Consider the following 144,179-nt stretch of genomic DNA (forward strand, 5'->3'; position numbering starts at 1 on the left):
TCTGTTTTCCCGTTTCAAATAACTCCAAGTTCACCAACATAAGCTTATTCTCCTTGTGCCTCTCTTGCTCGTGCTTTAGATTCTGCTGCTGCACATGTGTCAATTTCACTTCAATTGCTTTCCATTTTCCCCTCTGCATACAGTAAATTTCATATAGCAGCCACTCAGTTGTTCATCCCTTTTTGATCCTTGCTCTGCTACAATTCAGTTTTAATGTTATCTTCTTTCCACTCCTGTTTCTCTCAAAGTTAAATTCAAATCACAGAATCTCAAGTAACCTGGATCTATTAGCTACAAATAAGGAGCTAGGTATTCTTTCTCTCCGGCAGTACCTCAGATCTTAAATATTCACAAGAATGGATTCTTACTACCTATCTTGGTTTTATGTTCCCTATCCACTCGGTGGATAAGGAATTGGCTGGTGGTTGACAGCTCAATGTCCAAGTGGAAGCCAGTGACAAGTGGCATTCCTCAGGGGTCAGCATTCGGACTGGTGCTGTTCAACATCTTTGTTGGCAACACAGACCCTGGGGCTGAGCACAGCTGCACCAAGTTTGCCAACACCACCAAGCTCTGTGGTGTGCCTGACATGCTGAAGGGAAGGGATGCCATTCACGGGGACCTTGGCAGGTGTGAGCCCTTGTGAACTTCATGAAGCTGAACAAGGCCAAGTAAAAGGTCCTGCATGTGGGTTGGGGCAATCCCAAGCACAAATACAGGCTGGGCAGAGAATGGATTGAGAGCAGCCCTGAGGAGAAGGACTTGGGGGTGCTTGTTGATGAGAAGCTCAACATGGCCCAGCAGTGTGCGCTTGCAGCCCAGAAAGCCAACCATATCCTGGCCTGTACCAAAAGAAGTGTGACCAGCAGGTTGAGGGAAGTGACTGTCCCTCTGTTCTGCTCTCGTGCGACCCTCCACCTGGAGTACTGTGTTCAGCTCTGGGGCCCCCAACAGAAAGAAGGATGTGGACCTCTTGGAGTGGGTCCAGAGGAGGGCCATGAAGATGATCAGGGGGCTGGAGCACTTCTATGAAGACAGGCTGAGAGAGTTGGGGCTGTTCAGCCTGGAGAAGAGGAGGCTCTAGGAAGTCCTTATTGCAGCCTTCGAGTACCCAAAGGGGTCTGCAGAAAAGCTGGAGAGGGACTTCTTACAAGGGCATGGAGCAATAGGACAAGGGGAATGGTTTTAGACTGAAAGAGAATTTAGGTTAATATTAGGAAGAAACTCTTTACTGTGAGGCGCTGCACAGGTTGCCCAGAGCAGCTGTGGGTGCCCCATCCCCGGCAGTGCTCAAGGCCGGGCTGGATGGGGCTTTGAGCACCCTGGTCTAGTGGGAGGTGTCTCTGCCCATGGCAGGGGGTTGGAACTAGATGATCTTTAAGGTCCCTTCCAACCCAAACCATTCGATGACTCTGTTTAGATCTTCCTGAGAAGTTCTCTTTGGGCTTGCTCCTGCTACTGTCTCTAAGCTGGACCCCAAAGCCACGTGGCCACCTTCTCGCCTTCAGGAGGAGGCTGCTGCAGGATGCTTGATAGCAGAGCCTCGCTCTGCACACCCTAGCTCCAGAGACCTTTAGCGTCACTGGGAGTAGAACTGGTAAGGATTTTTTTGACGCATTAGCTTTTCCTATCAAAATACTGGTTCACTAAAACAGACTCACCTTTCCATGGAAACTTGATCTTCCTTAAATTCTTGTCACTACCAGAATACAAAAGCAGAGCAGCAAATAGCTACTGATTAGGACATTTTTCCTGGCCAAACTGAAACAGGTTCAAAGCTCTTGTCAAAATAGGACATGGTAAGGTGGTGAACCTGGGTACATGGTGTCTCAGGTCAGTTTGAGTCACTGAATTATTCTAGGATAGAAATCGTATGCCCATTTATCAAGCAGGTTTCATCTATTCCTTTACTCTTCAGGAATTTATATAAATAAACAGAGGCATCTTCCCCCCTCCCCTCCCTCTCCCCCATAAAACTCATTAATTTTATACTGAGTTTCTATTTTGAATTGTATATTTGACTTGTCATGTGTGGAGGTTTGCTTGGGGAGCTCTTGGCTGGCACTTGTTAAATCTGTTTGCAGATTACTAAATCCTATTGTATAAAAGCACATTCACATAGCCAGGGGCCATGTGAATACCCAGGTAAATGCTCATGTGGATAAATCACTTCCAATAGCTATGTCTTTCTGTGCAAACAACAGTTGTTTTCCTGCCAAGGAAAACTACTGCAATAAACATACAAAAATATGTAATTGCATGTACTTCTATCAATTAAAAATACTTCTAAAGAGATAATACAAGAAATGTAAAGCATTTAATGTTATTTACATGTGATGTTGGGCACTCCTTTGTTGAAATGTTGATAACAAGATTCCAGCAAGTACAAATAACTGAGGAAGGTAGTTTATTCCAGTGATGCATACTTGGCTACCTGCTGAGAATGGTGTACTCCAAAGTGATCTCCTCTTAGGAAAGTGAGATGTTCCCAGTTGAGGGTATTCCTTCCATAAACTAAAACTGAAAAGACTTCCTCCCACCCCCACCCCCCACCCCCAGTTTTGAGCCTTCTTCCATCAGAACCCTGAATAAATGAGCAGAATTATAATGAATGTTAAGCAGATGTTTCTCTTAGAATACTGTACAAACTTGCAGAGATGAGCAGGCAAGAATGAAGATAATCACAGTGGAAAACGAAAATAAAATGGAGACAACTAAAAATGAGGAGTCTGACACAGTCCTGAAAATGAAATATTTTTCTACTTCTCCTGCCATGACTGCACCATAAATCTACTTAATTCTTTATATGTCTTAGTGAAGTAGAGGGAGCAAAAACTAAGAAACCACCTAAGATAGATGTGTGCTTTGCCAAAGTAATTAAATCTCATTTTGCTGCTGTAATGACTCCCTGGACTCTGTCCTTTGCTCCCCGGTAAACACTTTTCCTCTGTGATTTCACAATCCTTTGCTGCACCAATCCATTAATGTATCTACAGCCACATATAGTTCCAGACTGTTGAATTTACTCACTCGAGCCTGCTGCACGTAACCACCAAGCCTGCCTTCGCTAAGGAATAACACTTAGCTGACAGCTGGGTAAGTCCCTCAAAAAAGGCCTTGGGCACTGCAACAGGAATTCTTGGCTGAGGCTTTCGGGTACTAAAGTAATACAAATAACTAACTACGTTTTATCATGGTGATCTGTGTGGTGTTTTAGCAGACGGCCCTTTCAGTAAAGCATAAAATTATAGGTGTAAACTTGTTCTAATGGATTTGTGCTGATGATCTCTGCTTACTGTTCTTATGTAGTTGTTTGGCAATGTGCAAAACAGATCAGAGGAAAGGGCTTACCCTTCGGCAAGGGAAGTAAGTGTCTTCTGGTACACAAAGGACAGTCACTGCAACAGTCTCAAATAATAATGATGCGGCTACTTGCAGGTAACACTGGCCTGTTACCTACAAGCAAGCAACAGGATTGTGTTTTTATTATATCCCCTGAATTCTTACTGGGCTGCTGAGAAGGCAGCATTTACTCTGCCTTCTGCCTGTGGTAGTTGTAACATAAAGGCTGCCAAAAAAAACTGCTGATTTGTGCCAGGTATTCCATCATGGTGTGATAAAGCAGGAAATGGAGCCATAGGAGTGCTAGTTTGTCACGGATGTACTGTAGCTTTGCCTGGCTTCATCTGCACTGGCTGCTATGGGAGCAGGAATACTTACATGTTTGCAGGGTCATGGCCCATGCTGACAGTAGATGCAGTCTCTCTTCCAATTCCATGTAAGACAAAACTTCGTATGTGGCATCTGTAGCTATTTGAAGAAGACAGTCCTTATGATAGCAAAAAAAAATTTGCTATTTTTCCCCATGCTGTCCTTACAAAAAAAGAGCTTAGTGTTTCATTCTGGCTTTCATTCCATGACTCTTCCCCCGCACCTGCTGTGACAGGTATGCAAACTTCTTGAGTACTTCAGAATAATTAAGTAGATTTCAAATTTATAAACAAGTTGCAGGGTATAAAACAAAGAACAGCAGTTGGACATGCAAGTGGGACAGCACAAATAAAGAACTAGGACTGAAGCTCACAGCGTCCCCTTCCTTTAAATAAAGCAACCAGTATTGGCTGGAGTGGGGAACTTCACTTAATGTCCAACAGCAATTCCATACAAATAACATGGCTGTAAACTCATTCTAAAGTATGTTACAGCATTGCCGGCTTGAGTTGACACCTCCTGAAACTGAAACAAGAGGGAAGGTGCAAAGCAGGTTTCTGTGATCAGTCATTTCGCTTCTAAAACCCACTACTACATAAATTCAGATCTACGTTGGTTTTGGTTTTTGTGGCTAACCTTGCATCTATGCTTAATGCTGGGAATGGTCACCAAAACAGCAACTCTTAAAGAAAACAGCAACTCTTAATATTTCAGAATCTGGTTAGAAAACTGTTGCAAATCTGTTAGAAAACAAATACTAAAGCTGTAACCGTGAGCTGTTTCATTGGGAAAGATGATACTGTTATTTCCTTGTAACAGCTGGGAGTTCATCTGTTGGTAATGTCTAATAGAAAATATAGCTTGTGTTGTCATGGGTTTTTTATTTTTTTTGTATCATGTTTGAACCTGAGTCAAAAAAGCGAAAGGGGGAGATGTTGCACTAAGAGTCTGGGGGAAGAGGGGGGGAGTAAGACAGCCCTCCCCTAGAGTCATGATGTTCAGAAAGGATCCTTTCACTTTCTAAACTCCTTCTCAGAGAGGAGTCTAGGTGCAGCTAAATCCAACCCTAGTCTCAGACTTGGTCAACAGGTTTAAGTCTAAAGGCTTAGATGTGCAGCCACTCGCAGAACCAAGCTCTGCCTGTCAGAGCCCAGTTAAGGACTTTGGCTGAAACGGTTTTGCAAAGCTGGCAAAATAGATGATTTATTAAGGCAGCACGTATAACAAATTTGGAATTGGCTTTGATAAATACACTTGCTGCAAAAATCGAGCTTGAGTTAGGTGTACAGTGCTTGTCCTGGCTAATGTCCAACGTAGTTGGAGGCACAAATCTGATCAAAGAGGCATCCCTGATGGGGAGGAGAGGCCCGCCAACCCCTGCTGTAGTTAAGAGCTGAAAAAAAAGTCCCACCTTGCCAGGAGTATAAAAGTATAAAATCTGGCATTTTAGGACTAAGTATTGTGTGCTGACTGGCCCTTAACCCAGTGCCAGTTGGGGAAGGTCAGCTGGGCCCAGTGGTTCAGCGTGGAGCTGGGGGGTCGGTGCAGACACAGGTGTGTGGTTACAGATGGGGGGGTCTTCCTGGCCTTTGCTGCAGCAACACTGGGCTGTGAGGCCCCTGCCTCACCACGGGCATCACTCGGTTTTTCTCATTAGACCATCTCCGTTGCCTGTTTTGCAAGACAGATGTGCTGCTCAAGCCAAACTCTGGACTGCGCTTTGAGCTGGAGGCAGTCATTGGCCATGAGGTCAGGGTGGGGGGTAGCACACTGTCACAAGAGAGAAGAGCAATACTTCAGGTAACTTAAATCAATTTACAGCAGTCCAACTGACATCCCCTTCCTTTGCCTTGTCCCCTAAAACCAAAGCCAAAGGCTGTGCAGGGGAAGGGAGCGCATTTGAACCATTCTCACTTCGGTACAAATCAGGAGGGCTGCCACCTCAGGAGAACAGGTTTGCTCTCCCAGGCACCAGCTGGTGTAGCTGAGAGTACTACAGCTACAGGGCACAAGCGTGTGGTACAGTGAATTTCTGTGGTAGGAGGGGGAAGATTTAAATAGAAAGCTTCTGTGATGGTCGCTCTAGTTTTCTTTTAGATCTGAGCTTTGCAAGCATTTCTCTCCCTCCTGCCTCTTTTTTTTTTTTTTTTCTTAAGCCAGACTTCTTCCATTCTTCTACACAATCCAGTACTAGATGTGCAAGTAAAAATATTTTGTAAAAGGTAGAAATACCAGAGATTTTATCCATTCCAATGGTGTTTTTTCTCCGAAATATATATTTATATATCTATATTTTATATGTAAATAGACATATATTTATATAGTCACTGCACTGAGTTGCTGCTGGACCAACAGCCAAAGGTAGACTTTTCTTTATTGGTGTTAATTAGTGCATCTGTTCACTGCTGGCAACAAAAACATGAAACAGGATTAGGGTCAGAAGACATAGAAGCTGCAATGAAATTAACATTTCAACAGGTGTCTCATCTATTTAGGATTATTGAGTTACTGTCAAATCCCAGTCGTACAAGATGGAGTAAGAATAGGATCTGAATCAGTTATTAAAAGCATCTTCTTTGTTTTCCAAAGCCAGAATAATTACCACCCATCCAAATTTAATTGCATGACAGCACCAGCATCATTTCTTCTCAGGGTGACTAATAAATTTTCTTGGTCTCCAAACCTTTTTCTCATGTTAGGCAGCTTTTTGTATTCCAAAATTGGGGTTTGTAGCCTTAAGTTTGAACAAGTGCATGGTTTATACAAATAGACTTCATTAAGGTAATAAGGTGAAATTCAGACAAACCAATAATTTTTGGAGTTTAATTAAACTGTCATCTTAATTCTGAAAGGATGGTTTTCAAGGATATTGGATTTCATACAGTTCCTTCATAAGCGTTGTTTTTGCCAAGAAAATTTGGGTTGTGGAAACAATGATTTACCTCCCTTTTCACCGATTACAGAAAAATAACAATTTGTGTGAGAAAGGAGTGAACCCTACTCGGAAAGTTCTTCTATTGCTGATAAATGATTATTCAAACATTTAAGTCCTCGTCAGCCTCTACAAATGTCACTGGCAGTGGAGGAATACCTGGTCTCCGGAAGGCCCATATAGCTGAAAAAGATTTTACAGCTAGGAAGACTTAGAGGATAACTTATATTTACATTCTGAAATTACACATGGATGTGTTTTTCACTTTAACTGATGCAGTTTCTCCTGTAATTGAGCCTACAAAACATTCCTCTTTGAGCATCAACAAAAACCTTCTCAGAGCTCCACTTCTAGAAACAAGCCAAGGGAGTGGGTTGCAATTAGAGCTGCCTAAATAAGCAGGGGCTTTTGGATCAGTGGCTAAGCTGGAACATCCAAGAAAAACGTTGAGTTGACTCAAAGTGAAATTCTCTTGGGTTTTTCTCTGTAAAATAACGAAGAAATCTCCCTACCTGCGACTGTTTCACTTGAGTCAAAAGCAGGTTTGCTTTGTTTTAGCATCTGTTTGTCAATTTTCAAAACAAATGTCAGGTAAATGGTTGAAGTATTTTGACTTTCCATTTTCTCCTCTTCGGTCACCATTACACCCTAAATCTGAACTGAATTCATGAAAGCTTTCTCTACCTATTTCATCTTCCCAAGGGAGGAATTTTTCAACAAAATATTTACTGAAGGGTATTTAACTTCAACTCCAACTCCAGTCAGAAGTAGGTCTTATGGCCTTTGAACAGGTTGGGTATTGAAATCTTTGTCTGAAAGATGGTGAATTCCAACAGCCTCCAGTAACCCCTGCTCAATTAAAGATTTAGATAGCTCTTTCTCTACACATTAAGAGCCTGGCCCAAGTGAGGTTAATTTCCCTTAGATGGGGCTGGCATTACTGTTCCCAGAGCTGGTGTTGCTGCCTGGGGTCCCGTTGAACCAGGCATTGCCCAGGTCCAGGAGATAAAGCTGGTCCCTGCTGCAGGGAGGTGGAATTGCTTCTCCAGGCATGCGGATAGGTGATGGTGAGGGAGATGAGCAGCCAGGGCCCCCAGGATGGTGGACGGCAACCACTGCATGGGTGGCAATGGCAGTGACATCCAGGTGCCAAACAGCTGTCAGCTTTGTGTTGCTGCTGAAGCAGAAGAGAGGCTTGAAGGAAGGATTCAAAAGGGGATGCGGAGTAAACACTAGCAAAACCATCTCTCCTCAAGCCTTCAGGGCAGAATGGCAGGGACAGAAACGCCTGTTCAAAACTTCCAGTGGGCAAGGCTGGCTGACAGTGCTGTTCTGCTAAGGGTAGGGCAGGACAGCACATCTTGCTGTCTCTACACCCTTTATGCCCATTGCTGTAGCAGATCAAGCCATTCTGTTGTGTAGGAAAGCTGAACAAGAGCTGCAGGTTAGATGAGGAAAAATAAACACAAGAATAGTTGTGTGTAGCGTTGGTGCTGACTGATCCAGGACCAGCTTTCCAATGTCTGTGGGGTTCTGGAAGGCTGGAAACATCAGAAATTCAAACCATCTCCTTTCTGCCAGTGTGTTAAGATGACTGCCCAAAGAGATGCTAGTCAAACAGATCAAATGCCTTTGTGGTTTGAACGTGCACCTGTCCCAGATCTGGGGGATGTCAGGTTTGAGCATATTGAGCCTTATTCCGGATTTCTTGTTCTGGTTCTGGCTGGAGATGTGGACCGGGTACTGGGTTCTGGTCAAACGTTGGTTCCCTGAAGTTTTTGTGCACAGGAATCCAAGTCATAGTTTATTCCAGTTTTTATACAGTGGCAGAGTAGTGTTTGGTACCTCATGGAAGTGCACAGCCTTAGTCTCCAGCTTGCACATCTGTGCAACCCTTAAAGCCGTCCCAGCTCGCTTGCTATGTGCTCTTCTCATGGTGCCTTTAGGACAACAGAGAAGTATGTGTGTGTAAGCATTCATGCGTATGTTTTTAGTGGTGAAAAGGGTTGTTTGCTTTAATTAGTGCTAACCTTTATTTAACAACAAGGTTTTATGCATTCATTGGTGTGCCTGCCAAATTTGTAAACGGAGTGATTCAATAATTCTTCTAGTATTGTGATAATTACTGTGAAACAAGATAATTGCAAGAAAACTACAGACTTCTTTCAATATTGAATTATAGACGTGGAATATTTTACTTAATAGATTCATTCAAATACTTAATTTTTAGCCTTGCCTGTTCAGGAGGAAGGTTAAAATCGCAGCTTGGGCTGACACAGAATTTTAGTCAGGAATTATATTATTGTATCACAATATTTTAGCACTTATTTAAAAATGGATAAAGCAGGAAGAGGAACCTTTTTAACAGAATTTTTGTTCTATAAAGCCCAAAATGAAAAGCTTTGCATGAAGGTTTCCTGTTTGTTTAGACTTATCTTTTAAAGTTCTAAAACGCACTCAGTATTATATGAAAGGCCCCTCAGCAGCGGCTTACTGTTGATGTTTAAGGGAGAGTGAATGCTAAGTTGCCACATGGAACTGTTGCAAAGCTGTATAAATAGAGAAAGAAAAAAACTTCACTGTTCTAGGTAACTTAAACTCTGACTACGCTGTCAGTTCTGTCCTTAGGTTACCTGCTCCCAGCATATCTAGTTGCATGGTAAGCTGTGATCTCCTCTGCCTGGGAGTCTGTCCGAACTCCCACAGTCTTCCTGATCCACAAAATGCAAAACATAGCTTCTGCCTTCAGCTTTGACCCCCTTTCCTTTGTTCATTTAGATTTAAAGCACCTGAGATGTGAGTTTGCCCAACCACTCTGGACTGTGCCAGACTGCGTAAGGTCTTTTAGAATTCAGAGCTCCAAGCAAGAGGCTTTGAAAACCATGGTTTAGAGTTGTAAACCCATAGTACAAATCTTATCTCTTGCTAGACCAGCCCTTAACTTCGCAGCTCTCTAATTTTATGAAAGACTAGTTCCTGGGCTCCTGTTAGAGAGTTGTGTTATAAATGATTGCCAACTGATATATCTGCCTTTCTACTTTGTAGTAGGAAACAAAATTGAAGTTGCTTTGCACCTGGTGGGACGTAAGGGAGTTCCAAGGCTGAGGATGACAGAAGATGCATTCTCTAATGTAGGCAGCAGAAAAAAAATGTGTATTTTTAAACTATGAGTAAGTTATGACCTCAAAGAAAAATAAGACATGCCTGAAAGTATTAATTGTAAAGACAAGGGGAGGGTAGTTTTTTGTTCCCCTGTATATTTAAGGGAAGAAAAACCTGGCAACCAACTACCGTAGTGAACTACTTATCTCAGAAAAGGATGCAAGAGCTATAGTCAAAGGTGAGTGAGATGTTATCACCTTCTCTTTGTGACCACAATAGTGTCTGGTGATGTATATCCTTCTTCACAGGCAGGAAAGACAGATGACTAGCATCATGAAGATCAGCCTGATAATCACCACTATTTTCCCTCCAGGGAACTACAGGAGAAAGGTCCTTTGGAGACAAGTTTGCTGTTAGTTCATGAGGTCTCCTGGATGCTTGCTGCCCTGCTTAACAGAAAGGCACTTTGTTTCATAGCTCTGGCTGTGGAAGAGGCAGCAGAAATTGTGAAGGAGCACGCAGAACGTGTTCCCCAAACTTAACCATTAATATGCTCATGTTAAAGGGAAATACGATGTTAACTTTGCCAATCAAATGCATCAGGTTTTAGTTAATTTGTGGCCTGGTTTGGTAACACAATAATAATTAAAATGCACTATCCTCATTAGAAGAAAGGAAAGGTTTGTTGTACAAAAGACTAATTAGATTACTTATACCCTCAATGTCAAGAGCTTTTGAAATCAATAACTATGTATTCTTCATGAGATGCTTGCTTTTTCTTCCACATGTAATTACTAATCCAGAAAACTGCCACAAAATAAATTGTGATTTACCTTTGAGGAACCTGTAGATCCTCAGCTGTGGATTAAAGGAATAAATGAGGCTTTATGCATTTAAAAAAGAACAAACCCAACTGAGATAGAAAGGATCACAGAGAATCTTCCTCCTCAAAACAGGAGATGCTACATTCTTAAACCTTATCTCCTCTTGGAAACCCCTGGTGATGGATATCCCATGTGATGTCTACAGAATCTACTGTAGAGCTTTACTTAAAAGGATGATTTCTGCCCCCCTTGGGCTGTAAGTTTCCAGTTCCTCAGGGGCATTTTGAGATGCATAAACCCCTTTCCATCTAGTATGCTCCCAGCACAGTGATCAGACAGAGCCTTCATGATTTTACCACCAGCACTCTGTAAACAGCCCACACAGTATAGGTCTATTTAGCTGGAAAAAAAAAAATCAAACCCAAATAGAACGATGCAGTTGAGGTACATCTTAAGAAAAACACCAAAGCTATTACCTTAGACAGTTTCCTGTTGAGACTGTGGAAGGGCTCCCTCCTGATTTTAATTGTGTAATTATAAAATTTGACTTGGCCATTGAGTTTTATGGCAGCTCAATGTGACAAAGCTAACAAAAAGACAGAGCTTGTGCATCAAGGGCTCAGTGATCACAAAGAAGTAAATCAGATGGAGGACGCCTGATCAGTCGTGTAACTCTGTATCAGCTTTTGCCTTCTGGGAATGAAATGAAGGAGTCCTAGTGATGCCAAAAGTAACTAATGATACATTATCTGATGACCAAAAGAAGACTGAAGAAGCTCTGGGCCAGATCTAATGCAGCTACAATGCTTTAAGGCAATTCATTTATGTCACTCTATGTTAGCAGAGGATTTAATAATCCACCATGGTCAGATGACATCTCTTTGGAAAAGCACTTCTAGATTAAAGTGTTTCTTTTCTTTCTCCTCCCCACCCACCATTAAACACTAGTAAGAAGGGAATGGCAATGTTAGCTGGCTTCTTCTCTCCAAAATTCATGGTGTACAAGAACTGCCTTTTAACTGGCACTGTGATGCATAGCTCTGGCACTTGCCCATGCCGTAGCGTGGCTAGAGAATATGCTCTTATCGAAATGCTCCTGGCCAGTGTTGTAACAAATGCTGATTGGGATTGGGCTGATACATACTGTTGCAGTAGGGACCGGAGGGTTTGGGGGCTCTTTAAGTCAGAAACGAAAATAAGACAACGAAATGTTAATCTTTTCAAGTAGATGCAGTATGCTGTACGGTTTCCCAAATCTGGCCATCTCTCTGAACACGTGGCAGAGCCACGCAGGCACTGGGTCTGTTGCACAGGGAGATCCGCACTAGACATCCTGGAGGGTAACTAATGGGGCCTTCTCAGGGCCAGGGAAAGAAAAGGGTAGGACACTGCAAACACATAAGCATGCTTGCTGTTGCAGTGGAGAAAAGACGTGTCGTCTGAGAGTTATTAGAGATGCAATTAATGAATGGTTAAGTGCAAAATGGCTCTGTTGTTGCCCTGAATTCTTAAGGAGAAAAAAAAAACAACCCTCTCCTGTTGATTTCCTTCATGTATGTCCTAGTTATGCAGGCTGTGTGCTAGGGGGTCGGGATTTGAGCCAGTGTTTGGCAACTCCAGAAATCAAAGACTTAGCACTTCAACTCATTTGCAAGTACCGTATAATGAGCTTTGAGAATTCCTCTTTAGTCTGAGTTTGCTCTCAGAAGGAGTTCTGTAGTCCGTGTATATTAGGGCAGCATAAATGACAGATGAGTCAAAGCCTTTTTCAGTCTCTTCTCTTTTGAACCTAAAGAAGAATTATCTGACTTGACTATCTATGCTTTCCTAAAATTAATTAAAGCTTTACTTCCACTACTTTAAGTCTCAGTGAAAGTTTGTTTCCTACTTATCACAACAACATTGAAAAGCTTCTTAAACAAAATTGATCAGTAAGTTCAACACTTTCTGGTTCCCAAAAAAATTCCAAGGTGAGATCTTGGGTTTGTTCCCCTCCGATTTCAGATTCTTGGAAGGTAACTAGAATCCTGAAGCCAGCAGAAAAATCTGTGTAGAACTCTGGTTCAGCCTTGTTGAGTGAAGATGAGACGCATCCACTAAGCTAAAGGCTACAGAATCAAGCCAGGTCATAACTGAAGTATGCTTCAAGGCGCTCTGAGGGAGCCTGTTAACTGCATGGAATAGATGTTGATATGGTTTTGTTTTCATTTGCCTTATTTTGAGGTGCGTTTCAGCATTAGTTTTGAAAAGTATCTGATAGTGGCCTCAGTCCTGTTAAAGTCAGCGGGACCTGCAAGTCATGAAGTGATCATAAACCAAACTCACCAGGGTGACCAATTGTGATGGAAAGGAAAGGAGAATGGTCCTACTGCAGAATAAGGTGACTCTCTGGGACTCGGAAAAGCTGCTTTTGTAGCAGACTCCTTGTGCAATATCAACACGTTGCTTCTCTAGTGCTTCATCTATCCTTGCTCTGTAGAGAGGATATTTCCTTACCCAGTAGGACACAGTCCGAGACACCTGGCAAGTAAATGGCTTTATGAATGCTCATTCTTACAACTGACTAAGGTCATCCTCGCTAGTGTAACTGACTGCAGGTCTCTGGAATGGTAACAACATTTTCTGGCACTACATTGAAATCAGGGCCACAAGTGCCAGACTTGAAATCTTAACAAGGAACCACAGTGTGACACAGAGAGGTTTTGGCACAGTAGCTGAATTGCACCTTGATATTCCTGCAGATGGCAGTGGTACATGTTCTGGACATGGGACATTTACGCTGTTTGCCTTCTGAAAAATGGTGATGTTACAGCTCTTGCTGTGGCCAGAAGTATTTTCTTGGAGTGCTGCTTTAGGACTTGCAACAGTTCGTATGACTAGCTGCCGAAACAGCCCCTTCCTGAAGTCCCCTTCAAAAGGAAAAGTAGGAACTCTGATATGGGCAAGGGCTGCCTGAAAGGTGAGGCCAAATCTGAGCAAGATATTTGGGACAGTAAAATCAAGCCTGCCTCTTGTGCTATTTTTTCAAGGTTATCTACCCCAAACAGTGGAGGAAGTCACACAAACAAGTGCCTCTTCATTTCCGATTTCTCAAACAATTGACAAGGTAAAGACAAACACAGTCTGTCCAAAGTTGTGCTGTTCATGGTGCTAAATACCAGCTGCTTCCTCACAGTACTTTTGATAAGGACAGCTAATTAAGGGCAGAGGGAAGTGCAAGGCTGTTTTAACTATCCTTTTACATGTTTATATGGATAAGTGTATTTTTTAATTTTAATTTTTATATATATAATTGTATATGTATTACTTTTGGAGCTACACTTGCGCTTTAAATTGGACATGCCTTTTTTAGATTTGAGTTTGTTCACTGCGTGTATCTTCCCAAAGAGAGCCAACCCTACCATTAATTAAAGAGCTCTTCAGTCCTGCCTGACAATCTCAGCTGTTGGTGAGAACAGCTGGAATTAATATTGTCACCTTACCTCATCTGACTCTGGTTTAATATAAAATAAATGATCAAAACATTAGTTTCTTACAACTAGAAGTTAGGCTCGTTTGTTGCAAAATACAGCTGCAAACCTCACTGGTTTTGATGACATACCCCTGCTAGTGATCACTTAGAACGAAATAGGAGATCCATTGCTTAAATACTTATAAGATCTGTTCCTGCAGAAGTCTTGCTTTGCATGTTGCTGTCTCTCTTGCCTATCATCGTCAGCCCCATTACAGTAAGCAGTACAAACTGTACTTTCTTCCACATATCTCTCAAAATACCTCTTGTTATGAAGGCAGAATCAAGAGGAACACTTGATGCAGGTTATACTGTGAGCTCTGCCGCTGTATGATGAAGGAAGAAAAATGGATAAAGATTTGAATCCTGACTTCTAATGGCTGAATAGAAACAGAAATATGTTGTGGGGAAAAAACCTTCCGGACTAGATCTTAAGCTAGAAATAAGACCTTTGCACTGTGAAGTGTTCAAACTATGAAGTATAAACAAAGGATCCTTTTTAAAATTATTTTTAAAAGGTGTGTGGATTTGTATCCTCCCATCTCAAAGGAAACCCAAGTGTCAAATCTGAATGTTTCATTGTAGAATAATGGTAGACAACTATTTGCATGTGAACTTGAAATAAAACCACAAGGCGGGGTGGTGGTGTTGGAATGTAGCAAGTCTCTCAAGAGAGTGTTCTCTGCCAGTAAGAAAACAAGATGAGCCCTGAGCAGAGATATTTATTATCTCATATTGGGGGGTGGGGGGGAAGGGGCCAAATTCCAATCAGTGCTCATCTGAATCCCCCAAAGCTGTACGTGACAAAGAACTCTACTCCATTTAGACTTCATAAAAATCTTTTCATTTCTCACCAGCAAAAATGTGATTCTGATCATCGGCAGCCTCTGATAAATTCTGTGTTTGTGCTATCATATTTGTCATTTTACGAGCTGGTGCTCAGTGTAAAGATAGATATATCTAATACATGCTGATGTTTGTATTGGATTTAGCATGCAAAGGAGCAGTTCAAGAGATAAGGGCAACTGGCAGACTGCCATTTAGAGATGAAAAAATAATAATTCAAATATAATAAAATAGTTAGAAATATCCTGTATATAAGAGTAGAAAAATTCTTGTCTGCATTAATACCTTGCTGTTTCTGGGTTACTCTAAGTCCAATGTGTGTATTTGAAAAATGTATATGTTCAGTTGCATTGAAAGAGTTGGGTTTTTAACCACAGTGTAAGTGTCAGAGATGGATCGAGCTCCTTGGTGTGGGGGAGGGAGTGAAACTATTTCAGCTGCTCAGGTTTCAGAATTGTCTGCTAAGTTTTAGGCTTCCAGGTAACTGATGCAAAACACAGATAATGGGCTGGGCTGGGAGCGAGGAGGGTAAAGGTTATTAGTAGATCAGTCCTGAATGTGCATTTATTTCTGCTCTCAGCAGTCATAGCAGTCGCTGCTGCTTGCTGGGGATTTTGTTTCCCTGGGAGAGAAGGCTATCAGAAAAACAAACCTTTGGCAACTAGTACAGCTTGTCTGCTAAAAAGACAAAGCATGATGGTTGTGAGAAATACTACCTCCATGATGAGCATGTATGTTACTCCTGGAACCTGGCACTTCACTAGCTCTTCTATGAACACACAGGCTTCACAACCAACTATTTACACGTACCTGGACAGCTGGTGAGAAAAATTGTGCCATTACCTCCCCAAAAGATTCCAAATATGTTTGCTAGAGAAGGTCTGTATTGCTTGTAAGGTAAAGACTGCTTTTAGAATTCAGAAAAAAATCTTAAGTCTTGACTTGAATTTAACTAGCATATATTTCAGGGAGCCAAATTTAAGAGAATTAAAAATTAGTACTGAGAATACAGCTAATTCAGAAGCAAGGAAAGAATAATGTAATTTGCTCGTTTGAGTGACAATACAGATCATTTAACCTTTAGTTTTATAGTCCCTTCCCCCCGTATCAAATCTAATCTACCTACTAACTTAAGTATTCGCAAATGCCCTACCTCCTGTTTATCAAGCTGCATTAGTGTTCAGCACAGCCTCCCTAAACTGAGCACTGCACGCAGCGCTGCACCCAGGTGAGTGATGCTTGTGCAACGCAGGCGGTCATGTCAGCAGCTGCAGTGGAAAAAGCTATAAAAGCTGGCAGGGATGGGTTCCACAGCTGAAGACTTGTTTACCTTTCAGCATCACCCACCTAAGCTCACTTCACTGGAAACAACAGTGAGCTTTTTTCAGTCTATGCAAAATCCTGGCACGTATGCAAATGCAGTTCCACTCTCTGCAGACACACAGTAGCTCAGATCACACCACACAGTGTTGCTCTTCCAGTGCGAGGATGACAGAGCATCTGCACCAGCTGCGGGCCCTTTGAACACTCTGCCAGTGTCAGAGTTGTCATTCCACTCCACGGTGGTGGCTGAGAAGGAGGTGAAGGAAAGGTGTGGGGGTGGGTGGGAACTGAGCAAGAACTACAACTAGGAGGAAAGACAAAAGAAAGGATGGGAGGTGTGTGTAAGCTGGGAGAGGACTGCAAGTGTTGCTGTCATGCTGTAATTAACATTACAGATTTTAATTCAGGGCAAACGTGCCTTCCTGGTGCCACACAACCGTGTCCTCCATCACCTATGTAAATGTTTCCAGAACAACATAAAGTTCGTTTGTGGAAGAGATGCGCATTTAGAGTTTTCATCAGAAATATACATTTGTCTAAAAATGCAATCAAATTAATGGTTCAAAGTAAGCTGCATCAGTATATCCAGAGTGCTATGATTCCTGTGTCACTCAAATGATGAAGCTATCTGGAGCCAACTTAATCTATAACTGTTTCTGCTTCATTGCAGAGTTAATACCCTCCAGGTTCAGTAACTTATGACTAACAACTTGTTGGAAATACTGAAAATAGCTTATGGAAAGGGAAAAGAAAAGGGAATCAAAGGACACAATTTTCCAAAGCAGAGCTTCTGCAGGACCAAGGAGTTGTTGTCTGAAAGTTTGCTTTGGTCCTATTTCTAGTGAAAAATACTATGTAAAGGAAAACTGTATGGCTCACAAGATTAAAAAAACCCCAACTTTAAAGAGATTGTATCCTCGTTCTTCTACTTATCTGAACAGAAATACTTGTACCTTACTTAGTTCTCTCTGAAAAGAACTTTGAAACTAAGATGGACACCTATTGTTGTCTTTTACTTCTACAATAAGGGATGTCATTCGTTAGATAAAATGTCTTTAATGTCGCGTGTTGCTTTATTGATGTTATGATGATGAAGCATGTCCTTTGGTAGCTCAGTTGTGTTTACTGTATGAAAAAGTGAAACTGTTGTGGTAAATGAGAGCCATTAAGATGTCTTTAATCTGGGAACAATATTTGCCTCAAAAACTCTTTCATGTGTGTGGATTTGCCATGGATAGAAGTAGGAGGCGTGTTTTAGCTGCTGTTGATATATTGTTTTAATTGCTCTTTTCTTTCTCTGTAATTTCCTTTTCATGGGTCTGGGAATTCTTGGCCTGGTTTTCTAAGGAAACAAGGCTTATGCAATCATATGATTTGGATGTGGTCATGCATCTGTCTGTCCTGCTGTGGCAGCTTTTCAACCCACCAGCAAATTTTAACCAACTTGGAAAGTAGCAGCAGTCTGCAAGCAATTTATATTCTTATAAATTCATGAAAATCAAGAGCCCGTGGCTGAGGGGAGAGAGACTTTGAGTGCCCCTAACAAGGGAAAGCCCCTCTGCTGAGGACTCAGTTCTTATAAGACAGAAGAGATTCTGCACAACAGAAGCTATAACTATCCCAAATCCAAGAAAAATGTAACTTAAAATTCACACCCAGTTTACTACCAGTGAATTCAGCTCCCACATAATCCATAGCAAACCAGGCTCCATTAACCCCTCTGCTCACAGACCTGTTTGTTGTGCGTATGTGACCTTGGTCAGGGGGAAGGTAGATCCAAATGCCACCTGTGCATTACTAATACCCTGTATGTTTAGACTTATCTGGAATAGGTGTGTAGAAATAACCATTAAAATGCTGTATTTTATGCTGCTTCAAGCTTTCAGTTGACACTTCATGGCATAATAAATAGAAATGCATAAAAAGCATTTATAGAGACCTTTATTAAGTGTTCTGTTCCTGGGAAATCTGTTTGGAAAGTGGTCTGTTAGTATCTCCTTCCCCTCTCCCTTGCAACGGCACGCAGCTTTTTTACCTCTAACGAAGTTCAGCCAACACAAAAAAAGTGGTAGGCGTTCCAGGTCACAGGCATTGAGGTGGCTCAAACATTTTTGAGTGCTTTTGACAGACCAGAATTCATTTTGCAAACTTTCCCTTGTTATTCTTGGATGAACAAAGGTAGAAACACAGACTCCTTGCTGCGCTCTGTGCATCAGTTTTGTCTTGATGAGGATAACTTGTTGCTTCGTTTTTGCATAAATGAAACTGAGTCAAATCATCCTTTTGGCACGTTATTTCTGTTTGAATTCTCATTCTGTTGTTCAGCACTTCAACAGTTCTGAAGAAAATTAACCACAGTGACCCACCAGTTATTTTATGTTGAGCTACTGGAGTTTATTTTCCTCAGATGCTAAATGTATTGTCATGACATAAATCAAGTTAAAGAAAAGATGATATTTCTCATAAAATATTCTTTCATGTCTTACAGCGTTACAGGGCTGATAATTGTGAAGTTTTCCTATTATTTTCTGTACACAAAATTAGTGTTTCTACTATTACTTCCTTGTTGAGAAGTCTTAAAAGGGAAAACTTGAGAACATATTCAGTTTTATAGTATTTTATACCTGAAACAAAACTGCGGTTCTCACCTACTGCTGTAAGAAAGCTTGCACGCAGGAAACGTTTCCCTTTCATATTGCTCACCTCCCAGTTACAGTACTGATGGGAGGTAAGAACGTTCAGCTAGCAGTCATCTGGGGGGGTCTGGTTTTCTTTCACAGGTGGCAACTACAGATCTGTCACTATCTCTTGCTTCACTGAAATCTCTGGGCATGGATGGAAGCTGAGCTGAGACTGGGTTTTGTTCTGTGTATAGTTACTTTGTGTTTGCAAAGGACTGGAGATGTCACAACTTGTGTCCCTCCAACAATACTGCCAGTGTGCCAGAGGTAACTGGAGGTAAAACCACCCAAGTGGGCCACTTGTCAGAGGTGCGCTGCCAGCTCTGCTATCAGCTCCAGGTGACAATCAGGATTCAATGGCAAGTTACAGTCTGAAGGCTTCTTGACTGTGTTGCAATAGGATTACTTCATCTGTGCTGTAATATTTCCACCCCTCTCCATGAGGACAGCTTTCTATTTTTTGCTATTAGGGAAACCACACTGCCTGGAAAGATGTCTATATTAAGATGACACATTATATGCTGTTGGGAAATAGATTTGCATCTGATTGGCTTATTCTTAGAAGATTAGAGACTGACCATATATGAAAGTATTTCTTCATGTGTTGTTTCTTATGTTTAATATACAACTTGAAAAGGAAGGCTCTGCTAAAAGCTGTCTTCAAAAATGCTTAAAATCTTTCACAGGAATTGAATACAGGCAGGGAACGATGCCTGACCCCCAGATGTTCTTATAAAATGAAGTACTATGCGTAAAAGGATGCTTTTGGCACCTGTAGCTCTTTACCTTCTGTTTACAAAAGTGTCTCCTGGCTGGGCTCAGAAGAGCCTGCTGCCAATGGGAATATTAGTGCAACAGGAGGGAGAACAACTGGAAAGACCCAATATGTTCTTCTGCAATCGCAGGGATAGGGGCCTGCATTCTGCAGCCTCCCAGTCTCCTGGGAAAGCAGTTACCCTGTGATAGAGAGAGAGGGGAAAAAAAAAAACCCTATGAAGGCCTTTTAAGAGAAAGGGATAGGGACAGGTTTGCACTGCCATCTTCAGCCTCAGAAAAAAATGGAGGTCTTTCATGTAGTAGACAGAGCACCTGGTTATATGGGGTATCCCCAGCCTGCTTACAGCAGCCAGGGCAGAAACTCAGGCATGGGGACACCAAAGATCCTCATAGGAAAGGTGCTTCTACTCGTCTTCATACCATGCTGAACCACTCACCTGTCACATAGGGAAGAGATGCAGGGATTTCCTCCAGGCAGCCACTATAGGTGCTACAGAAAGAAAATGTATAACCCCTCCACGGTATGGCAGGACAACAAAAATATAGGAGGAAAGTAACAGGCAGTGAAGTAAGACTTGTGTTGGGGAGAGAGAAATCTGAAAAAATGGAGCTGCTTAGAGTCCTAAAAGGGAAAGTGAACACAGAGCAGAGAGAAAGGCTGGGAAGAGTGGGACAACATATCCCCAAGCCTGCAAGTGAAGTCTGAAAAATTGGTTGTGGGTTTCCCCTCAAATACAAACACCTGTTTCCTTAATGCAGCAACACAGCTTCAACTAGGGGTCAGAAGATACATAGTCTGGTAATGAAGTGCTTAAACAGCATTTAAGATTTTCCATTACATAGAAATACATATCCACCAGAGAAATGTATCATTATTATTGATTTAATTGCTGTCATGTTTTGCATCTTCAAAAATCTCTTGGTGACTTCTTGGAGAACGTGGAGCCCAAAGTACTCTGAGATTAGTGGGATATTTGAATTATTAACCCCTCCTGTTGCAATATCTGGAACAAACTCTTTTCTTAGGAGTTTACAAAGGACTCTACTGGAAATCCAAAAGTGTCTTACAAATACACTAACACTGCTTTACATAAAGCCACACATCTCTGGGAATCAAGCTGCAGAATGAACCATCACATTATTGTAAAGCTGAATAGCTTTAAATACAAAACGCTGAATTCCCAAAAGCTGCTATCAGTAGCCTTTCTGTTTTATGCGCTGTTAAACTTGTGTGCAACAGGCTGTCACTGAACATTTGTTCCACATTTTGCTGAATGAAGAATGAATGCAAGGCAGCTAAGGTACCTTCCCTGCTGAGAGTAAAGATGAACGAATTGGGAGCTGCTGCAGGGATTGAAAAGGAGAGGTTGAGGGCTACCAGCAGTGTGTGCTGCAGTGATGCTTATTTGGGGATTGTGGGAGAAGGAAGCAAGATACTGGAGCTCACTGAAATTGCCAGAGCTATTATATAAGCCATTAACAAAAACCCCAAAACCACCACAACAACAAAAAACCCCACTCTAAGCTGTTAGCTATGTGGACTATACTGCTAAGGGGCAGGGGGAAGTCCTCATTTGGTGTGTATCTTGCAACTGGGAGAAGTTTGATAATGGATGCATGGATGCTCTCAGAAGACAATCAGTAATAGCTACCAGGCTTTACTATCAGCCTCGAGTCTGGCTAGGCACAAAGCATGTGTGAACTGCATCACCTAATCACACTAGCCATGAAGCCACTCCTTTAGCTGAGTATCACGTGGGACCTGCATCAAACCTGTCGGATAAAGGACTCTGACCTCTTTTACTAATAATCCAGCACCCTTTACACCCCTAGGTCTACTTACCTCGGAACTCTGTGGTAAAAGCTGTTGAGGAAAGATTGGTGAAACTTTCTGAAAAGAAAGATGGCATTAAAGTAAGCATGCTGTCAGGAGGGATTAAATTTGGGCTGGTGAAATGTGCCTAAAACCTGTTCTGGAGACAGAAATCTTCTATGTACCAGACATGCTTAGCATGGTTGATGCCAGCATAAGTGTATCCTGTCACATCGGTATGCCTCTTTCTTCACCTCGCTGAGTGAGGCAGCTATGATACTGCCACAAGGACACACCTAGATCCAGTTGTCACTCTTTTTTAAGTGGCTTTGCAGTCCAAATGACCTCCTGAGTCAAAGTCATAATAAATAGAAGATCACTACTTGTCTTTTTATAAGAAAGAAGGTGTATTTTGCATTCAGAGTCTTCCAGGTTCTCCTAGTCCCTTGGTGTGGTACAGCAGGGACCACGGTGGATGTGTCCATACATCACTGAGGGGCTCATCCAGGCAGAGAGAAGAAGAGGGGCTCCATCTAATGGTTTAAGAACTCCTGTTCCAAATAAAAAAAAAAAAGTGAGAGGAGCCTCAGGCCAGCCTTGCTCAGGTTTCTGAGGCTTTGGAGATACTGAACCGTCAAATGATGAGCAGTCAGATTTGCTGAAGACTACCACTGGTCAGGGTGTGCTCCCATTTAGACAGCCATCCTATTTTATTATTTATTTCACCAAATACTGTGACTCATTTTTGAGCCTGATACTTGACAACTGAAATAATTCACCTCAAATATAAGCTAAAATTTGGATGCATCATACCAGATTTTAATTTTGAAAATGAGAGTCCAGCTAGTTATGTGTGGGCTTTTGAGACCTGAATTCCAAAGTGCTGCAGTCACAGCAAAATTAAATTCACTCATCTTCATCTGTCAAAGCAAATCTTAAAATATTAGTGAAACTATTTGAAACTGAAAATATCAAAATCTGTGGATATTTATTTTTAAAAAGTTTGATTTTATTGTGAATATTTTTGCATATACATAGATATAGGTTGTGCAGCTTTATGTGTACGTCAGTTACTAAGCCAGGTCTGACCAAGTTATTTTGTGTGGTGGGAACAGTATTATGAAAATTATTTATTTCCAAGTAGGAAACAAAACTGGTCAGGAGCCATATATTTCCTATCTCAGCTCTATATGTATGAAGGCTTTATTAATAGGTTTCAACTTTTTTTCAATTTGTAACCTTCCCTTGTATTTTAGGAAAATACATATATATAAGGTAGTATTTCAAAGGAAGAAAGCCTTCTGCAAAACATGGTTTTATAATTAACTGGTGCTCGCTCTTCTTGCCTTTCCAAAATGCCTCCTTGAATTACAGCATCACAATAGGGATATGAAACTGTAAATGAGGGTGTCATCTTAGAATCTACCCACTTCTCACTATGCAGTTCACCAGCTGGTTTGTACATCCATGTTTTCATTTATTCTTCTACCAATGTCTGTATCTAAGAAATTATGAAAGCTTTTCTTTCCCTCTGGTTGGTCTGCAATATTCTCTATAATGCACTTAATGAGTGCATTTAAAATTAGTGACTTCTATCAGTAACTAAGGATATGTCGGGCTGGACAGAATGCAGCACAGAACATATAAGCTAAACACAGAGGGAGGAAGAAGAAAATTGCAGTAATTACAGTCATCCACTCTGGCAAGCCATTTAGCATCACTGGCAGATTTCATTCATGTGATCTTGTGGGCAACCAGATGGAAAAAGTGGCATTGATTTTCATGACTTCCACCTCCAGAGTTTGTGAACAAAATCCCCTAACAGCATGAAAAATCCTGCCGCTGCCACTGTACCTGCAGCTAGCTCTCCAGTAGGCAGAGGAGCTGCCACTGCAGCTGGGAACTTAAATTATAAGGGCATCTGACATGCATCCTCTTTCTCTCTACTGCTCTTCTTTTTCCAGTCTCTGTTTCCTCACGCTCTGCTGCTCTTTCTCATTTCATCTTTCCAGCTATGAATCTGTCTTTATTGAACATGCTATATGCCAGTGAAGAAGTAACACCTTTAATTCAAAATTCAAATTAACTCCACAGCAGTGCATATGGATCCTGAATTTGGCAGGAATTTAGATGAGATCTTGAAAGTTCCATTACATAAAATTTGGGGGTGTAAAGTTCTTCCGTTTCACCAATTCATCCTGTCGATTCTTCCTATTTACAGTTGTGGCTGTGTGAAAATAGATTCAGTGTTAAGTTTAGGTGTCCACTTACTTCCATTGATTTATCGCTTAAGGATGTCTGTAAATTTGGTTGCTTAAAGCTTTTTCTCAAAATGTTGAATTTCAATTTAAAAAAACATTATGTTTATCATAAGGTTACTGAAAATATAGTTTAGCCTTTTAACCAAGTATTATAGGAAACTGTTTGGTTAGTATTAAGAGAATTTCTGAAGGCTAGATCTAACTGGAGTGTTTGGCAGATGTTTTTTCAGATGGGTGTTTGAAGGAAGTAAGACCTATAGTCCTGCAGTTTGTCCATCTGCTGGATTCCTTTCCCTAATGATGTTTGAATTTGCTGACAAGTTACAGCTATATTTGACAGATAGAGAGACTTTGAGAACATGAAGTTCCTGGAAGCCTCATGAAAACCAGCAGCTGGTCAGGAGAACAACCCAGATTGATGCCACCCCACTTAATGGCAGCTAGTCCAACTAGTCCCGGACATGTGCTTAGCTCCAAGGTGGAGAGCTGTAAGGGATGCAGAAGGGCAGTGGGTGATGCTTTGTGTGCTGTGGTTGGGAGGGGAAATGGGCATCTGGGAGCACTGGGAAAACAGGCAGAGTTAATCTATAGGAAAAAAATGGGCAGGGAACAGATGGCCACAGTCCATCTGCTCAGAAAACAACTTGTTGGCTTACAAAGTAGTTCATATTTAAAACCAGCAGGATTCATAGAATCATAGAATGGTTTGGGTTGGAAGGGACCTTAAAGATCATCTAGTTCCAACCCCCTGCCATGGGCAGAGACACCTCCCACTAGACCAGGGTGCTCAAAGCCCCGTCCAGCCTGGCCTTGAGCACTGCCAGGGATGGGGCACCCACAGCTGCTCTGGGCAACCTGTGCAGCGCCTCACCAGCCTCACAGTAAAGATCTAACTTGAATGTACCCTCTTTCAGTCTAAAGCCATTCCCCCTTGTCCTATCACTCCATGCCCTTGTAAGAAGTCCTTCTCCAATTTCCTGCAACCCCCTTTAGGTGCTGGAAGGCTGCAATAAGGTCTCCCTGGAGCCTTCTCTTCTCCGGGCTGAACAACCCCAACTCTCTCAGCCTGTCTTCATAGAAGAAGTGCTCCAGCCCCTTGATCATCTTCATGGTGCACCTCTGGACCCAATCCAAGAAGTCCATGTCCATCTTCTGTTGGGGGCCCCAGAGCTGAACGCAGTACTCCAGGAAGAGGGTATGTGATGACAGAAGTATTCTGTGTGGCCTTATTCCCCTAGCCTTTACAGACTAATTATCCAGAGGTGAGACATGGTTGTCTCAGGCACACTCCTCTGGCAAGAAACTTCACGTCATTAATCTCATGGACAGAATGCTTCTGCAGTTGTGGTCTCTCTCCGAGTACCTCACAGGCAGGCAATTGCCTGTATGCTGTTTTTAGAGCAATGTCAGGGTGTCCCTATGTTCCCCAGCAGCCAAACTTACGCCAACTCTTCACATGCAAAGTTGAAAATTAATTGCAAGGACAGGATATTTAAGGCTTTCTGTGAAGTATTCAGTATAGCAGCCCAAGGTGTTGACATGTCTGCCTCAAACAAATAAAAGCCACCTGTGATAACTTCCATTGCTTACCATGAAGCTGTAGCCCAGCTGCCAAGACAGAGGCAGCTCTGCTTAAGCAGAGTAAAGTCCGGAGAAATAATAATTGGACATGTGACTAAAACATTTTCAGTTGCTATAAACTCATCTGTAAACAGCGGAACTCAGAAATAAAGAGAGCATGCACCTCATTAAATAAAATGAGATAAAAATAAATAATGTTCAATATACTATAACGAAACTATGCAGTACCTGGCTTTGAATACACAAATCACATTATGAAAGCACTGTACTTTTTCTGCATGGATTTCCGGCTATAGACTCTTCACATTTTAATGAGTGAAAAGTTTCACATAGTGAGAGAATATGCATTTGATAAACCAAAATATCCTGGTAACCATTCTGATTGGAAGTATGAAGAGCAGTCTGTCAAATTCTCCTTCCTTATCTCTTGGTTGAAAATCTTTTCTATGTTTGCCAAGAAAATATACTAGTACGTTACCACCTGGTAAGTAAATCTTCCACTGACTCACTTTCAAAATATATATATTGCCTAATAATAATTTAAGCTCTCAGTAGTAACTGTTGGGACTCCTCACATATGTTTTTGTAATAGTTTTAAAAATAATTCAGGATTAAAAACTGCTGGATCCCTACTGTCTGTCTGGGAAGAAGGTTATAAAGAATGTTACTGTGTTCCAAGTGATGGTGCCAACAGGTACATGCAGAGAGGATAACAAAACGTATAAAATATGTTCAGGCTATGGGGAAGAAAAAAAATGCGGTTTTATACTGTGCATTTTAGTATGTGCTAAAAAACAATTTTTATACAATATTTTGTGTGCTGTGTCATCTTAACTATTCACTAGGGAACAAGATGAGCCTTAATAATTAGAAAAGCTCCTTCTCATATAGGAACTTTTCTATCCATCTGTGCTCTATCCTGTGGGAAGAATTCTTAGCTGCTGTTTCTTTTTAAAGAAATTCAAGTAAGATCTCTGATCTGTAGGATGTATTGCTACACAAATCTTTCTTTTTGGCCTTTCTCCTTGTACCGTTGCATCCCATTGTAAAGGAAATTTTCAGTATACACAGCTCTAGTTATCTACATGGAGATCTCAGCTGCTCCACCCTAAATATATAAATCCCTCACCACTCATTTGTTTTCAGCAAGGTCCACAGGCTAGGCTACAAATGAACACCACATAAGCAGAACTTTTTTTTTGTCTCCACCTTTTAAAAATATTTATTCCTACATTCTAGCTGACGTACAAATAAAACTTAAAAATGTATTTGCCCTTTTGGTACTAACATGTTTGGATGCCCCAGTGAGGACTGTGACATAACAAACCAGAAGAAACACTTGTGACCTTAAGTATTTTGAATTTTAATTTAGAAATTGGTGTAATACATGAAATTGACTCATAATTTATCTTACTGTTCATGTTACCACTGCAGGTGTTCTAGTAGAAACTCTAGAAATTGTAAAAAAATATTTCTAGGGATCTTAAAAAAAAAAAAAAAGTCTAGTCTTTCTTTCACTTCAACATTGGCTCAAATCAACATTATCAGAATAAAATGAAGACTCAAAGCAGGAAGTAATTTTCTTTAGGATAATCCAAAAATGTTTACATGGTAGAGTGTGTACATGATTCGAATGTAGGAATCTGGCTTCACCTCCTCCTCCTGAGCAGTCACTTCTCTCAATTGACTTGTGAGCTGTTTTGCACACCACAGGTTACAGAATGGAAGTGCCAAACACTAATTATAATTATGTCCCCATCTGTAAATGAAGAGTGCTTCTGGAGAATTTGCTCTGCCATCCTCCTTTCCTTCATTCATACCATTCAGCAACATAAAAGTGACTGTCTCGTGTGGTAGCTGGGCTGATGAAGGATTGACTCCAGTAATTATGCTCTGAATCTCTTGATAAGGGGTTGTCTCCTCACTGACAAAAGGGAGACTTTCTCAGAAACAGCTGCTGTGATTTTTGAGTGCAGGTATCAGTCTTGTCCTGCCAGCCCACTCAAACAGAACATTAATAGTTTAGTCTATTAAAATCTACGTTTGCAAGTCTCTGTGAGCAGAACTCCCTGGTGTGAAATAATACAGCTCATTACCAGGAGACAACCTGTCTATACCCTTCTCCATTTTGGAGGGAGATTACCCATAGTAATTCACAGGTACTTTATCCCACCTACAAAATGACACGTTGTAATAGTCTCTTATATAATGTAATTATACCTTGGTTCATATTGCATAAAATTATGAAATTCAAACTACTGCTGGGAAACACCTTTCTCTGACATTAAAACTAAAATGCTTCACAGTAATACTAAGCTACAGGGCATAGTTGAGTTAAAAAAAGGAAAAATAGTGAAATGGAAGGAAGTAGAGAAAGTTTCAGGAACAGTGCGACTAGAGAAGAAATAGGAGTTGCCTCAAAGCACTAGAGCAGGTCCAAGGAGATTCCTGCTGCCTTTGCAGGAGTGCAGAACGCCCTATTGAGAATCTAGTCCTGATGTCACTGTAGCTGTGCTTATGATCTGCTCCAACATTGGAGATGTTTGTCTCTAGTACCAGATGCTGGCTGGTAGATAGAAGATGTTTGTCCTTTATTTACATATTTACAATGCACCAATAAATTATATTAAACATACCATTTATCCACAAATCTCAACAGTTTTGTCCCGAGGAGAAAGTAAACTTTTACATATTCTTGCCATAGGCTCTGTACCAATTTTGCAATTAAGCAGCTATTCCAGCTGACAGAAGATAGAGAGATCTCTGGCAACTCCTCCTCCTGCTGGAGCTGAAGCCAGGCTGAGCAGGTGTTTTATACCTCTTCCCCTCTGCAACCGAGTGAAAACATTCTCAGTCTCATCCAAAGGCAAGAGAGCAAATGTTTTCTGTCGTGTAACTCATATGTCAGTGTGTTTCAGTACTCATACAACAGAAATAAAACAATGCTCAAGTTGAAAATATCCAACAAAAATCAGAACTCACAATTCAGTTTCACTGTTGGTATGATATCCTCTGGAATCAGAGTACCACTAAGCTGTGCTCAGTAAAACTGAAACTCAAGGGTGACTGTAGCTGACCAGTAAACAACTGATAAACAAACTTGCTTGGAAAGCCTGTTCCATATGACATAGAACTGTTTACAACGAATGAAACTGAAATGACTGAAATGCAAAATCGTAGTATAAAATAGTATTTAAGAGTATAACAGTTTAAACAGGGAGTTAGGAGTGGTGATGCTCTCTTTTCAAATGGAAGTATCATGGAGTGCCCTAGTACTATGCTAAATAAGACAGCTTAGCAGTCAAATTCTGGATGAAAAGGGAGAGTGGGATTCATCACTCACTCTGGCAAGAAGTCCTAGCTCATAAGAAAGCTGCATAATTAATGCTATATATTTTAAAGCTGTGAATCGCAATTCCTATGTAAGCTTTGGAAATGGAAGAATGTACCCTGGCAATATTCCTGAGGAGGCAGGGAGGGCACTCACTGAGACTTACGTATATGAAGTAAGAAATTGAGAGTCAGGGATCTGAAAGATAAACATATACCAAAAGGTTATGTCTTGTCCTTTAGTGGAAGTTATGGGGGCTTATTTGACAGGCAGAATCTAATGACTCGTAAGTTAACTTACAACCCTAAATGTAGCAATTGCTGAGAACCAAGTTAAATACTTTGATTTTGCTTATTTTTAGTTTTAAAAAATATTTCCCAAGCACATATTTTAACATTGAGAACCACATTCACACCGGTTGTCCAAAAAAATGCATCGTCATCAGAAGAGATCCAGATGTGGCTGTTTCTCTAATCACAATTAACTGACAGCTTATAAAAGCCATCATCTTAAGAAAACACTGACATTTGAAAAAGCTTGGGATCAAGAAAAGAGCCCCAGGGAGTAGTTTAGGGCTCCTCACTCTACTAGAAATAAAATCAGCAGAGGAAGTGAAAGACATATAATTAGAAAACTGAGTCTTGAACCAGACAAACCCTCTCCTCCTGTATGCACAGTCTACTGCGAAGCTGTAAAAGCTGTTTACACTAAAAATTCAGTATCATCTAAGAATCTATATTCAGTATCATCTGGAATCTATAGTTCAGGTTTTCACAGCCACTTGATGGATTTAGACTTTACGTCTTACATTGCAACAGAGCGAGTGGTGCCAGCTCTTGTGCTTTGATTATTAGTCTCTTGCTATTTGGTGTCTCCTAGGAGCCAAGAAAACATAAGAAAAGCTTTCGTCTAATATTATATTTATATAATTGCATATTATATGTATGTACTCATATTTAATCTGTGGCCCTCCTGGCTGTGAGGAAAACCTTGACGGGGAAACCCGCATCCATCATTTAGGCAGTCAGAGAACATTTGGTGAGATAACTGTCTTAAGTACTGAATAGTGTTTTGCATTGGTTTTACTGTATGCCTTCCTTGCTGTCTCAGTAAGGAAAGCTAATCTGCTCTGATCTCTGTCCTGCCACGTCTAGGCCATCACCGGAGCTGCATTTTCTACTTGTAGCAATACCCTGAATATCTTTATCTTCTGGTATGGTTCCTTCCATGACTCCACTGCAGGCATCAGTTGTTCCTCACTGACAGCTCTCTCTCTAGGTCTTAGACTTTGGTACTATCATGCCTCCCAGAACCAGGAGAGCCCTCCAAAGTTTTAACACAGGATTTGTTTTCTAGTAAAACCACTACGTGCTCAAGTACCTTCATGTACAGGAAGGACTAGGAAGGATTTTTTCTCTTTCTGCCTTTTTTTCAGATAAACAAAGACTCTGGGGAGAACTACTGTCTCTCTCTGGAAATGTTTTTCATGATCCAGAATTTCTCTATTTATTTTCTGCAAATGAAAGCTTATAGTCACAGATTTTATTTACCAACCCCTCACCCCCCCCACCCCCCCCCAAACCAACCAACCAACCAACCAACCAACCAAATAAAACCCAAACAAAAACAAAACAAAACTTTTAAGGATAGGACTCAGGTAAAACAATTCAGGTATGACTGAGTTTTCAGTGAGCCTGATGCAACAGCTTAAAACATAGACAGCCCACTTTATTTTCAGTGAAAATTCTTTTAATCTCTAAAAATACCCTGTGTATTGTGTGACCCCCATTGAGTACAAACTCAGAGGAGTTGAATGCACTGCTCTGATATCACAAATCTGGCTGATTATCACAAACCCAATTATAACCAACAGCTGACCTGACAGTCAAGATCAACACTAGTCTGATCAGCAAAGCCTCAGAATATCCACTTACTGGCATTGCACACTGATGCCTAAATAAATGTGATGCAGTGACCTGGTCAGATGATGCTAAAGCATCTTAAACTCAGAAATCCTGATAAATGCTCTCAGGAAGGCCTGAAGTAGCTAAAAAGGAAAAAGATCTAAGCAGGCACAAGAGAACTCTTCCCTAGATAATGGGGTTTTTTTAATGCAATGCTACCTGGAAAGCATCACAGATAGATTAAAGCGAACCCTTCAAAACTGCTCTCCTACTTGCCATCCAAGAATGAAAGCTGAACATGTGAAAAGTGCTAACTTGCAGGTGGATGCTCAGCCGTAAGTTAGCACCAGCAGACCTGACTCCTGGCCAACTGCTCTGCCGGCTTGCAGGAAAATGGTTCTAGCAAGGGCCCTTATCCCAAACTTCATGCAAGAGCCATCATGAACACAGGTTACAGGAAATATCAGTTCTGTTATCAGCATGAGGGAGTCAAGTGCTTTAATATTAAATGTCAGGAAAACTTGATTGAGCAGCTTACTCATCTGAAAATGAGTCAGGGAAATTCCTGTGGTGCATATGAGTGGAAACTGGGAATCCCTATCGCAAAGAGCTCTCATGGCATATATTTCAATATTACATTTATTGCCATTGTTGACTGTGGGATGGGAAAAAAAGGAACGGTGAGGAGTTGCTTAACTAGAATTCATGAGTACATGAGTAATGTCATACAATCGTGTTATATTCTCATTACCTCCTTGGTTAAAATTACTTATTTCACTGGAAATTACCAAGGGTAAGATATGAGTCATAATCAGCGCAGGAGAAATAAGCTAATGAGAAAGTACCCATTGCTGAAATGTCTTTTTGCCTACACAAACAGGAATAACGTGATATTTCTGTGCAGCAGTTGTTCACACAACAATAATCTTGCTTCTTGAAGACGCACGCCTCGCACCCGCTCCGCCCGCGTTATCACCCGAACTTTAAGTTTTCCTGATCTGATGCGCAAAGAGCATGAGGAATGGGTCCTTCCCCCCGGCTGGTCACGCTGTCCTCTAGTCGCGACTGAACGCCCAGGACCGGGACGCACCTGCCCGGGGGGGGGCGGGGGAAGGGGCAGCGGGGGCTGTTCCTTGGCAGGAGCCGGACAGAACGGCAAACGCCACCTCCCTGCCAGGGACGCGCAGCCACATCCACATCGAGGACAGCGGGCCCGGGGCAGGCCCCTCCCGCCCAGGCGTTACCGCTGAGGCCGTGTGCCTTCACGGCGCTGAGGACGCGAACCGAGGCGGCGTCCCGCCGGGCCCGCCGGTTACGTAACGCCTCCCGCAGGGGAGCGGAGCCGCGGCGACCGCGGCGGGCAGCTCCGCTGGCCCCTCGGAGTGGGCGGACAACGCTCCTGCGGCCCCTCCAGCCGCCGAGCCAAGCTCCCCGGGCCCCGGCCGCCGCTCCCGCAGCCTGCCCGCCCCCGGCCTCCGGCGGGAAGCGAGGGCAGAGGACGGGCAGCGGCTCGGCACCGGCCTCGCCGCCCCAGCGGGCATGCGCAGCCGTGGGGGCGCAGCCGTGGGGGCGCATGCGCCTCCCGGGCCCCCGCCAGCGCGCCGGGCGTGCGCAGAGGCGGCGGGCAGGCAGCGGCTGAGGGAGGGCGGTTGGCGGCGGCGGGCGCTGCCGGAGCCCCGTGGGGCGGGCGGGCGGGCAGCGGTGCGCCCCGTGCCCCGCCGCGGCACGGCCCAGTGGGGGCTCCGGCGGCGGCCGAGTGGCGCCGGGGGCCGCCGGGCCGGCAGCGCCCGAGCCAGGCTGTGCCCCAGTTTGTGTCCAATCAGAGAGTGAAGTGTGTGCACCGAGCGGGGCGGCAATGCGTAAACAAGCCCCGGGAAACTCCTCCGCCCCCCGCTCTCCCCTCCGCGCCGCTCCCGCTCGCTCCCCGCGCCTCCCCGCAGCCGCCCCCGCCGCCCGCCAACAAGTCCGGCGAGGCGCGCGTTCCCGCCGCCCAACCGCCTCAGCCGCCCTCCCCTCCCCCCGCCCGCCCGCCCGCCCGCCCAGCCGGCGCCGCCCGCGCTGCCACACGCACCCCACTCCCGCACACGCCCGCGGGTGCCCGCGGCCTCCCGAGGGGGAAGGTAAGGGTCCCGCCGGGCCGGGCGGCGGCAGGGGCGGGCGGGGGCCGCCGGGCGGGCGGGTAGGCGGCGGCGGGGTGCGGATGCGCGGGGAGGGGGGGGGATCATGTGTCATAACAAGTTGTTGAACGTGACATTGCTCTTGAACTGCGCTGCGGCGGCGGCGGGGAGCGGGGCCGCGGGGGGCAGGGGCCGCCGAGTAACTTTCTCCTCAGATACGCCGCGGAGGAGGGAGGCGGCGGCGCGGGCAGGGCGGCGGTGTTGGCTGCCGGCGGGGACCGCGGAATGCGCCCGGGAGAGGCTGATGCCGTCCGCGATGCTTGTGGCTTCCTGAGGGGGACGGCGCGCAGCGCGGCTGGGTGACGAGCGCTTCGCGTCTGGCTGCTGCGGGAGCCGTTGCCACCCCTGCGGGGATTTTTCTAGCAAGGCGCCTGGGCGGCTAGTTAGCGAGGAGTAGGTTCTGGTCCAAAGCATCTGTTCCTGCGGGTAATCATCCCTGGCTAATGCTCCGTGGCAGTTTGGCCCGCTTCCGTCGTGATTAGCTTGGCTTATTATATAAGATGTCACCGGAGGAGGAGAGGCGCAAACCCTCGGTGTGAGGGGCACAGGCCGGCCCGCCGCGCCCTCCCGCAGCAGGTCGCGGCGCTGGGGGAGCGCCCCGGCCCCGGCCCCGGCCCGCGCAGGGCGGGAGCTCTCCTCGCTGCCCGCCGGTGGAGCACGGCAGCTCCTTGTGCACGTGGTTGGGTGTGTTTCCCAAACCCCTGAGCAGAAGCATAACCTGCGCTGGTTCCTCTCCGCGTGCCCTTCTCTCTCCCGGGAGCAATAAACATTTGAGCATAGCAAAGTTTAAGAACTTGATTTTTGCTTCCTTTATGTGCATGTTTAGTATGTTAGTATGATCTGGGGACGATTGAATGAATCATCAGTTCCATGGAATAAAAGCAAGTGAATCATCTCTCATACACACACATACAACCGTGCGGGAGCATAGTTGTTACTGTAGATAGTGAAAGGTTAGCGTCGGTTTCTGATACGCAGTGGGATGTAAGAAGCATAGACAGCGCTCAGAAACCTAGCAGGTTTCCTGGGGCTACTTTGTGAACTGTGAAAGTTTTGCAACACTCGCTTGCAGTTTTTCCTGGCTCAGTGGTTGAATGATAACTTCCTTCTGTATCAACTTGCTACCCTTTATTTTACCAAAATTCTCAGAAAGGTGCTGTTAATGGCAAGATTTAATTTGCTGTGTTATTCAAAATGTATTAATTTAAAATAAAATTTAAGAAAAAAAACCCCACCACCCACCAAAAAAACCTCCTAAACATAAATGATATTGCACTACGCCTATACACTGAAGTCAGAGACAGATCCCAGACGCTTTTAATCTGGGATTCGTTTTGCTTAGTTTTGTTAGGCAAAAATACTTAGTCTCTGTTAGAGTAAAAATATATAAATACATATTTGGAAACAAATTAAGGCAGTTTATTTAATAAACATGTTAGGGTTGTACCTAGATACTCTTCTGTTCTTGATCCTCTTGCCTTTTGCTGTGTTAAATAGGATTGAGGCTGGGTCCTGTGTATAGTTTTTCTTTCAACTCTGATTTGGTTCCAAAGTGGAATTTCCATCCTCCACGTTTTCTTGACGTGTCTATCTCTACCTGTACAGAGGCAGAACTATGAATTTTAAGAGATTAATTCCTCTTCTTTTTCTCAGCATACCTGCCACTTGAGAAATGAAGTCGCTGTTTACAACAAGGAAGTAGTGCTTTATACATACAAGCACTTGGGTTTACAGTATATGAAGATCTTTGCATGGTCTGCCTCCTTTGGCATCAGGTATCCTTAATCTTGCTGCCTCTGTTTTCTACCTGTAGTCGTTCTCCAAACAGGAATGGAGGAATGAATCAGTCATGGAAAGGGTTGGTTTGGGTAATTGTTACTTTTGGGGAGAAAAGGCGTATTACCTTTTTTTGTCTAGAACTGAGTGCACTGGCACTTCAAAAACGGTTTTATTGCGTTAGCTACAGGATTGGAGCAGCTAAGTGTGGGAAAACTACTACTTCAGGGTTCATTGGGCGGCTTTTAACACCTCACTATCAGAAGATTCTGAAGTTAACCAAGTTAGGACTACTGTGAACACATCGTAATAGAGATTCTCTTAATTGAGGTACTTTGGGTGGTCAGATTAACAAACAGGAAAGAAATAGTTTTATTTGTGCGTTTAAATCAGCATTCATCCATTTGTATTTGATTTCCGTACAAAGAAGATAGAAACATACAGTGTGGGTGGCATTCTATGCACCCAGACCTCAGCTGAAAGCAGTAAAGCAAATAATACTGAAAGTGGACTCACTACTCTGCTCCAGCCATTTTTCCCTGCTCTATATGCGCTCTAGTCTTCAAAGCAGAAGTGAAAAACTCTAGGTTTCACTTTTAAGTCTGCAGAATGTGCAAAATAAAGTGAGATAAAATGGATTGGTTTAAGGTTACTTCTCTGCAGCTCCATTTTTTGGGATTGATAAGCAGATTACTGTAGGATGCACAGCAGAACTTTGAGAACAGTGGAGGGCAATGCAGATAAAAGTGGAGTGTCAACTTTGTATTTTGTTTTTTTGCTGTGTTGGGATACATAGACTTGGTTCTTAGCATGATAAATTTATGAATGTATATTAAATCTTACACTGCCTTTTATCAGAAAGAAAACAAAGATGAAGTTATAATCTTTATTTGAAATTAATAGTACTTTGCTTAAAAAATAGTTTATAGTACTTTGCTTAAAAAATAGTTTATCACCTGCTTTGCAGATTCTTTGCTCTGAAAGACTGGTGCCAACAGCACCTTCATACGTCCTTCCAGCTCTCTCAACTGGAAATGAATAGTTAACATCCCAATGGAAAAAAAAAAAAAGATTCTTTCCATTTTGCAGTTTTGACTTTAAAGACCCTTTCTAGGCAGATCCAGCAGTCCCAAGCAAAGTTTTGAGCTGTTTCTGTAGAAGGACATACTGCTAGTGTTGAAAAAGAGAATCCTTTCTTCAGCTACTGAAAACTTTGCACCAAGTGCATGTTGGCTTGGGGGTCATTTGCTCCCTAAATACTCAGATAAAAACATTTGTTACAGTTCTAGGGGAAGAAGTTTAATCTCTGTTACTAATCTCAATATTTAAAATATTAAGAAAATAGTTAGAAAAAGTTGATGCTCTACCAAGGTGTATCGCTTTGTGTATTACAGTTGTAGCTAATCTGTTCTTGAATATTGGCGGATAGCACTTCAGACATTTCCTACAGTGAAGCTTATTTCCCTTATTATTGTGTTTTTCTCTTTACATTTTTCCAGTAAATGTAGTGCTATGAAAAGTAACAGCTTTACAGAATTTGCGACTGAAGCCTGTAGTAAGCAGAGCAGGTGTAGCACTGGCAGCAAGTTCCTCCATGCTATGACAAGACTGTGTATATGTAACTGCATGTGTGCATGTGGGAAATAACAGTGTTACTGTCTCTATCTTAATCATTGCTTATAAAATAAAAATCGCCTACTGCCAAGTGTAGGACACTTTTGGAAGGAAAGCTACATAGTGTTACTTGAGCATTATGGTCTCAACAGCTGTCACTTAGTTCTTACATGTGAAACGTAATCTTGGCTGGTTACCTAAAACTGAAACCATTTATCCCATTACTAATAGTCAAATTCATGCATGTCTCAGCAGTTTTCCTAATATCTGGCCAAACTGTTCCTTTGCTACTATGCACTGATCATTTCTTTCCTGATACGGGATAATTTTCTTCCTTTGTTGTTTTATATGTGTTTTGAGGTTTGGCTGAAATAAAAAAAAAATAGCCTGGAAGTTTGCCATAATAACCCTATTTTCATAAAAGACCTAACTAGGGGAAAGATGAGAAGACTTACTTTCTTAGAGAAGGTTAAAGATGAGAGTAAAAGTTATTGGGAGGATTTTACGTACTTAAAGATACTGTTCTATTACTGACTGATGCATCAGAAGGAGGGAGGTACCAGGCTGCAAGGTGTTGCGGTCTGTTACAGTTCAAGAGCTGCTTTCCCACGCTGAATCTTCACTGGCAGTTGAGTTTGCACTGGTTTGAGTATACCACACGGGCGTTGAGCAATGACTGCTGAAGAACCAGGTATCCACACTCAGATAGGGTGCCTTTGGTGACTTCCTGGGCACAGCTTCAGTACTGGTTCTTCCACAAGGAGAAGAACCACTTTGTTGTCATACCACTTCTCCTCTAAGCAAATTCTTATAAAAAAGAACCCTTCCTACACACTAAATCACAAATGGAGATGCACTAAGAAATAGTGTTGGGACATAAATGGTGAAATTTTGGGTTTTGTCCTCATTCACGGGTGTGATTTATTCTATGCATATTATTGATGGCAGCATTACAAAATTATTTTCTGACAAAGATACATTGTTTCTGACAACTTTCTGGGAGTTACCTGCTTCCTCGGAAAAATCTATGGTTCTGTTCTTGGTCTGTGTTTTATGAATAGCAGACAGCTGAATCGATGAGTACAATCTGACACCAGCAGGGATGGTTGTAGCTTGTAATTGCCATAAAATTGCTTGCATCCAGTTTATTATTCCCATCTTCCAAACTCCACCCTGCACACTTGTTTAGTTCACCTGTTACAGTTTGGGTTTTGTATTACGACCTCTTGGGGAACGCTTTGTCATTCATTCTGTATTTGTAAAATTTGCAGCACTTCAGTATTCTGGCTGATTTGGCTTCCAGTCTCTATGGAGATAAGTAATAAATAATAGCTTTCATTTTAGATGGTTTTGTCTGAACCTTTACTGTGTTTCTATGCCAGTGCAAAACCAAAACAATTCTTCTGCAGTTTTAATAGAACATTTGTCCAAAGACCAACACTGGAAGTAAAACATGATTCCAGATAGACAACAGTATGAATGAAAAAGTAACAAATCTAACTCATATTTTTGTCACTCACGTGAAGCTTCAGTGAGGGAGACCATGAATACCACCAAGAGCAAAATTAAGCCCTAAGAAAAATGAGACTTCAGGTTTTTTTTAACATAGTTCAGCAGGAAGAATCTTACAGGAATTCTCAAATGTGATGAACTTCTGTAAGGGACAGATTGGTTGTCATTTTCATAGTATCTTCTGGTCCTTCTTACAAATAAACAAACAAAAAAATTGTGATTTTCTTATGTAGCCGAAACAGCCTGAGCAGCGGTTTGTTCAATTTTGGACTTGGAATCACACACTTCTTTTTGTACCTGAGCTATCCTGGTTCCCTTTGCAGAGATGTAGAATTAGGGACTGCTTACATGGATTATAGACAGATGAAATTGTTACAACTGACTTCTTCCATGGGGAACCAAATGCTGTGGTAATAGCTTGATGACAGAGAGGCAATTTATCTTCACTTTGTAATTACAAGGGTGATTTCACTTTGGCACTGTATCAGAATATGGGAAATATATGGATTTTCAATGTAGTGTTACCAGGTACCTTTATATGAATTTCTATTTGCAGTGGTCTTTAAAAGTATTAATGTTCATTGTTTAGTTTTTCAGGACTAATATAATTGTTCTGTATCAGTTTCAGTCAGTACTAATGAATTCCATTTTACCAGACAAAGCAAGAAAGTACCCAATTTAGTTTGCAACAACTGTGAGCTAGTAGTTGTGTGGTCATATAGATGATTTTATGACTGTTTGTGTGACAGTAACATATATTTCCTAGTGGCTGCAGCTGACAAACTAATTTGCAGAAGTAGAATAGCTGAGATTTCTCTTTAGAACTATAAAATGGAACATTCTAATATGCATTATCATTTACATTTTTAAAACCAGTTTCTACCATCATATAAGAAATCAAAGTATTTCTTTTCTGAATACAAATATGTATTCAGACAGATAGTGTGGATTTATGAGAACACACTTGGATTAATTCTTATGTTTTCAGCTGCTTATTAACATTTTATTTTTGTTTTCAGTCACTTTAAAATTAGGATAATGTATGTAAATAAGAGCTTTTATAAAAAAAACCAAACCTAATATAAGACAAGAACTGTAGCTTTGACTGAGCATCCTAACCCATGAAAAAGTTCTTGTTAAGGAACAATCTCAGTGTCCAGTCTTGGCATTCTCCTAATCACTGCATTTTTCATTGTCTGTGGATTTGTGATGTGGAAAGGAAGTACCTGCAGATTGAAATTACTTGTATGGTCGTAAGTCCTATTTTAGCTTTGTCAGTACAGTGATAGCACTTACTGCTCTTGATCAATAGCAGGCCTTGGTACATAAACGCAGCTCTCCAAGACTTAACACTGAGTCTGCTTAGCAGTTGCTGATGTAATAATACAACGTAAAACTTAATAGCATGACCTATAACAAGACATTAATTTCCTGAATCTGAAGTTGTACTTGGAAGGAAGAAAAAGCACTGGAGTTGCTTTCAATAGCAGAAGAATGCATTGTGTTTCCTAGTTCTGGTTCTTTTTAAAAATACGGGTAAAATATTACCGCCTTACTAATTTAATTTGGATTGGAAAGTGTGTTTATTAGATTATTCCAGTATGTGTCCAAAGTCCCTGAAAGAGAAATTATCACTTTTCTTTGGGATGTAAAATGCACCAGGGTTATGTGTTTACGTAAGTTTCTTAGACAGAATTTTTCAGATGACTTTTTGCATTGTGTTACATCTATTAAAATCTTTGTGTACTAACAAGGCACATTACAGTAATAGAATACAAAAAAAAATATTCTGAGGATAGATTTCAGTGCTAGTTAGTACTGATCAGATCTGACAGACAGATAAATTCTCTCCGCCGCAAAAAGAGTAGTTGATCTTGAGATAAAAGTCTTGAGTGATTCTTAAAGAAGCATCGCCACTAATTAAAGCAAGTGAAATTATATTTATTTCCTCCCTCAAGAAGAAGAATGGAATATGTCAGAAAACAGGCTCTTGATTAATTTCCTAGTGAGAACACAGTTCTTTTTTTCAGATGGAAGATCAGCTCTTAAACAGACAATGTGTGGATTGAATGAAGTTAAAAATCATAGAATCATAAAGTAATTCAGGGTGAAAAAGACCTTTAAGATCATTGAGTCCAACCATAAGCCTAACACTGCCAAGTTTCTTTCTTCCATGGTTTTATAAAATTGTTACTTACTTTTTTGAAGAATCATCAGTACTAGCTGCAGAGACAGAAGACCCTTTGTATGATATGATATTTTGACTAACTACTCTTGGTTGATTCTGGCTGTGGAATTTCCCTGCATTCAAAGTGATTTTGAAGAGCTGCTTAATCAAACCAATATTTTTCAGCTTTCCATCTTAACTCTTTGAGTTTATCATAGATAAAGTAAATTTTCATGCTTTCATCCCAAATACATATTTACCACAATTTACAAGTGTTTTGTGCGGACAGTGATGACAGAATGCAAATGGATTTATTTGAAATAATGTACTCAGTGACAGTTGTTGCCTCACGCAGACAAGTGTTTATAATCTACCATTGATGTGTAACTTGCTGACAATTTAGAACGTAAATTTACATGGGTTTAGTCTACAATTCAAAATTTCCATTAATTGCAGAGGAGCTTTTCCAGTGAATTCAGTGTGAAGCTGGATGAAACCAGTGACAAATTTGTAACAGGCGCTTTTCTATAATGTCTGGCTTCTCAAGGTATAATAGCTCTTATTACATCAACTGATACAATAGGAAAAAACACACAAACTAGGCCCTTTGTCAGGTCTCAAAGAATTAACCTTGAACTAAGGGTGTGATTTCAGAAGACACCTATACGTACTATTGAACTGGGGAACACTATTGAACTGCTATTGAACAAGGGAAGTGCTGCTTCTATCTCTTATGCTGTTTGAGCCCTGGCAGTCATTGAACTTGAAAATAAAGTTTAACTAAGCCATCAAGAAACAACAAGTTTTCTGTTGGTCTGGTGTGTTAAATGGACTTAAAGATGGATCAACAAGCTCCAGAGTGGTGCTTCCCTTTTTTGGTGCAACTGATCCATTAGATCAGCTCTGCTGTTCAGTTAAGTGTGGATTTAAGGACAAGTTGGGAATAGCTGCTTTGATTTTATTGTAATTATGGCAATCAAATAGCTAATTTGAGGCGGAAGTGTGGTTATCACCTGGAAAACAAAGTGGATATTAGCATAGGGAGAGAATGTAAGGTAGTGCTTCATCATGGGCAGAAAAAAACCAGATCATTACCACTAGAAAACTGAAGGCTTTAGCTGGTGTGTCACCATGCAGTAGAGGTAGTATCTCTAGTAAGTCTTATCATTTTTCATAGCTAGAAGATCTGTGAACCCTTGTTTCCAGGTTTAACTTGATGATCAGGACTGAGAAGTGGAATTTTCTTAAAAACTTTCTCATGGAATTCATTCTGGCACCTAGAAGTCTTGCTAATATGTGTAATTACGTTGACAGAAGAGCAGCGTGAACAGAGCAGTGTACATTAAGAAAGTGGTTCTCTAATATTTATTTAAGGTAATCTCTGGTCTTTCTTGGATACTTAGTGGGCTCCTGCACTGAAGTGGATTTTGTGTCACATGGACGTGAGTTCCTGGAGCAGATTTGATGTTGTCTGGTTCTGGACTATTAGGGGCAAACTCTGCATCTGACTTCTTTCTTGGCAGTGGAGAACCCTTCCCACTTCCCCCATCTAGCTGGCCTATACCTAGATTTCTCAAGCACTCTGATACATAAAGAATATTTGCAAAGATTTGCTGAACATTGGACCTTTGGATTCACATTTTCTATCTTTTTTAGGGGTAATATGTGATAACATTGACAGGTAGCGTGCTGACTGAAATTTCCTATAATTCCTACAAGTGATGATAGCTGCTCATCATGTCATTTTTACTGTATGTTTTCAAAGGAAGCATCTTGGGTCTCATGTATCCAAGGTAGTATCCATAAAAACACAAATAATTTAGAACTTTACCCTTAGCTGAACATAACTACTGTAACTTAAACCTGAGTTGATCCATTTGACTCTAGGCCAATATTGAATATGCATGTAGATAGAGAAAAGCCTAACCACAAGTACTGCTTGTACTTACCATAGTTAAGTTACCACAGACCATGCCTTGAATTGCTTATAAAATTGCCAGTTATTAAATAATTCCAAGAACAAGATTAGGGAAAAGTTGTCATTTTGCCTAGTAAAACAATTTTTGTAACCTTTTCATTAAAGCCAGGACTTCAAATTTGGCTTAATTATTGTCTTTGTATTATGAATGTATTTTTTCCTGTCTTCTGAAAATAGAGTAGTGTTTGATCAAAGTATAAGCCTTTGAAAAAAAGTATCTAAGTTTATATATGTTCTTAGAAGAGGCTGGTGAGAGTTTGCCAGCGACATTTTCCAAAGACGGCATCTGCAGCCAAGTGCTCGAGTGGAACTTTCCCTGTCATTGTTTCTCCTTGAATCCCAGTGTGGACTCTGATACAAGTATTAAAAAGGAGGAGTTTAGCTCTGTTTTGACTGTTAGAGGCACAGACATCACAAAGGAGAAAGAAGAGGTGACTGCTTTGCAAAGGAGTGAGAATGGCAAGTGGCGTCTGTTTGCAACTATCAGCAGACAAAGGCAGTTAGAAAACCATTAGGAGGGTCTAAGCACAGGGAAATGAGGAGGTGCATGTTGAGTGATCTGGAAAGGTCTCCTGCTCAGGGGAGGGTAGGAGGCCTAAACCCAGTAGAGAACATACTTCCTAAGCCTCTTCTTTCCTCTGCTATCAGCAAATAGCAGAGAGAACAACGGGTAAAGAACGTCTCTCCCTTCAGTGCTTGCTGGATTGGTATTCATACATTTGAGGTCTGTTTGGTGGGTGGAGAATTCAAACTGCTGACAATTTACACTGCACAGAGTCATACTGACTCTGCAGTAGAAATCCTGTATTTTGGGCATAGTTAAGTATAAAAGTTAGATTGTTCTCATATAGCTCTTTTAAGGCTAAAGGACTAAAATGTTAGGACGTTTCTTGTTTTAGGCTGTTGGTGTGACCATTATGTATCCATTGTAGTGCTCTTCAATTCTGTTCTTAAAAGGCTTTCTCCCCAGCAACCCCTTATTCACTGCACAGCTGTAAATTGTTTGGGGATTTATCAGTAAAGGAGTTTTCTGCAGTAGACGGTAGAATGGGCGCAGAGGAATGCAGAAAGACAGGGAATAGTCTCAGCTTAGGGAAGTTGAATGCCACCTTGGAGGACTAGTTTCTGTCCATCTTGGATGCTAGATGACTCTTTCATGTTGGGTAGGTAACATACATCAGGAATTCACAGATGGGCATTCATTTTTTAACATTTGTGAAACACATGTAACCAAATTTGCCAGTGTTCTGACATTGCCAGGACAGCTAAAATCACGTGAAACTGAGCTGTTTACTGTCTGAGTGTCTTGAAAAATTGAACTTGCATCGAGTGTATGGAACTAAAGAGTACTTGTGACAGTTTGGACCTAGACTTCTGTGTCTTCTGTTTCCATATCTGTAAATTATGGCTAGCAGTGTTTTGTTGTTGAATAGGTGTATTGGGTCTGGCTGAGCCCCATAGCAGCCCTTCGAGCGCTGTGCTCTGTTTTGGTAGCTACAAAAGTGTTGATAACACACCAGTGTTACGGCTGCTGCTGAGCGGTGCTTGCACAGCATCAAGGTTGTCTCTCCAGCATTATCCCCCTCACCAGTAGGCTGGGGGTGGGCAAAATCTAGGGAGGGGATGCAGCCAGGACAGCTGACCCAAACTGACTGAAAGGATATTCCATACCAGATGATGTCTGCTCAGATATATAAGCTACAAGAAAGGAGGAGGAAGGGGGGGCATTTGTGATCAACAGTGTTTGTCTTCTGGAGCAACCACTCCTTATACTGAAGCCGTGCTTCCCAGGCAGTAGCCAAACATTGCCTGCTAATGGGAAGTAGAGAATAACATCTTCTGTTTTCCTTTACTTCTTTGCGTGCAACCTTTGCTATTGCTTTATTAAACTGCCTTTATCTTGACCCACAAGTTTTTTCCATCTTACTTTCTATCCCCCAGTTCTGCTGAGGAAGGGAGTAATAGAGTGGTTTGGTGGGCACCTGGCAACCAGCCAAAGTCAACCCACCACAATAGGTTGTGAAGAAGATCATTTTTTTTACTATTTGAGGAGCATTAAGTACTGGAGTAATGAGTGGGTATGTTTGTGTGATACCAAAGACCCAGGAGTAAAATAAAAAAAGCACAGCTGTCTTTTATACTAGGTTGTTTGATAGGAAATATACATTCATAGTATTGAAACTGGTATTAGAGTTCACACATGCAAAGGCACAGATTTTTTTTTCTTCAACTCTTTTGGAGTCTGTAATTTTTACCGAAGTCGTACTACTCTTGGAAGGCCCCATCTAGATAGAGAGTTCTGTTGAGTTTAGTTTCATGGAGATGTACAAGGGATTGGTTTTGCCTGAAGGTTGTGTATTTAGCTAAAGAAATATAATAGACAAATTGGGTTCAGGGAGAGGCACTAATTATACAGGTACAGTTTTCCATAACGTACTTGGGTATACTGCTTGGAGGTACAAAGATGCAATTTTATTTTCTAAACTAAATATGCACTGGGGCATGTCCATGGCATTTTAAGCAGGTGTAAGCTCCTGCTGCCAGAGCTTGAAGAAACTGAGAAAATATCTGCCTATGGTTAGTGTAATATCAAGACAGAGTATATTAGATGTGGCTCAGTGCCATGGTAACACCAGAATATGGTTTCTAGTCAGCTTACAACACAGACATATCTTGCTGCTAGTCAGCCAGCTTGCAAATTTTCTTATAATTAAAACAAATAAGATTCATTAAAAATACTTTATTAAAACAAACAATCTTGTTTTTAGGAAGCTGTGACAGTGATCTTAACGGAGGAGTTCTGAATATAGTATTTGCAGGAAGACAGGCAGAGTTTAGGAAAGAACTAGTGTGACCGTAGAACAATAAAGACTGCAATACTTAAACTTGGACAATACAGAACCTTCTCTTCTTTTATACCTCAGTGAGTGGGATGTTACCGATCCTGCTTATTGGAGTGGGTGAGATTTACCTTGTTCATGGCAATAAACCTACACATTCCTTGAAAGTGGTGATTAGTAGTTAAATGTTGATTCCTGTGCTTTCCTACCAGTAAAAAAAGTGTGAAGATTGCCAAGTTCATCCTATATTGGTAAGTGTCTCAAGAGCTTGTGCTGCAGATAGGTCAGAGTAGATCAGACAGCTTAGTGTGGTGTTGCTCTAAAAGTAAAATGTTGGCATTAATGTTTATGACTATGCAGTCAACTGACAGGAGTGTTACATGACGTGTTACAGTACATCCCATATGTTAATTTAGCTGCTAAACTATAGTAACTTTTCTTTTTAATCACTCATTTCTATGTATCTTGTGGGCTGCACAATGTTTAAGCAGTGGCTAAAAATCCCAATACTCCATCACTGCTCATTTTATCATGTTATCATGAGCAACACTCACTTGGAAATCACCAGCTCTGCATGCATCAGTCCCTGGACCTGTACCAAATACAGGAAAGCAGTGATTCCTTATAAGCTATACAGCTAAACAGGGTAGGCAAGTACAACTGCTGACTGTGCAGTTGCTGCTCTTGTCTCACTATATACCAAAATGAATCAGTGTGGTATACCCAGAAACAGAGCATCGAGCAGGAGCTCCAGAACTTTTTTTGGGTGCTACTAAAATAGAAAGAAAACTCTGTGATAGAATAGTGCTCTAGCAGCTTGTACTTCTTTTGGACCATGCATAGATGCAGGAGGAGATATTTAGGCTGTATTCCTTTTCTAGAGGAAAGGCAGCAGATCAGATCTTTGCGGGATACCAGTTTGAAGTACCTTCATAGGAGTCCCCTGCAGGAGTGAACTGCATTGCAATTACATGCACAATAGAGTACTGGGCTTAATGACTGAGAGTCTTTTTCAAAGTTGTTTTCCTGTGAGCAAGTAGGTGCTAAATATTTTCAGTTTGGGGGACTGGAGTTCCTGTCTATGTAAACATATGTTTGCAGTCTTGATTTTTAGGTCTTATGCTTGTGCTTTTCTCTGCAACGCTTCTGTTTATGAGCTAGCAATGTTTTGTATTCAGGGATTTATTTTTTCATTGTCTTTCTTTTTTTCTTTCTTTCTTTGCATGTTCCTGCTTATGTCACGAGTAGAAGGAACTGATCAAAACTCCAGGTAGAAGATAAATTCCAGAATAAGAAGAAAATCACAGAAGGATTGTGGAGAAGAATCTGGAGTACAAGTTCTGGTATGAAATTCTAAATATTTTCCTTGGAATTCAGGTCACTGTCTGCTCTGGAAGACAAACCTCGCTTAGTATAGAGTATAGCATGTAAAATAGTTCCACTGAGTGTGCTGGCTGGGCAAAGATTACTTTTTACCAGAAAGACTATGTTTAAATGGGTTCAGATTAGCATAGTTCCTACTCTGTTATACATGGTATCCACTAAGATATTTTTCATGCTTTATCCAAATGTTGAAGTGCCTTATATGTAAGAAAACTTGTTTGTATGAAAACTAGCTACAAAGTCAGGTCAACTTTCTAGTGCTAGATTTTTTTGCCACTGTTAAAAATGTTTTGAGTATGATTTTTATCCTTCTTCAGGTATCAGAAGGAAAACCATATGTAAACACTCTTGAAAGGCATTCTTCCATCTCCACAGTTTGAAGTCAAATGACAATTCATGTCTTTAATACTGAAGATGTTGAAATCCTGCACGCATTTAAATAATGCTTTATCAGTATTCACCTACAGAATACCTTGGTCTGTTTCTGACTCCATATCTCCACTAAAGGCACTGGAAAGCATTCCCGCTAATTTAAGGGGCTACAATTTGAATCCTTTATACTTATTGCAGAAATTGTGAATTTAGATCTGTGAATTTACACAAAGTAATAAATATTTTTCCCCTTGAAATCAGATTATGTTTAAAACCCTAGAAAGCTTATTTAAATTTAGGAAACCTTAATTGCTCTTTTTTCACTTCTGTAGCAATAAATTTGCTTTTTTTGACCAGTAAGTATTTCCAGAATTTGGCTATGTAAAAGCTTGTCAGGGTAAAACCAGGTATACTTGCATTACAAGTTGACTGGCTGGAATCAGTCACCTAATCCTAGAGAAAATGGCTTATTTTTAGTCTTATGTAGATGGGTTTGCTGGTACAATTTCAAAAGCTTTCTCTTTGTGCTTTCTCTTTGTAAGGGCAAGACAGAACACTGGAAAGTCACCATGTATGTTTTCTAGGCCCGTATCATAGGTGCTGTTATATAAAAAAAAAACATTTAGTGCCCACTGAACTGAAATTCAAGTGATGATCTCACTGTTGCTAAGTACCAACTTCAGCTGGTATAAAATGTTGCAGCTAGGAGTTTGTAAGTTCTGTGTTCAGCGTGACCAGAAGGAAGGACAGGGAGCAGAGAGAGGAGAAGCTCATTACAAAAGTAGTTTAACTAGATGACGCAAAACTTTGAATAAGGACCAGTACATCAGCAGAAATGAAATGGAGATATAATCTAGCAATATTTTTAAGGTAATATAATCATGATTTCCCTACAGTAGGCATTTGATTCAAATGTTAGACTACAGTACAGCTTAACTGAATCAAAGGAGTACCACAAAGGAGATGGAAGCCAAAGAATGCATGTAGTGAGTGTAGGCATTTGTATCCTACCAACTCTTTCTTTGCTTGAAACTGCAGAAATAAGTATGCAGTATTTTAGGTGTTCATGAGGGCAACAGCAGAAGAAAACCCATGGGGGTAATTCTAAAATTGATATATTCCATATAAATGTAATTAAGCTCCCTGAAATTAGATGAGTTCAAATAGAAGTCTCATACACTTCCATGGGCATATTCCAGATCTGAGGTCTGAGATAATAAAATAGAAGAATAGGATAAATAGCAAAAGAGGAATCACTGTGTAGAAACTATTTGTAGATTCTATTTACAGAGTGCCTTATTCACCCCTCACAAAGCACAGATTTCTAAAAGAGTTTTGAAGGGTTGTGGTATAATCAGCTGCCGATGTCAAGTGGAGACAAAGGAGTGAAGGTAGTCTTGGGTGAATGGGCAAGGGGAATATCAAGCAGTTGTCAAATTACATTGCTTCTGTGGTTGTTAATCCTGTAGTCCCTACTCAAATACTGAACTTGGTTCTGGCAATTGCACTTCAGGGAGGATGCAGAAAAATTGAAAAGGGTAGAAGACCTAAAAGAATGATACAGGACTTGGGACACATTCTTTATCATGAAAGACCGGAGGCACAGTTTAGTAAAAGTAAAGCAAAGGTGACACTTCCAGCCAGTAATCAAGCCATTCCTGAATATTGTCTTTGGTAAACTAAATGGAAACATTTGAGATAAAGTAACTGATATTAAAACCCACATTGTTCAGTCTTTCAGATCAAAGGAAAAGTAAATGATTGTAGCTTAGCAAATGAGGTAATAAAACCCAGACTAATTCAGACTATAATTAAGGATTTTTTATTATTATTATTTTACTAATTGGAAGCATTAATGATTGTGGTAGATTCCTCAGCGCTGGTAATCTTGAAAATTAAGGAGGATGATTTAGTCAGACTAATCCATTGAACTTCAGGTGGGAATTAGTAAGTCCTATGGTTTGTGGGTTTTTTTAATGCAGCTCAGACTAGGTGATCACAGTGATCTCTTTTGACTTAATATGTATTACAGTAAAGGTTGTGCAGTCAGTCTTTACTGTAACATTTGGATGTTTAATTATACAAAGCCCTGGCAGAGAATGTTCTGCACACGATTACCTGAAAATCTCCAGAATTCAGATTGCTAATTCCATAAAAGCAGAATAGAGGGACATGTATATCAAGAAGGCAGTAAGATGCTATTAGACAGATGAGACATTTTTGAGAACACCATATCTTGTGTAGTTTGTCAGCACTTTATAAAGGCATGCCAGGGTCCCTTGTAAAATATCGGGCTATTTAAATTTTAAATCATCTTTTATCTTCCTTCATAGCTGGTAGTATTCAAAAAGTGCGTGGAAAGTAAAGCAACAGCTAGCCCTGTAGCTTTGCAAAATATAGCCCCTGGATATAAGGGAGAGCTATGCACTGTATTTGCATAGCATGTTGGTCTCCAAGTAGGTTAAGTATCTGCTTGGCCATTTGGTTTCTGTAAAAATACTGTTCCTTATTTGTTCTGTGTTAAGTCTTTTAAAATGTGTTGTTTTAACAACTGATAAAAGCAAGCTAGCTAAGTTGAGGAATGGTCCAAGGTCAGCATTCCAGAGGAGTTTTTTTCTGAAAGAAGAAAGCCAGACTTGAATGAACATCTCATATTTATTTTGCAAATAATAAGATTAGAGAAAATAAATATTGTGTGGAAGTGTATGCCCTAGCTTCCCTAAGGTAACAGTAACACAAGGATGTGTGTTGTGTAAGTAGAACTAACAGATGCTTAGGAATCCTAAGAAGTCAGGTTTCCTGTCTCAGGCTTCTTCTCTTCTTTTTGGCAGATTTTTTTCATACCACTGGTAGAAAATAAGTATTTTATTATAATTGATAAATGTCCTTGTTAATAACTACATTGTCATCCTTGTACCCTATTCCAGTGGTGTGCAAGAGCGAACTTTGCCTCAGATGTACAGTAATCTTTAAGCCCCCTGTAAGAGATACACAGCAGTATGCTTCAGTGTTCACAGCATTTTTCATATGTGTGACTGATGGAGAGAGTCGAAGAGTCAGAAGCCACAGGTTCAACCCCCCCTAAAGTCAGTAGAGAGATTTGCTGCAACAACTTCTGATTTATAGCCTGTACGTTTTGATTTCTGTTTTACCCACAAAATTTCTGGATGAAAATCTACTGCAAAGAGGTTGTTTTTTAATTTTTGTTGTAATACAGCATTTTCATGCTCAGTGAGAGAACATTAAAAATATTGGGTAATACAAATGGTGCTTTACTATGAGTGCAGTAAAAGTAACAAGTATCAGTGAGGTGGCACCCAAAAATACTGTCATTTATATCTAGTATATTCCCATTCTAAAAAAAAAAGTCAGTATCTTCATAGAAATATCTATCTGTTATGAAATCATGTCATTATTCTGTATGGCATCTTACATTGTGTTTCTTGCCATATTAATTAAACGTCTTCCAGCAGTGTATTAAACAATGTGCCTAACATCTGTCACATGCTTTTAACACGTCCTCTCCCCAAGGAGAAAAGCGTGTGCAGTAGGTGGCCATATTTTGGTAGACTTTTTGTGTTTATTTTGGGGCAAGTATGTTGAAAGCCTTTCTGCTGACAACACAAAATCAATGTATGATGTTACACAAAGTTACTCCTATATAGCTGATTAACCTACAGACAAACTACAGACTGAGCTGAATGCTGCCTGGGTAAGTAGTTAATCTGGTAACCAGCCCACTCCCATATTCTCTCTGTTGCTCAGAGGTGCTGGTCATGTCATACAATGCACATCTGTATCTGGCCATGGAGAAATGGGACAGCACACGTGTGGTTGTAACACAGATACAGGCTTAGTCATGTCACAGGTGTGTATGAATCCTCAATACCTACTCACATATCACCGGACAACACAGCAGAAAGGTTGGACTAATTTTGATTACATTATTTTTGTGGCTTAACTCTGGTAGGCAGCTAAGCATCACAAGCTGCTTGCTTACTCCCTGCCCCAACCACCAATGGGATGGGGGAAGAGTAAAGGAAGCAAATGTGGGGTTGAGGTAAAAGAAAATAATTGCTTAATAAGTGAAGGATAAGTGGAAGATGAGAGAAAGGAAAGAAAACAAAAAGTGAAGCAAAGGCAATCACTCTACCTCCCACAGGCAGACTGACACCCAGACAGTTCCCAAGCAAAAATATGTAACCTCCCTAAACCCTCCTCTTTTCCCTTTTTATGGCTGAGCATGGTGTTATATGGCATGGAATATCTCTTTGGTTAGTTCAGGTTATCTGCCTGGTTGTGTCCTCTCCCAACTTACTGCACCCCACTCAGTCTTCATTGTGAAAGAGGGAAGGTCTTGATGCTGTGCAAACACTGTTCAGCAATAGCTGGAACATTAGTGTGTTATCAGGATTGTTTTGGTCACAAATGTAAAAACACGGCACTGTATGAGCTGCTCTGAAGAAAGGCAGATGTCCTAGCCAGGCCCAGGTACAATTATTTAGCAGGATGACTTAAAGAGCATTTGAGACTTACATGATTGGCCTTAATGATCTTAAAGGTCTTTTTGAACCTAAGCAATTCTATGATTCTGAGTCTATAAAAAGCTATAGATAGCATTGGAATAACAAAATCTTTGACAGGAAAGAAGAAGACAGTCTTTTATAGATAAACTTAGTGCTTTTGAACACATTTTATAGTTCTTATGGTAGAGCAGATGATGAATATTTCTAACCCAGACTGAGAAGGGAATCCACACATCAAAGATATTTAAGGTACATACTTACGCAGTGTGTCCCACTGAAGCAGTGTGTCCCGCTGAAGTTGCTCAACACTTGAATGAATTGAAAAATAAGAATTTAAGTTTGTCTTGGACACAAATCTGTACTTAGGTCAGTAAGTGTTCTGTTTCATTCCTTTTACTGCAGAAGACAGGCTACTTACACAGTTGTGTGCATTGCATAATGCTCAGCTTTCTCAAACTAGAGTGTTTATTTTCTTGTGCAGGAGTCTTTTGGATGTTTTGCCTAAATGTCTTATGTTTCCACCTACTCCTGTCTAACATAATGCATTCCTTTTATAGAGAAATGAGATCTGAAAGACCATATTTGGCATTAGTCTCTAGTGAAACTGAAATTTTTGCTGGAATCTACTAAGGGTTTTGCAGGTTTACTAGCAGTGCTGTTTTGGGAATAGAGCAAAAAGGTTGCTGTTATTTTTGTTGACATGGAGTCTGTAGGGATGTAAGCAGTCCAGCATTCCCCATGTGAGCAGTTTTATTTCCACATGATGTTTGAATATTGCGTGAAAACTTCATTCTTTCCTCATGTCTGCTCACGTGTCATTAGTAATAAATAGTCACTGACTCCACTGTGGGGTTCACTCTAATGCTTATAAAGTACAGAAGTACTTTTAGACAGAGTAGAAGGTACTTATAGTATCTAACCATCCTGGGTTTGGGAGGCGTGAGAAAGGAACTAGAAGGAAGAATGGAAATGTGGCATTTTCATATGTGCAGTTTCTGCCTGTGCAGTGGTCATCACAACCTAACGAAAGAGAGCAAAGCATCCATGGTATTATAATGCAATCTTTGTAGCTTCAAGACTAAGAGGTGTAATAGAGCAGTAGACCAGAGGACCACTTCAGTACTTAATAGCATCCACATGCTTCCAGCACATTTTTTTAATATATAATGTAGTGCTGGAATTTTCTCACAGGATGCTTACAGGAGTTAGGAGGAATGACACTTTGTTCTCCCAGAGTTATCAATGCACTGTGGACACTGGTGGTATCCTGTATTTGACAATTTTCCTCCTAGTTATTGGGAGATTGTGGTACTTGTGCATGTGTGGAACAAGAGTAGTTTACAAGTACACTTCTAACCATGCTGCAAAGAGTGCAATGATGGAGACGTTACCCTTAAACCTCTCTGCAGAGCATAATACGTGTGTGTGCTTGAAACTGTAATAATATTTTTTTTATTTGCCACCAAAAATACTTTCAGTTAATTACAAATACAAAGTGAGACAGTATTTCTGTTTCAATGATTGTTAATATTAACTGCGCTTCGGAAATGAGTGTAACTGCATTTTTATTTCCTTTTTAGTAATGAATGTGTAGCTGTAAAACACTCTATCAGTACTAGATCTGTATTAACCAATAACCTCTTCATCACAGCAGAGGTAAAAGTACATTTACATAGAGACATAAAAATAATTTGTTTCAGGAAGTCATGGAGGTATTGTGTGGGATTAGGCTCTGTAAACAGCCATATCCCCGTTCATGAGATGTTTGTTAACATGAAAAAGCAAGAAGAGTTGATGGGTCTGATTCTTTATCATCATAAGTAATCACTTGCTCTTGCTTAAAAATGAATGCAAAAATGCAATTAAAACACAGTGTTCTGTTTCACTCCCATTTTGTAAGTGTATAAAATTATATATCTATAAATACAAAGACACATACTATATAAGGTATGAAATTCTGAAGAATCCAGCTTTTTATCTTCAAATATTTTAGTTTGAAAAATGTTATACTTGCCTCCATATGCTGAAAATTTGAGACTTAACTTGTAATTCCTTACCAATTCTGTTCTAAAACTTAACTGCAGGTATCATAATTATTTTCAGGAGCCTAGTACCAATAGCAATATGAGGCAATATGTAGGTTAAGTGTTCAGTATGGCTTTTTTCTTTTTTTTTTAAAAAATAAAATCTGTCACCTCAGAGATTAGCTGTCTGATTTAAATGCATGTCGAATGAACATTCAGATGAAGAATGATGTTGTGATTAACACATGATATTGGAATTTGAGAGTTGGAAGTTTAATTCCTAGGCAATCAGGTCTCTCTGTGTGGCTGACATCAGAAATCTATTAGAAAACCAGCTAGAAATATTTTACACTTTGTATAAAACAGGTTCAGTAATGCATCCTTTTCTTCACACACTTTAGATTGGAGACTCTTTAGACCAGATGGGCTCTCAAAGGGTGTGTTTCCACAGCAGCTGAAGGTGTATTAGCTGAATGGATGTATTTGCACCAAGTGTATTCTAGCCAGCTTTGTTAAATAGCAACAAAATAATGTCAGGTGTTCCAGTAAATGGGATGATCCAGCCTGCGCTGGGCCCTTGCGTGGCTAGGTTATGCTGGTGTGCATTCTGTATGTTCACTTCCATAATTACTGGAGTTTGCTAGATTAAAGAGTAGATCTACTTTTACCTTTCAAAAAATTTGGGTTTTTTTAATCAGCTTTTGGTTTATTCCTTTACTAAATCCTGCAGTCAACATTTACATTTACTTCTGATTTATTCTTCTGCAGAAGCAAGCTTCTTCCATCCTCTGTCGTCCCTTGGCCCTCCCTGTCCCGTAGTACATAGATTCTTCCTTTACCCACAGAAGACTGGAAGGCATGACTCTGTGGCTGCTTTGCTCAGGAAACCTGTTTTGCTGGGGAATACTAGTTGACAGTTGCCCCAGAATTCCCAAGAAGTATGATTTCCTTCGTGCTTTAAGAAAAGCAAGAAATAAATACAATTAAAGCTTGAGTCAATACAGATTTGCACAGATTTCCCTAGGGCTGGATAGCAGTAATACATAGCCCAGACCCTAAATGTAGTTACCCTCATTTTCATCCCGAACCACCTCTAACAGAGAGTCCATTTCCTGCATGAGTTACCCACTTCTGAAATTACATTCTCCTCTATGACAATTGGACTATAGGTGTTCAAAAGGCAAGCAGTGCACTAAATATAAAACTTAATTGATTGAATAGAGATCTATACTATGGAAGGACATATTCTGCAGTTTAAGATTGTGGAGTTTACCTCTTCAGGAAGGATTTAGATTCCTGTTACGTAAGTAACATGGAATAACATCTCTGCCCCAAAGCTGTAATATTTTGAAAACACAATTATTTTTCTGGAAGCTAACAGGTAAATTTCTTCATCAGAATTTGAGTTAAAATTTGGTGCCTCTAAGAAAAGTAGAAATCCCTAGCAGTAAACAAAGGATAAGAGAAATGGAAAAACTTGATTGAAGGGAAAGAAGAGGGAAGCTGAAACAGGCAAAGCGGCTGTTAACCAAGTTTAAACGGACTGTGTTTTGCTGTTATGCATTATTGCAGGAAGCTTACTGTAATGGTAAATCTAACCTTAAATTGTTTCGCATGTACAGTAGCTTCTTCATAATTCAAAATTTTTAGACATGTCATGGGGCAAATGGGAATGGGCATAGAGCTGCTGTGTAATATAGTGATACTGATCTGTAAGGATTTTTAGGAAAACTCAGTAGCTTTTGTTTAATTTACATTATGGTGCTCACCACAGTGGATCCCATAGGCTAATGAAGACAAGGAGGTGACAGAGCCAGTGCATGCTTGGGTGTATTCCTAGTATCCATGCTGCACGCTGACAAGGGACCAGTGTCATGGCCATGAAACAAGACCCCAGCATTCACCATGGCATACGCCTCTGATACAATTCAGACTCAAACTGGAATCACTAACACCTTCTGTTCACAGGTTGCCTAGACCTGCAAGTAGCAAGCATATTCCAAACTGAGTAACTGGTTAGTATCTCACAGAATCCCAGAAACCTTGAGGTTAGAAAGGATTTCTGGAGGTCATCAATTCCACTGCCCCTGCTTAAAGCGAGGTCAACTACAGCAGGTTGCTCTGGCCCTTATCTGTTGGGGTTTTGAAAATCTCTGAGGATGAAGACTCCAAAGCCTCTCTGGGCAAAAAAAATAATAATAAAAAAAATACGGCACTGTTCAACCGACCTCCCAATAAAACCCTTCCTTTCCTAATGTTTAAATGGAATTTCCTGTGTTTCAGTGTGTCCATTGTCTCTTGTTCTTTCACTGGGCACCACTGAGAAGACTTTTGCTCAGTGTTCTTTACTCCTCCTTCCATCCTCCATCACAAATTTATAGACAACAGTAAGATTGCCCCTGAGCCTTCTTTCCTGCAGGCTAAACACTTCCAGCTTTCTTAATCTGTCCTCATGTGATAGATGTCAATCCCCCAGTCATCTTTGTGGCCCTTCACTAAACTCGCTGCAGTATGTCTTTGTCTCTTTTACTTGGAATTCACAACTGGACACAGCATTCCAGATGTGTCTCACCACCTCTCTTGACCTGCTGGTAATAAGCCCAGGTGGCTGTTAGCCTTCTTTACTGAAATGTGCATTGCTGGCTCATGTTTAATTTCATGTCCACCAGGAAATCCAGGTTTTCTTCTGCAAACCTGCTTTTGAGCCTGTCAGTCAGCATGTACTGGTGCAGGGGCTATTCCTTGCAAGCACAGACTTCGCACTTGCCCTTGGTGAACTTTGTAAGACTCCTGAAGGCCCATTTCTCAAGCCTCTTGTGGTCTCTGTGAGTGGTGGCACAACCATCTGGTGTATTAACTACTGCTCTCAACGTTACATCATCTGAAAAATTGCAGAGTATGCACTCTGTCCCATCACCAGGTCATCAATGATGTTGTTAGGCCGTACTGGCCCCACTGTCCACCCTTGGGGTACCCAGTTGTGACTGCCCTCCGGCTGGACTTCGTGTTGCTGATCATAACCATTTGAGACGAGCAGTTCAGCCACTTTTCAGTCCATCTCATTGTGCATTTGTCTAGTCCAGCCCCTCTAGTCAAAGCAGGGTCAACTAGACAAATTGCCAAGGGTGGAGACTCCACAGCCTCACCAAAGCAAATAATTCCAGTGTTTGTCCACCCTCACAGTGGATTTTTTTTCCTTATGTTTAAAGGGGGGTTCCCATATTTCAGTTGGTGTCTGCTGCCTCTAGTCCTATCACTGGATGATACTGAGAAATCTCTTGCTCTGTATTACTTCCCCTGTCAGTTATTTATACACATTGATAAGAACCCCCCTGAGCAAGGCTAAATAATCTCAGTTCTCTCAGCCTCTCCTCATATGACAGATGCTCCAATCCCTTAATCATTTTAGTGGCTCTTCAAGCACTTTGTACGATAAAATCGTAAACTGAGAAAATTATGTGGTAGAATAGCAGTTACCTTTCACTCTTTATTGTCAATATTTGCATCTTGTCTGATTAATGTTACTGTGTTCTGTGGTTTTGAAGAAGAGACACTTACCAAAGAAGTATGGATCTTCATGATTTTTTGTCTATGCTAAATGAATTCCAAGAATACTATAAGTGCTTACAAGTTTATTACTCTTTGAGCACTAAGCGCTGTTTAAATTGGCTCCTGTTTACATCAGTGCCAGTGATTTGGACATCAATGGACATCATTGAAAGGTCATGTTCATAGTGAGGATATTTGCTCTAAAATTAATAATATTGACCTTGTTACTAAGTAAAAATTATGTTTCTAAAGATTTGGGTGGGGGGTCCTAGACTCGAGACAAACTATGGAGCTACTTTTTCCTTCATCAAAAAATGACTGTATGTACTCTATATACTGTATACTTTCTGTATACTTTTCTGTATACTTTCCATTTCTCTTCTTCATAACAAGCTTTGTTATGTGGTTTTGTTAGCACAACATTAACTGTACCAAAAGTTGTAGTTTTCAGGAATATTATTAAGTCTCTTTGTACTAAAATTTATTATATGTCCTTATTATAAATAAAGTTTATTTGTCCTTATTGAATGAGGGACACTAATGTGAATTTGGATTATTAGGAAGCAGTTTCAATACCTCACTTTGAGGGCTTTTTAAATGGGTTTGCATTTTTTACATTATTCACTAATTTTATTTTTTTTTAAAGGAAGGTGGGGGGGGATTGCTTCACTAGTACAAATGCAGAGAGACGCAGATACAATGAAGAAGTTTGTACCATAGATTTTATATCGGATAAAGTTGTAAATTGGCAGTCTATGTTCGAAGGTACCTCTTTTTGATATATTTTGTAACAAATGGTTTCTCTCATGGTTTTGATAAGTTGCTGCTTAGTGGAAGGCATTGCCCTGAAATACATACATTAGTTGCTGACTGATGGAGGGTTATGATGGCACCAGTGTTTCTGACAAGTTTAAAAGACACAAGGATAAAACACTAGACGACATTGCAGATTTCTCAGCAGGAAAATGTAAATCTCCTTAATTTTATTCCTACTGAGCTGTGGCAACTAAGGTCTTATATTTAAATGTGAATTATTAAGTAGACAGCATGATGATGATAGGAGGAGGCTATGTGTTAAATGTATCAACAAGTTCTCATAAGCCAAATACCTTGTCAAAAATTCATATTCCATCTATGCATTTGGGAAATAATTTTAAGAGTATTATGCCTTTTATTCTTAAAAGCATACCAAGGATATTAGATGAGGGAGTGGAGTGAGATTTGCCATGTAAATTGATAGGTGAAACTTTGCTTTAACCCTCCAGAACCTAAACTTATCACAGCACTGAAGAAAATAGTCACATGTAAAAAACCTCAGCAAGGTGTATACAGGTTGCACTAATATAGAAAGGTCAGATACTGTATAGTATCTTTACAACAGTTTGTCATTTTAGAAAAACATTCTTGAAATGTATTTAACAGGCAGCTTGGTTCAGTACCAATTGTGAAAAATTTTGAAAGTGAAAAGGTTTGGACAGGTTTTGGTTGTTTGATGGGGGGCTTTTGTTTTGGTGTTTGGTTGTTTTTTGTTGGTTTTTTTTTAATGTGTTGACACTGTTAAAAAGAAAATAAGAGGCAGCAGGCAACCTCAAGCTGAGGTACTGTATATGAGATAAATCTCGTCTCTTAGTGTTTGACAATGACTATAGGATTTGGAACTCTTGCAATACAAATTAGAAATAGCAGTGAGGTATGAATAAATACTAAAGAATGGTGCATGCTCTCTGCTTATTTTATAGACCTTTATAAAATATAAGGAGGTGACTTACATACATGTGTACACTGCTGCATGGACTTCCTAAGCGTGATGCAAGTGAATAGTCAGCTACCTGCTTTAGTGAGCTGGACTGTAGATTTGCATGGACTATGGGCATGCACAGTGAGGCACGAATGGTAGTGTTTGTAGAATCAGGGCCTAAATATTAAATATAAACACAGTTCAATTCCATTTAAGTATAGATACCCCTGCAGGAGAATGTAGTGGATTTAGCAAAAATGTGATTCTTGCTAAATGACAGCTTTTTAAAGAGGAAATAAAGATCTGTTTTTCTAAACATAAAGCAAGAATTGTAATAAAACAATCCAGTCTGAGCATTTATCAGACCTTTTCAGTAAGTGCCATTAGATATTTAAGGACCAAAACAGACATTATTTTGTTTTATCCAGACAAAATCATATCTAGAAGGGCTTTGCCTGTGTTACTGTGCTTAGGAACTGATTTCTTAGACTCAAAACCATGTAATCTCCTAAAGTACTCCCTACAGTTATTGCTGTCATTTTCTTCATGCAGAATTTTCTAGCAAACGAGTTCATGATCTTGTCTAGCTGATGAGACTGGACAAGTTAGTAATGTGAGAACGAACTTCTGCAGACAGTACAGCTTTTTAAAAGCAGGATTGTGGGAGGGACTCAGCCCTGCTCTGTCCAGAGCCGAGAAAGACAGTCCAAACCGCCATAGCCTACTCAGCTAAAATGCACGTGATCTTGTAAGTACTGTGCTGAACCCAGACTTCCAGGCATTACGACAAGGAAGCTCAGTATGCAGGGATGGTAAACGTAGTCTCACAGCTTTTTGTTGATTTTGTGCTCAGTCTAATTAAATGCATATCAACCCAGAACATGCTGTTTACATGCAGGCAGAGTCTGAAGGCCGTGATTTTGGAATTGCAAAAAAAATTCAGTATTTTTTTTTGCATATTGAGAAGTGTTTTATACATCTTTCCTTTTCAAATACTCAGTGATGATAATGTTAGACACAGGCACCACTTAATGAAAACGTTGCTGATCTACTGCAGTCATGGGACTAAAGTTGGGAAACCAGCAGTCAACTTCACAAGCTAATGTGACTGCAGAACTGGCATATGATGCCAAGTTACGGGCTGAGGAGTGATTGTTCACTTAAGAATAGCTTCTGGCTAGAATCCTGAGCTTGTCTCTCCCAAAACTGGCATGTTATTTACATGAAGAATCAATTAAATGTATCAGTTTTACTTAAACTTTTTCCATTAGTATGTTGGATAAAAATTACTAGCATTTCAAGATCATGCTTTCAGTAAAGTGTTATTTGGGGTGACTCTCTTTGTTAATGTGAACTGTTATGACCATCCAGAATGCATAAATAATTTCTGGTTTTGCTTATTCTTAGAGTAAGATGGAGACAATGCCTTTTATCTAACTCAGTAGGCCAAATTCAGCAGTGACTAGAGTCATATGATTGGATGGATTGGATCATGTGGAACACACTGCTGCACACAATTTGACTTTTTTTTTATATATATACACTAAATTGCTGTCAAAAAAGATCATATGAGGATGTGAAGCTAAGGTTAGAGTATATTGGTCTGCCCCCTATTTTCTCTTAATTTATCCAGAAAAACCATTATTTATTTTACAAGTTAAAAATGAAATTCACAACTATCTATTTTTTATTTCCTCCAATGAAGCCTCCTGTTTTAATTCGCAGACAAAGTGATGGTTCCCATGAATGAGAGTCTTCCCATGCAGTTCAAATGAAATGGAGTCCATCCAACATTGTGTTATTAAGTTAAAGGTTTTATTCTTGTGAGAGCTGGAAACAGAACTCCTGTTGAAAATCGATTGAAGTAGGGTAGTTAACTCCCTGAGACATTGTGAATGTCATTAATTTGTCTTGTAAAAGATGAGGCAATTTGGTTGCTACTTTCCTATTTCCTTTCAAGCCTCTTTGTTTGCTGGTTCTGCCATCATAACAGGCATGAGTAGATTTCTTGAGGATTGCTTTTGCTGAGCTTACTGGAGTTTTAAATTTGTTTTGACTTAAGATCTAGTAGCAAGTCTTGTTTTTAATTTGCAGTGCAAGTTGATTGCATAATTGTGAAGCTGTTTGACATGTGTGATACAATTTGATTTGCATTCCGGCTAGTTTTCAACTGTAAGAAACAAAATCTGTTAGTAACAATTTTAGCAGGAGTCATTGGAAGGTTGTTACAGTTTGTTTTCCATTTCCCAGAGACTGAAAAATTACACTCTTATAAAATTATTTGAACACTTCACATTATTATGTAGTTGAGCTATATACATTGATGAAAGTGGCTTTGATATTTACAGGAGAAGAGTGGAAAAATATATTTTATATATATATAAAGAAAATGCAGTATAGCATGGGAGAAACAATATAATGCTGACAGAAACAAGGATTAAAAGAAAATAAGTAATTGAATTATAGCAAATAGTCATTAGAATGTCTTCTGGAAAAGCAAAGACTTCACTGAGATCCGATTAGAAAACTTGAAACCTATGATTGTACTGGTATAGAGGTACTTTTCCCCTAGAAGGATACATACATAGAGCTGGAAGAGTGTTTGGCCCATGACCAGCAGATCCTGGAAATCTGTGGAGGAGACATAGTCTTGCCCATGCAGACAACAGCTGTATTCAGGCTGGCCTCTGCATGTTACACCACTGGATTTTTTCTGACAATGTGGCTTTGATTGTCACTGATTGATTTCTCTTTTTCCATTGTGTAGTAGCAGGAAGACTTGAAATAGCATTAATTCCTGAGTAAAGTTTTTCTGTAGAAGCCACAGAATAAGCAGGTGATATTATTCTAGAGAGCAGCGTAAAAGGATACTGAACAGGCCGAAGCACGTAATCAGATAGCAATAGAGGTAAAGTAGTTAAGAAGTATTAGAGATTACACAATAATAGAAATGGCAACACAGGAGTGATTTCCATGAGTTCATAGAAAGACTAACAAACTATGCAGTGGACATGAAATAACTGGCCAGAGATCAAAAATGTGATTCTGAAGGTGCAAGATCTTTGTGGTGCGTGGAGAGCAGCTGATTTAGAACCAAGGTGGGTTGTTTCAAATTTGTGGCTTTTTTAAGCTGTTACCAAAATCTGTGACCATTCCTTGCTCTTAAGTACTTATACAGAATTGCTGTAAATTTATATAAAGCAGAGGACTGTAAAAAACTACTGCGGTCATTCTCTGTGGTTCCCCACAATTGGAGGCAACTGTGAAATAACGGCTACTCCATTTCAGCCTACAGAACATACCACGAACCTCAAAACATTTTTTTCAATACCCTATAAAAAACTAAAGGCAATGTAGTACAGGAGACCAAAGTGCGTGGAAACTACAGTGTTCCATAAGACAAAAGCAGGAGAGTCTGAGGTATTTTAGTTGCCCACAGGTCCTAACTCCACCACAGAACATTGTTTTGAGGCCAAGCACACAGGCAAATGGGGGCACAGAAGCCTCTTGATTGCACATCTTGTATGCTTCCTGCTGTTGCATCACTCCCTGTGAACAATCTCTGGTGATTCAAAGGCAAATCCCACTTCACCATGGCACCAAAAATCAATTATGTATGAAGAAGAAAAAAAATTGTGGCACAATGCAAGGCTTTATGCCATAATGATGAATTTTTGCCTTTGAAGCCAGAGTAATGTCAATTAGGTTATTCATACGTGAAGAATCATCTTGGCGACATGGCAGCTTATACTGTACCTTTACTGTGCTTAACAAAACCCACCAAACAGAAAGCAACAGCTGATCACAGTTCACTGTTGGACACTAAAGTAACTGAATAGAGAATTTGGTCACTAGTATTTTAGAAGTTTGTCCCACTTCCTCTGGGAAGTTTCTTGATATGTTTGTGTCTGATGCATGCAATCATGCCTATTAAAACTATTGTTCAAAACTGAAATACAAAACAGTGACAAAATAATAGAGGCAACACAAGGAAAATACTTTTAAAAAATATGTCCATCACACATAATTCTTAAATCTACAGCTTCTTTCAGCTGAATAATTTTATTTCTGCTGTGATAGATTGGTATTTTTAAATTTGCAATATCCCTGAAGACTGTAACCACAGTTCTTAAATCTGTTATTCACAGGGAGGTATGTCAAGCTGGTCACAAGATTTTCCCTCAGTGTGTTCAATGGTCAGCTAATAATATGTTCTAAACCAGCTATTTTTTCACTTCAATCTCTGCATACAAGTGGCTGAAGTTCAGTTGTCTCCTTCATCCTTGTGTCAATTTCTAGTCAATTTTATTTCACAGTTGTGATTTTTTTTCCTTGCAGTGACAATCTCCCTCTCCCACTGCTATGGCCCTGCTCCTTACATGTTTTCTGTTTCTCTAGCTGGAATGAGACAGTGTTACAGTGTGCCAAGGAAATGTTTAACAATACAGATCTGCTCATCTTTCCCTTAGTAGAGGCGCTAATTTGATTCGCTCTCCTTTACTAGCAGTCAATTATTATAAAACCTGTAGGAACTTCCTTTAAAAAATTCTTTTTAAAATTGGCTTCAAATTAGTTCAACAAAGTTGGAACACTTTGTGACACCATTTTACCTTACTCTTTAAATGTATCTTGAACGCATTTGTCCTGTTTACTTACTTGTCAATAGCATAATACAGATGTTAGCATTTTGCAACCTGCTTTGCTACTTTACTTTAGACTACAAAAGAAGAGTAAGCATAAAGAAATGCTATATTTATATCCCAGAGTGCTTAATATACAGCATCTTATACAGAGCTCAGTAGGGATGAAGAAAAACCCTCACTGTAGAAATGCAAAACCTCATTGCTTGTCATTTTCACAAATAAGAGATGGGGATAAGAGTAACTTAATTCCTATTGTTTCCTATCAAGTCCAGGACAGTCTTCACACTGAGCATAGTCATATTGTTTATACAATAAACAATGTTACTGCTCTTTGCCTAAAAAGCAAAGAAATATGATGCATGATCCCAAGATAATGGCAAAGACAGTAATAATGACAGTAAGAGTTAAGTTTACTTACTGCTAGTAAATTATTCATATAAATGGGAAAGTACCCAAGATGTAGCAAGGGCAATTCCAACTGGACCTAAGGGAAAAAATCCATGATGAGGATTGCCAAGGGTTGAGACAGGTTGCCCAGAGAGGCTGTAGAATTGCCATCCTTGGATATATTCAAACTTTATTTAGATAAAGCCCTGAGCAATCTGATTTCATTTTAACATTAGACCTATTTTGAGTGGAAATTTAACACTGGAAATAAAAGATCCAAAAGTGGTTCTGTCTGGTCTATTTTTCATACCTGAGTAAATATGCAGTAATTTCAAATGATTTGCCAGCACTTTGACAGAAGTGACCTTACCTCTGTTCAGCACTGATGAGGCGACATCTGGAGTGCTGTGTCCAGTTCTGGGCATCTCAGTGCAAAAAAGAAATGAAGTGAGTCCAGGACAGGGCCACAAAGATGATTAAGGGACTGGAGCATTGCTTGTATAAGGAGATGCTGAGAGTGCAGGAACTGCTCAGCTGGCAGAAAAGCAGGCGTTGGAGGGATCTTACCAGCATGTACAAATACTTGATGGGAGGGAATGAAGATGAGGAAGTCAAACTGTTCTCAGTAGTGCCCACTGACAGGACAAGGGATAATGGGCACAAACTGAAACATAGGAAATCCCATCTAATCACAAGGAGACATTTCTTTACTATGAGGGTGGGTAAAACTGAAACACATTGCCCAGAGAAGTGATGAAGTCCCCGTCTGTGGAGATATTCAAAACCCAACTGGACACAGTCCTGGACAACCTGTGTTAGCTGACCCTGCTTGAGCACAGGTGTCGGATTAGATGATTGCAGCAGGTCTCTTCCAATCTAAGCAATTCTGCAAAGTTTTCAAGATTTTGGAAGTCATTAAATGGCATTTCCATTAGATCCCTAGAGACTCAGTGCTCAGAGAAGGTGAATACTGTGGCTTCCCTTTAAATACCATTCAGATTGCTCCACAATGCCTATTAAGAAAAGAGGGATTTTCCCCCCCAGTATTTTCCTAGTCCAGGTGTGCCCCAGTAATTCTTCCATCTACAAAATAAAAGTAACTCTAAGGATAACTGCAGGGTAATTGGAGACTTGCCTAGAAAACCGACTCCGGTGTGGCTCTATAGGGGCTGTAAGGTTGTACTCTTGTGGATCTACTTGCTGGATTAGAATTATTCGCTCATTTTAAATGCTACTGACAACTTGGCTGTATTGACAAATGTTTATTTTCTCTCTGGAATTTACTTGAGAACTGACATCAAACATCCGTATTTTTCAAAAATGTTGGAGCTGCGTCAAGTAAAATTAATTAAATGCTTAGAGTTCACAAGTTCTTACGTATCCTGGCTGTTCCTTTAAAAAGATACATTTTATTCATATTAAATGTAAAGAATTACTCTCACAGTAGATGATCCAGTAGTTCTTTGGCCATTTCAACAAAGTACTCATCTACTTTTGTAATGCTTAGAAAGCAGTCTTTCTTTTCTATGTGTTAGACAAGCTCATTTATGTAAAAAAGGATTTAGTTTTAAAAGAAAGAACTGTGTTAGAGGACAACTCTGAGAACTGCCAAGTACGAGTCGGTTAATAGGAAAGTCAGAAGTTTAAGAAACATGGAAAAATGATAGCAGCTGTATTTTCATCACAGACTTGAGGGCTATAATCACCCTCTCTGTCACACAACGTTTGCTGTCACTAATACATGATATATATTTACTCTGACTAGCTCAGTTTATTTTGTTAATTCATTTTGTCTCATAATACGAAAATGACCACCTTCTTTGATTCAAATCCTGTTATTTAACTGCTATAAGTAAATCAAAACGCTCACATTACTTAAAGGCCCTATATTTTTAAATGAACCTGTTGCATGCAATGCTAGGAGTTAACTACTTTTGGAATTGTAATTAATTCATAAGCATTTATTAACAATTTGCTTCCTCATGATTTAAAGTAGGAGTAAGTATTTAAGGATCTTTGTTATACTCGTTTCCTCTGAGGATGGAATGAGAGGTGCTTCTATAGTGCTGCTTATTTGTTCTGTATGTTGTGGTCTTGAAAGGTGCTGAATGCCTCAGCTTTGCGTTCAGTGAGAATTAAGGGCACTCAGCATCTCATACTAGCAGGGCCAAGCTCCTATACTGCAGAGATGAGGCAAAAATTTGTCATGGTACACTGCCACTTACCTGGCATGGGACTGGTATTCCTCAAAAGAGGGACTTCAGTATGGCTTGTGGGGATATACTAGTTGTGTGTGCTTGCAAGTGTCACAACTGCTGTTCAGTTATTACCGTATGGGCTACACAGCATAATAAATTATGTAACTTGTGTTTTTAATGTGCTTGAATAGAACAGTGTGCATCCTTTATTATGTAAACATGAGCCTAGCTGATAAATTTGTTTAGAATTCATCACACCCCCCCAGTAGGGACACTGCGTAAATTATGCTTTGAAATTTCACTTGAAATCCAGTTTACAGATCTTACCAGGCCCAGTCATTTTGAAACAACCAGGAAAGCATCAGCAGTCGCTTGTTTTAAATGCATGTATATAAGTTTAATAATGCTGTGTCATGCTTAGTCTACATTCAGGCAGAGCCACGCTCATGCTCATTCTGAAAAATGTCAACTTCTGCTAAACCAACAGAATGTGACTGCTAATGCAAATATTCCCATGAGGCATATATAGTCTATGCTGTCTACTTTATATATTAGAGTTTGGTGTTCTCTCACCTTTGACTTGGCAGCGTGCGCTTTATGGTATAATAATGCAAACAATGGTTAACAATAGAAGGTCAAAACCATCGAAATACAATGTTTTGTTAAACTATACCATGTGCTGCTTGGAAGGATTTTTAGCTTCACAGACTTTTGTTCGTGTTGTGGAGAAAGAATCTCATACAAGATGGATATTTTATCAGGAAAAACTATGTAGTTCTGTTGAATTACTGCGTGCCAGGTTTATCATGCATTCACCACTGCACTGTAACTTTAACTGTAACAGTTTTTAATGCACCTGACTCAGCCTGGGAAATGAATTGATGTAAATTGAGATCTACTGGAGGGGAAATATTCCAGAAGTAGGAGTGGACGGTAGGAGCAGGCCTAAGTTATTAGAGCCTTCTGCTGTTGCAGCATGTACCCTGGGATGAGAGGGGAGACTGCACAGGAGGGCTAGTGCAAAATGAGGGTCTGTTCCAAACGCAGAATGGAAAAGCAAAGACCTAGCAGTGGCAGTATTGCAGCAGACACTAAATGCCGCCCTGTGTTTCTGTTATCATAGTTAAAAGGAGCGCAAAAGAAGATTTTCTAAAGTAGTGCAATTGAAAAATACCATTAAGGCAACTTTAGTTTGATGGATAATTTCCTGGTCATACGGTGCATTTCTGTGGATAGCGGGAGCAAACAGCAGGTGCGTTGCACCACGGGGGCAGCTTTCACCGGGGCTTAACGGTTCGCTGGCCCACCGGTGCCGGCCCAGGGCAGCCCGTGCGGAACGCGTGTAGCTGCTTGCGGGCTCTGGGCCTGACGTGGCCCCTTGGCTTAGCGTGTCCTCTCGTGGGGTGGGAGGGCGGGTGGAAGTGTCACCCCTCCGCGGGCAGGAGATGAAGCTGCCCTCAAGGAACGGCCTAAGGGCCGAAGCGGGGCGAGCGCCGGGCCGGGGGCGCGGGCTGCGCGGCGGCCACTGCTGCGCTCACCTGCGGCCGGCAGCACCCCCGCCGCGCTGCCCCCCGCCCCGCTGCCCGGGGCCGCGCAGGGGCTCCCAGCCGCTCCCGCCCCGGAGCGGCGCTGCGGGCCGTGGCGCAGCAGGGCTCGGCCGGGGAGCAGCGCCTGCGCGCCCGTCCCGCCCGCCCGCTCTGGGACCGGCCGCGGCAGCCTGGCGGGGAGCGCAGGAGGGAGGGCTGGAGCGGGGGCAGGCGCACGCCGTTCCCCTTTCTCTTTCGGTGGGCGCCCGCCGGGCTGCGCCAGGTACGGCGGGGGCCGAGGCGGGGGCGGGAGGCGCCGCAGGTGCGGGGAGGCGGGGGCGGCCGCGAGTCGGGCGGGCGGCGGGGAGCGCCCGGGCAGCGCCGCGCCGCCCCGCCCGCCGCCCTCGCTTGCCGGCGGGCTCCCGGGACGGCGGGGAGCGCTCCTCCCCGCGGGGGCCTCCGAGGCCTGCGGGCCGGGGCGGGCGGCGGGGCGGCCGCGGAGCCCGCCGGGGCTGGGCAGCGGCCCGCACCTGTCACCGCCGCCCCGCACCTGTCACCGCCGCCCCGCGGCGCCCCGCAGCTGCTCCAGCGGCCCGAGCCGTCGGGCGGCCGCGCTGCTTCGGACCCCGGCCACGGGGCGCGCAGCCGCTCCTACGGGAATGTCACCCGCGTGCCCCTGCCAAGTTGATGGCGACGCTGGTCCGCCGGGGCATGTCGCCGTGCGGCCGGGTTTATGCTCCTCTCTTCCCGCGTGTGTTGCAGGTAGGAGAATGACTCGCCTGGCCCGGGAGCAGGAGTTATGAGCCATGTCCCTGTGAGACCTCCGGAGTTGGGAGCAAATGCCTGGAGAAGTCCAGCTGCACAGAGCAGCGCCACAGCTCCCGTGAACCGCGGGCACCGACGCCACTCAGACTCGCTCCTCTGGCCCCGAGCACTCTGCCAGCGTTTCCTACCCCACGAATGGCTACTCAGAGGAGGCACTTGGTGAAAGATTTCAATCCTCATATTACCTGCTATATCTGCAAAGGCTATCTCATCAAGCCAACCACAGTGACAGAGTGCCTCCATACCTGTAAGTAGTACTTTGCAAAGTATTTCCACTTCCTTGAAGCGTTAACATGTTTGACATGACTTCTGTCCCAGTTTTTGTTTACTGCTGAATTGTGGCGTGAAATGATACGTAGTTCCTGGTGGGGTTTCCTTGACACTGGTCTGCCATCTGACTTGTCTTGGGGGCACATCAACTGTGCTTAACACTTTGCAGGGTAAAGATACCCCTTTACTTTCCCCCAAGCTAGTGGTGATTGTGCTGGCTCTAGCACCGAACATGTATCACTGGTCTGGCTGATCACAAGTAAGATCGTTAGGTTGGGTGCGGTATTTTGATAACATAACTATGCCTTTGAAACTTAGGCCGATGTATCTGTTGGTGGTGTGCGTGATGCATACACCAGTTTGGTCAGTACTGGCTCACGGCTCTCTGTAATGTGTCCCACGGCACGATGCATAGAAGGACTTGAAAGCAAAACATTTATTTAGGGAGTTGATCTCTTTGAATGAAAGTGACTTGAGAAAAATTATTCAGGTTGTCTTATGCTCCTAATACTTCAAACGCATTGGTGTGTATGAATTATATTAAATGTATGAGTGATCCTGTCCAACTCAGTCAGTTCACTTCCACAAGCTAAGTTGCCTAACTACTTGATTTTTTAAAATTTTTTTTGTTTTTTACAGTTATTCCCAAGTAGAAGATAGTTTGCTTGAACTTTTTTGAGATTTGCTATCTTTCCAAATAAATTGTGAATTATTCTAATAGCAAGGGGAACTCTGTGTTTTCCACTAGATTCCCCATTTTTAAACCTTTAATAAATATCAGTTAAAAGCCTTGTCTTAGCATTTCCTGTCATTTCTGTGTAGCGTTGTTCATGCGGTTGTTATTGTCTTCACTGTTAATTGTTACATTATGATGTTACATCCCTGGTGTATCAAGCTCATGGAGAGTTAAAACATGTCATTCCTCTATGGTATTCATAGTACAAAGATAATATGGTTTGCCATTATAATAATTTAGGTTTTGAGAAGAAATAATGTTGACCTGACTTTTTCCAAGTCTAATATCATCTAAGGGTTATAATGTGTTTTGTGGTATTACTTTGCTGTTTTGGCTAAGTTGGTAAGGGAAGTTAAGTTCAGGAGGCACGAAGTTAAGCAGTGTCCTTATAAGAACTTGAAATAAAACAGGAGGGAGAGAGATGTTAGCTGTTATTAAATTATCCTTCCCTTTAAAGAAAATGGAAAAAATCCAGCATTGGTTAACTTTTTTATGGTGGAAGTTTAATGACAGTAGTAGCTTTTAAAAGGTTGGGGTGAGGGCAAAAAGGTGGCATCATAAATCAGCTCAGACTTAGGAATTTTTTTATTATTATTACGGTATCTTTCTGTTTAGATAGTTTATTTGTTTATTTACTTTCACTCCCATTACAAAAAAATAATGGCAGAAGGAGCGATTTTTTTCTCAGCAGCATCTGTTTCTTTTGTTCCCTTGTAGATTGTGAGCTCTTCACTGAGACAGCTCTGTTACTGCCTAGTCCCCAGATTAGGGCACATGAATTCAACTGAGCTGCCATATAGTTGCACAGGTCTCCTCCAAGAAAAGCTGCCATGTATCTGGGTCATTAAGCAGAACTGCAGGAAAGAAGGTGGTGTTTCTTTAAAGCAAAGTTTAGTTGCTAAAATGCAACGGTTACAATGATGGGAAGGAAAATGAAAAACTTCAAGTGGTGACATGGAAGTCTTTTGTCTGTAGAGGAAAAAGTGATCTGTATGCAGCAGAATTCAGGAAGATACCCTGATAAATTATTTTACACTTTGGCTTTTAGAAAATATTTAAACTTCTTATTTTCCCCCTGAAGTACAGGCATGGTTCTTCAGTCATATCCAAATAGTTACCACAAAATAAGATTTTGACTGTCCTTTGGTATTTGTCTTTTACTACTAATTGCCATAATTCAAAATAGTGTTGCACAAATGATCAAAAATTGTAGATATTGGTGGTTTAAGAAGCCGCATTAATTCATTAGGTTCTGGGAGTGCAGTGTATTACTCTGGACAAGGCAAAAAATGTGTGTTGACATAGATGTTCTCTAGTGATCATAGAGGAACTACTGTCATCAGTAGTAACCAAATCAGTTAGTGGTTAATTCACATCTTCTGTGTTGCTGAAAAATGTTAAGTAGTAAAGTTCTGCTCTGAGAAATGTGTGCCTTATTAAAAAGAGATGTTTCTGATGGGATTTTGGAAATGTTAGACAACTCCACCATTTACTGAGAAGAGTAAGTGCAACTTGGGCATCAGCAGTACAAAGTTTCCTATCTCTGTTGGGAAGGAAATGCTTATATTACTGCAAAATAATTATTCTGCAAATTCAGTACTTCATTTATCTTTTGCTATTTGCAACAGAATAGTTTTGTCTGATAAAGACAGACCTTTTTTTCTAGTGCATTACACAGTTGTCAAGGATGTTTAAGAACTACTGGTTGAAGCAGGCTAGATGTGAGGTAAAAGGTACGTCCCATCATCTGTCTCCTGAGTCACTCTGCTGTTTAGTACAGTGTGTACTTACAAAGCTTGGGAAATAAACTATCCTAAGGAACATTCTTTAATGTCTAAAGAAATATCAGACTGTTTACACAATCATAGAAATGTTGGTTGGAAGAGGCATCCAGAGGTTGTCGAGGCCAACTTCATGCATGAGTCAGGTTAGTTGCCAACACTATACCAGGTCAAAGCATGGCTCTGTGCAGATGAGTTACAAATTCCTAAGCATGGAGTCTCCACAGCCTCTCTCAGTAACCATGTCTGCTGCTATGCTATTTACCTCATGAAGAAGTTTTTCTGTATGTCCTACCAAACAACAACTTGTGACCATTGCTCCTTGTTGATACTATTTGACACTACCAGGAAGAGCTGGGCTCTGTCACTCCTGTAACTGCTATTCAAATGGTATAGGCTGTTACTAGATCACCTACAAGCCTCAACCATGATTTGCCTTTGGTCAATCAGTGTTGCCTATTCCTGATGGCATTTTTGTCCCTCATGTCGTTGGAAATTGGTTCCAAAGGTTGTGACATGATCTGCCATCTTTCCAGGGAGCTAGGTGGGACTGTTCAGCTGTAGTTACCTGGGCCATCTTTATTAAAGGTGGGCATAACACACTACCCTTTTCCAGTCTTCGAGCACCTCCTATAATCACCATTATTATGGTGATAAGCTTTCAGCTTAGTGAATGTTACCTGGCCTACACATGTGAATACATCCAGCTTTTCTCAGAAGGCCCTAACCTGGGGCTTCCGGACTGCTGGTCGTCCCTGTCTTTCCCAAATCGTGCTGGTATGCATGGAAATCTGGGATCGGGCTCTGCCTGTGAATACCAAGGCAAGAAAGATATTGAGGACTTCAGACCTGTCTATATAATCTATTCTTAAGTTGTGTCTCTCATTCATTGACAGACCCTCATTTTGTCCCTCTTTCAGCTACTAGTCTACTTGCAAAATGCCTTTATGTCCCTCATCAGTTTTAGCAGTGGCTGGGCTTTGGCCTTCCTAATTCTGTCCCTAAGTGCCAGAGCAGTGATTTTATATCCTTTGGTTTCCCATCCTTTTTACCACTTCTAATATGCTCTGGTTTTGCATATTAATTAGGAAGATGGTGCACTAAGCAGTTCTTCTGAAAAAAATTCTCTGTGCAGTGGGCTAGTTAGGTCTAAATAAATTGAGGTCTGAATAAATTTTCTTATTAAAAAAAAAAAAAGGGGAAAAAAAAAAGAAAGAAAATGGCCAGCTCTCCTATGTAACTTTTTCTAATGATAGCCTCCTTAGGAAACCTGACTAGCAGTTGCTTAAACAAGCTGGAGTCTCATCTCCTGAAGTTCAGAATCTTAACTGCTGTTTAACTTGTATCCTTCCTCAAGATCCTGAGCTCAGTCATCCTGTGGTCACTGCAAGGCAAGCTGCCATCTACAGGTGTATTCATCACCAGTTTTCCCCTGTTTATAAACAGCAGATCAAGTGGTGTATTACTCCGAGTTGGTCTCTGTAGTATTTGCCTTAAGAAATTGTCAACCAATGCAGACTAGGAACTTTCAGAAATGTCCTTCCATGCAGGGAAATGACAAGAGATGTAATTTTCAATATCAAACCAATATTCTTGCAACCAGAGTGTTTTTCAGATTTTGCTAAAAACTTATTCTCTCACCAGGAGATCCCCAAAGAACTTTACTGCAGCAAAAATTTCCACCTTCAGGCAAGCAAGTTGAGCTGCTTTCATACTGCTGCTCCTGCAGAAGCTTCAGTCAGTGGCATGTAGCAGGTCTTAGTTTAGCAGATCCATCTTTATTTTTTTATTTTTCAGAAAGATTTCAACCCAGAAACTGTGTCTTGATCACCACATACTGGAATTATCTGTCTCTTTTAACAGAAGGGTATCCAGTCTGACTGTGTTTGGTAATTGTAATTAACAGTGAAATAGTCTCACATGTATAGTTTCTGAGAAGGGTAGTTAACTATATTAAAGTTTTCTGTCCTGTTTTTATGCACTTTCCCTAAAAGTAAGTGCTTTTAAGGCAGGTTTAAGGTAGCTAATTAAAGACTTCATTAAACATACCAAATGGCTTGTTACATCTCTGTGCCATCACAGAGATGAGTTTGATGTTCCGCTAGCTGTGCGTATTCTCTGCCCCTCCTTTGCTCACTGGATCAAAGAGTGATTAACTTTGAGAGAGGAGATCCATAGAAGAATTTGAAGGATGAGTTGACAAAGAACTTGTCCCACAATTAACTCATTAAACTTTCACTTGTTGAATACTTTGTTTTACAAAATGCATTATGAAATTTTATTTAGGTACCTTGTTAATCAGCATTTTAAAAATAACCTAGGAAGAGTCTTCTCATTGAACAATGTGTGTAGATATGCGTAAGATACGTACTTTTTATGTTTGCATGACATGAAGATCACATTCAGCATAGTCCTGACACTTGTGTCTGTATTTTTCAGCTGATTCCAAAGATCTGAAAGAATGTGTGAACCAGGTATCTCTGTATTGGAAAACATAGCATTATGTAGTATGTTATGGTTGCCAGCCAGTTAGCTTGTGTCACACAAGTGCTTTTATCAGCTGTAGGAAGTCATCTTATGTGAGTTTAACTTTTATTGTGGCTCACCTGAAGTGTCATAGTACAACCATGAAATTCAGGACCTCGTTTCACTGGTGGTTGTAGCACATACCTCAAAATTCTGCAAACTGTGTACATGTCGGTTAAGATCTTTACTTTTGCCTGTTTGCTGCCACACTGTGACCTACACTGCGAAAAGTGAAACCCTGTGATTTTATTAATCTGTACTGGAAGTGTTAACGGGTTTTGGTTTGGTCTTCCCACCCTCTGCCCCAAGGTGGTGAATTAAATATATCTGTAATTTAATGGGATTTAAAGATTCCCTTATTCCCTCAATACTTAGACTTCATCCTGTTCTCTGAAACTTCAAAGTGATAAGGTTTCAAAACGTCCTGGTTTCAGCTGGGATAGAACTAATTTTCTTTTTAGTAGCTTCACTTAGTTAACCCATGACAGAAACATGTTCAGTGTTTTATATTGAGAATAACAGAGGATGATTGTACCTATCATATCTGAAAATACTGGTTGATGATCCTACTCCTAGTAGGAATGTCACATACCATTTCATTATTCTTGAGTGCTAGAATTTACGTAGTGTATCCAGTTCTGGGCTCCCCAGTCCAAGAGAGACAGGGAACTACTGGACAGGGTTCAGAAGAGGGCCACAAAGATGATGAGGGGACTGGACCATCTCCCTTATGAGGAAAGGCTGGGAGAGCTGGGTCTCTTTAGCCTGGAGAAGACTGAGAGGGGATCTTACCCGTGTCTACAAATATCTTGAGGGTGAGTGTCAAAAGGGCAGGGCCAGGCTCTTTTCAGTGGTGCCCAGCGACAGGACAAGGGGCAGTGGGCACAAACTGCAACACCGGAAGTTCCACCTGAGTATGAGGAAAAACTTCTTTACTTTGGGGGTGACAGAGCCCTGGCACAGGTTGCCCAGAAAGGTTGTGGAGTCTCCTTCTCTGGAGACATTCAAAACCCACCTGGGCACAACTCTGTGCAACCTGCTTTAGGAGAATGTGCTTTAGCAGGGGGTGATCTCCAGGGGTCCATTCCAACCCTGCCCATTCTGAGAAAGACATGCTACCAGGATGGCCAATTTCAGAAAGAAAAGCTCACTTCATCCTAGCTTTCTCATGAACACTATCAGAATTTCGTATTAATTAAGTGTTGTTGCCCATTGGCTTTTTTCAGTTCAAGCATTGGAACAGGCTTCCAGGGAGGTGGTGGAATCACCATCCCTGGAGGCATTTAAAAACCACAAAAAACACATAGATGCTGTGCTTAGGGACGTGGTTTAGTGATGGACTTGACAGTCCTGGTTTAATGGTTGGACTTAATCTCAAAGGTCTTTTCCAACCTAAGATGACGTGGTATGCTCATGATTTAGCTGGAGCCATTTTTTGGGGGGACAGCCTTCAGGACTACTGGTAGTATCAAAAAAAGTAAAAGTACAGTAATTGGAGTTTGAAGATAAGAACATTTTTGGAGAATATTACATGAAGTTTTTCAGCCAGCTAATGAAATTCTATCTGTGCTGGTGTCTGCTAACAATTCAGGTCTGGACAGTTGCAGGGTTTCTATTTGTTCCTTAGTATATGTTTTTACAAAGCATTATGTCCTACGGCAGTGCCTGTTCAAAGAGTCTTAACTTGTGGAAAGTATTGCTGCTGCTTCACCTGTGACTGAGACCCATTTGTGACACTTCCTGACCTCGGGACCAAACATGCACTGTGAACTATGCGGTCAGTTGCTCCCTGTGCTGCTTTGTATTTCAGGTGGGTGACAGAAGGATAGTTCAGGTAGTTTCAGGAGCTGGGATGTCTGAGGAGCTGCTGATCAGCTGAAGAATTCCACCTTGTGATGTTTGCCCCGGGCTGAACGTGTGTGGACACTAGGTCTTAAGAAAAGCTTTGAGCCAAGAACCTTCATATCTTTTCTATTTCAAGGATTACTTCTGTTGTTTTCAGTTCTAGAGGAGCTTCTCAGTCATATTAATGAGGAAAGTTTATAGAAATATTAACTACTTATGTTTTAGAAGTCAGACTTGTGCTTTAAGTGTGTTCTTAAATGCTCTGTTGAGCTGGCATGAGGGCTTCTGTGTGGGTGATGAAATTCTTTGTATTCTGTAAGTGCAGTAGCAAAATGTTTAGTTTTAGGAGTATTAATTATAAAAAGTATATAGAAAAGCGAAGAAACGCTGTAGGTATAAAACATCACATTTGTTGCTCTGTGCTAGACGTCTTACCCAGTGGAAGTGTTAGGGGATGCATGCGCAAAAATCAATTAAGTCTAGTTTAACAAATGATAGAAGATGTGTGGTACGAGAAGAGTTCTGTGATTACAGGTTCTTGCATCTGTATGCCAGCACTAAATACCCCACAAGCTGAGGTTAAGAAAAACTTCACTCGTATCCTGAGGGCTGGACGGTGCTCGCATAGCATCAGCGTTCTCGCCTGTTTTGGAGTCCCCGTGTGCAGGGGACAGCGCTGCACCCCACCTACTGAGCTCGTTTGGCAGGACTTGTGGGCTTCCTCAGCTCACTTTACCACATCATCGGAAAGCTGTCCTGCATCCAGCACTGCTAGAGCCATTCAGCTTGGGGAGAGCGCCAAGAGCCAGGGAGCTCTGAAGTCTGTCCATCAGTCTTAAAGAGGAAAGTTCATTGTAATTTCAACCAAAGCTATGAAGTTAATGTCCTTAAGTCAGTGTTTTAAAGCAGCTGGAAAAAACAGCTACACGGAGGCTTAATGTGTGTGCGTTGTCAGTGTCACCTGATTTATAGTAACTCTTTTTGAGCATACTGAGGCAAAGGTAAATGCAGAGGCTTTGCTTGTTAGGTGACTTTTGTTAAATGAATTTCAAGATACCCTAAAGATTGTCATATAATTAGGATTTACCAGCTTGTTTAGAGGTACTCTTAGTTCTTTAGGTAATTGATGAAAGAAATTACAGTGTTTCAGCAGAAAGCATATTGCAATTGCAGCAGTCTATTTATTTTTTTCAGTCCATTTACTGATGAATTTGCAGTTCTCATTTCAGTTTAGGTGAAGTAATAATAAACAGAGGATAGAGTTTATCTCCTTCTAGAATATTGTAATGCAGTAATAATAGCAGGCATATTTATTCTCATCAGCTTGACTTCCATTTTCTTATTAATGGCAGTAAAATCTATAGTGTGCAATTAATCATTTGGAAGCAACAATTGTGTGACACCTTGTTTAATTTAATTTCAGTTTATTGGATTTTAAATTCACATAGTTGTTGTCTTGGGTTTGTTTATACTTGCTGTGGTCATGATCCTGATTTTTTCATTGTAAGATTCAAGTATTAAATGTTTACTGTAAATTCTGTCATTGCTTTTGAAGGCTCTGTGTCAAAAGGGAAACATAGCCACTGTGAACTTTTCTCTTACAATAAGTATTTACAACAGTATTTTCAGTTGCCAGTGACAGTGTTAGAAAGAAAATAATGTGCATAAGTCATTTTCAAATCATCTGAAATGATGATCGGCTCTCCTGGGGTAGTGCATGCTGGGCAGCTCTTTCTCAGAACGTGCTCTTTACATGTGCTGCATGGTATGGGTTTTGCATTTGTGCTCTTTACATGTGCTGTGTGGTATGGGTTTTGCATTTTATGGTGCTGGGAGAATTCCATATAGTAAAAATACGATGTACTTTAAAGCAGTGTTTGTCTGACCTGTGCCATTGAACTCTGTGTCTTAGCACAGCAGAACTAGCTATGTCTTTGAGGAACAGGAAGTGGATAAGATGCATTGTAATTATTTGCTTTAAAAATAATAGTCTTATCATTGATGCATCAAGTAGTTAGCTGGTATCAGTAGATCATGCTCAAGTAATATTACTTAGAACTTCGTCTCAGTTGGTTTTTTTCTTTGTTTTGTCCGTCAGTTTGTAAGACTTGTATTGTTCAACACTTTGAAGACAGCAATGACTGTCCCAGGTGTGGCAACCAAGTGCATGAGACCAATCCACTAGAAATGTTAAGGTAAGATGACATTGCACATTTACTGAAATGGAAGAATAAACCAAAAAATCTTAATATTTTCCTCTTGAAGGGGGAGTGGGGGTGGAGGGAGAGAGAGAGCGCGCAACTGTGCTTGCCCATAGATGCTGTCAATTTCTCATCTCCCAATAAATTGTAAATTGGCTTTTTTCAGATACAATAAAAGGAGGAAAGATAAGGGGAAGACACAGAAAGACTGGGTATATCATACAAATTAAATATTTTAGTACCTCTATTAAACAAAAATGAGCCAGATACCTTTTATTCTTTACATTAAATTAAATTCTAGAGTTTCTTTTTTCAAACCGTTTTGGGCTTTTCCAAACTGCATGCAACTTTCTGTGTTCTTAGAGCAATGTAGAAAATGAATCATGTAAGTAACTGAATGCTTTCCAGGGCGTAGATCTACAAATCTGCTGAAATCTGCTGTCAGATTAATGAAGACATGCATGAAAGAAAGTTTTGACACTAAAAATACCCTTTCTTGAGAGTTTGCCTTTTTTATTTCACAATAACGCACCATTTTTAAACAACCATTTTTTTCTGAAAATTCTGTATTCTCTTTTAGTGGTGTTATGTTGAAATAAAGGTGATAGCTATCCTACAAGTGTAGTACAGAGAAATCAAGAAATGTCATCATAAGTGGAAGAACTTCATGTTTTCCAAAAATGATGAAGCTGCTCCCTGCCCTCACTGCCAGCACTCCTTACACACCCACACCCGTACACACCCCCAGTGGTTTTGGTTTGTACCACTGTAGTGAACTTAGGAAGAAATATTCTTACATCAATGTTAAAATAAATCTTTACATCTGGAATTTTCCAGGGTTGGTATTATTTCCTAATGTCGTTGTGTTTGTTACAATTTGCCATGTTTTGCTTTGATTTTTGACTGGTATGTGTATGCTTTGCAATTCTATGTTTCAGTTATATACCAAGAGGATAGGTGAGAGATTAAGTTCAGCAGCTCTAAAGGGTGTTACTAGCTTAAGTCTTTATAATATTTTTTTTTTTTGGAAGGGTAGGGCTAAAAACATTTATGTAGATGTTTACCATAAGTATTTTTCTGATCTGTCAGTGTCAGAGGCACTGTGTCAGCCATAACAGAAGATGCTATACAGAGTGCATAAGGCTACTAATAAGCTGAAAACAAAGGCATTTTAGAAATATTTCTTTTATTCTGATAGGACCATTTCATAGGAGCTGGAAAATGCATCTTCTGAAACATCTAGTAAATGTTTAGTAAATTAATAGTATGTTTTAAGCAGGAAATGATAGACGGGTGAGAGAAGTTGAGACCACAAACCAGAAATGTTGGAAGAGCTATTTTCTCTGCTATTATTTCCTGAAACTCCTTTTAGAGTCATTGGGGGTTTACTTGCCCACAAACTGCATGTAGCTACTAGTTTGCTGGTTGTATTTTATGAAACAGTTTTAAACATTTGCTAAACTAATAATCAGAAGAGCACATGAGCAGTGTAAGGGAATTATCTTTTTTGGATTTTGCCTGCATATCTTAATATGTTTTATACACTGACTGCAGAGACCAGCCCCATCATTGCTCAAGAATGCAGTCATTTTTTGAGAAATGGCGTTGAACACTCTAGACAGTATTTTTAACTGAGATTTTGAGATAAACTTATAAACTACTTTATAAACTCAGTTCTGAATAACTTCATAACTATGTGATGGTTTTTAGATGTGGGTTTTTTTCCAGCTGGCAGCACTTTGGGTCTGTTGAAACTATAAGCCTAAGTCTGAAATTCAACATTGACCTTTAAAATGAAAATCTAGGAGAAGTGTTAAATTCTAGAATTCCCTTTCCTGACATAGCACGATTCTGCATCATCAGTATTCAGTAGGGTCTGTGTTGGTTGTACCACGAAGGCAGGCTTCTTTTTTTCTTGGTATCATGCTTCTTTGGATGCAAGTTTTCTTGAGTGATAATCTTAATTTGCTTCACTTCAGATAATTAGCAATTATCAGAGAGTAGCTTTGTTCATATAACCCATTCAACATTATAGAAGATGTGAAAAAAGAAACTATAGGAAGCTGACATAAATGCTTGGTTCTTCTTTCTATACATTCTTATTTGGAGGTCGGAAGATGTGGGGATGGAAAGAGGTATGTCTAAAATACTAATGTTTCAGCGTTAACAGGAAGTACCCTGTTAAATGACTGAGACCACCTTTGGAGTTACGTCAAGTAGTTTCATTCTGGAATAGGTTTGGTGCATATCACAGAAATACAAATCTTTGTTAGAGTGCTCATAGCATGGATAATAGGAACACTGTCACATGCATCTGGAATTGAGGCTCTTTTTATAATTTCCTATTTCTTTCCCTGTAGTTTAAGTTTAGTTTCCCTGTACTTAAAGATCAGATAAGTGTTATTTTTTTCTGGGTTTTTAAAGTACTGGTCAGTATCTACACTATAAGGATGAAATAGCTCTTTTTGTTTGGTTTTTGAAAGAAAATAGTCATTTATAGAATATGAAGACAGTTCTAGCTGCTAGCATTGTAAATATGCTAAGTACTGGTTTTCTTGCTATGTGAACATTACTGGTGACTTTTGTTTTGGGCTGTTGAAAATGAATTAGAAGTCCTAAATAGGAATTTTCAAAAATAGATGTAGAAAAAACAGCATGTATTATGCCATCCTGAGGAATGGTTAGTGGGATTTTGAATTAAGGTAGTGATGTTGTCTTTTGAAGTCTTTATTTCTTTTCTGTTAATGAGTGAGTTATGAAAATTGGAGCTTTCTTACAATGTGAAATTAATTCCATTTCCAAGACCGATCCCCAATGTCATGGTTTAGCCCTGGCTGGCAGCTAAGCACCGCACAGCTGCTTACTCACTCCCCCCACAGTGGGATAGGGGAAAGAATTTGAAGGGTAAAAGTGAGAAAACTCACATGGTTTGAGTTAAGAACAGTTTAATAGGTAAAGCAAAAGCTTCACATGCAAGCAAAGCAAAACAAGGAATTCATTCACCACATCCCACCGGCAGGCGGGTTTTCAGCCATCCCCAGGAGAGCCGGGCTCCATCGCACGTAACAGTGACTCTGGAAGACAAACGCCATCACTCCGAATGTCCCCCTCCTCCCTTCTTCTTCCCCCAGCTTTATATACTGTGTATGATGTTCAGTAGCATGGGATATCCCTTTGGTCAGCTGGGGGCAGCTGTCCCAGCTGTGTCCCCTCCCGACTTCTCGTGCACCCCCAGCCCCTCGCTGGTGGGGTGGGTGAGGAGCAGAAAGGGCCTTGGCTCGGTGTGAGCGCTGCTCAGCAGTGACGAAAACATCCCTGTGTTACCAACAGTGTTTTCAGCACAAATCCAAAATGCAGCCCCATGCTAGCTACTATGAAGAAAATGAACTGTACCCCAGCCAAAACCAGCACACCCAAGTTTCCAGTGCTCTGCTGTGGGAACTTCATAGAAAGCAGTACCATCTGGTTGCATTGGATATTGACAGGAGAAGCTAGGAGAGATAATGGACCATTTGGAAAGGTAGATCTATACTAGCATCCATCAGAAGCTAAGTGCTCAGTCACCTATGGTTTTGGTTTCCTTTCTGTCTGTGCGAAAGTATTCTCTCTGCTTCTTTGCTTTAAGGGAGCTCTGTTTCACTTGTTTAAGATTTCTTTATTTCTTTATTTGGGAGTTTAATCCTTATAAAAAGAAGCAATTAAAAAATGGAATTCCAAAAAATTGGAACTAGTCACAGAACAAGGAGATTGGGTAATAGGTCTTAATTGTAAACTTTAAATTTCAAAAATCTGAAATGCTCGTGTATTTATTATAAGAAGGTAATTGTTATCTATTAAAATGGCTTTTAGGCATTCCTCAACAATAAAATCATTCAGTCGGCTTACAACTTTGCTGCTGCTAGTGAACAAAAGATAGAGAACAGTTGTATGTTTTGTAACGAGCCTATAGTGTATTATTAGTAACATGTACATATATACATGTGTGATAGAGAGGTATATCATTACTGAGATGAAAACTGAAGGCAATTGGAAATGTAACAAAGGCAATTATTGTATTGTAGCTTCTGACTGAATCTCAAGTTACTTAATTTCTCTGCCCATGTTACTTAGTACTTTGTTTTGTCATGGGTTTTTGTTTAGGCTGTGAACAGTGGGAGTTAAAGTTCACAAGAGAAGATGTAAAGGGCAGAGGAGAGAAAGGAAAAGGAAACAATGAGAGGGAGAGGAGTCTGAAGGATAAGTGAGACTGGGAGAGGAGGTGGAACTAAAAAGTAGATGACTAATTAAATGGATAGAAGAGGAGCTAAAATTCAGAGGAAAGGGAAGAAAAATATTTTAGCTTCATCAACAAAGGTAGATGCACTGTGTCCCCCGGAAGGGACCGTAACATCTGTTTCTGGCACTGATACCACAACGTCAGAGGATATGCCTGAGCTGCATGGTGTCATCTGGTAGACAAACTCATGACAGATTTAAATAGTTTAAATGAATTATGTTGGGTACTAAGAACTGTCTAGCCAGAGCAGCATGGATGCTCTGTGGTCGTCTTTTTTCTTGCCAAGACTGGTTTGTGTGTGTTATAAAGAGTAGGGAATAGTCTGTTCAGTTTTTTGTAATAGCCTTATTACCAAAGCACTTGAACACTTAGCATGATAGTGGAATTTATAATTTTCATGCTTATTTCTCAAGACCTGGACCTTAAAATTGGATACTAAACAGAACAAACTGGAAAAACACAGTTGTTTTCATGTAACACAAATTAAAACAATGAAAATTTTAGAGTATGATATCTTTCCTCTTTTCCTTCGTTTTTGTCTTTATACATTAAAAAATAAATTCCTTGGTTATTTCTAAAAAAAATCCACTCAAGATGTGGTTGAGATAAGCTTTAATTCACTTGTCTCTCAAGCTAAAATCAATTGGTTTTTGCAAAGGTTGTATTAGCAGAAAAACGCAATTCATTTTATTCAAGAGTTTTTGTTATTTAAAGGCTAAAAATATTTTAAATGTGAAATGTATTTTTTTCCCTTTGAAAGGCTGGATAACACCTTAGAGGAAATTATATTTAAGCTGGTGCCTGGACTTCGAGAACGTAAGTTTCTCATCGGGTTTTGGGTACCTCTTTGGGTTGATGGAGGGAATATGGCTATTTCTAATGATATACCTGTAATATTGATTTAAAAATTCACATTAATGTTCTTTGATGTTAACTAGAGGAACTGCAGCGAGAGATCGAATTTTGGAAGAAAAACAAACCTCAAGAAAATGGACAAGGTGATGATTCCCCTCCCTCCTCCCCCCCCCCCCCCCCCCCCCCCCCAAATGTTAGGTAACATTGCTTATTAAGCCCTGTTTCTTCAAACAGTTGTGCATGTACATTATTTTTACTGTGTTCAAAGATACTACAGAAACTCATAACAAATCTATGTAAATGTAGTCTGGGACTTCATGTGCTGCTGCTTATCTATTAACCAGTTGTTTTACAAACACTGGCTGTTTTGCCATTATTTTTATTTGCATTTGCCTTAGCTCTCACTTACAACACCCACTCATGCAATTTTCCACTTGAATTCTTAATTTTCTTAATACACCAAAATGCAGAAGTACTTGAGTTTTTTACAGATTATTTTCTGTTACTGAATTTGACCAGCTGTTAAGTAGGAGGTTGTCAAGAATTAGTTATGACAAGTAGTAAAACAGTTTTCCACACATGCTAAACAATTGTTTTATATAGATTCCAAAATGCCTTCTTTTTTTTTTTTAAATTGACCCGTGAACTTTGAGAGCTCAGTATTGAGGTGCTAAGTGAGGATTACATCCAACTGGTTTTATGCCCCTTCAGATTTGACATCAAGGTTTTGATACCACAGCCTTGATTTGGGCATTTTAAAGAATTTTTGAAAGGCTCTGCTAAGCTCAAGAAATAGCTATGTTTTAGCTATTATAGCAAGAAAGGATTGTTGTCAAGTAAACGTATTGCAATACTCCTCTGCCCGCAATTGTTTATAATATCTTCTTTTCAACTTTGTAATATCTCTATTGTCTCATGTTCTTTCTTGCTAGTTTCATTGATTTACATTTGGCATCCACAATAAGGGACAAGATTCTATCTATTATATAATTAAGAACTGCAGGACAGTTTAGATTAGATTATATCAGTTTACTACAACATACTGTGTAGTGTATACCTCTTGAGTTTTTAAAACACTTGGAAAATATTTTTATGGAATATAGATGTTTGTTGACTGTTTAGAAAACTATTTTCTGCTATATTCACAGATTAAAAAAACAACTTACATTTTGAAAATTTGTGCAAAAGAATGAGACTAACTTTAACCAATTTATTCTTCTGATTCTTACCTTCCTCCCATAATGTAATGGTAAACCTAATGGATGTTGGTCAGAAAGTGTAATGTGTGATTGTATTGTTTTGTGAATCAGAGGAAGGCTCTATAACTCTGAAAATGTATTTTTAAGTAGCTACAGATGTATCCAGCTCTGTTAGTGACTGTATCCTTGGGCTATGGAAATTTGGCTCTACAAAGCATTTGGAAGTCATGACAACTCATTGAGACAAATTATGAGCATTTAAACTCTTCTCTGCCATAAACAAGCATCTTGCCTGAGAATAAATTATTTGGTGAGAATAATTTCAGTAAGAAGGGTCTTCTTAGTTGTCAGTACCATGCCCTGCCATCACACAGTCAGTCTAGTTTAAAAGAGTCCATCAGTTATGTCCTGTACCACAGGTCACAATACAGTTCCTAACCTTAGCATCTAAGATCTGTAAAAAAAAAATCCTGGGACTTAACAGTTATCACGTGTCAGAAAAAAAAAACAAAAACAAAAAACAAAGCATATCTCAGGCATTGATGTCTCCAACAGGAGAGCAATTATCAGAGAGAACTGATGGACAGTGCTAGGAAACATACGTGGTACACAGAAAAAAAATCTTTTTTGGTCCTCTCCAGTCTGAACTGGAGAAGGAAGAGGGCAAGCAGCTTTATGTTGACTCACTCTGGTGATCAGTTTTATGATGAATATCTCAGAAAAGCACAGTAAGTAGATGATTTCCAAGGTTTGCAAGAAAATTGAGGAGAAAAAACAAACCACGAAACATACTGATCTCCTTTGTAAGGAAGGACAGAGTGGAGGTGTGGGGGGGTGTTTGTTTTTCCCGTCTTCTGTTCTTGGCTTGATGATACTGGCTTGAAGAACACAGAGTCCATTTTGGTGAGAAGCAAATTTCTTTTTTTCTTTTTTAACTTCTGTCATATTGAACTTTAATTACGTGCCTCTAAAGGACTCTCATTTATTTCTGGAGACTGTCTGTACAAACATCATTAATTCTAATATTTATAAGGATTTTTTACTAAACAGTCTGGTACCATTTACATGGAGGAGTATTTCAATTTCTATCAGAATACCTTGAAAGATGTGACATTTTTTGCCTTCACACCAGTTTCTGGAATGATTTTATGTTTGGAATTTGCTAATTTCCGTCGTTTTGTGGTTGGTTTGCCTTTCAAGACTCTTCAAACTGCATAATTAAATCTGCCTCTATTACTCAGCAATGATAACTGTTGAAAGTTGTGGATGTGTTGGCATTACCAAAGAATCTGTGACTCATAGGCAAACTCCTCACACAAATGCTTGTGACAGGTAGACTGCACCTGCTTGCTTAAAAGAGTTAATTTCCTGGATTTTCACAAAAAGAAAAAAAAGAATTTGTAGTTTGATACTGTAAACTGTTCATAGCAAAATGATAGCAACAAAATGCATGTACGATACACATTCAAGTAAATGTGTCAATAGCTAGTAGGGAGATGTGGAGAAATCTATCATTATAAAATACTTCAAAATTTTGAGAGACAAAAGTAATGAATGTAGCTTAAAACTCATCTTGAATATATGAACAGAATAAAATGAACGAATTACTGTGCCTAGAAACTTAGGTGTGGTTTGATACTTCTTAAAGTTTTCATTCTATCTTCCCATCTTAACTCTTCTAAATGACTTCAAAAGTTTGTGTAAGTGTAGGAAAACAGCAGAATGTGATCTGAAAGTTTTTCATGAAATGCACAAGTAGCTTTTTCAAGTTACTTGTGATAGTGTTTTATTCCAACAGTTTAAAATTTGTTTTAAATCAAAATAGATGGCTTGGAGATACAGAAAAAAACAAATTTAAATAATAGGGTCGTTGTATATTGGATTCCAAATCTGTAAAGATTACTCCATTTTGTGGTTCATTGTATGGTTATTTACATATGTTGTGGCCTTATCTAGATGTACTTGCTAGTCTTAACATCCAGGTGTTCAACTATGCTAAATCTTGGAAAACTGTAGATGTTACCTTTTCCAAAGAGTTCGATTTTTAAACTAGGAATCAGTAGAGCATGTAAGAGCATCGGTGAAGAGAGATAACATGGTATATGTGATTATATAGGATTATGTGATCTGCCAAAAGTATGGGGACCATTCCTCTTTTCTGTATTCTTTGTTTAAAGGGGAATAAGTAGGTATATGACTCTTTGGTTATAAAATCCTTCTGGAGAGTGACACCTGGAATTTTTGCAATTACAGTACTTATACCAGGTCAAAAGTGAAAGTCAAGTTTTTTATCTTCCCTTAGTTTACTTCATGATAACATTTCAGGAACTTGTTTCCGCTGGATCATTGTGGCAGGCAGTTAATTGATTACCCATGTTGCTTTGATATACAAGGGTTGGGATTAATTATTCCACTGTTTATTTAAAGCAATTATTTTTTGGCAGTGAACTGCCATGCCATAGAGTAGGTTTATGTGGCTGAGTGATCTTGATGCATGTACAGTGGCAGGGTGTTAATCACTGTACACAAACAGAAGTATACAGCCATAACCATTAGTGGCCCATCACTGTGTCACACAGAAATCTGTTGTTTGCATATTACTTTAAAATTTAAGTAGTAAAACTTTGTTTTCAGAGATTGGTAAATTGATCAATTTAAGAACGCACTGAATTAAAATTGTATAAAGTTAATTTGAAGAAAAAATATGCTCTTGAAAATGAAGTATTACTTTAAATATGTGTTTCTTGCTACTGTGACTTGTAATTATTTTACACTTAAATAATTTCATCTTTGTATTTTTACAGATGAAAGCCCAAAAGCTGATAAACCCAAAGTAGATGAGGAGTGTGATGAAAATGAAGAAGATAAAGACTATCACAGGAGTGACCCACAGATTGCGATCTGCCTCGACTGTTTACGCAACAATGGGCAGTCAGGAGATAATGTAGTCAAAGTGAGTAGTAAAGATAATCTCTGCTGTTGTTATTGCTGGCAGAATAGCATCTTACCGGAACCAAATAATTTTATAACTATCAACAATGAACTTTGAAGGTGGTGACCTGTCTCCACTTCCACACTCATTTAGTCCTTTTGTTTAAGACGTTACAATACATCTTGGAGTTTTGTAGAAGATACAGTTCCATATAGGAATCCATCTGTGACAGTGGATTTTTATTCTTTTCTAATGGATTATAGTTCTGTAGCCTACAGCCCTGATGGTATATAACTGCATTACACAGCAGATGACAGCATGCTATGGAGGTACTTAAAAAGCTAGCTGTAGGTGAGCTGCCTCACGCTTCCAAGACCGCTGTCTTAACATGCCAGCATGAAGCTGCTTTTCAGATACGTTGTGCACTGGGTGACTGGGATCCAGATCTTCTGAGCTGTAAACCTGATTCTGACACTGATGTGTCATCTGTGGCCTTAGGCAGGTCACTTCCATCTGTAAAATGTGGAGACTAATACCTGCTAACTGCTGATTTAAGAATTACAGATACTTGGTTTCTGTTCCTGAAGGGAACATTACCTAATGGTATCGAGTCTAGAAGAAAGTGTTTACAAAGACAAAAATTAAAAAAAATACTAAAGATTTGTCTAATAAAACACTAACATTTTCTGTGTGCTACATCACATGTATTATTTTGGAAGTTCTTACACAGGAAAAAAGTTCTGATTCAGCAAGAAAATATATGTATGTGTTACCACTCTCTGTTCATGCTATACACAGTAAGCAATCTTTATCTCCATCACTATGTAGGAGTCGCAGGTTTCCAGCTTTCCTGTTGAATCAAAGCTATTAGGTTCTGGATCACAGATTCTGTGATAATAGATCATGTCTCAGATGTGTGTAGCTTCCCTGTATTTTACCTAGATTATTTGAGGATGGTTTTAGTTCCCCTTTCTCTCAAGGACTGAAGAAATTCTAAAGAAATGTAACATCTGTTTTACCCCCAGTGTTACCAACACAGACACTCAGATTATTTAAATTCTGGGGCTTTTGGTGGTTTAGTGTGTGGTTGTTTGTTTTATTTTCTTTCCTCCCTTCTTTTGGAAATTTCTGTAGAACCAGAGATGGGTCAAATGAACTTGTTTGTCATCCTGTAAATTTTGAACAAAAATGAATCTATGGTGCCAATATGGATTAGAAGAGAGTTCTAAAGAATTGGTTACTAGTTGAAAAAAATATCAATTACAGCTGTCCTTGCACTAAAGATTGCTTACGTGCCTCAAAATTTCTAACATGTTTTTTCTGTTTTGTTGCTGTTGCTTTAGGGTTTAATGAAGAAATTTATCCGCTGTTCTACTCGAGTGACCGTGGGAACTATAAAAAAGTTTCTCAGCTTAAAATTAAAACTTCCAAGTTCTTACGAGGTACATTTAAAAGAATGATGCTTGTATTTTTATTTCCCTACAAAGTAGTAGGTTTTTATGAAATGTAGTCATACTTGAATTTGAGGAATATTTTTAGCCCAATCACTACGTACTGTTCAGTATTCCAAGCTGTATTTTCTTCCCTTAAGTGAGAAGTGATCATTTTACACAGTGATTGAAGTTACTGATCAAGGAACTCACACAATTCTAGTAACTTCAGTTTGTTGCTCACCTGGGAAGGAACAGATACATAAGGTTTTGATATTTTGATGTAAAAAATAAATGCTTTCTTTTTCCATGTGGCTTATAAAAAAGTCACTTAATACAGGTTTGGGCTTGTAGTTACTGAGGAAAACGAGAGCTAAACTAGACATACACCAAATTACTCTGCAGTTCTGTTGTCTTTAGATGTAAGAAAGTCTCCAGTAATTTTGAAGAAATGAGGAGCGATACCATTTGAATCTTTCAGAATGCAGAGACTTTTTTTGCACCTTCATTGGAATTAGGTAGAATTTAATGGAGAGAGGGTCTTTGCTACGTGAGTGGTTTGATCTTGGCCAAGACTGTTCCCTGGGGGGATTTTCTAACATAGTAGTAGTTGTGATTCAGGGTGGAACTGGGAAGTGTGAGACTCCTGCCTCTGCTTCCCCTCTTCCCAGGGATACAGGAATTTTGACCTCAGCACAGACTCTTTGTTCAGCCAGTTCTCTTACTAGTCAATGACTCCATGAACTGCATGCTGCCTCTAGCACAAACGGCAGCCTCCCAGCTTTGGTCAGAGGTAGGGCTGAGTTAGCCTGGGTGCAGAGCTATACACAGGAGCTTGTCACCGTATCATGATATGCTGACCAGCCATTTTGATGTCATTTGGTTTTGCTAATTATGTTAATTTAATCTATCTCTGGCACCTTAATGGTTTGTGTTACGCAGTATCAGTTTACTTCAAAACCTGAATTTAAAAAAAAAAAAACAAACTAGAAAAGCATTATGGCTATAGTATTGTCAAACATTTTCAGTGGAGGCTAGAAGTAAGATGCTATGATGCAGTTTAAACCAGTCATTTTTTACATAAAATCATTACTTCTCTTTTTCTTTTGTCTTCAGTTAACGAAGAATCATGTTTGTACACTCAGAATTACATCTGCCTTGTAATTTATAGGGGGGTTTAACTTTGTAAAATGACTTTATCATTTATTTTTAAAAACTAAAATTAAAGTACTTCTGGTTTATATCTTTCTGTTTGAAAGACTGTTGATGCAGCAAGAAAGCCTTCAAAATACATACAAGGCATTTTCTTCAAACAGATACTGTGTAGTATTAATAAATACAGGGTGTGTTTTTCGACTAGTGATTTCCTGTCTAGTTTAGCAGACTTTCTTCTGTCCACACCTTAATTGAAAACACAAAAGTGAAAGAATAAAGTGAAATACTAGCGTACAAAATAGCAGTGTTAGCATGTTGTATTAATCCAGATTTTATATATGTGTCTGATAGAATTACTGTATAATAATAGGAGTTTGAGCGATTAACTGTCAGAGATTCACTTAGGAGTTCATTTAGACATTAAAATTTTGCATCCCTTTCTCTTACTGTTTGTTCTGTTGTATTTTAAGCTGGATGTACTATGCAATGGAGAAATCATGGGGAAGGATCATACTATGGAATTCATCTATATGACAAGATGGAGACTAAGAGGCGAAAACGTAAATGCTGTTACATTATTAATAAATGATGGTTTGGTATATTTATTATAGGGACTACACATGCTTTCACAGCTGGGTACAAAACCCCCTTATTTAAAAATGCATTTTGCATGTTTTCTGGATTTCTTATGTTAAACCCTATGAGTGAAACCCTGCAGCACGTATATTGTGAAGATTCTGAAACTAAAAATAGCAAGTATACAAATTTTACGTGCAAGTTCTACTCAGAGGTTTAAGCCAAGTATCTGAAAACCCAAGCACTTGTTCTTTTTCTGCAAATTTTCTTTTAGTGACCTTTTCAGTTACAATAGTTGGGGAATCTGCATCCAGCAGTTCTTTATTAAGTATCTTTTATTCAGTCGGTAAACTGAAAGTGACACTGAAAAATTATTGGTGAAATCTAATTGTCTTATTACTATTTCTGTTAATACTACACCCAGTTTTTTAGACATACTGTGTTAACACTAACGTCCAGATAAGACAGCTAAATGGGTTTTCCTTGCTGCGTGTGTATATTTTAGAATTGCAATATCTAACTGACTAAAAGACATTTTTTTCAGGTCTGGTACTCTGATTTAGTAGCCTGTATATTACCTGTGTATTTAATTTTTTTTTTGTTAGAAGTCATATCCCCATTTCTTCTCTTTCTTCTATACATTTGTGTGTGGCCATTGATTGTTCTTCACTCTATTACTTTGTAGTGTGTGTAGATTTGTTGTCTGTCGCTACCAGTGGAGGCTATATTGGAGTGCCGCTGAGGTTAAGCACTTAACACAAGTTAATATACTGATATGTAAAACTTTCGGTTTGCTTGGTTTGGTTTGTGGGTTTTTTTAAGCTTCCTAGTACTCAGCACAAAAGCACTGGGGCATGGACAGAGAAGACAGAGGATTAAGCATACTGTGAAGTTAACAATTCACAAGTTTGTTTTAAGTTTTAACTTAATCTGAAGGGGGAGGGGGAAGGATAGACTTTGATATAAATTAGGGGAGTTAATGTGGTCATTAAATTTGAAAGTAATATTGCACTGAAATTTGATGATTGCTGAAACCCCAGTATGGCACCAATACATAGCTTTAAGTAGTACTTTTTCCAGTACTGCCATGAAACCAGTGGGTGTTTGTTTGGCTTGCCATCGGCAAAAACTTTAGTGATAGTGCAATTCTTCAATGACAGTCCTGCAGCTCCTGCCTACAAATGGACTTCTGTCAGTTGCATTGGTTTGGAAGCAACAGTAACTATCATCTTGACAAAAAGGACATTATTTGTACTGGTTAAAATTTTTCAAAATTCTCAGAACTGTAGTTTTTAACATGAAGTGAATATAAGAGTTGACAACTCTTGATTAAATTTGTAAGTTGTGTTTATGTACGCATAGTATAGTCAGGTATGTGTTCATCTTTTCCTTTATGAAGTTTTAAATCACTCCCCTGAAGTCAGAGATGACAGACAAAACTCTGTAAAAATTACATTGCACTGGTAATAAATCCAGTGACATCTGGGCTTCTGTGACTTTGTTTTCCTTAACTGCATTGGGTCTTGTTGTAAAACAGAATTTGCAATGGTAATTAATTAACAGTCTTTTCTTTTGGATGAAGATCAAGTAAATCCATTATCTCCGACTTCGGTACTATTCACTGTGAGCTTTTACTGGCATACATGTGGCCCTTACAAGAGGTAGAGTAGTAAAGGGAACATAACCATTTATGCATTAGAGAAGTCTCCTGTTTTAAAGAAATAGGTTATTTTTAAGCTCTTCGTTTGAAAATTTTTAAAAAATTAAATAGTAAATGTGTATGTCCAGCTGTGGCTGCCTCTTATCTGATCAGAAAATCATCTCCTTCGCAGTTTCGGTGTCAGAACTGCTCATCTTCGCAAGTCTGCTCTCAGGATGGCACTTTTTATCAGGTAAGAGGCACTCACGACTGTACATACTACAGTCATTAAGGTCCTGTCAGCACTTCAATTTAACCCAAGTTGTGGAGTTTTTATAATTCCACACTACAAAGTGCTAAAACTCTATGAGCAAGGCCTGAGCGTTTTTGTTCCTTCAGAAAAAGCTTCATTGAATGAATAACTAGAACCCATTCAAAATGTTTAGGAGTTTCTTTTACTTTACATTAGGCCATTTATGGTTTTGTTAGAGAGATATTCTGTGGGCTGATAACCTGCATCAGTCTGGGAGGATTATCTACTTCTTCCTATCTCATCCTTCTAATTAGTAGCATTGTGCAGTCATTGATGAGGGATCCAAAACTGAAGAGTGTGAATCAAGAGAGACTTCGAGTTGGTTTCATCTCTTTATGGCAATTCACATGCTGTCTTTAATGGAGTAAGGAAATGTTAGCTGTTTCTAATTCTATATTCCTTTCACATCTTTTTAAAATTAGAAATGGAATAATGCCTAATCTCCAGAATATAACAAACCAAAACCTCCTGAACCTGCAAACTGAAGCTGATTTCTGAATTTCATTGATCAATCTGGTTCATACCAATATGAAACAGTATTTCAGTTTCATCATTGAGAATTTTAAACTAGTTTCTACAAATTACTTTGGAAGATTGAAATAATATTTTTGCTTGAGCAAAAAGTTGAAATTGATGATAGAGGTTCACTCTCCACTGTGGGTGGGAGTGACCTACTGCAGTCATGCGTACTTCAATAATTAGAATTGTTGCAGCATAGTGCATTTTATTTGTACAGTTGCTTTGTAAATTTATTTGCAAGACACAGAGCCTCGCTGGTTTACATGGCAGTTTCGGTGAGATGACCGCTCTGTCTGTGCCTTCGTGCACTTGCAATTAGATCGGAAAACTTTAAGAGACAATTTATATAATCAAAGTGAAAAACATGTGAAATACCATTTAAATAATATGGTAGTCATATCCTATGCAAAAATAAAAATAAAAATCTGAGACCAAGTAATTTATGATACTACAAATGTATATTTGATAATTGCACATGCAGACTACACATGGTGCCCCCTGTCTTCTCTTCTAAATGCTCCTGCTATCCTGCTACTGTTGAATACTTCTTGGTTTATGTTGTGATTTCTCTGCGCTCCAGTTTGTAAATCCCCAGCAAGTGTGATCACATTTAGTTCTGGTGACCTTTTCACTACCATGGCATGGAAGGTTTATTAACCTGTATAAGTCTCTGCAGCGGTATCTTTCTTTTTTTGGTCGCTGAAGTTCATCTGAATTGCATTTGAAGGATGCAGTAAAATATTCCTGGTTTTAATGATAGCTTCTGTAGTAATTCTTTGTATTTCCGAATGTACCATAAGAAATTTATATTAGTTATGTTCCTCTGCCCTGTGGCAAGGAGGTATTTAAGCTGCTGAGACAATAAGATTTTCCTCTGTTTCATGCTGTAGAAAATGTCCAGTATCCTAATGAAGTTAAGAGGAAAACATCAAACTTAAATGAAATGCTGACATGCTGAAAAAATAAGACAATTAGTGAAAAAGCACTTCCAGCAACAAGCGCCCAGGCATTCCACAGCACTTTCTGGAAACTCACTCTTGCCTCCCATTCCACAACAGTTTTGTCCAGTTCAGGGATCCCAGCAGTTGTCCCAGTAGGAATTAATAAAAATGTATCACTGGATCTGAAGCTGAGGAGTTTGGATTTGGGTGAGAAGTTAGCCCTCATCTCTCAGAAAATCAGCTGACAGCAATTTGACCTGATTTTTTTTTTCTTTTTTTTTTCTTTTTAATACCAGAAGTAGCCTGGTTTCCATTAACTAGTGCGGACTACTAGTATAGCTATGGAACCTCCGTATATATAAAAATCAAAGATCATAATCTGTAAATATACTTTGGTTTAGAAACTATAAAATTTCAAGATTGCTTTTTCTCAAACACAGCAACACAGAACTAAGAGGAGTTGTTTGAGCACTCCAAGTGAAATATATAAAAGCAGCTACAGGCATTTTATATTAATGACAAATAACTACAACTAACTGACTTAGAGATTAAGTAGAGATTTGAAGTACAGGTGTGGATTTAACTGTTGAAATGTATAGAATTATTCGTATACATAAAACTGATTCTCATATACATGTGTCTTAGAGATAAGCTATGGCTATTCTTAAGGCAATCTTTAATAGTATTTTCTTTGTAGTTTTTATGAATTATGTCCTCATGTTTTCTTGTCTGTTTTTGTTGTTTTTCTTTTGCTTTTATTTTTAGTCTTACCCTATGGTACTTCAGTATCGACCTAGAATTGACTTCGGTTAGACCAAAGGGCCAGATCCCACTGAGATGAATCCTGCACTATTTGTTTACCCATCGACAGATTGCACAATGAATGGATGTGCCTGGATTAGGGGGACACAACCAGATTTTCAGCATGCAAATAAGGACATTGTCTTTCTTAAAATTGTCAGTTGCATCTCTGTTGTTTCTTATTAGAGCAAGCCAAGTGCCATTCTGCTACTGAAATGTGCATAAGATATTTGTGTATCTTACGAGTGTGCTGCAAATCATAGCCAAAATCATGATGTGTACAGTCAAGATTCAAAAACTATGGAATATTTTTGCTTGTGTGTTAGAAAATTTTTCTGGTCCTAATATTGATTACACTAGCAAAATGGCAGAGTGCTCATTCCATGTGGTGTTGCAGTTTCACACACTTACTATTTTACTGAATATTGTTGTTTAAATCATAGAGTACTGTACAAATAACTGAGGATTATACCTTGAAAATATTTTGTATAGAAAATATATTTAGACAAGTGGTGATTGGGCCACTACTTTTTTCTTGATAAGCTTCTCATGGGTCCAGGTATAGCTCACTCATGAGTGTGCAACAGTCCTTTTGCAGTGAGTAAAGATTAATTACCCTTAACAAGAGATGCAGAAAATGGTAATTCAAAACAGCAATTTTAAATCTTCTAAATAGAATTTGCTAATATTGCTTAAAAGCATCACAGCCTTTGTGATTGCACTTTTCTATGGTTTCCCTAAAGACTGGAATGTGGGATACTAGCTATTTTTAGGGAATGGCTTCTGGTCAGATTACATTTCTTTTAATAAAGCCTCCATAAAAATGAAGTTAAAAATAATGTAAATGTCTATGGAACAAATAAATTTCACTATAAGATTACAACCAAGGCAAAATTTTACATCATTATTGCCGTTTATAGTAAGCATTTCCTTTTGAGATTGGTTGGAGATATATAATATGCTAAGACAAAAATAATACATAGCTTTAATTACATTATATATCTCTTGTGACTATCTGGAGTTTAGAATTCATTACAGAAATTTTCATTAGTTAAAGTCACATCATAAAACTATTTCCATAAAATTAGAGGTAATGCAATACTGAAGATAAACAGTCTGACCAAAATAATTGTTAAGGTCATTTTTTTTTTCCAAGACCTGGTAGTGCTGGATAAAAAGAGATTGTTGCCTTAGGTATTGCAAGCGTAATGGTCCTAGTATAGAATGTTTATTGGGGTTCCTGGTAGTGTTGCAGGGAGCATAGTAATGCATATGTTTTCTGTAGTCTTCCGTTGTCTTTGCTCTGCTTAAAAGTCAGTTGAGTTTTTCACTTCAGATTCTGTGGAGATACTACTTATAGTTCAGTACCTTTATGTAATTTCTACTTAATACATGCCTGCTAGTATTGTAAATAACTATTTGTTTTCTTATGCCTTTTGCATACAGCAAAAGGGAACCAAAATCAATTTTTCAGAAGCTACTGTAGAGTGAGCTAATCATTCTTGGATAAGGCGAAATGAAAATTCTATCTTGGGATCAAGTACAAAAGACAGACGCAAGGCTTAACTCCTTTGTAAATTTACGTTCGTGTACATTGGTGTGTTGCTGTAGGAGAAGTAACCATGTTGTGTATTACATCTGGCCCCTTTAATGTTAGTAGGAGTTCCAACATTGATGACTTGAGGAATCCATATATAGTTGGGTTGAATTCTACCATTGCACTCCAAAGCCCGTATGACATGCAGAAAAAAAAGATACTGTCGGTAGCAGTCTGTTCAGGAAACCTGCCATTGCAGGTCAAGGTTGCACATATTGTGCAGATGCCAGTGAACCTGGGGAAGCAAAGCATTTAGGAAGCTGCTGCTCCTTTCTGCAGGCAGTGTGCTGACTGCTCCAGGCACCAGTTTGCCCACAGTGTAGATGGGAAGGGGTGCACGTGCTGGCTGCAGGGAGTGGTCCACTTTTTGCCCACCCGGTAGATGTTGTGCTATTTGACAGAAACAAGAGGATACTCCATGTAGGGAGGGCCCTTCTCCTCTGCAAAGCCTCTAGGGAGAAAGAGATTCTTTGTGTATATGGAGGCCCTTCTCATGGAGTAGCTTGGCAGAGCAGAGCATGCGTTCTAATTGCAAATCATTCTTCTCTTTAGAATATAGTTGTTTTGTACAGTAGAAATAGGATATTATTCGTAAATGCACATACGGTGACACCTTACAGTTTTTATATATTTCACGTGTTTTTATACTAGAATTTTCACTGTAGACTCACTTGATGTAAAATGCCGCATTCAGTTTATCACAAAACTAATGGTAGTACGCTTAAGCATAATTTCTGCTTGGTTCAGGGGACGATTTTTTTCTCAACAATCACACTTGCTGTTTTGACAAATTTGAACAGGCTTGTTTGAAAAAGAGGAGAACGCATTATTTTTAATCCATTTTAAGTTATCTTACACGGAAGTTTGCACCACCTAATGGCACTCCTGAAATAGGACTACTTTGTATTGACTTCTGAACGGCAACTAATAGAAGATTTGACTGTTTAATGACTTTCTGTGTTCACAGTTCAGAGAACCATGAGTTCTCTTGATCAGAATTATTGGTTTAATTCATGGTATTTTCTTGATAGGACTTAAAGCTAGATTGCAGAAGGCAGATCTTCATTTTAAGCATGGAAAATACTGACAGATATGATTTAATGTTCCCAGCTGAGAATCATGGCATTAAATGCATATGATCTAGCCGCCCACACTTTATGCATTTCTGATTTGATGGCAGGGTGCCTGAGTGCTGTTATAGATTAATAGTTTCTGTAGCAGTGAAGTGCCAGTGAAGTACGTATCTTAACTGGGCAGCTTGTATAAGACAGGTGTTGCCTTCTTTACAGGAAATTTCTGTCCCATGCAGTACGTATGTGCCAAGTATTTACAGATATGCATATTTAATTCATTTGTGCCAATTAAGAATATCTGAACAGCATAGGAGGATGAGAATGCATGTACAGATTCCTGTGTGCCAAAGATGGGGTAAAGTGAAACGAGTACCTAAGCATTCCATTAAAACTGCACCATATGCCATCCTAGAGCAGATGTCTGCGTACAGTCACACTTTCCGAGCACTTCCATGACAAAGTGTCAACCACTGCATGTTTATAAAGAATAGGAATATAAAATAAGTGCTGCTGCCACTGTGTCTCTGTGGCTTTTCCATATCGGCAGTACCTAGCTGCAGAGGTAGACCTAAAAAATTCCACACTACTACCTAACCTTGCTGTCTCTTATTTGGCACATTTGGTGGTGAGGCTTTTTTCCCTGAAAGCGAAAAACTTGTATCTGCTTTTAACTCTGGGGTGACTCATTAGTGAAAGTCATAAGCAACTTTTTGTTGAGCATAGCTGGATGCTGAATTTTTCTGGTAACAAACTGTAAGCTAGAATTTACAAACAAGATCCTATAATATCTCAAACAATATGGAATTAGATGATTAATCAATAAATGTATCTTTCATCATGCATTACTACACTGCTCGTAGCTAAGGGCCTAGTCATATAAACATATTTTTATTTGGATGAAATACCAAATACGATTACTACAATAATCTAAGTGACTTATCACTATAGGTACTGTTCACATGAAAGCTTCTGGGATTTGGGTCCTAGGAGTACGCAGTGCTGTAAGTATATTGTGCATACTCAGCTGGCTTGCAGTTATTATGCAAAAAAAAAAAAATAAATTATAAAAAGTATAACTTTGGCTTTACTGAAAACATTACATAAAGCAAAGTGCCTGATAATACGGAATACCTTTAAGCCCATTATTTGCATTTGGCAGGCTGATATTTCCTTTGGTATTTTATTTATGGTCTTAGTATTTTCAACAAGAATATTTCATAGACATGCTGTATTGAGAAGCTTTCTTTCATGGGAAACAAGCAGAAAAAAACGTGTTCTATTAGATAATTTAAAATTGAAAAAATTCCACCTATCTCAGTGGAAACTATGTGAAAAGAATTACTTTTATATTGAAATTATTTCACTTTCTGCATGAGGGACCCTTGAATTCTGGATCTTGCTCCTTTTTTATTCTCCATAGGTTCCAACAATTTGATTTGACTTTTCTCTTCTGCAGTTATCAAAACCAGTTCCAGTATGTATCTGCAGGAGAAAAGAGGTTGATCACGTACCATTTAGATATAAGCTAGGGTCGTCTTCTCTGCTGCAGGTAAAGTAATGGTCCAGAGTTTCATCTCATCTCTCCCATGTATAATCATTACGCATGACTTTTTGAGAGAAGCAAACAATTTTTCCTTCTCTGCTGTTCTCTAAAATAACAAAATAGGCCAGGTTTTAGTCCTTTAATCGAACCGGTGAATGAGTTGCATTGTTCCATTTGTGATTTTTGTACATTTTCATATCACTGAAGACACCAAGAGGCATTCACTCCACAGAAAAAATAGTTCTGGGAGGGCTTGCAACAAAAGGAATAGCATCCAGCTCAGGCAGGTACTATGGTACGACTGGAGAACAGACAGTTGTTCAAAGCCAGTCTTAAGTCCCAGAATAAATAGATTGAGCGATTGAGCCCTGTTTACAGAGAGGCTACATAAAATACTGGTTAATTACATGGACTGATCATTTTTATCTTGGAGAAGACCAAAGGCAGTTAAGACTTACATGCCTATCCACAGCACATATATACGCTGTCAAGAGCTTGTTCCAGTTTCTTCATTTAACCTAGACAGGTTGGCAGCATCTGTTTGCTTCCATTGGAAATGCATATGTCATGCAGGATATTCCTCTCTCATTTTACTTTATGCTATGTTATGTTATTATTTATCTCCGTTAAAACGTCTATTCAGGCACCCTCTGTCCTGTAATTAATCCTAGGTTCTTACAAATCTTTTGCCCATTCCCATACCTGAGCCCATTTGCTGCCCAACAAGTAGAAACACTGTGAAGTTCTAAAGGAGAAACTGCACAAGGCATCACTCATTGGGTTTTGTTCATCGGGTAGCTCTAATGGGTTTTAACAAAGTTTTCACAGTTCGGCATTTAGAATCCTTTCTAGCCAGTTTGAACAAGGTAATGCTACCACAAGGTAGAGATACATGTTTGGGGAAGGATTGCAGTCTACTGGAGTGTGTTCCAGGATGAGTTCCAGGACAGAGGGGATTGATTCACCCTAAAGGAAAAGTGAAAAGCTTCTAACTGCTCGTTACCAATAGTTATACGACGTGGGTAGTCTGGCCTTCAGACCTGAGCTGAAACATCCCTCTGTAGGAATATCCTCAAAAAAACCATCTTGTAGTTGTAGTGTATTTTTCTTCATAAGCAGATCTACCTGTTGATTTATCTTTTTTTACTACCAGCTACACAGTCTGTAGATCAGATTAAAACGTCAGACTCCAGAATAAGATACTGAATAATTAATGAATTCCTGACAGATTCTGCCATCCAAGATATGTGCCGTAAATCTTCTGAATTCAGGTAGCCTACTACTACAGTTGAGTAAAGCTGTTGTTTCATTCTCTAGTAAACTATATAGATCCATACAGTTCTGGAGTGCGGCAGTGAAACGGCAGAGCTCTATAGAGGGATGGAAATGTCCAGGCTACCTTTGGTACTTGCAGAAAGAGACCCTGTTCTGTAGGTTCAGGATGGAGGAGACATTCTGGAATGAAAGATATCTACAAGTGGAAGTTTTAGGCATTACATACATTTTAACCAAAGAGAGGCATTGGTTTGACTTTGCTTGTTTATCTGAACCATTACGCGTACTTTTCTTTGAACTAACTTTATTGTGTATTTTTAGAAAATGCTTCTAACAAGGTTAATAATGTGACAGTTGACAGGATGAGGTGAACAGAAGTAGTTACTGTGCATTTTCCTTTTTCCTCATGGTAGCGAGTGGAAAGCAGAGTATGAGCTGAGAGTAGGTTGCTATATAACAGAGAATTTCTGCAACAGTAAAACATTTGTGCTGCTAGTTAGCATACTGAGGTTTGTATTACAAATGAGGTTGTAATAAAGATGTTTATTATCGAAGTGCAAGGCACATTTTATGGCGGTATTCTACTCCTAAAGTTCTGGTTTGTATTATATTGGGTATAGTAGACATTGCTGCTGTTGTCTCATGAATTTTGATGCGATAAGATGAAACATGCTCTCTTTTTACTGAAAAGTACCAGATGCTAATTGATTTTAAATTACTCTTTGTTGTCAGATATTTAGTTTGTTCATAAAAAAAAAAAAAAGTTTTTTTAAAATAAACTATTTTTATGGATAATTTGATTGCCTAGTAGTTTTAAGGGACCTATTTAATACCAAAGGTAAAGCCACCCAGAAACTGACTCGGAGAAGGCACTGACACTTCTCTGGAGCGCAGTGGTTAAGAGTTAAACCTGGAATCAGTCAAGGAGAACTTAACTGGTGGTGGCCGCCTGTCACCAAGCTAAGGGGTTAGGCACACCTAGCGGTCTCCAAAACAAAACAGAAAAGGAAAAAAACCAACAGGAGTAGCATGAAGGTTAACAGACCTAAAGTAGCTCGTTGAGTTTACATAGCTCATGTTCCCGAAGCAAAGCACAAAGGCTTGTCTCCCTGATGTGTCTGCTATACCTGGCCTGTGAACTGATGACAAACTTCAGTGTGCTGTCAATCCTGCAAACCTTCCAAAGCACAAAATATTCACCAAGCTACTTTGGGGTTTTTTAGTCATAGTTCAGTGATATTTTGGAGGGTGGAAAGGACAGACTTGGACGATAATGAGAAGATACTAAGTATGTTTTACAGATTTTTATAGATATTTTTTTAGCAAATGGCATTGCTGTCCTTGATGTGAGACCATTGATTTAGCAAGTCAGTTATTTTACTTGTGCAGTCTAAAGTAGAAAGAATAAAGAAATCCAAATATCTTGATTTCATTTTCCAGGATAGTGATTAACTAAACTGGAAAGTAAAAGGACAATTTAATTATTTAGCTGACTGAAATATTTCATTCTAAAAACTTACTGATCATTTTTTTTTTCTCAAATACAAGCTTCTTAGAATAAACATGAAGCAATGCATCATTTTTTCCCTTACTGTAGACTTAACTATTGAAAGGAAAATATTTTGCAGTTTTTAAAATTAGTGCAAAGCCTGAATTGTTGGATGTTCCAAGCTACGGAACAGATGATATAGAGCTACACTCAATGGAAATTTTTTTTTTTTTTTTTTTTGGGATGGGGGCCTAAGTGTCCTTATATAAGCTGTGATCCAAGTTATGATAAGAAAGGAGCCTATGGTGAGCAGTAATAATGTTCTAATGCTTCCTTGCATTTGATCAGTGGTTACCAGTTTTTAATAAAGCAGCCCTCACAGTACTTAGGAGCTCATAGAACATATTGTGATTTTTATGTTGCTAATCTGTTTTAAAGTATAAAATGTTTTAAGCTTTTTGTCAAAAGTGATAACATCATATTACAAATAAACCTTTTTGTGGTTGTAAAATTTAGCTTATAAATCATTCAAATTGAAGTGAAAGAAAACACAGGTCATTGTTAATGACAGTCTATCCTACTATTAAGAGTATATGTATTTTTGTAAAGGCAAAGCACTTGTAGATATTTAATCAGTCCAATATCTATCTATGTTAATGTTTTGAAAAAAAAGAAAACAAAACCAAAATGCTGCTTAGAGAATCACTTAGATATTTTTATTTTTTGTGCTCAAATGCATTTTCTGTTGATTTATGGAATGTTTATTCTGTGTGAAGCTGTATAGTTAGTACAGCTGGGCTAAATGCATTTCTTAACTTAATCAACTGTATCTGATGATGAGAATATATTTTCTGTCCAATCAGAAAACTAATTGCAAAACATAGGCTGGTGGTGCTGTGTTCCATCTTTGATATTAGCTGTCTTAAAACATTTCTAGTTCATAGTAATTACAAAAAATACTAATAATTTTTTTGCAATGGGTGTGTTTTAATGGACGTTTCAGGGTATATTTGGTTATTCAGCTGAATCTTACTATACTTATAAAGATTTTTATAAAACGGAGACAGAATTTTATGTACAGGATTTAAAAAAACAGTTCCCCAGATGAAAAAGTATGCCAGATTAGTCAAGTATAATACTTTCCTCCAAAGGAAACTGCAGCAGGGTACATACATGAAACATGATTGCATCACTACAGCTTCTGAGCATTTGTACAAATAGTATTTTTTAAATTCAGAGTAACTTATTTCTTGTAGTATTTTGCATCTGTTTGAAACCTCACTCAACTATATTTTGATCAACATAGTGCATTAGTGCAGTTTCAGGGGAAAAAACAGTAAAGCAAAGGATTTTATTCAAGTACAGTAAAGAGTGGTGAATACCGTTGTGGTTGTTAGCAGGCAGTCCAAAATCTATTTACTTGTTCCCATGGGATTCTACAGGGGTCTACTCATGGGCCCGATGCTGAGTTAAGCTCTTCAGCTTGACCTCAGTGGAGCTACTTTCTTTTATTATCCTTATGGCTAAGACTTGAAATGGCCCCACTTCCTCACTGAATTTCCTTTCATGGGTGGCTAATATTGCTTAAATTTAATCTTCTTACATTAACCTTCCCATAAGTAAATGAGTTTTGCAACACTGAGTGTATACACTAGCAGTAGAATTCAGTGTTACAGTTCAGCCGAGTAAATACTTGTGTAATTGTCAAACTGGTGGATGGTTTCAGTCAGGCTATGAACACTTGTAACGGCACAATGCCGTTAATACACATGCTTCACAAAGATCTGCAAGTGATCAGGTTTTGATGCATTTTATTTTTTCAATATTGTCCATTTTTATAATTTTTGTTGAGCTAATTTCTATAGTAATTTATTGGAAGTCAGCATCTCAGGGTCCACAAAGTAACAATTTAAAGACTTAAATCCGTTTGAGTGCAACTACCAGTATTGCAGTCTTGTATCTTTTAAAGAACCAAATATGTTGTGTTTTGAAGTATCTTAAAAACCACCGTAAATTTCACCCAGTGCTACCAATGGAATGTTGGGGGTTTATTTTAATCTGTGCTAAAGCCCTTAGAAGCTGAGTGTGGCCCTGGAAAAAATGAGACGTGTATAACTGAGTTAGCACTAGTAGCGATTTTAGGATTAGGTAAGGGGAGCGCTGGTACTAGGGGGGAGTCTGGCAGAACCCCACAGTCCTGCCTCTTGGTGTAGAGGGAGGTGTGCCTGTTCAAAGCTACGCTGACGTTTGTAAACAAGATTTATTTTAAAGCAACAGCTCATGCAAACCCTGTAAATGGACCTTTTAGAATCTTGTGTATAAATACCTCCGATAAGTAAAGGTATTTTTAATTCTGTAACTACCTGTATGGCCCAGTACCAGTGACATTAAATTATTTGAGTGCTTCATGCTAATGTCAAGAATGTTGACAGCACCTTTATAATAGCTGATAACAAATAACAAACTGGTCTGACCCATATGCTGCAAGATGCCTCTAGCCCAGTTGGATTAATTTTCTGAAAAATCTAGATGAGCAAGAAGTATAACTAATCTGCTTACTAGCACTGAAATTGCTCCTTTCTCAAAGCAATAAATATATTCATGTTGTAACATCTGTTGTGCAGCCTACAATACAAGTTGTTTTGTTGCATTGTTTCTATATAATTTATTTTGTGCAATAAAAAATCTCTGGTTTTATCTGACTTCTCTCTGGTTTGTAATAATATTTGAATTAAAACATTTACTAGCTTTATATCTTAATCATGCAAGCAAACTATCAGCTCACAGAAGTGCAGCAAAGAAAATGGAATGCGGTAACATTTTCCCTTCTAGAAAAATCTGAAGGTACTTAGCCTAGTTTTCTTCTTGTTAATGTCATAGAGAGCTTTACCATTAATTTTCATGGGTGCAAAGGCTGCATAACACTGAAGTTGGCTGGATTTGACATCCCATTTGTAAAATACAACCAGGTGGGTTATGCAGTGTGACTGTGTGTTTGAGACTTTTTCTTTTTTTTTAAAAAAAAAAGTACATTTCAGTACTAAACAATCCCATAGAGCTTCTGCCACAGGTTTTTTTAAAACATAATTTCACTGCTTTTTATCATGTCAGATTTTTTTTTTCCTTTTCGACATTTTTCTGACTTAATATGGTTTCAGCAGTATTTATTGTTCTGTGCACTTACCTTCCGATTACCCTTTATTATGTTGTTGGGGGTTTTTTGACTCTAAGGTAACATAAAACAAATGTGTATGCAAATTGGAAGCCAGGGGATCTTTATAAATGAGCCCTTGGTATGAACTAACAGTCTTCGTGCTAGATACTGAGTTATTGCAAAGAAAAACAATGGAGGGAGAGCTGTCAGTCAAAAAAACTCATACCTTTTATCTGAGATGCTGCTGTGAAACCTGCAGTACCACCGCATGAGATCTGAGATGTGGTTCAGGTTTGGGAATGGTGGAAAGGATTGCTGATTAAACTAAAATGACCTGAAACAAATAGCATTTTGCATCCTCTTGTAAAATCCCAGAAGTTAGCAGAAGAACAGATATTAATTGCTTGTGAACACAAAATGTGAAGGTATATACGTTGCATTATATATATATGATTAAATGAGACACGTTTTCCTTGGGATTTGTTAGAAACATTGCGGTTTGCTGATAGACGGGCAAAGAGCAGTTGCAGCACTGCTGGCAGCTGTGTAATCTGTGCAGGAAAAGCACTGCAGCCTCACTGGCTTTCTTTGAACCTTCTTGATGTTGAATATTTGACCTCCAGATTTGTCAAAGGTCACAAACTAATACTTTCTCTTCATCTAAAAGTGTTCTTGAGATTTAGGGGTCACTCAGTGGAAAAAAAGAAAACAACCAAACTTCACATAATGCCGCTACATTCTTTATGGAACAGAAATTGAATCATATTTAAGTGCGAAATTCTGGTCCTAAGCAGGGAGTGATGTTCAAGCAAGATTTCCATTAAAAATGTTGGTGATTCCATTATTTTAAAGAATTACTTTGTTTCAGGTAGCTAAAAAGAGTATCATTGTGGGGAAAAACACAGGCATAGGACTAGCAACAAATGCTTGATCAGTCATAAGTCCAGATTATTTTTTTTTGAAGGAGGAAGGTAGGTGGTATACAAACAGCTATTTACATCAGGGGCACAGCATATGAATTTCCCCGTTAGAACTGTGATCCAAAATGTTTTCTGTCCTGGTCTTGGGTTTTTTTTTTTTTTCCTTTTATTCTAGAGAATATGCTGTGCAACATCATTATAGGCAAGAGTAATGTTTTTCAGAAGAAAAGTGATTTAGTAATCTAGTTTTCATTAAAGAAACAGAAATTTGCTGGCAGTATGTAATATGAGCACCTCGTTCCAGTGGCAGACTTCCAACATCTTCATTTGGAAAGAAAACTGCTGCATTCATAATTCATAAAAGCATTGGCATGTATCCCATTAAGCTAACACAGGAAGAGAAAACATTCTTGTATTCAAAACCATTCTGTCCATCTTTTCTAAACTATTTATAGGTGAAGTTCGTCCTTTCCTGCAGTACACAAATGACTACATTAGGTGCATTTACAGATACGGAAAATAATTACCATAAAGAACCTATTCTTAAGAAAAGCTGTACTTAACAGCAGTTTTGGAGACACTTTAAACTCCTTGGATTTAATGTCATCCTTTGGTGACTGAAGATGCACAATATGCATGTGCCAGTGCCCGCCCCTGCAGACTTCCAGTCCAGCTGCCAGTAGCCCCTACAGGTTTTAATGTCCTAGTACGTCTGTAGAACTGGCAGAGCTTGTTACTAGCCAGTATTCTTCCTTTTAATTTTTCTGTCCAGGTCTTTCTGAGGGGTATGCCTTTTGCCTTGACTGCTTTCTAAAAGGTGTTTTATTCCCATGCTCCTCCCTGTAAACTCCTAAAAGTGATGCAGATATAAAGAGACTACTCTGCGTGCTCATCTTGTCCTTATGCTGCACCAAACACGAAGCTTTCTGACGACCCGAAGGAGTGAGCTGGGGAAGTTTGCTGCTGCTCCTGTGCTTTGCTAGCTTAGGATGTTAAATTTGGAAACCACCTTATTACTCGTGAAGAACTCCCAGCAGAAAAATGGCTTTGAGCAGCAGATGTAATGGTCTCTTCTGAGACAGATAATGCATGACTCCTGCTAAGAAATAAATTATTTACTCGTGATATAAGGGGCTACTTGCCTGATTCCACAGGACTTACAAAACTGAACACAGTCACCTGAGTCTGGTTCATATGAACAGTTTGACTGTCACCAGCCTTGATATAAAAGAATTTTATGATAGCAAAAAATTGCCTGTGTTCTAGTGTACATCTAGGAAGTGTTAGCGTAGCTGAAAAGAACAGATTTCCTACTATTTATTGTAAAACCTACTATACAGCATTGTGTACAGACTATGTCTTTGGGTTTATACTGCATATATTAAATAGTTCCATAGATTTTCTATGGTACAGCATCCAGAATTGGCTATTTGGACAGCATTCATTTTCTCTAAGTTCTGGAATGTATTTGAATCTGTTAAAAGGGGGAGAAGAGATGTACTCCTAAGGGGTACCCCTTGAAAGCAAACGGCACCCAGAATACCACCTGTACTTACCAAAGTGTTCTCCTCCATCCGCAGCATTGATTGCATTATAATGTTAAACAGCAGTTTCACAGACGACTTCTAGACCCTTTCTTTTTCTACAAATGTTCAGCTCAGATTGTTGTTCTCTGGTAATGAAATTCCCTGGAACGAGAGGAAAAAGGCATGGATCTGTAGCGGTAAAGAGTTCTGTAACTTGCAGCAGTCATCCTATCCTTCTTTTCATGTTCTGCTGATTGCCAGAATGTTTCTTCTTAGAGTGAAAAGGTGCTTCCAGAGTACCTTACAAATAAATGAAAGAACACTGCTAATCTGCTTGAGGTAAGCAATGCGTAAAATTCAAAAATTTTTCAAATTTTGAATAATTGCTGTTTTGAAGAGCTCTCTGGCTAACACTTTGAGGACAAATGTGCATGTTCAGAGCATTACCCATCTATTTTGACATTTTTTTATATTTATTCTCAGACTTATAAAATGAAAAATGTTTGGTCCTTGTGACAGGCTAGTGGAGATTTGTGTTAATACAAGAATAAATAAATAAATAATGCTATAGCTTATTTGGAGATATTATACTATGAAGGATAAAAGTTGCACTGTTCTTGTTTTCAACCAAAGGCTGCTATAACTTAATTTTCCATACTTGCTGTGAACACCACAAGGAATTGTGTTTGCAGTATTGTAATAGCATGGAACCAAATACATGTTATGTAGATGCTTGATCCTGTAAAAAGGCATGTGCTTAAAGAGTACTCATATGTGTAACATGTAACGTGTACATAGGCTTTTAGATGCTGTTGTGGAAATCTAAACCAAGAAAATCACCTGGAAAATAGATGCCTACCATGTCAAAGGAATCCAGAGCGCTTTGGAAGTTATGTATTTAAAACATATACATGCAGGAGTGACTTTGCCATGGCAACGTGGACATAGGTGAAAGCAGAGTAGAGCAATTTAGTACAAGAAAGTAACTGAAAGATAAGTTTTCAAGGCAACAGTAATGTGAAATCAGAATTTATACCTAAATCTGTTCAGGTCTGTCTCCTGACTTTGGAGAAAAGTGCCCAGACCAACCCTTTCAGTGACTGCACATGGTGAGCCGCTTACCATCTGCATTCAGCCTTGGAACCCTTCTTGCTGCCTGCAGCTCTTGGCCAAGACCTGTTCTACGGCAAACAAATTCTCAGGAGTAAAAGAATTATTTCATCAGAAAACATGGAGTAAGATGCTTTATCACGATGAGCCTTAATATAGGCCCATTTCCCAATGTGGGGAAACTACAACAACCGCTGCTTAAAGAAGCTGAGGAGAAGCTAAATTCTTTTAAGTTCCTCTTAATATCTGCTGGATTTTGAGAAGGGAGTGGATGTGGTGGGAGACGCTACTCGTCTTTCCAAGGGAGGGGGCTGTATACTAATTTTCTTTATCCTGGTGTCATCTACTGTTAGTCACATGGGGAGACTGGCTACAGCCAAAGGTGAAGAGCCTGTAAAAAATTCAGTCTTCAGCTCCTGTAGTTCTCAACTCTCTCAATTGCACAACAGCAGGTAGGGCCACAAATTTCCAAAGACGTAGCATTGCAGACAGCACCACGCGGATGAAATTGCAGGATGTGCCAGCACAAGGGAATACCAGGTAGCCAGCCCACGGGGCAGCAGCCGGTGGGGTACTGGCCCCGTAGCTGCAGTTGTGCAGCACCGTTCAGGCTGTTGCAGCTCTGTGCACTGAGCTGGGAACTGGTAGCAGACGGGCGGTGGCTGCGGGCTTTGAGCCCAGCTACGAGCTGCGGTCATTGCTAGTCAGGCTACCTTTACACCGTCCTGCGTTGTATACGATATGTTTGCCTGTGGGTTATATATAAAAAACTGTATTTCAAAGTATATTACCTTTCACCAAGAAACACATTTTTAATATCACCCACCTTCTTAACTGCTGCCAAGCCATGCCTCAAGTTAAGATAGATGACCGGTAGATATGTTTCCTAAATGTCCTCACATTTTACTACCAGGAAGCTTAGGCTTAGTTCCACCTACTGTTTGCAGTCCAATATTAAGAGTTACTAAAGAACTTGACCTTAGAAAACTAGCATCCTAGAGCCTTACCATAGAATTACAGACAGAAAAAAAGATGTCCCAGCTATTGCAGAAGAGAGAAAGCTTCTTGCTGTGGCCTGACACTGAGGTTGTGAAACCCAGTGCAAGACTCTGTCCGTGGATTCACAGGTGTCTTGTTGCTAAATACATCGGGAGCGCAGGTCATGGTGAGGAAAAGCCACCTATTGTGAAGCAGCTGTATTGTCTGGTCTGCTTTTATTTGCCCACAGGTGATCATGGGATAATATTTATTTGGGAGTGGGAGTGGTAAAAAAACAATGTGGTAAGGTGCACACAGTTGTGAATATAAATAAAACATTTCTGTGACAAAGTAAGCACTGGGTAGTGCTTTATGCTATTAATAGCTGCAAAGAAAAGATACTGTGTCCCAAGAGCAAAAGCACAGGGGGTTGTAGCCCGCTGCTAAGAGAACTTACCTAAATGTAGTCTCCACAGAGGCTGACAGTTGTTTCCATTTACTCTGTAAGTCAAATGTGTTTTTTTCCACTTCAGTACAGGATCAATTATACATATCTCTAAAAGCCTACAGGTCCAACCACCTCTAATGCAACAGACCACAAGGCACATACACATTTCTGGTTTGAGGAGCTGAAGCTGAACTGAATCTGCATCTCTTCATGCATGAGTAATATTTAGAAAAGGTGAAAAAAATCCAGCTTTGGTGAGTGATGACCCATGAAGGTTGCATTAAGAATGCTCAAAGTGTCATAGATCCCTTCCAAGCAGCATTTTAGATGCTCCAGTTGTTTTTCTACAAAATTCACAGAGGGAGGTGGCAAGATTTTCCCTGACTTCCATAAATGCTTGAGCAAGCCAGCAATGCCCAGATGCTGAAGTCATTCTGAGTAAGAATGAGGAGCATCACACAGCTGACTGCTATCAGCAGAGCAGTACGCATGTATGCAAGACGCAGGTCCCAGAGTGGGACACAGAGCCGAGGTGTCTGTCCCAGGGAATGGAAGGAAAAGTTCCTCTGTGACTCTCCAGAATCAGATGGATCAAGGCTTGTTTAGCTTTTACCCACACCCAGTGCTTTTGTCAAGGGTGAAATACATACATATGGGGAGTCTGTGCTTTGCATTCAAAGAAAAATTACTTTCTGACAATTTCCCAAGAGTCCCAGGCATTTTTTCCCCCCTAAATTTAATAGTAAAATCCAATACTGGAAGGCCAGAAGGCAAAGATCCTCCCTTAGCACTGAGACCTTCAGTGGCATGGCGACTGCAAATGTGACAGCAGCAAGAGAGAGTTCTGTGACTGGAAAATGTCTTATTAAATAGAAAAAAATACAGCAGATTTAAAAAATAACTCACTAAACTGTACATCAAAATAGAAGCCAGGGAAAGCAGAATTAAAAAAAAAAAAAAAGGAAAAAAGAAAAGCTTGTTAATGGTTTTATAGATGTCCTCCATGTTCATTAATATCTGGCCTTTTTCCTGTACAAAGGCAATAGCTGAGCCCAAGAGCAGCCACTCCCTGGGCTCAGATGTGTCTAAGTCAGGATTTGTAACTGCAAATAATACCTGTACAGTCGTTAGGCAGAAACTGAGCTTAAATGCAGGAGGCAGCTGCTGTACATCAGCGGTGACGGCCAGGGAGGAGGTGTAGAGAGTTATCTTAAGGTTTGTAAACCCCACCTGCGTGCAGCCTGTCACCAGCCCTGACCTTTAGGAGCTTGGCGCTGGTTAAACGGAGTGACGCCGAACCCAGGCAGGATGATACACCAGACACTGCTTCCCAGCTCTAGCTCTCCTATGTGATACAGATTTGAAAAACACCCTTAATCGCCAGGATCTATTATTTTCAACAGGTGATGCAGCTGAACAATTCTGACAGCATTTCTGCTAGGTATTTATGTAGAAAAACTAAGGTAAATTGATCTGCTATCCTGCTGCCCCACAATAAGCAGAACAAATAGTTACTCATATTCAGGAGCCGTTGGTAGGAACGTGCTGGACCTTGACATTTTAAGCTCACTGTATATGATACCTGTCACAGATATTTGTTTAAATTGCAGAAGGATTTAGCTCTCCATCTTTTGTTATCAATTCCATCCAAGCAGCCAATGGGCTTGTGAAGCCATGAGCTTTGGCTGTGGGTTTCACCAGCAGCGGTAACTATTCTGTTTGCTCTCAGCACCAGAAGTCCCACCTGAGAAGCCAGCTGCACTGTGTCACTCGTTTCCATCCTTTCAGGTGGGATCTCCTACCAAATCAGGTGCTGACTTATCAGATCTTCTTACAGAAGATTTTCCTCTCTTTGTCATTAAAACATCTTTGTCCTTTTAACAGCAACAGCTCTGCTTGAAATGACAGTGGTTCATTTCTTTGCAACCAGCTCTTCTGGCGGCAGTTGTGTCAGCAGGGTGGAAACTGCTGCTAAAGCAGCGGTCACAGGTGTGTGCCGTTGCTGATGGCTGAATGCAAAGCTCTGTTAGTACTCAGCTGCTCCTTCCTTATTAGCACAACACCAGGATATCCTCCCCAGGTAGCCGGAAAAACTTTCCCTAGTTTGGAACGTTCCCATCCCATCCCACCCATGGGAGGTGGCACCAACCCACAGGGGGTTCCCCAGGGCAGCCACAGCATCCCCCAGCCAGCCTCTCCCCTAACCCGTGGGGCAAGTTGATCTGCCCTGCACTGCCTTTCAGCTGAGAAAACTAATTTTGTCTCTTAAGGGTGACACCTGTAACATGAATTAGTGCATTGCAGTGCCTGGGGTTGTGAGGCTCCTGATCTGCAGAGATGGAGAGTTGGTGTAGGTATGTGAGTAGATCTGTCCTACGAGTGCCCTGGTTAGCTGTACTCTGTTAGAAGTGCCGTGTTTGGATTTTTTTTTTTTTTTATATCCTGGTAAATACATAGTAGGTAGGTAGATCAGTTTCTCTTTTCATTCTTTTTCCTGCTATCATTATTCTGTTTTTCTCTTAGTTTTAGCTTCATATTATAGGCTTGCAATTGATGGTCCTAGTTCCTTCACACCTGTCTTATGTTACGCTCTATATACTGCAAGGATGGATGCTCTACGTTGGTTCTCTATATGAGTGCTTTTTTCTCTCTCCCCCCTTTTTTTCCCCCCTGTGCCTCCTGCCTCTGTGGAGACCTGTTTTGGTTGTTAACAGCCTTTCCTGATATTACACCCGAGAACAACTGCACTTTTTCTTTCTTTTTTTCTTAACCATTAAATTTAAAACTTCATTTTTCCGTTCTCTTCCAAACTTTATCGAAGGCCAGCTAACACACCCACTAAATCCTGCTTAAGGGTGCCAGTGCCCCTTCTACCCAAGTGTGACTCTCAAGGAAAGTCAAACTGGGGCCAAATTCTGTGCTGCCTCTGCCAGTGTGTTAGGATCAGGGAAACTGCATATGGCAAGAATTTGGACAGGGTTGAGACCCTCCTGGAGAATAACCTGATTCTAAGCTTTCTCAGTTTAGGTCTGGACTTGCTCCATGGGTACCGTGTTCATGTAAAGCAGACTAGATCAGATCCCAAGATTCTTTTTTTAGTATAAGCAATATTGAACCTCATTTTTCTTATTGTAAGCAAAAGACTTGTAAAAAGAGTGTTGCTGCGTATTTTCCTCCTGTGATTAATGTTATTGCGCATTACTTGCCACAGGTTGCAGGTTTGCAAAACCAGACCCTACTGAAGAAGTTTTGAGGGTCTCCCCAGTGGCATCTGTACATAAGCTGAAGTAATGCAGCTGCAGGAGTTCCTCGGGATCTCCAGGTAAGTCTTTGCTCCCTTTCCGGCGTGGACCTCCTCCTGGGATGAAACAAGGCAGTGAAGTCCCCCTGGGCCAGCTGCAGAACGCAGTGATTTGTGCTGTACAGAGGGGACACCTGCTGAGGGTTAATGTAACCTTTGCATTTGTTTCAACATGAAAAAAAACATTTATAGTAGAAGTGAGTTGACTGTAAATATAGTGAGAATGGACCGGAGCTCATCACATTATTCATCTTTCAGTTAGCTAATTAAAGCTGTGGAACACAGTCTTGCTTTCTGCATTGCTCCCTAGTATAGATGAGGTATTAATTTCAGCTTGAGCTGCAGAAGGACGTTGGCAGGAGCTGTTTGGATCCGAGTAGGTTTCCAGCTTTGTTTTAGTCTGTTTCAGTCTGTTTCTGAACATCTGCTGGGGTGGGTGGCTGCTTCGGGGGGAGTGAAAATTAACTTTATTGATTGAGTAATTTCCTTTATGAAGGATCTGAAGGGGATGGCTGCCTGCAGAAATCATATTTGTTAAGTGGCCATATTTGGAAAATGAGTCAGTGAGAAAATAGCATGCAAATCCCCCAGCTTATCTCCAGCAGGGCAAGAACAGAGATGTGCTAAGAAAGGGGAAGAGATGCTGACTTGGAGATGCCAAGCTAAAATGACCCTAACAGGAATTCTGTTTAATTTTGAACTGAAAAACAATCAGGAAAATGTCAGAACTGCCCATTTCAAATGCTAAAATTTCTTCCTAATGAAAAAAATATGCACTAAAATCTGCATGTCTGCAGGCGAAATATGTTGGAAGTTCACAAGTGTCCATTATTGGTGGCTATGTAAGATTTTGCAGCTCTATCTTTTACCTACCGTCACCTACTTTTTCTAGAAAAAAGACCTAAAGGGGAACACAATTATGCATTTAAGGTATGAATAATAAAAGAAAGGGAAAAGAAACATCTTTGTGTTATATGTACTAGACTGGCATAATACACAAGGTTTGCGAGGCCCCAGAAAACTAAAATAAAATATCTCACAGGCAAATCCTTGGGTTTCAGACAGCTAGGCAGCAGCATGTCAGATTAGCTACAGTCACTGTCCCTTTAGCAACTTTGTCACCACTGACCTTTATCATTTACTGTAGAGGACGTTTTCCACAGTCTCCTGGCCTGGCCTGGCTCTCTAAACCCGGGGGCAGACTGAAATAGTTCCTACTTTCTACCAGTTTGGGGGTGTCTGGGGTCTTGTTTTCTCTTTTGTTCCTGAAGCTGCGCTGTGGCCTTGTTGGGCTTTATGTCGGTGTGGGCTTGGAGTGCCTGCTAGGGAAGTGGTGATAATGCTTGTTATTTGGAAAGCGGGAGCGGGGGGCAAGGTGGAAGGGGGGAGGAGACCGGCAGCAATCTGGTCAGAAATGCGAAGCTACATCACTGCTTTTGTCCCTAGGCTTGGGACCAGGGTGGGAAGTGGTGGGTGAAAAAATATGAAATCTGATATTTACTAAGTAAGCTTTTAAAACTCATGCATTAGTCTGGGAGGCTGCCCACGGAACAGACTAGCTCAGCAACGATGCAACGGCAGCATCCCTTGCCAGAGCCAGAAGCAAGGCAGCTCCGCACCAGCGCGGGACGAGCAGCGAGGTGCTGTGGGGTCCCGCTGCCCCTCCGGGAGCGCGGAGGGAGCTGGGGGCTCGGGACTGCCGTGTCCCGGGGAGCCTCTGAGCTTACAGAGGCCGCTGGGAAAACGCTCTGGGGCCTGGGGCAGGAGGGTGTAAAAGGTTTACGACAGCATTACTCGTTTTCACTGCAAATCGCCCCCCACCTTACTGTGCAGCATGGACACCTCTAACATCAGCAATACTGCTCTTCTGGAAGAGCATGCGGCGGGCAGGGCAAGGCCCCGGTGCCGCCAGGGCTTGCAGGGCACATGTGCAGCACCGGCAGGGACGGGGTGACCCTGCCCTGTGCCAGCTGTGCCCTCCTCCGCCCTCTCGGGCGCTGCTTTGCCTCGTGCTGGTGCTCTTCTCTGTGAAACTCTTCTGTGTTCCGAAGACAGTGGAATACAGTCTTTTAAAAATACTCTGATTTATCATTGTCTGATACCAAGATTACTGTCTTCTCCCACTGATGCCAGAAAAACCACAAACGGCATTAAAGCCAGTGAAAAACTCCTGAGTGTTTTCCAGCCCACCCAAAAACTCTTCTCTCTGGAGTGGTTTTGCTGTCTAGTTTTTCAAAGATGTAAGTCCCTGTACTGGGCACTGGTGAGGCCGCACCCCGAGCCCTGTGTTCAGTTTGGGCCCCTCGCTACAAGACAGACATTGAGGGGCTGGGGCGGGGGCTGGGGCACGAGCAGCGGCCGAGGGGGCTGGGGCTGTTCAGCCTGGGGAGGGGGCGGCTCGGGGGGGCTTATCGCTCCCTGCAGCTGCCTGACAGGGGCTGTAGGCAGGGGGGGTCGGGCCCTGCCCCCAGGGAACAAGCGACAGGACAAGAAGGAACGGCCTCAAGCTGTGCTGTTGCCGCACGGAGCGGGTGACGGGCCCAGCGCCAGCCCCGCTCCCAGAGCTGTATGGCACGTCATGTATGGCAGCTCTGCGCAGGGGTGGGTGCCAGGCGGTAAATCCACAAAGCTAGCACACCTCCTCGCACACAGTAACACATTTTCTACACTCTAGGCAACTGTTTAGAATTACATGTAGTCACACTTATTTCTCGCTGGTTCTTACGGGCCTCCTCTCCTTGCAAAGATATGCTATACTTTTTGTTCCCCCCCCCCCCCCCCCCCCTGCTTCGTGTTCCTGGGATGGGAATTTGTTAGCAGGGGGCTTCCTTTGCTGGCGGGTGGATCCCTCAGTATGCTGGTTAGGATAGCTCACGCATCGTTCAAATAATTTTCTGTTCAGACTCATTAACCATTTGGTTCTCCTTGAGCTTATCTTGTTACGCCCCAGCTTGACACATTTATATGTCTACTCCTTCTCCCAAGGCCATGTTTTAACTATTTGTAACATTTGTTTTTCAGCTTCATTCTTGTTTTTCATTATAGATATTTACATACTTTGTCTAAATTTCAAGTTAAATAACAGACTGACTTTCTATTAACCACGAACCTGTGAGCTGGTCGACTGCAGTGCCAGGGGAGGTTTAGATTGGATATTAGGAAAAATTTCTTCACCAAAAGCGTGGTCAAGCATGGGAACGGGCTGCCCAGGGAAGTTCTTGAGTCGCCATCCCTGGAGGTATTTAAAAGACGTGTAGACGTGGCGCTTAGGGACATGGTTTAGTGGTGGACTTGGCAGTGTTAGGGTAACGGTTGGACTCAATGGTCTTAAAGGTCTTTTCCAACCTAAATGATTCTATGATTTCAAAGGTTATTACAGGGAACCAGTTGATCAGAGCAGTGTGGAAGTATGGTGCTGCAAGTAGGACCAAGAAAGGGAGGACTGCAAGGTGTGAAACATGCGCAAAGCAAGCTGTGACACAGCAAACTGTAATGGGGGTGTGTGTGTGTGTGGTCCTTCATTAGGGGATAAGGTCATCACAAATTTAAAAAAAAATTACAACTCACCACATGTCAGAGAGCATTAGCTCTGGCCAGCGAGGGTTTTGGCAACTCTTTGAAAGATGATCTTTCTAAGAATAATACTGAAACCATCTATTTACAGTAAGGGTTGTGTTCTGACCCTGGACTGCACAGCATGGTTATCCTTGTTCTGTTTACAATAATAAAGATGGATGTATCACCCTCACGTCCCAGTGAAATACAAATTAGGTTATTTCCTTCCAGCTGAAGCTTCCTCTATGTCTTAATTGGATGTACTCTAATTCGTCTTGAGAGGTTGGGGAAGAGGAACACGCTGTGTGGGAAATCCTGGTCTTATAGGAGGTCTAATACGCAGGTTGCTGAGGCTGTTCCATCAGCTCCCTTGACCTGCCCCAGGCCCTCCATTTCAGTACCCGTCGACTTGCAGAAGAGAAAATAATCAAGCAGTGCATAAAAAGTTTGCATAGTACTTACAGCTGGATGAAGGTCTGCACTATTTTATGTAACCTAACACAATTATTTAAATGGCTGGCATGTTTATAAATTCCTAAAGTCTCCCATTGACTTTTTTCCACAGGCAGCATATTCAGAATTTAAAGTAGGTTTTGCTAGCGCCTTTTTTATGTTAGCCACATTACCTTGAGCTGCACCCTTTCTGTTAGACTCTAGCTATTTATCAGCTAGCTCCTGCACTGGGGGTGTCTTAAGGAATTCAGACAAGTGTCAGTTCTGATCTTTGTTCCAAAATGACAGACATTAATCTGCTTTGGCACTGGGTTTGGTGTAAAGGATAGAGTCACTTACACCTGTGTGTAGAGCAACATCAAACAAGGCTGGACTGACTGTGTTTGCTGTATAGATTTACTCCAGCTCTGTATGGACTTCCACAGGGGCACAGACGACTTTTGTTGAGTTGACCAAAACTGGTTCCATAGGCAAGAAGCAAAATCCCACCTTTGAAAAAAAAACACAAACAAACAAACAACAACAACAACCAAAAAAAAAAAAGAAAAAAAAAAAAAACCCCACGCACAAAAAACCAACCACACAAAAACCCAAACAAAACCCAAACACTTGAATGTTTTTTATCCTGCACTCTGTTTTTTGGGGGGCTTACTGCCAGCAGGAAGACCAGCAATATTTATTTTTTTTATTCGAGTGCAATTATTGGCAAATTGCTTAATTCATTGGTGAGCCATTAAAATGGGGGCTGAGGAGGGGACTAAGCATATGACAGGGAAGAGAGCTAAAGGGAGGTGGGTGTGTTTATCCTGGAACAGAAAGGGTTGGGAGGATCGAACTGCATTCTTCTGCTACCAAAAGCGGTGTTAGAGAGTTGAAAGAGCTAATTTCAGTAAACAGACACTTCATTAATTACTAAAATTCTTTGTAGTCAGAGGAACAGGGACTGCCACTGAGGTAACACAGTACTGAGAGTTAGCATGTGCCTGTGTACTGGTAATACCTGTTTGCTGCTAGAAAGCCAGCTTAAGCCATCTTTGTCACATATTCCCTTCTCAGACGATATCTGGGGTTTTCAGCATTCTTGCAGTTTCTGAACGTGTATTGTGTCCTTGGAGTTGCTGTCCTGACAGTGGGTGGCAAAAATTAAAAAGCTTCAAGTTAGAAGTCCGAGTTCCATGGGAATTGTAAATGCCTCAATGAATTTCAGAGGATCTTTAAGCAAGCAAAATGAGAGACTGCTCCAATGCCTCTGTGCAATCAATTTCAACATTTATGACTCAGACTGTGAAACATGCAACACTGAATTTTTCACTCTGGGCCAAGAAGAAAAATAAGGTGGTGTATCTTACCATACTGTGAAGTATTATTACAGGACAGCAGCAGTATGCTGAACTTCTGAAAATGCTGTTAAATTACATGAAAATAGCAAAACATTACAGGCTTGGCTTTTGGGCATACACAATTTAATGTCATAATTATTTTTTTTAGTTGCACTTTTCCCAAAGCACAGGAAATGCTGAAGTGAAAATATGTGTATTTCTGTATTGAATCAACGTGGCATAACGTGATAACTGTTTTTTCAGTTGGTTTTTATCTTTTGTACACAAGACAGTAGGGCTTAAAGGACTGGCAGTATGGCAGCCTCTAGTCTCTAGGCCTTTGCTGTGGATGCCTGATGTGGTCATCATCTGACACCCTCACAATAGTCTACAGAACCCAGCAGGTGACCCAAGCCCAGCCTGTGAGTATCTGTTGGTGTGTTTCCAGAAAGGCTGTGCCCTGAGACAACCTTTTTGCAGTCTGACTAGCTTTAAAAAACCCAGACCTAATACTAACATTGTTTGAAAAGGAGTTCTACGAAAGCGTTTTTCACCCAAAAAAATAACTGAATGAAACTGAATGAAGTATTTCACACCAACTGTAAGGTCAGTGTAGTGCTTGTACGTATTGGTTCCATCTGGAAAGCTGCGTTACCACACCAATTTTTAGACAAAATCACTGGGTTTTCCCCCTAGCATTTAGAGTGGCAGCCAGAAACCCTGAGGAACTGGTCATGCAAAGTCTGTACGCTCAGCAGGCAGTTGCCTGGGTGAGTGAGACATCCTACCACGGGCTTCAAGCTTCAGGGAGAAGCTGTTGTGCAGGAGCCTGGCCCTGGCTCTGCCCTGGGGACGCTTCCAAGGCCCATTCCTCCAAGGAGCAGGGTATGGCTTGCTGGGTGTGTCAGACGTGCACCTTTCCCACAGCGATGGGCGGTTACAGCCTTTGCAGAGAAAGCGGGAGATTTGCATTCCTTTCCTTTCTCAACCTGAGAGTATTCAAATCCACATGTCTTATTTTCAAGGCAACCGCTTATCCTGGAAGAACACCCTTCCCCTCTCCTTTTGAATGTGTGCCACCAAATCAAAATTAATTAAGGGGAGAGAAAGCATGAATACAGAGAAACAAAAAGCTGCAGGACCGTAGGCTAATGCTCAGGGCACTCATGAGAAGAGGGGAGTTGTGAGCTGTGGTTCCTGCCCCCAAGATGAGTTGTGTTTGGCACTTGGACAGAAATACGTGCAAGCATTTCTGGCAGCACAGAGAGTAACCAGAACTCCCTGCTGGCACTGGAGTGTCCTGAGCACAGTGAGAGCTTCCCTGAACAGTGTCAGGGCTTCAGAGCGCTGCCTCAAGGAGGATGAAGCTGTCACCTACCAACAAAAGCACGGGCGTCCTGCTCAGAATCACAGCTTTTTTTCTTGCCCGCAGGCAGAGGCAGCTAAGTATCAGGCTGGTAATGGATTAAGAGGACCCCACCTCATCCTCTGTTCTACAAGGTGACAGAAGCCACCATGGCATCTGTCTGCACCTTGAAGACTTAGAAACCAACCACACCGTGCCCGAGTGGTTCCTGCCACCCTTAGCCTGAGCTAAAGCCCTGCCTCGGGTGCAGAGCAGATTGAAGCAGAGCTGGATGGATACTGAGCTCTGCTCTGGCTGAGCTGAGACAGTTCTGGATGTGTAAAGTGGTGCAGCTCTGTGCACCTGGGCATTGGGAAGTGGAAAAAGTAGGTACCTGTCAAATTGAGTTACCTCCAGTGCTAGGAAGCAACCAAGCAAAGAGATTCTGGGATCAGGTACCTGAGTCCTGCATTAAGTCCCGTCTGATGTTGCCTGGTAGCCTTTTTTGTCTCCTCTTTCCCCTGCCCCCCAGGTCTGTTGGTCTGAATTCCCTCATTGCAAGGACCCTAACAGCTCTCTGAGAGGGTGAGCACTTCAAGGGCTGAGGTATCACCAGTGCAACTAAGCATAAGAAATGCCTTCCACTATAAGGAAAAGCCAGTTATAAACCTGCTTTCAATGACTCTGTTAAAGGTTGTCTGTTCCAGAAGCTTCCAATGACAGTGCTGTTTGTTTTAGTACTTAGTGACACTAGCTGCTTTTGAGGATGTGTAAGTTTGGCTGCGATGACTTTTTAGTCTGGACATGCTCAGTCAGGGCATGTTACTGGAAGAGGGATCAGCACTGGCTCCCTCCTGCTGCATTGGCAGGCGTTCCCCATCACTGATGTCTGTTTTCTTTGCTGCTGGAGCCAGGGAGAGGAGGCTGAAATGAAAGTTAGGATTGGCAAGGAAAAAGCGAGGTGTAAAAACATGAATCTCTGCATTCTAATCGCAACTATGGTTATAATTAGTGATACGGCAAAGATAAAATATGCAGCATGCCTGAGGGACCTATATATCCAGCTGCTCCTGGATAGCTATCTGACAAGTTAATTAACCAGAACAATGTTGAAATACATACTCAGAATAACTGCTTGGGACTGGACTTACTGTTCTCTAATCATAGTGACATGGAGAGAGCAGAGAGAAAGAAACTTAAGGGAGTAAAGAAAGCAGTGAAATGAGGGAACCGTTTCTCAACCAGGTTGAAGGAGTTCAGTCTAGTAAACCTGCATTACAACTGGTGTTAAAGATGAGTGAGCTCCCTCCCAACCACAGCCTGGACTCAGAGCATACTTAGAGAACTCAAGAAACACAGAGGAAGAGGAAAGAAGTTGAACTCTATGGCCAGTCCACTTCAAAATAAATTATAAAAAAGACAAGACTCTTCCTGGTTTTAAGGAAGTTTCTTTTCTTGTACTTCTGTTTTCTTGTGTCTTCCATTTTCTTTTGCCCAAGAGTGGGCACTTCTGAGTCACCAGGCTTTCTGTGGATGGCAGAACAGGAGCATAAGCAGTGGAATGATGATGGAGCATTTCCCAGGGTAAGCAGAATAAGGCTCTGAGTTTGGCTTACTAAATGAATTGCTTGCTCAGCTGTAGGTGCTTGGGTGCATAGTGCTGAGTAACTGCACGTAGATACGTCATTATTGCTTGGTGTGTGCTGACAGATTCTGGTGCAGAGGAATAAAATCCTTGATCCAAAGGGGAAAAATGCAAAGGTGGCCTTAAATGATAATTTCTGTCTTGTGTGAAACGCTGATGTATCAGTGCTTGTTCTTGCCCTGTCTGCTTGTGGTAGAGAGGTGAAATAATGAACTTTTTTGTTTGACCTGTAGAAGATGTTGGTCATGTGGAAACTATTTTCTGGAGAATTTCAGATGGGTTTTTATAATGACTACACCTACAAGGACTTGGTAGGGCACTTGATGATGCTTCAGTGGCACTCTGCCACACCAGCACTCTGCCACAGGTTTGCTCACCTTTTGGTCTCTTTGCTGAGCGTACCGCAATCTCCCTCCCAGTTGCTCCAGTGGAGATGACTGTTCCAAGATTTGGAAGTTCAAATAACTGGGGCTGTCCATCTGCTCAAATGTGGAAATTTGAACTGGATACTAACTCCTGCAGGGAAGTTGCCCACTGTTGAAAGCATATGACTAACAACATGAAACTAGTAAAGAATTGCAAGTGAAATAGGAGGCCTTGTATGGGAATTGTACATCCCCAGTCAGACCCAGCTTCCCTCCTGTTGCAGATAGAGTTTGACGTGTGTGCCTCGTTAGTAGAGAAAAGATATAGCTGTAGGAGGTGGCACATCAAAGAGACCCATCATAATTTTCGTTGGCTCTGTGTATATACATTCATTAGAAGGGTTTTCAAAAGTACCTTTCAAAATTTCAAATTATTTTCTGATTTATTAGCTATAGAGGTGTATTTATGCTTGGCCCAATGAACCTCTTTTGCATCTCGTGCTTTTGCAGAAGTTTGCTATTAAAAGAGCTGCCTATAGTAACTGGCAGCTTTGTGGTGGAGGCTCCTTTCTGCATGTGGATGTCGGGGCTACCTTAATTTCCTGAATAATCGATAAGCAAATGAGAGCATCTCCTCCAAACTGAAAATTAATTGTAACCAAACTTTAGGGAGCCCCAGTGATGATAAACAAAACCAAACCACCTGATAAAAATGCGAGTTGAATAAGCTCATGCTTTCTTCAGCTCAGAGATAAAAATCTCTGTTTAAACAAAGTCTTTTCAATTGCACTGTTTATTCACTCGAGAACACCACAGCATGTTCTGTGCCCTCACTACAATTCCTTGTTCTCTTTCAAGCCACTAATACCCTGTTCCAGGACAAAATCTGGAAGGAGGGCATGGGGGGGGGGATTAGGAGGCCAGCAGAGCGGGACTTATTATTGCAGGCAGTAGGAAAAGGTCACCGCTTCCCTTAAATAAGCTCCTTTGCAAAAGTATGAAATGTCACCGTGTTTTTGATAGACGTTTATAATTGCTAAGAGAAAACAGTAAGGTGTGGTAGATGTAGCTGAGTGTTCATTTTCATTTTAATATATTGGGTACTTCTGACTGAATGAAAAAAGTCCACAATGCTGATAGCCCAAAATGAAGTTTCGGTGCAAAAGCCACATCTTGCAGTCCTTAATCAAGCAAATCTCCTAATGATTCCGATGGAAATCTTGCTGCAGGAAGGATCATTTTTTGGCAGTGAAATACAAGAGCTACAGCAAAACATGAATAATCTTGACATGATTTACTTACTTTCCTCTTTGTAAATGACTTTTTTTCTTATTTGTGCTTGTAACAAGAAATCTCCTCCTTCCTGCACCGCCACAGAGCCTGCTTTAAAACCCAAAAATTGTTATTGGCCTGTTTTCAGCTGCTTCTCTTGACGTCAGTAGGGAGATCTGGCTTTCCCTGAAACACATTAAAGTAGTGCATATGAATGTTATAAATATGCCAAGAAATAAAGATATTTCTTCAAAGTGAGCAGCAGCTCCTACCTCAGCAGATGCCCTGCCACCTCCACTCAGCAATAGGCAGAAGCACGGCTGCTTGGACAGATGCCCTTCTTCTGAGTTGTTGTCTTCTGTTCCAAAGCACATCTATTATTTCTAAAGGATTCAGACACATCAAGTTAAATCTAAACAAAGGAAGGTCCCAACAAGTCAAACGAAGAAGCAGTATTATTTTACTACAGATTCAAAAAGAAATAAAATATTTGCTATGATTTCATATTCCCTGTGCAGAAAGAATGCTTACTATTCAGCTATGGTGACTGGGTTATTTTTCAGTGCACTTTCATATTGAAGGAGATGCAGAGGGTAACCCAGGACACCGGTAAGTGGCTTTTCTTGTAACATGAGATTTTCATGCAGCACGCATACGAGCGAAGCGTTTGTGTGCAACTCAGCACAAATAATCCTGCACAGAAGATCATACTTTGTTATTGATGGAAAGATGATAGGGCTTCTCAGCCACACGGAAACAGCTCTCCCGATGGTTTGCATTAGTTCATATAGAAGGCATCTAGACTATGTCGCTAGCAGACAGCTCTGCCTTATTAGGATAAGGCAGTTTTCTTCTCCGAGTCTGCATTTTCCTGGGTTGCTCGGGAGCCTGATGAATGGGTAGATACCAATCTGACTCTCACTTTTTTCATGCCAAATAGATTACGCTGTTTTGACATAAATTAGAACCCCTTTCCTTAAGCTATATGTTGGCATTTTGAGTCTAAATATATAGTTTTCTATCTTTGGGAAGGCATGGATTGTGTTCATCGCCATCTGTGGGTGAAAGCTATATTCTTCGCATGTTTAGGTCCACATAAAGTCCTAAAGATGTGTATGCAAGAGGGAGAATTTCTACCTCAACCTCTTCCCTCCTTAATCTACCAGCAGCGGGTTTTTCATGTGGGAATGTCCTGAGGAGCTGCTGTAACTATTAAGCAATTATTATTAAGAATATTTGGAACAGTCAGCACTGGGGCTTGAAGGACACTGCAAAGTAAATATGGATATAAAACAACGGGCACTGGAAATTTTGGCATTAGGCACATGTCTGGGTTTTTTACACCAATAAATTCTACAATTGGAAAAGCTGCAGCAGCACATGAAACAGCTTCAAGGAGACTAGTCTTCCTCTTCCCTAAGAAACTTAATGCGATAAACACGACCTTTTGCACAACCGAGCAGAGCCTGGTGCTTTATGCCAGCGAAGGTGTCGGTCTGCACTTGCAGATGCTGAAGCTACGTTTAAAACGTGTGCCTGCAGGGCAGCTGGTCGCTCGCACCCTTCTGCAGGTCTGTGGAGCAGAAACCTCGCCCCAGTGCAAGCGCCAGAGTCCGACCATGGGGCAGCTCAGCCCAGAGTCAGATGGTCTGTTACTGCATTTTTTACCCTGATTTTACCCTATTAATCTGTTACTGCACCTTTACCCTGATTTCCCCTGTTTGATGTAGTCTGGCCCAAAATGTTCAAGCAAGAAGGTATCCTGACATTTCCCTTCAGCTTAAATACATGGTTGGGAAAAGCTGACAAATTACTCTCGTTTGTTCTCTGGGCTAATTTTGCAAACCAAGCACGACTTGCCGAATACTCAGAAAACATCTGACAATGTTGTTACAGAATAGACTTAACCAGGTAACTTCTGCTTCTAGAAAAAAGTCAGGCACGAGGCCACACGACTACTTCGAACATTTTCTGAAACCACGTTTGCCAGTAAAGGCTCTTTCCAGGAGTAAGTGCAGGCTGTCCCTGCACCACCTTAGGAGCCGCTCTGGCATCAGCGGTGAGAAGGGCAAGACTTGGAGACCCACTGCATTGAGTCCCACTCGTTTTGTATAAATCTTGAACAGACAATCACAAAATGCTGACAACTTCCCCAAGTGTTTTAGACATTCTTTCCGTCGCCTAAATTGCTGTTACAGGCGTAACTAACAAAATAGCAGAATAAGAAAAGAAAATTCCTCTTGCTGCTTCTCTGAGTGAGAGGTCCCAGTAACTCTGGTGGAACCCACCATTGCTATAGATTTCATTTCTTTTTCTGCAATATTGTTAATTCCAGAAGGAAGATATCACTATTCTAGACCCTCGGTCCAATAGGGAATTAATTTCTCTTGGGCATTTATATCAGTTCTCTTACCTAGATTTTTGTCTCACTTCATAGCTTTTGTTTCTGTAAGTTCCCTCAGGGACATCCCACAACACTTCCTGCTCTTGACTTTCACCAAAGCCAAACAGCGCTGCAGGAACACCCATAACTTCCTTAGAGAGATTGCTGAGAGAATACATAATCTCCCTTCTTTTTTTTTTTTTTTTTTTTTGGCTTGCTGTAACATGTTTAAGTTTCGTAGGCATTAAAACTTTTAACACTTTTTAAATTTATGACACCAAAGAGATGAGTGGTATAGAAGAGCCCTAAATCTAAATTGCATCTATTATGTTGCCTTCTGCTAAACGTACTCGAGAATGCGATGCCTCTCGCCTCATGGCGATCCCACTTTGTATCAAAGACATGTACTTTTCATTAATAAAAGCTGAAAGCAAGCCTCAAGCAGTGGTGTTATCTTGTAAATCATTAAATCCTTAAGTCCCAATCTGCAGAAAAAAGGCAGGTTTAGACTGTTATACTTGTGCAGAGCCTCACTACCTCCCCTCTCAAGGATTATAGCTTTCAGCAAGAAAGAAATGTGCAATGGGTATGAAAAAATGGAAATCAGAGGTGAAACATAATGCTGACCTGGGTAATACACCATTTCTTTAAATATGTGTGGTTTTATTAGCTACTAAAAGCTTGTTTCTCCATTGTAAAATACTAACAGTAGCAGCTTCATTACTGTGACAGAATTCTGCTTCCAGTTAAATTTGTAACACTAAAAAAAGTTCCTTATAGCCATTTTTACAACAATATCTGCTTAAGATAAGCTTGAAAACTGTCTGACATTTCATCCTTCTTACAGACCATTACTTGGCGGTTCATTCACTTGTTCCCCCACTCCTCTTTTCTTGGAATCTCAGTATAAAAGCAGACTATTGGTTTTCAGTTCCTCGTTGTGGGTTTTCACTTAACTGTGTAAAGGAGGAAGGACATTTTTATTTTTTAATCCTCTGCAGTGTTGGTTGGAAAACTGTTTTGGTTCAAGAATGTCCACGTTTGGTCTCAAAAGAACAGATTATAGTCAGAGAACCTGAAGACATCTCAAACAGTTGCTGAAGTTTGAATGACTTAGGGTCAGAGTAGATCCCACTATAAAGCATCTTCCATCTCATACTTGCCTTCTTCAAAGCAAAGGATTTAATATACTCCCTCATGATTCTCATGGAGCTGTGCGCGAGCTGCATCAGAGAAAGTGTTTTATCAGTTACAGGGTTTGGGGCTTGTCTGGGTTTTTTGATTGGTCGGTTGGCTTTTATGTAAATAGGTTTGCATCTAATCTCGTTTCTGTTGGTTTTAATGAAAGTAATGGCTGCTAAAGTTGTCCAAATGACAAAGTAGTGTAATTCCTACCATAATGAAAGCCAAGCATTAGAAAACATAAAAATTAAAGTCTAGGGGTCCCTTAATAATAAAGAGAGGTACTTAGCGTAAGATAGATTTGTGATCCTATCTGTTCATTTCTGTTCTAAGCATCCAAATTCTGTAAGTTCTATTTTAAGTAACTTTATTGTCACCTGGCAACTTAGCAGATTACCCTAAACAAAGGCTTTCAAATTTTGAAACACCTCCAGAATGTCCAGTTAAAAACAGTTTTGGTGGTGTTCTTCTCTGATGTGATTTCTACAGTATCGGACGCCTGCCTTCATAGCTTTGCAAATCGCATGCCTGAGAGCAAGGGCTAAATTTGCCGTTAGTAATACCTTTCTTACTGTGTGAGCCACAGAACTAGCACCTTATAGGTAATAAGATGAATGTTTCTCTCCTTGCATTGCTGCAGTTCTTGGCATGAGGTTTGCTGTGATGGAGGGTGTCTGTCTCAGGAGCAGTTCCGCAGGTCTCCATCTCGGACTTGTAACAGTCTGGTTACAGTCTGGTCCCCGTAACGCATATGGGGGCTGGATCCAGCTGCCAAAACCTATCCAGGTGCTCTGTGTCTGAACAGTGACCGATGGCTGTTTTGTAAAGCCTGGGCTCATAAAGGTAGTCTGATCTTCGCTGGGGCCATGGGACCCTGCAGTTCAGCTCCCCACATGCCAGAGCCAGCGCCATGAGCTGCCTGGGCTTGCCGTGAAACCTTAGTCCAGTGATGTCCACCCAACCCTCTGCAGGTGGCTGATAAAGCCACGAGCTGGGTTGTGGCTTAGCTTAACACGCAGCAAAGACGGGAACACATGAAAGTAGAGACAACCCCGTCAGCCCTTTGGAGCTGCTGTGATATGAGATGTATGCCACCGCTCACGCCGCAGAGGCTGGCAGGGCTCCGCTCCAGTGCGCGCCCATCGCAGGAGGCAAGACATAACCGCGAGAGTGCTAGCGCTGGCTGCCAGCCTGAGAAATCCACCGGGCGCCCTGGCCCCGCTCACCTTTGCCACCCTCCGACACACGAACTAGGCTGGTAATGGAAACAATTTACAAGGCAATAATTTTTAATTCCTCTCACTGATTAACAGCCATAAACGCAGAGGTGGAGCAGAAACTCATCTACTATTCTAAGAAACAAACACTTCAACCATTTATTTGACCTTACAGTAAAAAGGAGCCTGTTACAAAGATTTATCTGAAATTTTCTGCTTGTCTGAGCAGATAGCTAGTTTAAAAAGATCAACACTTTCTGACAAAACAGGGCAGGGCTTTCTTTCATTTTATAAAGACAAGAAAACAATCTTTGACTTTGTAGAATGAAATGAAACAGAGGCGGGAACGCTGCCTTTGCTGGGTCCTTTGCTCAATTTTCCCCCACGTTTTCTGACACCTCCTAAACTATTTTGGTATTTAGTGCAGTCATGATGGTGAGTAGGACTAGAGGACTAAGTGTGTCTCTCCTCCTGCTACATTTTAAGAACCTTTAGAGACTTTTCAGGACATACTTCCATCTCATGTAATTTGAACAGGATTTTTTCTAGTAAGATTTATGATGTTCTCAATTTTTAACCCTATTCCTTTTACAAATGGCAAATTATTTCATTTTGTTAAAAAGTGACATTAGAATCAGCACCAAACCCCAAAATAATCAGAGTTTTTCTGGGGGCAAGATGTAACATGAGACAGGGAAGACAAATTTCCTATGTTACCAGCCTGCTCAGGGCAGCTGAAGACTGTTGTGGCATCTGATGTAACTTGTCCCGGGATGCTTGGAAAGCTTGGGAGGTGATGTCTTGCTACACCCCTGACGAAGCCTGAAGTGCAGCACACTAAGCCAACCCCACACCTGGCCATCTTTCTCTCTGCTGTGCTGGAAGGAGGGACAGGACTGACATAGCTCCTTCACTGGGGGATTCTTCATACTGTACACGGCAAATTTTGCCTGAAGTGAATAATGCTTGAACTGTGGCACTTCTCTACTTGTGGAGCTGCTGCATGAGAATCTTAACTGATGCCAGAGTTAGTTCTTTTAGCTTTTGAACTTGACATTTTAACTTCATGTCTTTCTAATTCATTTAACTCTGAGCCACCAGTACTAGAGTCAATTAGATAAGGAGGTTCATTGCGCTGCTGTTCATATCTATTGTGATCCTTCACTGGGTTTTGAGGCTGCGTGACAGGAAGGGAGAGGTAAGGTCTGTCTTCCTCCTGTCTGCACGTTAGCTGTGCCAGGCTGGGACTAACAACACCCAAAATTATTCCTCCAATAATGTCTGCAAAATACTTTGTCATCATTGCTTGGATATGTTGGAAATTATCACGGGCTTGAAGCAGAGATTCAGGGCCTGGGTTTCCTCTTCTTTTTCCTACATCTGCTATATAAAGTCCTTGTATCGTGAGAGTGAATAATCATCCCTAATGATCTCTGCAGACAAGTTCCTGCTTGCTGCCTCTGTCCTTCTAATGTCACGGCCCAGTACTGGATTAGTGCCAGCATTAACAGGCATTTCCTTAACATGGAGAAGTGGGACATCACATGAATATTATCTTTGAATTGCCTCTGGCTGGTTTTGCCAGCCATCTGTCCAAACTGTGCAAAAACCATCATTTGTTTAGGCTGAATATGGTGCTCTGGTTGAGATCTGCATTGCTGTTCCTCTCCATGGGGTCTAACTTGCCCCCTCCACTCTAACCAGTGCGTACCTGACAGGGAACAAAACTTGGCCTGGACATCTCACACGTGCCTTGAATGCCAGGCTGCTCTTGTTCAGAAGGTTGCTCTATTTATACCAAGCAGAGAAGCACTTTCTTTCAAAGCTACTCTAAAAAACAACAAAAAATAATCTACCTTTCTTTGGCAACTAGTACCTAAGAGCCTGGCAGTTTAAGTTCCCCTAATAACAGCTCTAGGAAGTAGGGGAGGTCTGTTTTGTCACCATTTTACAGACCAGGAGAGGAGAAGAACCATCCTACAAGATAAAATAGCCCCAGTAAAACAGAGCACTGAAACAGCTCTTCTGCTAGTTGAGCCAGGCCAGGCATCTTTTGGTCTCGTATCCTGAGTGACACAGGCTATAGGCAAGCACGCTAACCACTGAAACGCTGATACCCAGTCTCCCTCTGTGGTGTACCCCATCTGGCTGGAAGACCTTTGCAACTTCTACCCAACCCATGTAACTGATGGAGTACGGGGCTGCCCTCTCATGCCTGAATACAGACTCAGAAGTCAGGCTTGTATATACATTTTGGAAGGATGCTTCTCAAAATCTTCGAGTAAGGCAAGCTAAAAAGGCTACAATTTCCACAGGAAAAAAACACACAAAGTATGCTTTTTAAAGGCCTAACTATAGTGAAGTATAGTAATTGCCAGCATGTGTATCTTATTTTCAAACTGTAATCCAGCCAATTTCAGCTAATAAACTGGATCATGTGTTTGTTTACAGTACTCTCTGTTTAAAAGAGAAGTCACATTTATAATAATCACACCCACATGGAAGTAATTTTATTCACGTCTTATCAGTTGTTCATGCTTTTAGAATATTCCTTGTTCCAGTTTCGCTGAAGCAAGAATTATTCTAGTTCAGAATCTGTTTAAAGAAAAAATAGTGAAACAACCTTTTTTGCTAAGCACTGCAGATGAAGTGAGAACTATTTCTGACCAGTACCAGATCTATCCTGGGTTTCTGTTGATGTACAGCTCCGCTATACTCTTTGCCTGCCCAAAAACTGGGCCCTGGGCCCCGTAAGAGTTCGTAGCTGCAGTTGAGTGACCAGCATCACCTTATTTTCCCCGTTTATTCCAGCCTTTCCCAGAGTGAGCACGTTTCAGGCGTTTGACAGATCGAAGTGCTGCTGTCACCCAGCACAACCTTGCAAACAATGTCTTTCAAATTTTGCTCTTCACATTGTCCAGATTGCATCATTCCCATGCAAACTAAGCCAAATTAATGACTTTTTAAAGTCCCTATTGCAAAAGAGCAGAAAGTATGCACATAGGAGTTTAAAGGAGCAAGGACTTGCTGCCAAAAACCGATGGTGAACTTAACATCATATTCTATTGTTTTTAACAGTTGCAAAACAGAATGTTCTCTTTTCCAGTTCATTTAAATTTTATGATGGGCTTAGCCTGAACTATGATTGTATTAACAGAAGGAGGTAAATAGTGATGAGTTTTCTGCTGCAATACATAGTTTTTCATTGTTGTGCTTCAGCTTTCATATGAAGAATAATTTTCCATTAATCTATTCTTTATTGAATTAATATGTTTATATTCCCTATTTTCCTGTATTTTGCAATCCCAAAATAAGTATTTAACCATATAAAAAGACTTTTAAATTTTTCTGCCTGTTGTTCCTCCCCTAACTTCCACATTCCTAGCAAGCAGATCAACTGTGATCAACCCTTCTGAACCCTTATTCCCTCTGAGCGGCGCCTTGCTTCACAAATAGCTTCACTGACATCAGTGCATGTCCTTGTTATGTCTGGCAGCAGCTATCAAACTGTGATTTATCAGCCCAGTGAGATTCTGGCAGTTCCAACAGGGTGACTAGCCTGACAGAAGAACAATTGTTCATATAGTTTATATGGTCACAAGCCCAACAGAAGTGGGATGAAACAGGGGAAAATTTGGGAAGGTCTAGTGTAAAAGCTAAATAGCTGTGAACATAGATATTAGGATCTGGCCCTTGATCATAAACAGGGCTGTTGAATGCTGTAGGACCGCTGCAAATGTTTTGTGCTGGAAAATAGAGTAGCAGTCTTTTGCATTTGAAGATCACGTGTGTCTGCCAGGATGCTTCATAGATACAAACATTAAGTTTGCAGCCCAATGCCTACCTGCAGATACCATTTCAGCTTTGTTGCAGAAATTGTTGCAATAGCTTGTATGGACAAATGGAAAATATTACGCCTTGTGGTTTTTCAGCTACAATGTCATGTACTTACACCATGCCTCCCCAAATCATCCTACTTGTTTTGCTATTTCAAAAGAACCACCTTACAATCATTTATCCTTGTGTTTGCTAAATAACACAATAAGAGCTCAGTTCAAATGCAGAACTAATCCCACATTTATCTTCATTTCAGCTAGTTTATTGTTTCATCATGTGTATTAAGTGTTTAAGAGGCCAAAGTCACACTTGTAATAGTCAAGGAATGGGAGTTAGTTAAGATCCACATCTAAAACTAATAAACTTGTCAAAACCTATAGGGCCTGATAATAAAACAGCAGATCGCTTTGTGATGATAACTCCATCCTTACAGAAATCTGTATTTCATAAAACTGGAATTGAGTTGTTAGTTTAGTATGTCCAATTACTGCAAAGAAGGATGCTAGGCACCTGGGAGACTGGCTGTGGGAACGGGTAAGGGCGTGCAAAGCCTTCTAGTTCTCCAGCAGGAAACTTAGTGGGGATGAGTAAAGGCCATATGTAGGTATTGAGGGAAAAGCCACGTTGAGTATTTGAAGCAGTGAATTGTGGTTCTTGTGAATACCAGTTTTGGAAAGCCAAAATTGATCTAGGTCATTCAGCTCAGAGTTGGAGGATGGACAGTGGAAGTCTGAAACTCTGGCTCTTTCCTCCTTTGAGGTGTTTCCCCAGCTTCAGGCTGCTCCGTGACACAAAGAGTAGTCTGGAGAAATTATTGACACTGTTGCTCGTGCTGTCCACTGCTTTTTGGGCACACCGGTCTGCCTTTATGCTGCTCTGGCAACACAAAGCAATCATCAGCCCTTAACGTTCTCACCTGGAGGATTACACCAGCAAGTGACAGGCAGGATGCCCCCGTGAGCCCCGTGCTGTTCTGGGCAGTTCCCAGCAGCTTTTGTTATTCGAGTTCGCAGTGTGAGGGTCCGATGCTCAGCTGGACTGTGAGGGTCAGGCAGAAGCCAGAACAAAGAAAGACTCGCTCCTCATTGCAGCTAATGAGAGATGGGCTGCTGAAGGTTAAGTACGAGTAAAGGAGGCAGAGAGAACTTCAAAGGCTGAGATGAGATGAAGAGCTTGAATTTTGCCTTACTTGTGTTTTCCTCACATGAAGGAACCATGGCAAGAGCCTCTGAAAATGTGTCTGAAACTCTGACACCCCAGGTGACAGGCTGTACACAGGGCTGTCTTGAACTTGCCCAAGGTACATGGAAAAGAGTTCCAGCTTTATACTGCATACCTTTCCATTTGATCAAATGACATAAGTGTTGGTTTGGGGGGGGTATTTTATTACCTCTGGTCCCTCAGATTGTGAAAGGAATACTGGTGGAGGATTGATCGGTTTGGGGTTTTTTCACTATGACAAGAGAAGCAAAGTCTAGTGGAAACTCTGAGTTTCTTAACTCCAAACATGCAGGTGTCTAAGCAGAGCTTGCTTCCTTGCTCAGGCAATACATACTATTTCAAACTGACCCTGAGGGTTAAACATTACTTTGTTAAGGGATACTGCTATGGGAATGTGCAGGACAGAAATGGAAGGTGGCTTTGAGTTGAAGAGAAAGGAAAGTAAGGATTAAATTTTAGCAGTCTTGTTCTTTTACTGATGAGGCCACAGCTAGTTAACTGCAGGGTTTGCAAACCCTGCACTTCTTCAAACTGTGTCACTTCTTTATGTAGGAGACACTGAAAAGGGAAAATGAGGAAATAGCAGAAATTAGAACTTTATCTGTCATATGAAACTAGTTTTATAGTGTTAATGCAGACAATATAGAGGAGTGACAGGATCTGCCTTTAGTATAAGTCTTGTTGAAATAATTAGCACTAAAGAGACGAAGCTTTGAAGAACAGAGTCCTGATATGCCATGAAATATGCATTTCTAATAAGTCATTTAAATTAGAAGTGTTGAAAAGGGAAATTGTTCCAAGACTTCTCCCAAAGTCTGTGGAATAGTTAGATGGGAATAAGGAGGGAGTGTGGGGATGGAAGAGTTGTTTTGGTTTTGTTTTCTTTTTTAACTTAAAACCTGAGATGTAGCTTACCACTTACATTATTGATGAATCCCTTCCTATTTCTCTCATGTAGTCATATGATGCTGACCAAAACTGGGAAGGAAATGTTTGAAATGTGTACCTAAGCCCCTTCTCCCGTTTCAGCAATTTGTATTGTCGGATATAGAGTAATATGAACCAGCAAAACTGCCTGAGGTATTGGTTAACACTGCTCTGGAAGATTTATTACCACCCAAAACATGAGAAATTCTTCTCGGTTGACTGATTTTTATAGTAGTAAGATCTCAACTGAAGAAAAAACATATACTGTGGCAATGTTTGAAAAAATTCCCTTTGTACTACTGTGTTGCAACAGGCTGCCAGCCAATGTCATCCACATGTCTTCCTGGTAGCAAAAAAGATTTTCAGCATTTTTTCTTACTAAAATGAAACATTTTATATATATTTCAAAAGCATCCTGTCATCTTAAATTAGATTACATATATTTAGTTTGACTTCAAAAAGGAAAACAAGGTTCACACCTCTTATAGTTTGGCTTCACTTCCTATCACTCACTTCTCTCCTTTTTCAATCATCTTTCAGCAGAAACTCCACTATGCCAACCAATTTAAAGCAGAATTCCCTAGATTAAATGGGTCTAAGTTTATACAGCAGAGAATAAAGGGCAGAGTGCTACAGCTGTATGTAGGAGAGGGCCATCAGTAGAGTTGCTCCCACAGACTGGGAGTCTGGAATCTGACTTGCCACATGAGCTAAGCTCACGTGAACCCCAAGTTCATCACAGCTAATGCTTTGCCCGCAAGACTAGAACAAGCCAAGAGAACAGCCAGATAGTCATTGGAGACATTTGCATCATGAGCAAATGGAAAACTACTAAGGCAAGGACATCTTGTGTCCTTGACCTCTGTTTTCAGTTGTACAGCACTCTGTTACCATTAATAATTCTTACTTATATTGTGGAGCTCCACTTTGGACTGTGGCTGTGTTATCCTTGATGAAATAGAAAGACCCAAAAGACTTTTTTCTGCTTAGGGTGCATTTGCCATGACCCATGGACACTGGCAACAGCCTGGTCTCTGGCTTATTCTCTTCATAAATCTCCTCCAGAGCCAGACAGGCTGGATTTCTGGCTGCAGAGCACCACCACAGTGCACAGTGATGAACCCTGGTGGGACCAGATTCAGCCTTAGGACAGACCCCTAAGGTTTAGGGGTCCCTCCTTAATCCAGAGATCACAACTTTGTGGCCATCCAAGAAGGCTTCAAACCAGTTCATCGAACATGCATGAAGTATAAGATTAAATACTTCAAACTCACCAAGTACCCATCATTGTCAAGAGGAATTTTCAACTAGACTGTAAAAAGAAGCTGAGCAAAGTCCTTCTGTTTGGAAACAGTCCTTTTGCTAGAAAACGGGGAGTTTTTACCCCCGTCACCTTCCCTGCCTACCAATTCTTCAGATTGCTGAGCAGCCTCTAACAGTGTTATTTCATCATACCCATCCATTAGCACTGATTTATCGTTTGCTGTATCACACATAGATTGCCAGCTGTCTTTGGGCCTGAATTTGTATTCCAGATCTATACAACATTCAGCACAACAGATTTAGGGGCTCCAGAAGCAGAGATGAATAATGTCTGAACACAACTCTGCTAGCTCCTCCCGTGTGACTCTTGGAAGCGTGGATAAAAATCTAAATTAATATTATTTTATCTCACTTTTCTCCTTTCATAGGGGCAATAAAGTGAAATGTCTCCCTTCAAAGCTGTTGCACCACTGAGCCAGTCACCCTCTCAGTAACACTCCTGAGAAGAATGGGCACAAAGGGAGTCTGGGCAGATTTTAAAAAAAGCTAACCACTTCCTAAACGTACCGTTGTTCATGAACAAGGTGTTACCCACAACTTCATGCAAAATTCTGCCAGCTCATTTTAGCAGAATAAGTATTGTACATGTGCATATTAAAGATCACAATTTTTTAGCTGGCTATTCTCCTGAATAGCCTGAAGTACTTCATTAAGAGTATAAAAGATAAGAAAATACACAAACAACTCTTTTAAAGAAAGCTCACTGCTCTTAAGTCAATACATGTATAGCTGCCCCTTTATCCTCATAGCACAGAGTCATTATAAACGTAATGACAAAGTAAAAAATATTTTTTTAAAAGTCATAGATGTCACTCAGTACTTCACTAAAATTGGTACTTACAGTAAAAGAAAATGGAGAGTAACTTTACCAAATTAATTATTAAAGTTACAAAACCTTTATCTTTGTAGAGGTTTTGGATTGTTAATTTTGGGAGAGCACCTTTTTAGATGCAATTATATGGCGCATCTGTTTCTATAGCAAAGAAATGATCACTGTGTGCAAATCTAACCCCACTGGTGTTTGTGGGAGATCGTGTTCAGCAAGACACGCAGTTCTGTGCGCTCTGCATCCCTCTTGCGTGTATCAGATGTTGTCAACGTTTTGGCATGGAATTCACTTGCTTCCACTTTTCAGATCCACGCTCATGGCCCTGAGGTGCTGCGTTGCTCCTGTGTGCAGAGCGATCAGACGGTTGCACCGTCCCGCTCCTGCACCTGTTCTGGATGTATTTACTTTTCCTCTACCTCTTCTGAATGCTCTATTGATACCCCAGACAGAAAAGGGGGATTGAGTGGTTTAACAGTAATGTGAAGAGTATTTTGCAACATGGGAGTATGAAACCACAAGTTTTAATGGTTATGGCTAGAATTACTAAAATGCATAACAATAGAGAAGCAAAAGAACAAGTTTAATTGTTTTTATTATAACTGGCAATTTACTAAGAAGCAGATTGTTGTCAATAAAACTGCTTATATGGGTAAAATGGGCAGGAATTGGCTCTACAGCTCTCTAAGGCTGAAATCTAATCACTTTGGTTAATTTGTTATTTATCTAGAACATTTTGTTTATTACTTTATTGTCCTTCACAAGTAACTCTGCGTATAAATTTCTCTGCTCCCTCTTTTCTGATTATGCAGTTGTAGAACCTGAATGTATCAATTTAAGTAATTCAACAGATGCCACTGTCTGTAGCCACAATTTCAAACAGGGTCATAGGTACTTCTCTAAAAAGGTTGTCAGAACGACTCTTCTCTTCCGGCTGCTCTCTTAAATCACAGTCATCGTGTGCCACCCAGAGTTGAGATAGCAGAGCCAGGGCACAGAGTGGGTTTGGAGGGGAGGATGAGTCACCACGGTCCTTGCATGTCAAGCATCCCCTCCCATATTTCCCTAGAGATGAATGACTTTAAATACAGCTAAAATATAGATGTGTCTTCCCATGACAAAACACAGGGAGGAAACCAACATCTTCAGTAGCTACATAGATATGACGCATGGCAGAAAACTGATACTAAATATGGTGCAAATGCTTACCCATATATGTTTTATTTACCTATGACTCACTTCTAAACCGATAATTTCTCATCCTGCAAGGGACAGAGGGGAGAGAGGGATAAAGAATGTCAACCCAGTCCCAGCTTATCTTGCTGGCAACACAGAAAGGCTTAACTTAAAATGTTCAATGCTACATTTTGCTTCTTCTGTGGTGACGTCTTCTGGGACTGAAATTCCATCTCCCCCTCTGCATGCGATAACACTCTGCATTTCCATGTGCCCAACAGTATTTTTAGCACATATTGCAATTCCCTAGATGGGAAGCAAAACCACAATGCTGTATCTCAGTCCAATGGTATCACTTCAGACTGCTTCCATGAGCTGGTACTTAAGTCATACATCCTTAATTATATCAGATACATACTAGGATTGCATTCTTTGCCCTGGAAGGTTGCTGTGGTATGTCATGTGTCAAATCACACCATAAGCAAAAAATATTCACTGAATCTTTTTTGGGCAGTTCTTGCAAAATATAACCTACGTGCACATTCCCCTTCTGCACTGTAGGCAGCCAAGCACCAGAAGTGAAATTGGGCTCTGAATCCCAGGGGTGCCCTGGCTGAGTCTCCCCCAGGGATTGATTTAGTCACCCTTTCCTGTACAGCCCCAATATTGGTGGGGTGAGCTCCAGCCCAGGAGCTGGTGACTGACCTTTAGGCACTGCACTGAGCCACCACTGAGCCCAGGCCCTTCTGCTGGCCCTCACCATCTTTTCATGAATGATTTACCAACCTTCACTGGTTTTTCCTTGGGTTTCACACAAGCAGCTCTCCATGTGACCACACAAAATGCTCCTGCAACACCAGGGCAGGGGAGTGTTGGGATGACAGCAAGTAGCTGGATGGTGGGGACGGGTGGACAGCTTCCTTTGGCACCAGAACTGGTTTATACTACCTGAAAACATTCATGAAACTACAGCCACTGCTGACTATCAACAGCATGAGTAAGCTACCAAAAAAATCCAGCTTCTATTTGTCTCACTTGGAGACAGGTACAGAAGAAACTCTTGGGAGCTAGAAAGCTCTGGCAACAACCACGGTGTTTCCTGAGGGGAAACATTACAATGCAACCAGGGGTTCACAGAGCCTGGGGAGACACAAAAAGCATCTGACCAAGGTGCGCTCCTCTGGCCCGTTCCCTCTGACGGCTTGGCTCAGGGAGAGACATGGCGCTGCTGCTGCTGCACAGCACCTGGAGCATATGCAGCGAGCACGGGCGACACTGGGAGCTCTGGGCTGAACGGGGCCTCCTGGAGAGCCCTGCCAGCCTCTGAGGGTCCCGTGCTGGGCACCACGGTCATTCCGTGCTCTTCCCTAATCTGGGCCTAGGCTTCCTGAAACCTCTTCCCAGGAGGGTACAGTGCTAAAGAAAAACATTTTTATGCCCATACAGTAGCAGCAGATGATGTATGATGTGAAAATCCTCACATTCACACAGCTCCAAGAGGTGGTCTAGGCAGATGCTGACACAAACATGGACTCTTCTGCCTGTATCTTTCTGGGCTGTCTCATTTTTATGTACATTAGGAAAAAACACAATCTCTAAATTTTCATATATCTTTTCAAAGGCAAAAGGTTGATAAAGAAGAATCCCTTGTGGGTTTGGGTTTTCAAATTGTTTTATTTTTAAAATGAATTTAACGTTTTGAAATTATTAAAAAAGATTCAGATTCGTAACACACTGAGGGTTGTTTCTTTTAACAAACATGATTTCGTTCAACCTCCAGGTTTGCAGAGTTAAGAAAACGGATCCCTGAGTTTTCTGTAAATAAGCTTTTAAAGAAATAATTCACAGTGCACATAAGTAGAAAACGTTTGCTATTTTGCAAGGACAGCTGTAGCAGGAGGGAAAGAAACTTCTGACCAGGTTCCCATCAAATGATGATGTGAGATATGTGACCTTCCTAATAGCATATTGGACAGCTTCTGTTTGAAGAAGCAAGCTCCTGCTGGCATGATTTCAAAACCTGACCATAAATTAGTTCTCATCCACAGCTGTCTGAAACCCAAAGAAATCAGCTCAGGTTCCTCACATTGCTTCATTCTGACAGGAAGGACTAAAATATTTGCATGCCATGAGTACTGTAAGTGTGTGTTGTTAAAACTTGGCTAATAAATAGAGCTTGATATGGTATCATTATCTATTATTTTGATACAGCTCAACATTACATGGAGTAAATATTAGAATAGAAATTACTGATGAAAATCTCTAAAAAGAGGCATAGCCAATGAGCGTTGAAATTCTACCATTCCTCAGGAAAAAAATTATTATGATTGAGTATGGAATATGTATTACGTATGAGCAAATGCTTCAATCTTATAATCTTGTGACTGGTCTTTACTTGTATTTCAGTCCAGTTGGATGCAGTGGAATGAAAGGATCTCAACTTAAAAATAATTGTCTGTAGCCATTGTGGCAAATTTCTCTTTGTTTTATAAACAGATGGAGCATGCTTCCCCAAGAGGAGTAGAATAAAGAAGTAGTCATGCACATTAACTTGTACTGGCACAAGTGCTTCTACCAAGAGTAAATTGCTCACTGGAAAAAATACAGCTATGAATTTGAAGATCATATTCAATGAGCACGTTCAGTTGAAGCCTGATCACAACCTTTGTGTCCTTTAAGTATTCTTAAAATGTAGAAAATCAACAAAAACCTAGATAGTATGAGACACTTTAATTATATATAAATATGTTTGCAAATAATTTTGTGTATATTGCCTGCATTTATTACAAATGGAAACTTGTGCTGGAGACAGAGCTCTGACTTGGCAGGACATCCCCAGCTTTGTTAGCTCTTCCAACATGTCTTTCAGGGTAATTACAAAAGAAGAGAACGGGGTGTGTGTCCTGTTTACATTGATCTGCCTTGTCCTTGCAGCTGTTGGCTGGACATTCTGCAAGAAAGGTCCTGTGTTTTATAATCTCCTGGTTTTATTTTCTAGTCTACCAGAACTCAGGTTTATTTACTTCAGGATATGGCAGAGGGCCTTTCTTTGCATGTGTAAAATGGAGCAAATGGGTTCACCTGTGGATATTTATTTGGGTTGGTTTATTCTATGAGGGGCAGCTTTTTACCATTCAGACAGTGTTGTAGATCTGAACACAAGTGATCTATACTGTTACAAGTTTTCTGAATTGTGATGCTTTAGATTTTAGAACACATAGTCAATAAACACCATGGTGGACGTAGAGCCGTTCTCTGCAGTAATCACTGTGAAGGTCAAGGAGGTCACCAGTAATCCCTGGGAGGAGGATCTTCCTTGTCTAAATGGGAGTGTTAGGGAACCTCCACAGTGCTAAGGATTTTGTCTTCCCTTCCACTGTGCTGTCAAGCAATATGTCATCATTTTGGACAGTGTGTTCACTTCAGGTGTCGTCTTGATTTTTTTTAGTGTTAACTCCATAAGGATAGTTCTGTTTCACCAAAAATTACTTATGCTTCTTTCCACGGCACACCATCCTTGGATTATTACTCCAGTGTGATTACTTGTCTTATTCGTCACTGTTCAGGACTATAATGTTGGAGAATGGAGGAGGAAGGGAGGTGATACTGTAAGCTTTTGTATACTTGAAAGAGCCAGAAAACTAAAGCATCTGCAACCACTGCATAAATAAGCCATTTGACACCTTTAAAAGCTTTGACATACTCTATTTTTGGAATAAAACTAGCATCTCTGCTGACAGCTTACATGCTAAGTTTCAGCTTGATGCAAATTAGAAAAGTCCTGAATAAAAACTGCTAAAACTCAAGAGTGTATAAACACTACCTGATCCTAACTGACATTCAAAATAGACAGTAGTTAAGCTGCAGTACTTATATAGTACACTACTTCATAGCCTGGAAAGATAGAAAGTAATCTCCTTCTTTAGAAGTGCTTTACCAAGTATATGATTGGGTCACCTGAAAGGTTATTATAAATAGAACTACTTGGCTGAATACAAATGACATTATAACTTGGCACCACCGTCTTGGGAAGGAGCCTGTAGTCCTGCGGTGCTCACCAGCAAATCAGACACCTCTATACTCAGTAACAGTCAATTCTGCAATATCAGCTGAAAATGTGGGAGACTGTGCCCTTGTTCTCCTGCTGCCAGCTCAGCCCCTGGGGTGAGCAGCAGGGATCAGCAGCAGGGCTGTCCTCCCCTGCCTTCCCCTCTGCACCCTGCCAGAGCAACCCTGCTCGCCCCCACCCGGGCTTTGCGGCATGGGGAAAACCCACACACATCTCCTTAGTGTCTCTTCTGCTGGACAGAGGGTTCACAGGAAGCTCTGCGAGAGCTTTTTTTTAAATGGCCCTTAGAGACTATGCCAGCATGACCTGCACTGCAGCGCCCCGTCTGCAGCCACATGCCAGATGTCCTGGGTGTTCAAACAGCATCCACATCACACAGCACTGGGAATGCCCTTTGCGCCCGTCCGATCCCCTAAGCGCTTCTGGTACGCCTGGAGAATTATGAGTTGTGGCCCTTGCTGCCTCTTGCTGGCATGCAGGGAGCTTCTGGTGTCAGAGTCCCCGCTGACTGAGGATATGTCCTGAAGCTTCTGTCTTCCCCCAAAGCCGCTGTGAAACCTCAGGTATGCTCCTCAGAGGTATAGTAAACGTTTCAGTATGTGTGTGTGACGGGCCTATGCTGACACTAAGGACAGTCGGGGGTCTTGGGAGTTTTTCTCTCCCTCCTGTGGTTTTGGTCTGTGGCTGCCATAGCACAGCACGGTATTCCTTATCTCTACTCCCTCTCACAGCTATTCCAGGCAAGCTGCCAAAAGGCAGCCAATGAGTCTATAGCAGTGTCCAAGGGGAAATTTGCAACTGATAGCAGTGTAGGAAAGTTAAGAAAATCCTCTGGAAGAGTTGGGTTCAGAACTCATATATAGCATGCAGGGGAGAAAGCCCTGCGACACATTTTGAAATGACTGACTTTCTCAAACAACTTACCCTGAGCACGGAAGAAGGGAAAGCAAAGCAGCCCTGGAGGAGGGAAGGCTGAGACTAGGAAAGCCAGGTACCTGCCTGTTTGACACAGAACCCAACAGCTACTGCTCAGCCAAGTGCTGAGCTGGGACACATCAGCGCCTGTGCTCCAGATCCGCAGGTGGATCTGTGCCTGGCTCCTGGCTCAAGCTATACATGAAGAACAGGATTCGGGGGGGGGGAATTGCCCTCAGGGCTTGCTCTGCTGCCGGAACAGCCCCACCAGCACTGTGGGAGAGGCTCCCTCTTCACTCTGGGTTCCCACAGGCTTGTAGCAACAGATGAAAAGCAGAGCTGATTTCCCTTACAGACCATGAAAAGCATGGCAGCAAAGGATCTATCAGCAAAAGCAGCAGCATTCAGTGGGTCAGGGCAGTAACTGCCCCAGCCCTCCAATTCTAGTTACTGTTGTATGTCTGCCAGAGGCCCTTCTTCCCTGGGAGATTCACTACCTCTGTAAGCTGTTCAGACAACTCTCCTATTAATAAGTTAGCCATAAGTAGGGAAGACAATGAGAGTTAGCTAACCAAGATATTGGAAGTAGCAGGCATCGTACCCATCCCATTAAGTCATTACAAGGGGAATATCACATGCTGCATTAAAGATGTGAAATTCTCAACAGTCTTCAAGCATCCAGCTCTTAATCCTGCCCAAACTAACATATGGGATTAATTTTGTCTGTGCCATTTGCCCTATCACTTTCCAGGATGCTCATGCAAATTGTTTTACCCATGAGCTGATCGCACATTCATGACTTTAAAGCTCAAAATCTAGGAATTTCTGCCATGTCAGACATGTCTGTGAGCTAACGTGATTTCCAAACGCTAGGAAGCAGGAGCGCCGCAGTGTGGGACGCTGCCCGAGCCGAGGCCGGTGCCTCTCCGGCGGGGCTGGGCGGCTGGCGGGGCTGGGCGGCTGGCGGGGCGGCCGCGGCGGCGCTGGAGGGAGCTGCAGCCCCGGGTACCACCGCTCCTGCTGCTCAGGCCTCAGGCAGAGAGGATGAGCATACCGAAATCATTTAAATTTTATCTAGCGCTGTCACTTCGGTTCAAGAATGTTCTCTTTTTAAAGCAATCAGGCTAGCTTGTTAAGCCACAAGTAAGCAAAGATTCGCAAAGCCATGCTAAACAGAAATCTTAATTCTAACAGTATTTTACAATTTTATAGCTCATCTGATGACAAAGGTACAGAAGCAACTTTCTGAATTAAACACTATGTACTGCCTCCTCATTTGAACCTTCTTTAGCAAGGCACACGTGTTTCTTATTTCCAGTCTGAATACAAATTGGATAAAATTCTGTGTCCAATATCTGCCTCGCTTCCTGATGAGACATGACGAATACAGAGGGTTATCTCCTAGCCTTAACTTTTGTCCCTTGCTATACCTCAGGGAAGATCATGACACTGTTACATCTTGTAAGAGTTTAAGTGAAGTTAACTGAAGTTTAGAGATTGAATAACCAACACCAACTTTCTGGAGAGAAGAAATGGAAACTTTATTAAAAGTCGTGTGGTCACTAAGTTCATTCTCTTCATTTGGTGAATTCTTCTCTTGCCATATCTCTCTCCCAGTGTTTGTATACACTGCATTATCACAGAAAACCTCACTAACTAAAATAGCCATCGTGTTTCTAAAATAGAGGCTAATGACTTCTTTCAACGCAAAGGTCCTGTTCCATGGCAAGGGGTAATATAATATTCAGCTTATTCAGGCAGATAAAAAAAAAAGAGTTAATCTCCAGCCTGGAATGAAAAAATCAGCTGTTGCCTAGGCACCAGAGCCCATGAGCCTTTCACGGTTAGCTGGTACAGGTGTTCTATTGCACCAGTCAGTGATAACAAGGAACCCAAAATGCAAATGTGATGATGCAGGTAAGACAGAACACGTGGCTACCTCGTCCTTCTCTGTACCAGGAATGCCCAAGCAGGATGCATCCCATCTGATGATGTAGCTTCAATCAAAAGTTTACCATTTGCCAAAGATATAATCAAGTATCTGCCAAGACAAAACAACAGCTGGGTAACTTGCATGTAAGTACCTCAGACAAATGAGCTGAGGAGTTCTTTGCACCACTTTTCTAAATGTTTTAAACTCTTCAAAAAATGGGTTTTCCCAAGTACTGGAGGACAACCAAAGAGTAAGTGAGAACTGTAGATTAGTTCATGTAATGTCAGTCATAGGGAAAATAATGTGGCATTAGTTTAGGAGAGTTTGAGTGCACCTTGCACATGTGCTCCTGGGAAAGAGGGAGCTTTTCTCCCTCACAGGTGAAGGCCTATGATACAGGGACTGAATGAGTAAGACAAGCTCAAGTTTGACAAAATTTTCTATTCTCAGCAAGAATAATAAACATAATTGAACTAGCTTGTCAGCAATGGCAGACGGATTTGCAATCATTTGGATTCTTTAGAACAGAACTACCCAAATTTATACCTTAGTCCACCTTCAAGAGAAACGGATGACTGCCAGTAGGGGAGGTCTGATGAGACTGCGGTCATCCCTTACAAGCTCTGAGGCTGTGCAGTTTCAGAACAATCACAACTTGTGGGCACATGTGAACTTCCATCTTCCCTAACGGGTGATGTGGGCAGGTGGCACAGGAGGGTAGAGCAGCTCAGGAGTTAGCTGGCCAGGGAGTCCAGAAGTCATGTAGTCTCTGGTTTTGATGATTCACATGGCAAGCGTGGCAAGCTTTCCAACTGAGTCAGCAGAGTAACAGGTGGATTTTGGTGGCATCTTGCCTGAGTTCTGCTAAAAGGTCACTGAAAAAGATGCTTCTTTGTAAAACATTTCCATTTCAATGAATCAGGTCTTTCTGTTGAAACTGAAATGTTTTGCCGAAAACCTGTTGTGTTGGAAAAC

At 40.7% G+C, this 144,179-nt stretch overlaps 1 protein-coding gene across 6 annotated transcripts; it reads left to right on the top strand.

Moving 5' to 3' along the window:
• The first annotated feature begins 3,000 nt into the window (after nucleotides 1–3,000).
• Nucleotides 3,001–103,506, top strand: PCGF5 (polycomb group ring finger 5). 6 transcript variants are annotated; one of them, XM_005238923.4, is made up of 11 exons: nucleotides 3,001–3,096; nucleotides 45,910–46,004; nucleotides 67,770–68,079; nucleotides 77,089–77,185; nucleotides 82,228–82,283; nucleotides 82,406–82,465; nucleotides 86,326–86,474; nucleotides 87,797–87,895; nucleotides 89,509–89,598; nucleotides 91,447–91,506; nucleotides 93,792–103,506. In XM_005238923.4, the coding sequence occupies exons 3-11, from the start codon at nucleotides 67,968–67,970 to the stop codon at nucleotides 93,837–93,839; spliced, it is 771 nt and encodes a 256-aa protein (XP_005238980.1). In that variant the 5' UTR covers nucleotides 3,001–3,096; nucleotides 45,910–46,004; nucleotides 67,770–67,967; the 3' UTR covers nucleotides 93,840–103,506. The 6 variants fall into 6 exon arrangements, with proteins under 6 accessions (XP_005238980.1, XP_027644667.1, XP_055655871.1 ...); XM_027788866.2 differs by having other exon boundaries at nucleotides 3,004–3,096; nucleotides 45,907–46,004; XM_055799896.1 differs by lacking the exon at nucleotides 3,001–3,096 and adding an exon at nucleotides 32,583–32,717.
• The last annotated feature ends 40,673 nt before the right edge of the window (nucleotides 103,507–144,179 follow it).

Source organism: Falco peregrinus, chromosome 1 (assembly GCF_023634155.1).
Source record: "Falco peregrinus isolate bFalPer1 chromosome 1, bFalPer1.pri, whole genome shotgun sequence".
Taxonomy (NCBI): domain Eukaryota; kingdom Metazoa; phylum Chordata; class Aves; order Falconiformes; family Falconidae; genus Falco; species Falco peregrinus.

Coding starts and splice junctions, on each gene's coding strand:
- PCGF5 (XM_005238923.4), top strand. CDS start 67,968: ATGGCTACTCAGAGGAGGCACTTGGTGAAAGATTTCAATCCTCATATT. Junction 82,466..86,325: donor ACCTCAAGAAAATGGACAAG/GTGATGATTCCC, acceptor GTATTTTTACAG/ATGAAAGCCCAAAAGCTGAT. Junction 89,599..91,446: donor GGAGACTAAGAGGCGAAAAC/GTAAATGCTGTT, acceptor TCTCCTTCGCAG/TTTCGGTGTCAGAACTGCTC.